Source organism: Trachurus japonicus, chromosome 1, assembly GCF_045865225.1.
Source record: "Trachurus japonicus isolate A0001 chromosome 1, Traja_1.0".
NCBI lineage: Eukaryota > Metazoa > Chordata > Actinopteri > Carangiformes > Carangidae > Trachurus > Trachurus japonicus.
In genome coordinates, this window is record NC_140907.1 from 38,541,378 (window position 1) to 38,664,759 (window position 123,382).

At 41.1% G+C, this 123,382-nt stretch overlaps 5 protein-coding genes across 5 annotated transcripts in view; 1 reads left to right on the top strand and 4 right to left on the bottom strand.

The window, feature by feature from the left end:
• Positions 1–5,254: 5,254 nt before the first annotated feature.
• ifngr1 (interferon gamma receptor 1) lies at positions 5,255–26,678 on the top strand. The gene is made up of 7 exons (XM_085790959.1): positions 5,255–5,354; positions 14,525–14,645; positions 16,878–17,062; positions 17,599–17,750; positions 23,424–23,592; positions 24,575–24,714; positions 26,355–26,678. Exons 1-7 carry the CDS (start codon positions 5,291–5,293, stop codon positions 26,676–26,678), a joined length of 1,155 nt encoding a protein of 384 aa, XP_085647085.1. The 5' UTR covers positions 5,255–5,290.
• A 5,126-nt stretch (positions 26,679–31,804) lies between these two features.
• On the bottom strand, positions 31,805–51,441 carry ltv1 (LTV1 ribosome biogenesis factor). Its single transcript, XM_085787419.1, has 11 exons — positions 51,235–51,441; positions 50,025–50,156; positions 48,328–48,534; positions 45,738–45,825; positions 43,536–43,665; positions 41,959–42,202; positions 38,757–38,884; positions 36,466–36,617; positions 35,178–35,230; positions 33,047–33,247; positions 31,805–32,095 (listed from the first exon to the last, which is right to left on the bottom strand). Exons 1-11 carry the CDS (start codon positions 51,235–51,237, stop codon positions 31,985–31,987), a joined length of 1,449 nt encoding a protein of 482 aa, XP_085643545.1. The 5' UTR covers positions 51,238–51,441; the 3' UTR covers positions 31,805–31,984.
• A 3,060-nt stretch (positions 51,442–54,501) lies between these two features.
• LOC146992556 (excitatory amino acid transporter 3-like) lies at positions 54,502–83,047 on the bottom strand. The gene is made up of 13 exons (XM_085790970.1): positions 82,840–83,047; positions 76,856–76,999; positions 74,279–74,371; positions 73,252–73,363; positions 70,346–70,388; positions 69,119–69,190; positions 68,841–69,016; positions 65,738–65,845; positions 60,619–60,741; positions 58,064–58,258; positions 56,525–56,659; positions 55,206–55,316; positions 54,502–54,715 (listed from the first exon to the last, which is right to left on the bottom strand). The coding sequence occupies exons 1-13, from the start codon at positions 83,045–83,047 to the stop codon at positions 54,502–54,504; spliced, it is 1,734 nt and encodes a 577-aa protein (XP_085647096.1).
• Positions 83,048–83,947: 900 nt separating this feature from the next.
• capn9 (calpain 9) lies at positions 83,948–105,704 on the bottom strand. The gene is made up of 20 exons (XM_085787543.1): positions 105,438–105,704; positions 103,668–103,737; positions 102,010–102,128; positions 101,070–101,203; positions 99,929–100,097; positions 99,743–99,826; positions 97,744–97,829; positions 97,140–97,217; positions 96,011–96,171; positions 93,727–93,884; positions 91,814–92,022; positions 90,793–90,829; positions 89,838–89,918; positions 89,665–89,722; positions 88,224–88,288; positions 87,130–87,198; positions 86,956–87,034; positions 85,846–85,962; positions 85,078–85,136; positions 83,948–84,335 (listed from the first exon to the last, which is right to left on the bottom strand). Exons 1-20 carry the CDS (start codon positions 105,618–105,620, stop codon positions 84,309–84,311), a joined length of 2,043 nt encoding a protein of 680 aa, XP_085643669.1. The 5' UTR covers positions 105,621–105,704; the 3' UTR covers positions 83,948–84,308.
• Positions 105,705–118,280: 12,576 nt separating this feature from the next.
• Positions 118,281–123,382, bottom strand: part of taf5l (TAF5-like RNA polymerase II, p300/CBP-associated factor (PCAF)-associated factor) — an 8,652-nt gene continuing 3,550 nt past the window's right edge. Inside the window, exons 4-7 of the mRNA XM_085787557.1 lie at positions 122,970–123,310; positions 122,028–122,225; positions 119,998–120,225; positions 118,281–119,099 (exon numbers count right to left, since the gene is read on the bottom strand). Of these exons, the coding sequence (XP_085643683.1) occupies positions 118,281–119,099; positions 119,998–120,225; positions 122,028–122,225; positions 122,970–123,310 (1,586 nt within the window). The remainder of the gene's footprint in view (positions 119,100–119,997; positions 120,226–122,027; positions 122,226–122,969; positions 123,311–123,382) is intronic.

The following is a 123,382-nucleotide window of genomic DNA, read 5'->3' on the forward strand; positions in this document are numbered from 1 at the left end:
CAGGTTGTGTCTCGGGCTTCGCTCTCTCCCTCTTTTTTTTGGCCATCGGATTCGGACCAAGTCGGGTCCAGGCTTCAGCACCGTGCCGCTGTTGGTGGACAACTCCCCGTCCTACTGTGCTGTGATCACAGGCTTGAGCAGCCGTCCAATCGACACGCGGATAAGCATCGCGCACACCAATCAGAGAGCCTATCGATGAGAGCCAAAGCTTGCTTTAAAATTTTTTTTATTTATTTTGCCAAATCGCTTGATTTTGGCGTGAGAATTGTTTGAGTGGCGTGAGAGCGTGAGACAGGACCTAAAAGCGTGTGACACACGCCAGATGCGTGAGAGTTGGCAACCCTGGTTTAGACATGGTGACGGGCAGCAGAGGTCAGTAACAACAAGCTAACTGGCTAATAGACGTTGGTTAGCATTTGATGATTAATGTAATCTTTATTTGTAATTAGCCTACAAATTATTTTATTTCTGTTCTCTTGTGATGCTTTCACCAAGTCAAACTCTTGTGTCACAGTCACTTTAAAGGGACAACGACGAGTTTGTATCTGGTTATAAAAAAGTCTCATATTAATGTGGATGAATCTACGTTACCACTTGTTAATGGCTCCATTTTCGATAACTATATCGTTTTGTCTCTATCGTTATTTTGTTATTATTAGTGGTGGTGGAAATGCTGGGCGAGCCGACCAGCGTTTCCTTACTTTCAGTTTTGCTGACGCTGCCCGGCGAGTCATGAGAATAACGCCACCGAATCTCCGTTTATGGTCGGAACTACGACGGTATGTGATCGTCTTCCAACCTCTGACTTTCATTAGTTAAGTTAAGTTAATTTATTTGGTCCCACAGGAAATTTGTGCTGGACATACATCAATAAAAAAACATTCTTGGCAAGACGTCTGCCGTGCACCGGTCCAAGAATTTCACTGTGCGCACAGAGGCTCATGGGTAATGTTGTGTGAAAACACTTCGCTTTCCGAAACCCCTCGTTGTCCCTTTAAAGGGGGAATGCAAGTCTGATTGCTTTCCCTCTGTGTTGCTAACCCTCCTCTCCTCCATGTGCATTTGTTTTCAATGAAGCCGCAAAAGTGTGAGTGCAGGAGGAGGAGGAGGAGGAAAAGGACCGTGGTGTCAGACGGGGCGGTGGGATTAGCCTACCCACGGTTCCATCAGTGGTGTCATGACAACTCCGGCTCTTCCCATGATGCTTTGCTCCTGCACCTCCGTGTGCTCGAACCCGGTCCTCATATTATTTCTGCACACTCAGCTGGCCACGTGAGGAGTAATTACAGCCGCCGTCTGTGCAGCTGCAGGCCGCTGTAATCCTGCAGAGACAAATCCAACCCCCCCACCCCCCACCCCCCAACCCCGCTCCCCCCGCCGAGCGGCGAGCTTCCCGCTGGGCCGCATCCAGACAGATGTTCAACCTGACAGCTGGAATGTGGATGTTTCTCTGATCCAGATTGGTCAGGACAGGAACAACATCTGGACACCGGAGCAGGCGGCGGTGGCGCTTCCCAGGCTTTTTAGTTTAATTAAAGGGATTGTAAGTTCACCCAAAATTAAAATTTCTCACTCATTATCTCCTCCCCCTCATGTGGACTAAGGGCTGGGAGAAGTTTCAGAGTCCTCCGTGGCTTCTCTGAGTTACAGGGGGTCTCGGCGTAGCAGTGCATGTCCATATGACGGTTGCAAATGGATACCAACTGTCTTCGTAACAAAAAGACACACCAAAAAACATCCAAATACCTCCATGCTGCTCGTATGTAATGTCCGTCTTGTATTGAAGCCCCGAAATGCAAAATCATCCCAAAAAAAATTAAATAAGTCTATATTTCAAGCTTGTTTTGTAGCGGAAGCTTCTCGAAGCTCCTCCGAAGAGGAGTTTCGAGAAGCTTGGAGGTATTGGAGGTAAAATATTGATTATTGATCTTGAAATTTATATTATACTATGATCTGTCCTTTCATTTCATATTGTAATATTATTTGGGCAAGTACTTTCAAGAGCTCCCTCAACTGTATTCTCACCTTACAAAAATGATTCATCAAAAATCATAACATTTTCTCACAAATTCACTAGATCCACACCCCTGTTTCAATCCCTGAGTATTCTTCCTATTTTTTTTGCTGTAGGCTAAATACTTTTCAAATATGTATCTTTGTTTATCAATCCATTCACAAGTTACTTCCGATCTGTTTCCAAACTGTATTTCAGTTCAATTCCCAGATTGATAATTTCAATACTAGGTTAGCAAGTAATCTTCATCCCACTTGTTTCAAATCTACTTTCTCTCAGTTCTCAATTAGATTTAGAGGTCCGCACTTTTTTTCTTTTTTAAGACACAAGTAATTCACTTTTTTTTGGCCCAGTTGAGCAATGCATAAACCACCTATTTTCACCACACAACATTGCTTTTCTAATTGTTTTATGTTGTTCTTCACATTACTGTAAATTTAATTTTTTATGTTGAATGTTTATCTTTAGGAGGACGGAAGCCCTTGGGTTTTTTTTTTTTTGTTTCTTTTGCGTATTTGCTTTATCTACTGTATACATTGTATGTTTTTTTTGTTCTACTTTTTTTTTGTTCTATATCTTTCATGTGCAAATAAATAGAATAAAATAAAATAATTAAGAAGATCAATAGAGACATAGGCCTACTAGAAGTTTCCATTTGCATCTTGTCCCTGATGATCCAAGTAACATTATGCCTATCAGTATTTGTGGTCATGGCCTTTTTAGGCTTCCGTACCAAATGAAAAAACATGGTTTTATCTGTAAAGTCAATTTTCAGATCAAAATAAAAACGCCACCGGTCACTGACACACTGGAAATAATTTATCTTTGGATTAAGAATTTACAGACACTAACATCTGGTTTATATAAGCAAAAAGAGTGAAACTAGTGTTTTTACCCGTATTCACCATGAATACACCACAGTTTTACCTAGAAAAAAAAAGTGAAACCATGTCTGCAGCTTGTCTCTAACTGAAGGAAACTGATTCTGACTGAAACAATAAACGAGTTCAGTTTCAATGATTCATAAAAACACAAAACTGTAATTCACGTGAAGTTGTGAATGCATCGCTGTCCCCCTCCTCTGTGGATGCAGCTAATTTAAAATAAAAAAACAACTCTCCCCTCCGGTTGTTGTGATCTGTTGCCGAGGCTGCTGTGTTTTTGTCACCGTGGCAACAGCATCCAACTTGCAGCAGAGTGAGGAGCAAAGCCTCTTATGGGATTAGAGCTGCCGTCTTTTACTGGGTCAGACACTGAAATAATTACTGAAACAGAACTTTATATCACTAACTGGTCGGCTCATGTCCTGGCTCACGTGACCACAAGAGATTTATTTAGTTTATTATTTATAACAGAATCATTTAACGTGCATTTAAAAAATAAAACACATAGATATACACAAAATAAACATATAAACTGGATTCAAGCCACTGCTGTCAAAACTATATAAATGTGGTATCATGGTTTGAACACCAGGGGGCGACAAAGCTCATTTCCCGCCAACGTCATCATAACCACGCCCACTTTCACCAAAACCACGCCCACTGACCATATTTGGAGGTTTAAAAAAAAAAGGATATTGCCTTCATCTCTCTTTATATCTATGGGTCTTAGCCTGAATATTAACGGTGAAGTAATAAATCATTTCAAATGGAAGAAAAATGCTTCATCTTTTGCTGTGGTTTGTAAATATTTTTTATTTTATTTTATTTTATTTTATTTTATTCTATTTTATGTGGGCCTATTCTTATTTTTATTTTTTAATTATGTCCTGTGTTATTTTTGTTTTGCTTTATTTAATATATATATATATACAGCATATTTATTATCATGGGCTTTGTATTGTTTTTATTTATTCTACTCTCAATGCACTACTTTTTACTATTTTATGTCTTGCTGTTGAATGATTGTTTGTTTATTGTGCAGCTGAGAAACTGAATTTCCTTCAGGATAAATAAAGTATCTATCTATCTATCTATCTATCTATCTATCTATCTATCTATCTATCTATCTATCTATCTATCTATCTATCTATCTATCTATCTATCTATCTATCTATCTATCTATCTATCTATATGTGTGTGTGTTTTTGTCTGTTTTCATTTCTAAAACATTGTATTTTATATTGTTTATGAATCCACCTCACTGCAAAAACTCAAAATCTTACCAAGAATTTGTCTTATGTCCAGTCAAAACAAATCTCATTCTACTTAAAATAAGACTCATCACATTACATAAAAGTAGCTTGTTTTTAGACACTTTTTACTTCTTTCAAGCAGATTTTCACTTACAGTAAAATAATCTGATAGTGGGGCAAGTTTTTCTTTCTTATTACAAGCACAAAAAAAACGTGCTCTCACTGGCAGATTTTTCTACTTATTTTGAGTGACAAGTAGTTTGAAACAAGTGAAAATGATCTAAAAACAAGTACGAGTCTTATTTTAAGTGGAAAGAGATTATAGTTTTGACTACAAATGAGACATTTTGACAAGAAATAAGACAAATATTCTTGGAAAGATTTTGAGTTTTTGTCATCACATTACTGTAGTAAGTAGCTTGTTTTTAGACACTTTTTACATCTTTCAAGCAGATTTTCACTTAAAATAATAAGTTTTTCTTTTTTATTACAAGCACAAAAAAAACGTGCTTTCACTGGCAGATTTTTCTACTTATATTTTGAGTGAAAATTTGTTTGAAACAAGTGAAAATTATCTAAAAACAAGTTAATTTTTCTTCAGTCTTATTTGTCTCTTAAGTGGAAAGAGATTATAGTTTTGACTAGAAATGAGACATTTTGACAAGAAATAAGACAAATATTCTTGGAAAGATTTTGAGTTAGATTTTATTCTCATCAAATTCAAGAAACTTTTATTTTGAAAAGACACCGTGTGAATGTGAGCGTCCTGCTGACGTCATCCAGGTGTTTCCCAGAGTCAAACAACAGGTTTCTCAGTCAGTCACACACACACAAACACACACGCACCGCACGCACCGGAGGAGGATGTGTAACGACTGATCTTAGGTCTGTGACTAATCACCGACAGACAGACTCACTGGTTTTCTAGACTATTGTGTTGTTTCTGTTGTGTGAAGGTGAAAGGGAACTCCTCCTTCTCCTTCTGTGTGAGGACGCAGCGAGTTCCGTGATGGAGCTGCTGTTCCGCTTCGTGTTGGGGCAGTTGTTGGGGCAGTTGTTGGGGTAGTTTTCGGCCTCTGGACACTTGAAGTCGGTCAGAAGAGGAGGAGGAAGAGGAGGAAGAGAAGGAATCAGCGGTCATGGTGCCCCGCGGTGCGTTCACGGTCCCTCTGCTGCTGGTCTTCGCTGTTTCTGCCATCACCGGTGAGTAAATGATTATTATTCCTCAATAAAATTAGCCTAGATATTGTTTTTTCTTTTCCTTTTTCTTTTAAAAATTACATACAAGAGTTACCCCTATTATGTAGCCCAGAGCTAAAGTTATTCTAATTATGCTGTAGGCCTATATGTCATTTAGAAGATTAAAACAGATTAATTGTAGAGTTGTAGTTAACCCTATAATGAATGAAAAGTGTAATATTTAAATGTATAACGCAGTATGAATCAGTCAGAGTCCCTCAGCTTCATGGTCCACTGGGTTTTCTCTGGTGTTTGGGTGAAAAACAATAAACAGACGGAGGGAAAAAATATATAATTGAGCTTTTAAAACAAGGTAAAAATGTGACAGGTCAGGGAGCTGGATAGAGATAGAATTGAATTTCAATTGACATTTTTACACCAAAAAGAAGAAAAAAAGAAGTGGAAAATAAGTTTTAATAATATAAAAATGTTAGCAATAAGTTCCTCACAATGAAAACTTGCAATAGGAAAGGGTAAAAAAGGAAAAAGGAGAAACATTCATAGTAAATGAGAATTCACTGTAACAAGTTGCAACACAGTTTTACTGGAAGAGCTGTGATTGTGACGCATGGAGGGACTGGAGCGTAGAAATATGTCTGTGTGTATGTGTGTGTGTGTGTGTGTGTGTGTGTGTGTGTGTGTGTGTGTGTGTGTGTGTGTGTGTGTGTGTGTGTGTGTGTGTGGGTGGTGAGACAGCAGGAAGTGTGATTGCCCAGAGTACAAACTGGCCCATTGCCATAATCCCTATAGTCATTATAGCAGTAGGTTTGTTACCTTTGACTGTCGGTGCAAGCTATTTTTAGAACGGCGGAGCAGAGCCGTGAGCTGCTCAGAGCTACGCTACGGAGGCTCATTATGGGATTTCTTGGTTTCCCTCATCAAACTCATCAAATACACAATCCAACAACTCCACAACGCTCTGGTGGACAAGTTGTGAGCTGCACATTCACCACGCTATGAGATAATAACACAACGTTACCACACAGAGTTGTTTTAGAGGGAAATTCATGCAAAACCGCTGATACGCGTTGCCTTCAGGGACAGTTTTTCATCAAGCAGTCTCTGCATTTCCCTCTAAAACAACTCTGTCTGGTAACGTTGTGTTATTATCTCATAGCGTGGTGAATGTGCAGCTCACAACTTGTCTCTGAGCAGCTCACGGCTCTGCTCCGCCGTTCTAAAAACAGCTTGCACCGGCAATTAAAGGCAACGAACCTACTGCTATGACTATAGGGATTATGACAATGGGCCAATTTGCTACAATGTTGAACTATCCCTTTAAAGAAAAGACACGTTCAAAGACACGAACGAGCTGCAAATTCAGAAAAAACAACTTCATCAGTTTGACACAACAGGAAGTGTTTCTGGAGGACACGATAAAGTGAGGGACCAGTCTTTTAGCCTTTGCCCGGTCCTTCACTTTATTGTCTGGTCCCTCACTTTACTGACTGGTCCCTCACTTTATCACGTCCCCAGACTGGTCCCTCACTTTATCGTGTCTGGCCCCTCACTTTATTGACCGGTCCCTCACTTTATCGTGTCTGGCCCCTCACTTTATTGACCGGTCCCTCACTTTATTGACTGGTCCCTCACTTTATTATGTCCCCTGACCGGTCCCTCACTTTATTGACCGGTCCCTCACTTTATTGTGTCTGGTCCCTCACTTTATTGACCGGTCCCTCACTTTATTGTGTCCCCAGACCGGCCCCTCACTTTATTGACCGGTCCCTCACTTTATTGACTGGTCCCTCACTTTATTATGTCCCCTGACTGGTCCCTCACTTTATTATGTCCCCTGACCGGTCCCTCACTTTATTGACTGGTCCCTCACTTTATTATGTCCCCTGACTGGTCCCTCGCTTTATTGACCGGTCCCTCACTCACTTTATTATGTCCCCAGACCTGTCCCTCACTTTATTGACTGGTCCCTCACTTTATCACGTCCCCAGACTGGTCCCTCACTTTATCGTGTCTGGCCCCTCACTTTATTGACCGGTCCCTCACTTTATTATGTCCCCTGACCGGTCCCTCACTTTATTGACCGGTCCCTCACTTTATTGTGTCTGGTCCCTCACTTTATTGACTGGTCCCTCACTTTATTGTGTCCCCAGACCGGCCCCTCACTTTATTATGTCCCCTGACCGGTCCCTCACTTTATTGACTGGTCCCTCACTTTATTATGTCCCCTGACTGGTCCTCACTTTATTATGTCCCCAGACTGGTCCCTCGCTTTATTGACCGGTCCCTCACTTTATTATGTCCCCTGACTGGTCCCTCGCTTTATTGACCGGTCCCTCACTCACTTTATTATGTCCCCAGACCGGTCCCTTACTTTATTGACCGGTCCCTCACTCACTTTATTATGTCCCCTGACCGGTCCCTCACTTTATTATGTCCCCAGACCTGTCCCTCGCTTTATTGACCGGTCCCTCACTTTATTATGTCCCCTGACCGGTCCCTCACTTTATTGTGTCTGGTCCCTCACTTTATTATGTCCCCTGACTGGTCCCTCACTTTATTATGTCCCCTGACCGGTCCCTCACTTTATTGTGTCTGGTCCCTCACTTTATTATGTCCCCAGACTGGTCCGTCACTTTATTATGTCCCCTGACTGGTCCCTCACTTTACTGACTGGTCCCTCACTTTATTATGTCCCCGGACCGGTCCCTCACTTTACTGACTGGTCCCTCACTTTATTATGTCTCCTGACTGGTCCCTCACTTTACTGACTGGTCCCTCACTTTATTATGTCCCCTGACTGGTCCCTCACTTTACTGACCGGTCCCTCACTTTATTATGTCCCCTGACTGGTCCCTCGCTTTATTGACCGGTCCCTCACTTTATTATGTCCCCAGACCGGTCCCTCACTTTATTGACCGGTCCCTCACTCACTTTATTATGTCCCCAGACCGGTCCCTCACTTTATTGACCGGTCCCTCACTCACTTTATTATGTCCTCAGACCGGTCCCTCACTTTATTGACCGGTCCCTCACTCACTTTATTATGTCCCCAGACCGGTCCCTCACTTTATTGACCGGTCCCTCACTCACTTTATTATGTCCCCTGACTGGTCCCTCACTTTATTGACCGGTCCCTCACTCACTTTATTATGTCCCCTGACCGGTCCCTCACTTTATTGACCGGTCCCTCAGGACCTTTACTTCGAGTGGAGACGATGACATCATCATCATCATCATCATTCTCTTCTTGTTCTTGTTTCTCTCTTTTTTTTTTTTTTTTTTCAGGACGTTTTTCACTGGAACTGTCTGGTTCTGCTCTGTTTCTGACTCACCGTCTGTGTGTGTGTGTGTGTGTGTGTGTGTGTGTGTCTGTGTGTGTGTGTGTGTGTGTCTGTGTGTGTCTGTGTATGTGTGTGTGTGTGTGTGTGTGTGTGTGTGTGTGTGTGTGTGTGTGTGTGTTTTGTCGTTACCCGGTCAGAGGAAGTTGCGTTGCTGCTGTGTAAATGATGATGAAAGTCTCAGGAGATTTGTTCATTTATTCATTCATGTTCAGGGCGTTTTCTCTCTCTCTCTGTCTTTCCCTTTTAATCTGGAACCTGCTGAGTCACTTCATTGTTTCTTTAAAAAGAAGTGGGGGGGGGGGGGTCGCCGGTTCGATTCCTGGACGTGTTGAGTCAAAATGAAAGAGATGGAGAGTTCCTGTGTGTGTGTGTGTGTTGTGGTTTCTGAGCGGTCAGTGAACGTCACCTCAGCTCTGATTTCCCCTGCTGCTCGGCCACTCAGAGGTCAAAGGTCAAAGGTCAAAGCAAAGCAGCGTGTCAATGATCTACGGGTGTTTGTTTTATTATTATTACTACTACCCGATGGCAGCCGACGAGCAGTGACCCTTGTGTCAGTCAGATTGATACCTACGTACCTGTGGAAAAACAATAAAGATAAAAACACTGTAGATCATTAATGTGGACAAAAGTTTGTGGACACTCTCTACACTGCAAAAATTCAAAATCTTACCAAGAATATTTGTCTTATTTCTAGTCAAAATGTCATTTCTAGTCAAAATAAATCTCATTATACTTCAAATAAGACTCATCACATTTAAAAAAAAGTAGCTTGTTTTCAGACACTTTTTACTTTTTTCAAGCAAATTTTCCACTTTAAATAAGTAGAAAAATCTGACAGTGGATCAAGTTTTTCTTTCTTATTACAAGCACAAAAATCTTGCTTTCACTGGCAGATTTTTCTACTTAGTTTGAAACAAGTGAAAACTGTCTGAAAAGGTTAATTTTTAGGTGATGAGTCTTATTTTAAGTGGAAAGAGTTTAGTTTTGACTAAAGTTGAGACATTCTGACAAGAAAGAAGTCAAATATTCTTGGAAAGATTTTGAGTTTTTGCAGTGTAGTGTCTTTGATGACTTGACTTTGATGAACAACTTCAATTTTTATCGACTGTCTCTCCCAGTTTGATGTGGACAATATGTTTTATTTAATATTTATATCTTATATTATACATAAATGTTAAAGTTAAAGGGATACGCCAACATTTTTTTTCGTGTCTTGCCTCACTCCCGAGTCCATGACCAGCAGATAGACACCATCCTTTCGACTGTGCGTACAGTAACAAGGGAGATAGAGCCGTATCGCCCGTAATTAGCTTAGCTCAAACACTGGAAGTGTATAGGTAGTGTTAGCCTGCCTCCTACCCGAGCTGAAATCAGCAGTCAGAAGCTGATTTCATTTTAGCTCTAAACTCTGTAAATATATCACTTTATCCACATTTCAAACATGTTTAGGCAAGAAAGTAGCCGTTTAGATCAGCAGTGTGTCGTTAATTTGTCTAAATACCAGCTGTTTACTATTTTGTTCGGACGGCGCTACTCAAGCTAGCCGTTGTGACCAACGCACTTCCGGTTACTTTCACAAAATAATACACCCGTTGCCCTTTACATACAGAAAACCATGACGATAGAATTTGTGCTTTTACGTTGAAATAGGAAGCTAACCTACCCTCGATGTAGCTAGCTTGAACCAAAATAAAGCGTCTTTGCTTGAACCCTCCGTTTTGACCGATCTCGTCCCGTTAGCGGCATTTGACCGCTCAAGATGCCTTACCGGAGAGTTTTGTCAGCTCTGAGACGAAGATCGGCCCGCCGGTTTCCCTTTAGAGTTGCTGAAGAGTTTCTCTGATGACTTAAGGTGGAGGCAGGCTAACACTACCCATACACTTCCAGTGTTTGAGCTAAGCCAGAGCGATAGATATAACATATCTATTATGTTATATCTATCGCTCTGAGCTAAGCTAATTACGGGCGATACGGCTCTATCTCCATGGTTACTGCACACACAGTCGAATGGATGGTGTCTATCTGCTGGTCATGGACTCGGGAGTGAGGCAAGTTTGTGACTGACTACAACAATTTTCTTTCTTGCTTTTTTTTTTAGTGTTTCTTAAAGCCAGAAGGTTGGCATTTTGAATAAAAATTCAGACCACACCACAAAATATGGGTCTTTTTATTCTGCATGTTCCAACGCTAAAGCATCTTCCTATGGTTCAGTATGAACAAAAAAAAACAGTGTCAGTGGTGTGGGTCCTAACATTGGAGATAAAGATAATAAAAGATAATATTGATTGTGAATGGAAGGCTTCAGATTGTATCCATGTAATTCCAGGAAGACGGTTGAACCTTTTAATCAATAGTAACTATCATCCCCACCCTGTCAGCCATTGTTTGACTAGTTGTACCAGCATGGTGGTTTGAAATAAACATCGATGAAATGACTCACAATTCAAACTTCAACAGTATCACAACTAATCAAAATATAGACTTGGTCCAAAAGATTATAGTTTCTTTCCTAAAAAAAAAAAAAAAAAGTTTTTTGGCTGTGAAACCTACAGTACACGCTCTTCACACAGCCATGCAAATTCACATGCCAGTTCAGGGAGGGAGTGGTTACGCATGAATGATACCGATCACAAAACTCTGATGTTATCTCTTATTGGTGAAACCAGTGGCGCTGGTTTTCTCCCCTAATTAAAACTCTAGTAGTTGTTCAAGAGCTCAAGTGTTCATTCAGGTGCATAAGACCTGAGGATGTGAGAGTGTGTGTGCGTGTGTGTGTGTGTGTGTGTGTGTGTGTGTGTGTGTGTGTGATAAAAGACAGAAACGATGTGATGGATGTTGATATCGGTAGAAACACGACGGGACACAACAGTCTGAACGTGTCGCTCTGATCTGATCTGAGGTCAGAGTCCAGAGACAACTGGACTTTATGTAAATGAGTTCAAGTCTGACAAGGAGGAGGAGTTCTGGTCCAGATGTTTGGTTTTTTATTCTTTTTAATTTATTTCGAACATGTAAAACAAAATAAGGCAAGATTTCAGTTTGTTCTTCCGTCTTTAAATAACATAAACAGGTTGAAGAACATTAAATTGGAAACAAAAACACTAAAGCATAATCATATGTATTCAAAAAGGAATGAGAAGAAGCTTAAGTACTTATTGAATCCCACCCCTTTTTCACAAATCATAAATAAATCGATCACTTGTCCCACTGGTCTTTATTACATCGTTTGTGTTAGGAAAAGAAAAGAAAAAACGTAAAACAATGTAGGCTATTTGTAAACAACTTATTCTGAGCTACTGAGCGACAGCTTTCATTTGTATGCGGTTGTGATTAGACTTCGGTAAATACGTATTTATGAAAGCAATATTTGATTTTTGCTAATAAAAAGCCAAATAAGCTACATACTGTCCCTTTAAGAGTGAATTTCAAATTAAAAGTCAGAAAAACATTATAAACAGTGGGGGAAATCAGTATAATTCTAAAAAATCCTAATTTCACTTGATCAAATGGGGAAAAAAATCAATTTTTAAAACATTTTTCTTCCCTGTACCTTTCCAGAGTAGGGATGTCACAATAATAGATTTTTTTTGGTACGATTATTGTCAGAGAAATAATCACGGTATTACGATTATTATGCATTAATTAATTTCACAATACTATTAATGTGTAAAATCAAATATAGTAAAAACATACATTACTAATTCTAAAATATTTTAAATCTCTATTCAAATATGACCAATTATTAATCCGCCAGGGGAAGTGTTTGAAATATTCAAGTCATTAATTGTCATCGATACCAAATGTTTAAGTTAATTTTAATCTTTTTTTATTTAAATTACAAATGACACTCTAGCATTTAAATTCCTACCAATTCAATTCTACGTTACATTAGGTAAATGGACCAGTATCTGTGCATTCACCTTTACTTTGGCGCCACATCTGGCGACACGGTTCATACATCATCTATTTTTGGAAAGTGACAACGGTATTTAGGAATCTTTACGATCAATTAATTGTGGTGTTTAATACCGCGATTAATTGTGAAAACAAGTAATTGTGACATCCCTATTCCAGAGTCATGTTTTTGTACTTCATTTTGAACTGGTCCATGTTCCATGTGACATGTTCTGTGTGATCAGGGTTGAACTTTAAGACTGATTGGGTGAAGTTCAGCAGGAATGCAGCAGAACCTGTTGAGTTCTGCTTCACATCCTCCTTCCTTTCGTTACTTCCTCGTAGCTGCAGCGCCGTGGCCGCTGTGCCTCCTATCCGTCGTATCAATGCTTCGCCCTTTGTCCCACATGACACCTGACTGAGGGCGTGTTGTGGAAAGTTTCCACCGTTCTCGTCAACACGATTCATTTTCCTGCCTGGGTGAAGGTGGAGCTCGTCTGATTCACCGCGTTATAAACAATCAGATTAATCACTGAAAAAATTTCCCCAGTGAAGTTCATGTTGACTCTGCCAGCTCGACCAGTCCCACCAGTATCACCAGTACCAGCTGAAACTGTTTTGTTTCACACTGTGGTTGGTTGATATACACTGCAAAAACTCAAAATCTTACCAAGAATATTTGTCTTATTTCTATAGTCAAAATGCCATTTCTAGTCAAAAAAAATCTAATTATAACAAATATAATAAGTATATTTATACATATACATAACATAGTTATACATACATAGTTATACATAAAAAAGTAGCTTGTTTTTAGACACTTTTTACTTCTTTCAAGCAGATTTTCACTTGAAATAAGTAGAAAAATCTGATAGTGGAGCAAGTTTTTCTTTCTTATTACAAGCACAAAAAACTTGCTTTCACTGGCAGATTTTTCTACTTATTTCAAGTGAAAATAGGCTTGAAAGAAGTAAAAAGTGTCTAAAAACAAGTTAATTTTTAGGTGATGAGTCTTATTTTAAGTGGAAAGAGTTTAGTTTTGACTAGAAATTAGACATTTTGACAAGAAATAAGACAAATATTCTTGGAAAGGTTTTGAGTTTTTGCAGTGTAAAGAAACAGACCTCAGCAGGTTACAGAAAAAAAACAAAGACTTTCACTCTCAACTAGGGATGTCACAATTACTTGTTTTCACAATTAATCGCGGTATTAAACGCCACAATTAATTGATCGCAAAGATTCCTAAATACCGTCACTTTACAAAAATAGATTATGTATAAACCGTGTCGGCAGATGTGGCGCCAAAGTAAAGGTGAATGCACAGACACTGGTCCATTTACCTCACGTAGCATTGAATTGGTAGGAATTTAAATGCTAGAGTGTCATTTGTAATAAAAAAAAAAGATTAAAATTAACTTAAACATTTGGTATCGATGACAATTAATGACTTGAATAATTCAAACACTTCCCCTGGCAGATTAATAATTGGTCATATGTGAATAGAGATTTAAAATATTTTATAATTAGTAATGTATGTTTTTACTATATTTGATTTTACACATTAATAGTATTGTGAAATGAATTAATGCAAAATAATCGTAATACCGCGTGATTATTTCTCTGACAATAATTGTACCAAAAAAAATCTATTATCGTGACATCCCTACTCTCAACACATCCAGCGTCTTTAATAATCAATAATTGGTTTTGTTTATGAAAAGTCAGAATGTCTCACAGTTTTTAGGAGATGAGCTGAGCTAAATGAAGTTAAGTCGAACTAAGATAAGCAGAGCAGAGTAATGTAAATTAAGTAAAGTAGGCCTAAATTGAACTAAAGTGAAGCAAAGTGAAGTGAAGTGGTGTCATGTACTGTAAAGCAAAAGCTACAAAAACATCCCATAATAATCGCCTGTGTTGTGTTTCTAGGTGTTTTTTCAGTTCCTGCTCCAGAAAATGTGACTTTGAGCTGCAACAACCTGAAAACCAGAGTGAGCTGGGAGTACGGAGACCGAGAGGCAGAAACCGTCTTCAACGTCACCATCGTCTCCTCTGCCATCACGTAAAGATTCAACTCATACTCTATCACATCACATCCATTTAGTCTTTTGTCCTTTTTTAGCTTTTGTGTATCTTGTGTGTTTTCCTTTTTAAACAAAAATATGTTTAAAAAAGGGGGAAAGAAGCATGAAATGAAAAACACTGTAGGCTACTTATAATTTGTTGTATATTTGAATCAGCTATTAAGAAAAAAATAATGACCGTTTCAAATGAGAATATGTGTTCAAACGTTTTGCTTCATGGCAACATCACTAAGTTGTACATAAAAACACATCATATACAGTCATGAGAACATGAAACATTAAAACACAACAGCATCATTTTGATCCTATTAGAAAACACACAGAAGAATAATGTGATAATCTATTGGAAACACATAGAATACAACAATAGAAAAAAAATACATAAATTACAAAAAAAATACAATAATAGAATTGTATATTAGGCAAATGTATCTTATAAAAAAAATACTAGAAACATAACAAATAACCACTATAAGATAAAATACATAGTGATATAATTATTGAAGAAAATGACAAATAACCATGAGTCTTGATTTGATTGATTTTAAAAAATGGAACAGTAAATATTCATGAACATTAAAAATGTATAGCCTGTATATGAGATTATAGCCCATTGGCTAGTTTCCATCTCTTGTTCCATTGGCGGGTACAGTAGCTGTTATTGGATAAAAAAAAAGAAGAATCAACTACTTTTAAGGCTTGCTCATACACATTTTCAGTGGACTTGTTTTACATGCTGTTGCCCAAGTTGTTATGCAACAGGACATGTGTAACAATCATTGCATCAAAATATAACTTGACTGACTCCAGGATTTTAAGTTGTTCCTAATAAATCTAAAAATTGCACAGGCTAAATTTCACCTGTTGTTTGACATGTAACCATGAGTCAAGAATGACTCCTAAATGTTTAAGATTTTGTACTACCTCCCTCTTGAACAACAATGTTGGGATAACTATCAATATTTGTACATGCAATAGTTCATACAGTCTTGTATAAGTTAAGGTGTAAAGTGAGAACACTCAGGCCAGGTATACATGTGACTCATCATGGCCGCTGTCAGATCTTGTGCAGCTTGCGTTTTGCGTTTGCATAATTAGATTAGATTAGATTCAACTTTATTGTCGCAAGTAGGCTACAAGGCAACAAAATGCAGATTGCACCTAGCCAGAGTGCATGAGCAGTAATAAATAGCACAGTGACCCGTTCTATCAAAATGAGTCGGATGTCGCAACGTTCTATTTTTAGATAATCAGCTGATAACGTGGAAAACCCATAGAAAATAAAAAAAAAACATTTACAATTTACCCTAATTACAAAGCAATGACATTCAAAAACAATCTCCCAAAGTTTCACAGTCCAGATAATTAAGAAAAGGCACGTAGCCTAAATGATGATTAAAGTCGACTTGCAACTTAAACCCTCTGAATGAGTGCTGCTTCGGTGCAAAACATGAAATATCTTCTGAACCGTTCATGATAGAGACGAGCTGTAAACTGCATCTGAATCGCGGGATTCTCCGCTTTCCGACGGTCATTGAATGGTGCCTCTATGACGAGAAGGGAAGGGTAAGAAACGGATGCTAAACCGAGTAGCATCGACACTAACAGAGCGTAGCATCGACGCTAACAGAGCGTAGCATCGATGCTAACAGAGCGTAGCAACGATGCTGAACCGAACGTAGCAACGTCACAATGCTTGCACATGTTTTACAAAACGTCAACAAAACATGACAACTTCTGAACCGTTTGTGATAGAGACGAGCTGTAAAAAGCATCTGAATTGTGAGATTCTCTGCTTTCCGAGGGTCATTGAATGCTGCCTCTATGACAACAAGGGACCGTATAGGGAGCGTGTAATCACGTGGTACAGGAACAGATGCCAGAGTCACTGGAAAAAACTTTAACTGCAATTTTCTCAGGTTTTAGAACGAAATAAAGAGAGTGAAAGATCATAATTCAAATGGCCACATCTCAAAAACTATCAAATGTATGACTTTAACTAGGGTATCATTTTAAAGCTTATTTTCTAATCTTTTCACTGATACCAAAACCTCAGCTTTCTCAAAATTTGGGTCACTGTGACTCATTTTGATTTATTAGGTCACATATAACATACAGGACTGCATCATCAGCATACAACAACATCCTGTTCATGTAAAAGTTCATCTTTAAGATGTGTTTGATGACTCTTGAATGTTTCCTGTGTGCAGACAAAATGAGGAGCACAACACCTCGGCGCTCCACTTCGACCTCAGCTCCTTCGTCTGGGAGTCGCAGCTGCACGCCACGGCCTACCACTCCGTCAACGTGATGGCCATACGGGGAGGACAACGGTCCAAACCGGTCACGTCCAACTCGCTCAGCTTCAACAGGCTCACGCCCGCTCATGTCAAATGTGAGTGATGTGTTTACTTTATTTTATAAACTTCACTTTTTTGAGAACGAATCAATAAACAGATCCATTGTTTAAGTTTAAGATAAGAGTCAAACTCAGGAATTATGTTTTGTTTCTTTGAATGTATTCATTCTCCTGTCAGAACCATTTAGTGAACATTAAGAGTGAATTTCAAATTAAAAGTCCGAAAACATTATAAACAGTGGGGAAAATAAGTATTTGATAAAATAATTTGTTGCATATATTCATTCTGGATTTTTTTTGGGGGGGGAATATCCTGTCTCTCTCTGTTAAAATTAATTTACCATAAAAACTATAGACCGCCCATTTCTTTGTGGGGGAGCGAACTTAAAATATCAGCACAAGATCAAATACTTATTTTCCCCACTTTATAATAAAGGAATACTTCACTCTATATCATAATAATTCACCAATTGTCTACTCACCGTCAAGGCCGCGCAGAGTCATCAAAACACTTTCTGGTAACGTATTTTCATACCTATCAATGTCGTGATGTTGTGTGTGTGCGTGTGCAGGTTTGTTGGATTTCCCTCCGGTGAATCTGACGCTGAGCGAGTCGGGTCGAACCGTCAGTTTTGAAAACCCGTTCTCCTTCTACGAGGAGCTGAGAGGAGCCGACCGGCAGCAGGACGCCTCCTTGGAGTTCATCGTCTCCTTCAACGGCAACGTGAGTCAGAACCACACACTGAACAACTCTCCATCCATCCTACAGGCCGACAGAAGTTTCTGGTGATCCGTAAACAATGGAGAAGTGGCCAGCAGCTATCTTCTGTCTGCGTCTGTCACCAGCGTAGATCTGCCCCTGGACTGCAGGCTTCTGAATTGAATTGAAATCTTTATTTCGAATATGCATGAAACAAAACTTAAACAAAATCTCCTTGATCAGAGAGAAAAAAAAAAGAAGAGTTTTACAAAGTATAAAATAAAAAGTATATATTAAAGCAGATATCACTGGCACGGCCGTTTCGGCTAATGCTGCGTTCAAGGCAGGCTTTTGAAACCGTAAGTTACAGCTTCAAGTCACAACTACGACTTGGTAGCGTTCCAGGTAACCCGTAGCTCGTGTTTTTACCGTCCTGTTGTCTGTGAAAGTTCCCTATAACGGCCACTCGTAACTTCCGACCCGTGAACTCGTACCAGATCGAACTGGTATGACTTCACAGGAAGGAAAAACACAAAGTACGAGTTTCCTTGAACGCACCATGAGTTAGCAGCCCCCGCCCTTGTCAGGCATCAATTGGTCCTCGTGCTACGTCACCACATTCACGCGCATCCCTTGGCTGCACACACAGCCCTTCATGCCGTTCTCTCTCCTCATTGGATAACACTTGTATCCCACAAGGAAAATTTTCCCCTCGGGTTACAGCAGAGCAGAGTGACGGAGAGACTCGTGTTTAGGCTGAAATACTTCATGTAAGTGATTGCTGACGGAAAATAGGACTATTTAGGACTTATATTAACAAAAACATTCCACTGATATCTGCTTTAAATGAAACAACATCAAAATGCAAACAAACAAAAGGACAACATGTTCGAAAAGGAGTAGGAAGAAACTAGAAAATTTCCTCTGGGGAAATTTTGAAAGGGCCACGGGGCTACTGCCGGTTTTGCCATCTCTGTCAACATGGGAATCAAACCCACGATCTTAAGGTCAAGACAGAGCTGATCAGACACATGATCATCTTTCTATAAGCACTGATATGGAGGAGCTGTAACCACATTAGGTTACCTGTGTGTGTGTGTGTGTCTGTGTGAGTGAGAGAGAGAGAGGAGAGCTCTACAAGGAAATACTATAAATACAGTGGGTACTAGTTTCATTTGGACGGTTTCACGCGAGATTCACGCGTGAGTCACGGGAGGCTCACGCGGATTTTTTGTGGAGGAGTAATTGTGTTTTCACCAGAAGCTGCAATGTGCCCAAACAACCGCCAGGTGGCATCTGTGAGCAGCAGATCGCCTCTATAAGACAGCAGCACGGAGCAGTGAACACGAATGAGGAATGCAATATAATAATAATACAGTATAGTTTTTCAATGAGAAAAATGTAACGACGGCAGCTATACGTCTCACTCTCTTTTATCGATCCTCTAGTCAGCTCCAAACACACCCATCTGCACCGCGATTAGGCCTACGGACCACAGCGTGGTTTTCCACACAGCAGTTAATTAACTCAGTGGGTGATGCTGCCGGTGTGTTTTTAAAATGAGCCAACTACTGTACAGTAGTGTTCATTCCCCACCTTGTTTGACTGAGAGTGTAGCTGGATGATTTCTCATGAATGAATGGGCAATAGCCTATGTCACTTTCGGGCTGGGCGATAAAACAGGATATCCTGAAATAACTTTCCCTCGATAGAAATAGGCTACAAGATGTGTGGATATAGGTTTCATTCATCCATGTTTTGACAGACAACACAAACAACCAGTGGCAGGGACGGACTGGCCATAGGGCAATATGGGCAAATACCACAGCAGCCGCGACCGAAGATGCAGCCGTGCTGATGTGACCGCAAAAAAAAAAGTCAGTCGGGGTCAGCTGGTTTACAGCCGGCCGACTCTGAAACACTCGAGACACAATAAGATTAGTAACGCAAGAAAGGTATAGAGCAGCTCTCACTATAAGCAAAGATTTTATTTCAGTCTGGGATGCCAACGTGCAGTTTTAGTGAACAATGCATTTTCTCTTATCATCATTATTATGATCACTGATAGGCTACAGCCTATATGTGCGGCTATATATACCGTATGTGTGTGTTTGTGTAATGCAGGGGTGCTTTAAAAAAAACACAGTTGTCTGGACAGCAGCATTTTTCTCACAACCGACCTCAAAAGCGAGGGCAGGTCCGCCGAAGCATCATTCCGGGTGTTATCTTTGTTGTTACTTTGTTGCCGCTCCACAGAGCACATGGCTACTTAATTATGCACGTGCTGACCATATATGGTTGTGCTGTGCTGAGGCATTCTGGGGGTGGAGTATGAGGTGTGTTCATGTCCGCACCATTCTTGGGTCCGGTGTGATTATCAATGGAATATTGCGGAGAGTTGTGCGTACGCACAGCTTGATCAGTGTTTCCCACAGAATAAATAAATAAATAAATGTGTCCACGTCTCACGTGTTTACATGCGGTGCGCCCGCACGCGAGAGAGGCGGCAGGTTGAGAGGCTGACTGGCGGAGACGAGAGCTGGTGAAACGCTAGCATGGTTATTTAAAACACCATCTCTGATCTCTGCCTGCACATAGACAGACACAGGTTCACTACAGACAGGGGCGCACGGCAAATGCAGCTGCAGCGCTATTAACTCATTGAGTGCCGCGCTCCTTTCCAAAGTTTTAGTCAAGTGTACCGGCAAATTAGACCATATTTGACTTTTTATTTTAGAGCCATAGTGTATTCTATATTATTGCCACCAACACATACTGTAGCTCATTTGAAAGGTTTAACTTTATCCTTCAAATGGCCACAAACCGTTTGTTTCTACGTGCCTCCGTTCCTGAGAAAAGTCAAGCTAAACATGGCTGGGTTTCACCAAAATCCCTCCTTTTTTTCTAGAAAAGGAGATAGAGCGTCTTTTATGAAAGGTGCGCTGTTTGTGTCTGTCGCTCTTCAGACACTCGCATTTCTGGATCAAAGGGCTCGTATAAGATAAATATACACAACAATTGTTGTTCTATTCACAAAACCACCATCGGGGGCGGGGGGGGGCGCCACTAAACAGCAATAACACAGACGCACCGTGCCGTGTCACAGCCTCTCGCCGCGGAACGTGAGGGTCTGTCGGCCACAGCGGCTCGCGAACACCGGTCCCGCCGGTGGTCGCGGTCCGTCTGTGGTACGGGTCGGTGGTGCCGGTCTGCTTTGACCCAGAGACCATCAGATTTTACCGCGGGAGGACTTTGGGGAGGACACGGTGTTGCTCCAGATGAAGACCGGGCGGGACAGTGGGCTGAGAGCTTCCTGGTTCAGCTCCCAGCTGCTGCAGCCTCGCGGGTGAGAGCGGAGCAGCAGCGGAGCAGCTGCGCTGCATCTGCATGCAGAACTCCGTTTGCAGAAGCTGAGTTATGATAAAAAACTTCCAGATCATGAGCTGTCATGTGACTTTGATCGTCATCTATTTCAGTTCTCCTCGTCGTAGAGTCCCCAAATTTACATATAATGTGTATTAAAGTGTCTATTTTCATAATTTAAAAAAAAAAGCAAAAAACGAAAAATTTCGTTTTTGGCACTCAACGCATGGGAACGAAAAACGAGAAATTACGTGGTTGGCACTCAATGAGTTAAACTAGAGCAACAGCAACTCTCATATTTAAATTGTGTTTTATATTGATTTCATATATTTCACTGATTGCAATTAGGCTATAGAATGCTAGTGTGTGTTTTATTGAAAGCGAGGCTAGGTGAAAATCGCTACAGTGGGGTTTATATGCAGCGGTCTGTAGGACCAGCTTATAGACACATCAGCGACACATTAGCACCTTCATTTATCTCTGATCAATAGGTGTGCTTGTGGATACTTCACTCAAGTAGGCTACAGCCCTGCCCCCCACAGAACTTCACACAGCTGTTCAGTCAGCTTAGAAAAACCGGTTCTTACAGTAGCTACCTCTCCTCACACTTTTCATAAGCCGGAGGACAAAACTAGGCTTCATTGTTTCGTTTCATTTCGTTAAGTGAAAATCATCTCTGAATTATGGAATTAAAAATAAAATAGGCCTATCTTTAAAAAGCCTTAAGCCTAATTGCATTATTTTTATTCAAATGTGACTGAGACCTTTATCTACCTAAACAGAGGGTAACATGAATAAATATCCTGTTTTGTATTTTTCTGGAAACTGTTACATTATGTAACGTGACCGCGGCACTCTCTCCCCCCTCTCTCCCTCCCGAATTGGGCATATTATGATAAATATAACTGTAGATGAAAACAATAATTGAAGAAAAAAATAAGCTATTGTCGGTCCGAGGTATAAATGCCCAGAAATCGAATGTTTCATTTGTGTAAGTTGTAAGCTTCAGAAACCATCACACATGGAAAAGTCACGGACTGAGAGACCTGTAGTTTTAATGTAAACAAAGTCATTTACGTAAGAAAAACACAAACGTCTGTGTGAGACCATCTGGGTGGTTCTAGTGTTAACATTAGCCTAATGAAGAATGAAGAAAACACGTTACAAATGAACTATGACCGAATTGACAGCAGAAACAGTGTGCATTTATCTCAAGGAAATTTAAATCGAATGCAACTGTAACTTGTAACTGTAACATGAGAGGTGAAACGTCTTCCTAGACAAATAACCAAGTCCAGTTGCATTCGATTTAAATTTCCTTGAGATAACTATGACCGGGAGTCCGGGACAAACGAGAATATTCCCAGGCTTAGTGCATGTGCACACGCTGGCCGGAGTCAACTCGCAACAATGTAGCTTTCCCTCGATTAAAGTAGTTCTGTCATCTCCCACTTTGTACCGGATAAGAGACAGCACCCGACAGATATGCTAAATGTTTGGATGCAACAAAGTCACTGTTAACAAAATCAGCATCTAATCTGTCCCTTCAAGAGCAGCTGCTGACAGATGTGCATTATTGCTCCGCTCGTGAGTCCAGCAGCATCGGGTCCAGGCTGCTGGCACGGACGTAGCGATCGTCTATGAGTGGATTGTTACATTCACCAGAACTTGCAGAACTCAAACTACTCAAACTTGGAGCCACCCAGCCAGGCTACAGGAGGGGGACCCCCAAAAGGCTGAGAACCACTGATCCTGTTGAACGTAGGCTACTGTAACCACTGTGAAACAATAAAAAAACAACATTGATCTGATTGACCGGCGTAGCGGTCCCTCTCTCCATCCACTCTCTAGCTCTCTCGACCACAGCTGCAAATGAAGTACCTATGGCCTATGAACAGCGCCACTCTCCATTGCAGCTACGTTGTGGTCAAACGTGGAATTATCCCAAAATCTTTTGAGCTGCATCTCAGTACGATGCTTCCACCTAGTGGCTACAGTGTGACCTACAATTTCACGCAACGCGTGAATCACGCGTTACGTGAGGGAAACGTCCAAATGAAACTAGTACCCACTGTAGTAGTAGCCTAATATTAGAAATAATATAAATTTTAAACATTATTTTGGGAGAAAAAAAAAGTTATCTGCACAAAACACATACCGAAACCGTACCGAGAACCGTGGCCAAAAACCGAGGTACGGGTACAGGTATTCCTGTTCTTTATGTGTGTTTTGAAAACAATCACGTCATCATGACAACACGTCATCATGATAATGACGTGTAATAACGACATGCAATGTGAACAAACTGAAGTTAATTGTCTGTGTTGTGTTCAGGAACTCTCTGAGTCCGTCAGCTGTGCTCCGTCTCAGCCGATCTGCAGATACGACCTGTCGTCCACTGAGAACACGGACGAGTGCGTCGTGTTGGAAGGACGCTTGAAGCTCGGGAATCATTATGTGGATTTCAAACAGACTGAACGCGTCTGTCCCACATTACCTCCAGGTCAGTGAACGCCTCAGACTCGTCTGTTAACAGGAAGTGGAAAAATAAAGTGTGGAGGAAGAAGAAGTTAAAAACCAAGTTCTCTGTCCTTAAAGGGACAGTTCAGGTTTTTTTTTTTTTGACGAGATGTTTAAGTACAGTAACGATCAAACTGTGTTCCACAGCTGTGAACGCTCATGGAACTGTCCAATAATAATCCAGGGTAGAATAGAGATTAAAGTGTTAACCGACTTTAAGGGGATAGTTCAACATTTTGGCAAATTGGCCCATTGCCATAATCCCTATAGTCATAGCAGTGGGTTCGTTACCTTTAATTGTCGGTGCAAGCTATTTTTAGAATGGCGGAGCAGAGCTGCGAGCTGCTCAGAGCTACGCTACGGAGGCTCATTATGGGATTTCTTGGTTTCCCTCATCAAACTCATCAAATACACAATCCAACAACTCCACAACGCTCTGGTGGACAAGTTGTGACCTGCACATTCACCACGCTATGAGATAATAACACAACGTTACCACACAGAGTTGTTTTAGAGGGAAATTCATGCAAAACCACTGATGCACGTTGCCTTCAGGGACAGTTTTTCATCAACAGTCTCTGTATTTCCCTCTAAAACAACTCTGTGTGGTAACGTTGTGTTATTATCTCATAGCGTGGTGAATGTGCAGCTCACAACTTGTCCACCAGAGCGTTGTGGAGTTGTTGGATTGTGTATTTGATGAGTTTGATGAGGGAAACCAAGAAATCCCATAATGAGCCTCCGTAGCGTAGCTCTGAGCAGCTCACGGCTCTGCTCCGCCGTTCTAAAAACAGCTTGCACCGACAATTAAAGGTAACGAACCTACTGCTATGACTATAGGGATTATGGCAATGGGCCAATTTGTCAAAATGTTGAACTATCCCTTTACCTCCATGCTCACATTTCCTGTCGATCTCTGTACAAGAATAAGTAACTTTGATAAATCTTTTTTTTTTTTTTTTCAGCGGACCACTCGGTGGTGTTGGCGGTGACGCTGTCGGTGCTGCTTTGTGTTTTTATCGTCGCAATGGCAGTGATAGTGAAGTGCGTCCTGAACGAAAAAGCTCACGTGAATGACACGCCAATACCGGGAACTCTGCTGGTGGTGAGGACAAACATGATCAGAAACAAAAACCAAAACATTATCTTTGACGTTGTTGTTCATCAAGAAAGAAAGAAAGAAAGAAAGAAAAAGACGGAGAAATTGGGTAGAAACAAAGAAAGAAGGAATGAAGAAAAAAGACAGAGAAAGGGGATAGAAATTAATAAAGAAAGAAAGAAAGAAAGAAAGAAAGAAAGGAGTAAAAAGACAGAAATAGGGGAAGAAAGAAGAAAAAGAGAGAGGGGGATGATAGATAGAAAGAGGTAGATAGAGAAGGGTAGAAAGAAAGAAAAAGATGGAGAAATTGGGTAGAAACAAAGAAAGAAGGAAGGAAGAAAAAAGACAGAGAAAGGGGATAGAAATTAATAAAGAAAGAAAGAAAGAAAGAAAGAAAGAAAGAAAGAAAGAAAGAAAGAAAGAAAGAAAGAAAGAAAGAAAGGAGTAAAAAGACAGAAATAGGGGAAGAAAGAAGAAAAAGAGAGAGGGGGATGATAGATAGAAAGAGGTAGATAGAGAAGGGTAGAAAGAAAGAAAGAAAGAAAGAAAAAGATGGAGAAATTGGGTAGAAACAAAGAAAGAAGGAAGGAAGAAAAAAGACAGAGAAAGGGGATAGAAATTAATAAAGAAAGAAAGAAAGAAAGAAAGAAAGAAAGAAAGAAAGGAGTAAAAAGACAGAAATAGAGGAAGAAAGAAGAAAAAGAGAGGGGATGATAGATAGAAAGAGGTAGATGGATAAAGATAGAGAGGGAAAGAAAGAAAGAAAGAAAGAAAGAAAGAAGAAAAAGGGAGAAAAAAGAGACAGAGGGTTTGAAAGAAAGAGATAGATAGATAGATAGATAGATAGATAGATAGATAGATAGATAGATACTGTAGATAGATAGATAGATAGATAGATAGATAGATAGATAGATAGATAGATAGATAGATAGATAGATAGATAGATAGATAGATAGATAGATAGATAGATAGATAGATATAGATAGATAGATAGATAGATAGATAGATAGATAGATATAGATAGATAGAGATACTGTAGGTAGATACTAGATAGATAGATAGATAGATAGATACTGTAGACAGACAGACAGACAGACAGACAGACAGACAGACAGACAGACAGACAGATAGATAGATAGATACTGTAGATAGATTGATAGATAGATAGATAGATACTGTAGACAGACAGACAGACAGACAGACAGATAGATAGATAGATAGATAGATAGATAGATAGATAGATAGATAGATAGATAGATAGATAGATAGATAGATAGATAGATAGATAGATAGATAGATAGATAGATAGATAGATAGATAGATATAGATAGATAGAGATACTGTAGGTAGATACTAGATAGATAGATAGATAGATAGATACTGTAGACAGACAGACAGACAGACAGACAGACAGACAGACAGACAGACAGACAGACAGACAGACAGACAGACAGACAGACAGATAGATAGATAGATACTGTAGATAGATTGATAGATAGATAGATAGATACTGTAGACAGACAGACAGACAGACAGACAGATAGATAGATAGATAGATAGATAGATAGATAGATAGATAGATAGATAGATAGATAGATAGATAGATTTGTTGTTCATCTTTTTGTTTTCTCTCATCTCAATTAAAGCACAACAGCGGGCAGAGGACGGGGATGACGGGGACGTACAAGCTCCAGAGTGAAGAGACTTCCCAGCTGATGTGCACGCCCCGGGAGAGGGACGACGCGGACCGCGAGGACTTCTGTCGGAGCGGCGCCTCGGTCAGCAGCAGCGGGGATCTGGACCCACAGGACGAGGACTCCATGAAGACAGAAAGTGTTCACATTGAAGACGACGAGGAAGAGGAGGAGGAAGAGGAAGACGAGTACGAGATTAGGGACGAACCGGGAGGCTACGACCGTCCACATGTGATGGACATGGGCGACGGGGACATGGTCCAAGGATACAAGTAGAGCTGACGGAGACCGACGAGCGTTTATCTCTGGATTGGATCGGATGAACCTCATGAACTTTGACGCTTCCTCAGACATTTTTTATTTTATTTTATTTTTTAACGCTGCGTTCACAGACACGGATGATTGTCTCAGGGAATCGGACCAACGATCTGCCTGTGTGGACCTTTAAGTCTTCAGACTGTCTTTAGAAGGAGCCGCTGCTGCTGCTTTAAAGGGGATAAGTTCAACATTTTGGCAAATTGGCCGGGAACCCTGTTGGTGGTGAGGACAAACATGATCAGAAACAAAAACAAAAACATTATCTTTGACTTTGTTGTTCATCTTTGTTGTTTATCAAGAAAGAAAGAAAGAAAGAAAAAGACGGAGAAATTGGGTAGAAACAAAGAAAGAAGGAAGGAAGAAAAAAGACAGAGAAAGGGGATAGAAATTAATAAAGAAAGAAAGAAAGGAGTAAAAAGGCAGAAATAGGGGTGAAAGAAAGAAAGAAAGAAGAAAAAGAGAGAAAAAAGAGACAGAACTTTGACGTTTCCTCAGACTTTTTTTAATTTAATTTTTTAACGCTGCATTCACAGACAGTGATGATTGTCTTTAGAAGGAGCTGCTGCTGCTGCTTCAAAGGGATAGTTCAACATTTTGTCAAATTATTGGCCCATTGCCATAATCCCTATAGTCATAGCAGTAGGTTCGTTACCTTTAATTGTCGGTGCAAGCTATTTTTAGAACGGCGGAGCAGAGCCGTGAGCTGCTCAGAGCTACGCTACGGAGGCTCATTATGGGATTTCTTGGTTTCTTCTCATCAAACTCATCAAATACACAATCCAACAACTCCACAACGCTCTGGTGGACAAGTTGTGAGCTGCACATTCACCACGCTATGAGATAATAACACAACGTTACCACACAGAGTTGTTTTAGAGGGAAATTCATGCAAAACCAGCTGATGCGCGTTGCCTTCAGGGACAGTTTTTCATCAACAGTCTCTGTATTTCCCTCTAAAACAACTCTGTGTGGTAACGTTGTGTTATTATCTCATAGCGTGGTGAATGTGCAGGTAACAACTTGTCCACCAGAGCGTTGTGGAGTTGTTGGATTGTGTATTTGATGAGTTTGATGAGGGGAAACCAAAAAATCCCATAATGAGCCTCCGTTCGTAGCGTAGCTCTGAGCAGCTCACGGCTCTGCTCCGCCGTTCTAAAAAACAGCTTGCACCGACAATTAAAGGTAACGAACCTACTGCTATGACTATAGGGATTATTATGGCAATGGGCCAGTTTGCCAAAAATGTTGAACTAACCCTTTGAGGGCTTTTATTTTGTAAATGAGAGACATTGGCGGGGGTGTTTTGTTTTTATTTAAATGCACAACAAAAATAGACAAACACTCGACTCATTTTCTCCCTCGTCTCCATGACAACGCATCATGTGGACGTGGATATTATTTGTTTAAATGCAAACAGATCCTGGTTCAGCTCTTGTTGTGTTATCTCTCTGGTGTCGGTCTTTACTTCGTCCTCCTCTTCTTCCCTCAGGGTTTTTATCGTTCCTGTTGTAAACACGACAGCCTGCTTGGACTTTTACCGCCGCCGTCATATCGTCCGCCACGCCTCGTTACCTCCACCCACACACACACAGCTCAGCTCCGCTCGTCGCCAAAACCTCAAACCTGTAGAACCGGCTCCGAGGGCCACAACCGCATGTTTTGTCTCGGACCTTTTGACTTGTTGTTGTTTTAATCCATTGTTGTATGAAATAAAAAATGTTTCACTCATAAGTCACATAAGTTTAAACACGTCTCAGGTTTAGTTTTGTTTTAATTTTTGTTTTATCTGTGCGCACGTGATCGATGAGCTCATCATAGCTCCACAACATGTTAATTTTATAAAAAATCTTTTATAATAAAATCTAAAAATTGAAGCTTCTGCCTCCTGTTCATGTGACTTACAGTTTTTCTCAATCGCTTTGGTGCTTTTCTCAGATCAGAATGAAAGTTCTCATAACTATTAGTTCAACCTCCACAACATGTAGTAATTTGTCCACATCATAGCAGCAGTTTCTCCTTCCTCTGAACAAAGTGCAAATGCTTTTGGACATGTATCAGTTGCTCTCATACAATTCTCTGCTGTTTTACAACATTATCATTTGTTTATGTCATGTCAGTCAAAATGAACTATACTTTTGAACACTGAATAGTCTTTCCCTAAAAAACTAATAGTCCTCATTTCATTGCTTGAGTCATTACATACTAAATTGTTGAACTAGTTTTCAAAATCTGTCAAACTAATTTTAAATGTCGGCACTGTGAATTCAATTATTCAAACATTTAAGGGGTATGTATGGTATTGGACAGTAATTTAGCACTAAACAATCTGCACTGCTGTCATTGTGTCAGGCATTACTGTAAGATACAGTGGGACAAGAACTTTTTACATTTACATATCACAGCTTCACTAGAGAACAGATTTACTGTATTGTATTGTATTACAGCAACCACAGTAAAGATTCCCCATCTTTACAGTACGGTACTACAGCATTCTGCAACATTGTTTACGTACTGTAAAGTTGTACACAGCTCTACCCAAAGAGTGTTTCTTATGTTTGTTGTAGATGACTGTAGTGTATTTTTCCTTTGCACAATGCTGTGAACAAATCAGAATTGCAAAGAGCATTACTGTATGCAGTAGAAATGTGAAACATACGTATTCAGTATCAGTTACTCCATTACAATACAGTACTGTGTAACTTTACTGTAGTTTTCACATGGCTGTACAAGTAGTGTATAGTGCTGTCTTGAGCATTTTCAGGTAGTGTCATGACTTTTTTGCATTGGAAAACACTTAGAGAATAAAGTGTCCTAATGAAAACATGACAAAGCCATTTGACTATCTTGTTCATAAACGATGGTGTCAGGACTTCTCATTTTGACGACACTGACAGTTTCATTGACATGAGTACTTACTTACTTTTGAGGGATGGACAATCCATTTTGAGCAAGTGACGCGCTTTTGCAGGTCATCCACTAGGTTTTGCAGTTTGCAATAATTGTTCTGAGAAATGAACTATAACTGTTGTGCAAATGTTAAGAGTGATGTGAGAAAAGCACCAAAGCAATTGAGAAAAACTGTAAATCAAAGACAAGACGCTTCATTGCCACATCACTTCCTGTATCTGTCCCTGTCATGGCCCCGCCCCCTTTAGGGGGTGTGGCCAAAAAATATGTTTAAAAGGAATAGTTCACCAAAAACAAATGAAATTCAGTCATTAGTGACTCACCCTCATGCCGATAAATACTCCGGAGTAGTTTTTTATTCCTCAAAGTGCATGAGACCCGGGAGGCCGGTTCCTAGTCCAACCAAAACTTTATGAGAGTAATAGGGACCGACACAAAAACGTCCATAAAACTACACAACAACCATTTAATATTCCTCCACACTGCTCGTCCACTGCAATCCAAGTGTCCTGAAGGGAGATAGTCCAGAGTTTACTGGAAACTACGTCAATTAGGACATTTTTACAGCCTAAACAGTCCTGAATTGCGTGAACGTGAGGAAGATTTCAAGGTTTTTGTGTAGTTTTATGGACTTTTTTTTGTGTCTGGCCTATTGACGCTCATATAAAGTTTTCATTGGACTACGAACCGGGAATAAAAAACTACTCCGGAGTATTCATCAGCATGAGGGGGAGTCAACAATGACTGAATTTCATTTTTTGGTGAACTATTCCTTTAATAACCTCAGTGTCAGAGGAACTTCCTTTTTCCTTTGTGTGTGTTTTTATTTATTTTTCTGCTGTGGAAAATCACTCAAGCTGTTTTATTGTTTTTTTTTCCCAGTCACAACAATAAAAGCAGTTTTTATTTATCAGATCTTTAATTTAATTAACATGAGAAATGTTTGTTTTATATATATCTAGTATATTTGTAAAAACTTTCCAGTACCAAAACCAGATGTGTCTGAGATTTAATGTTGAAAATAAACATTTTATTTCGAAATACATGATCCTTCTCCAAATGTTTTTTTTTTTTTTTGGAGGTGGGCGGGAGGGGAATTCCTTTGTTGACATTTGAATCCACCTGTTATGTACACGCTGAGTCAGAAACAGAAACAGCTGCTCCTGATCTGAACAAACTCCTCTGATACACACTCATTAGTTTAATGTGAAGTATAAACGTCCAACCTGAGAGATAGAAACATCTATTTGGTTTTTACGTGTGGATTAAAACAAAGATGTAAATATTTATAAATGTGCAGCTTGTTTGTTGCTCAGCAGCCGTTTCCTCCTTCCTCTTCAGGTTTATCACATTTTCCTTTAAAATGTGTTTTCTTTAAAGTTGTTGAATGTTGAGAAACGAGAACTCACACAGGAGAATCGATTTGATAACAAGTTAATATTTCATTTCATCATTTTAGTTTATATCAAAAAACACAAAAAAAACCCACTCAGGTTTATTGAGACGCAGCAGAACGAGCTTCGTGTTCGTTAATCCTCAAGTTAAAGGGATAGTTCAACATTTTGGCAAATTGGCCCATTGCCATAATCGCTATAGTCATAGCAGTAGGTTCGTTACCTTTAATTGTCGGTGCAAGCTATTTTTAGAACGGTGGAGCAGAGCCGTGAGCAGCTCAGAGCTACGCTACGGAGGCTCATTATGGGATTTCTTGGTTTCCCTCATCAAACTCATCAAATACACAATCCAACAACTCCACAACGCTCTGGTGGACAAGTTGTGAGCTGCACATTCACCACGCTATGAGATAATAACACAACGTTACCACACAGAGTTGTTTTAGAGGGAAATTCATGCAAAACCACTGATGCGCGTTGCCTTCAGGGACAGTTTTTCATCAACAGTCTCTGTATTTCCCTCTACAACAACTCTGTCTGGTAACGTTGTGTTATTATCTCATAGCGTGGTGAATGTGCAGCTCACAACTTGTCCACCAGAGCGTTGTGGAGTTGTTGGATTGTGTATTTGATGAGTTTGATGAGGGAAACCAAGAAATCCCATGAGCCTCCTCCTCTAGTGTAGCTCTGAGCAGCTCACAGCTCTGCTCCGCCGTTCTAAAAATAGCTTGCACCGACAATTAAAGGTAACGAACCAACTGCTAAAACTATAGGGATTATGGCAATGGGGTAAATTAATTCTCTTGATCATGTGACGTCGATGTGATGAGGAAGCTGCAGCTCGTCTCCTCCTCCTCTTCCTCCTGTGTATCGCCCCCCTCACCTGAGCTCAGGTGAGTCGGGGGTCGGGGGGGGGCGTGTCCGACCGTCATCAGTCTGTTTGTGTGGGCGGAGCCTCGGCCACTAAAGCTTCAGGCCTTGAACGTTTGTCCTCAGGCTCAACATCTGCTTCTCCTGTCGAACCTTCTCCTCCTTGAACGCCACCTTGTTGGCCTTCTTCTCTACTCGCCGCTCCTGAATGAACACATGAACACACACACACAGTCAACACTCTGTACTGAACGCATATTATTTCTATATATGTACACTACTCACAAAAAGTTATGGATATTTGACAAGAATCTCCCTATAAACAGTTCATGCTACAGTGATATTCTATCATGAAAGCCTTTTAAGTAGAAGGATGCAATGGTCATTTCTTTATCTCAAACAAAAGCTAACAACAGTGGTGGCTATAGCACAACAAACATCTCAATGTCTCAATTTGATCATAGTGTTGTCTCATGATGTCAAGATTTGAACATCGTGGAGAGGAGAGGGAGAGAGAAGAGGACTGTCTACAAACTGAACCACTAAATCAGACGGTGCTTGTGATGTTTGTGGTTAATCACCTTGGTAGAGAACAGCATGTTATTCAATAACGGACTGAAACATTAACTGGACATGTGCATTCAAAGGTTTAGAGAAGGTTAAATTAAGTTCACCTGTAAAGGTTTATAGTGCATTTTAGGTGCATTCTGAAATTTAATCCAAAAGCCAAACGCACCCGTAGCCTGTAATCTCTTGTTTATGACAGATACAACTACACAGAATACACACATCGTAGCATGTGTATGGTAAATCCATTGATCCACTGATTGATTATCAAAGGCTTCAAATGCACGAACGGGAGGAGGCTCAGCAAAACAGCCGACATGCAGATTCGCTAAATGATGCAAATAAAAATCGATGAAAGTCGTATTTTGATCAGCATTATGTTTCAAATTATTTTAGTTGCAGGCCGTGTTCTAAGCAGGACAATGTATAGTTGGTCGGTTGTTAATGCACCGATAATTAAAGGTGATGAACCTGCTGCTGTGACTATAGGGGTTATTATGGTAAGAGGAGGATCTGACTCTAAATGTTGAATTGTCCCTTTAAGTTAGTGGTTGTAGGACTTCTTCTACAAAGCGTCGTCTCTCTGACCTTGCGCTCCTCCCTGACCGCCTGCTTCCTGGCCCTCCTCTCCTCGCGGCTCTCCTCCTTGTCGCGCGGCGCCGTGGAGACGCGCGGCAGGTCCGAGTCGTTGATCTGGGTCATGCGCTCGGCCTGTCGGGCCGTCGGGCCGCGGCCCGGCAGCACGTCCAGAGGGATGCCCGTCTTACCGGACACTCGGATCGGCTTCATCTGGAGGAGAGAGGAGGCAGGACGAGACCAGAGTTAGAAAGTAAAGAGACAACAAAGGACAGAGAGAGGGGGATGATAGACAGAAAGAGGTAGACAGAGATAGAGAAGGGTAGAAAGACAGTAATACAGACAGAAACAAAGAAAGAAAGAAAGAAAGAAAGAAAGAAAGAAAGAAAGAAAGAAAGAAAAAGACTTGGGTAGAAACAAAGAAAGAAGGAAGGAAGAAAAACAGAGAAAGGGGATAGAAATTAATAAAGAAAGGAGTAAAAAGACAGAAATAGGGGAAGAAAGAAGAAAAAGAGAGAGGGGGATGATAGATAGAAAGAGGTAGATAGAGATAGAGAAGGGTAGAAAGAAAGAAAGAAAGAAAGAAAGAAAGAAAGAAAGAAAGAAAGAAAGACAGAAATTGGGTAGAAACAGAAAGAAGGAAGGAAGAAAAAAGACAGAAAGGGGATAGAAATTAATAAAGAAAGAAAGACAGAAATAGGGGAAGAAAGAAGAAAAAGAGAGAGGGGGATGATAGATAGAAAGAGGTAGATAGAGAAGGGTAGAAAGACAGAAAGAAAGAAATAAAGAAAGAAAAAGACGGAGAAATTGGGTAGAAACAGAAAGAAGGAAGGAAGAAAAAAGACAGAAAGGGGATAGAAATTAATAAAGAAAGAAAGACAGAAATGGGGGAAGAAAGAAGAAAAAGAGAGAGGGGGATGATAGATAGAAAGAGGTAGATAGAGAAGGGTAGAAAGAAAGAAAGAAAGAAAGAAAGAAAGAAAGAAAGAAAGAAAGAAAGAGACGGAGAAATTGGGTAGAAACAAAGAAAGAAGGAAGGAAGAAAAAAGACAGAGAAAGGGGATAGAAATTAATAAAGAAAGAAAGAAAGGAGTAAAAAGACAGAAATAGGGGAAGAAAGAAGAAAAAGAGAGAGGGGGATGATAGATAGAAAGAGGTAGATGGATAAAGATAGAGGGAAAGAAAGAAAGAAAGAAAAAAGAGGCAGAGGGTTTGAAAGAAAGAGATAGATAGATAGATAGATAGATAGATAGATAGATAGATAGATAGATAGATAGATAGATAGATAGATAGATAGATAGATAGATAGATAGATAGATAGATAGATAGATAGATAGATAGATAGATAAAAAAGAAAGAGACAACAAAGGAGAGAGAGGGGGATGATAGATATAAAGAGGTAGATGGATAAAGATAGAGGGAAAGAAAGAAAGAAGTGAAAACACAGATGAAGGGGTGAAAGAAAGGAAGAAAAAGAGAGAAAAAAGAGACAGAGGATTTGAAAGAATCAGATAGATAGATAGATAGATAGATAGATAGATAGATAGATAGATAGATAGATAGATAGATAGATAGATAGATAGATAGATAGATAGATAGATAGATAGATACTGTAGATAGATACCGTAGATAGATAGATAGATAGATAGATAGATAGATAGATAGATAGATAGATAGATAGATAAATAGATAAATAGATAAATAGATAGATAGATAGATAGATAGATAGATAGATAGATACCGTAGATAGATACCGTAGATAGATAGATAGATAGATAGATAGATAGATAGATAGATAGATAGATAGATAGATACCGTAGATAGATACCGTAGATAGATAGATAGATAGATAGATAGATAGATAGATAGATAGATAGATAGATAGATAGATAGATAGATAGATAGATAGATAGATAGATAGATAGATAGATAGATAGATAGATAGATAGATAGATAGATAGATAGATAAATAGATAAATAGATAGATAGATAGATAGATAGATAGATAGATAGATAGATACCGTAGATAGATACCGTAGATAGATAGATAGATAGATAGATAGATAGATAGATAGATAGATAGATAGATAGATAGATAGATAGATACATACATAGATAGATACATAGATAGATAGATAGATACCTTGGTGGGCTCCTGGATGACCTTGGGTCTGTTGTAGATGTTGGAGTACGTACCTGCAGGAGGAGGAGGAAAGTTGCAGTTTCAAAATAAAGCACCACAGTGATCATGGGTACTGTCCTATCACAATAAAAGAACTTTCAGAATAAAAGCATGAGGTGAGTGAGTTCCACTTGGTTAGACTTCAGATGTGTGTGACAAGTATAAATGAATAAATAAATACGGAAATAAATGATTAAATGATCAAATAAATATGTATTTGCTACATTTATCTATTTTCTATTTATTAATTTCTAAGTTTCTGGGCCTGTGCATATTCTCATTTGTCCATGTCATAGTATCTCAAAGGGGGTTAAATCGAAGAGGCTTCATCAGTTCATGAACATGTACATGAACTGATGAAGCCTCTTGGATGAGAGGTGAAACGTCTTCCCAGACAAATAACTAAGTCCAGTTGCATTCGATTTAACCTCCTTTGAGATTCTAAGTTTCTGATTTAAATGTGGAAATATTTTTTATAAAAATAAAAACAGAATAAAAACATTTTTAAAAACTTTTTTATATCATAATTCTGCATTGATTCATTTATCAACATATTTTTTTTGTCGTGCATACTTGTGTGTGGTTCATAGAGATGTAGATCAGGGTTTCACTTTGTTTATTATCATTTAGTTTTTATTCTACAACCTCACAGTCCCAGATCTTTACACATGTTTTATCTGTTTCTATTATTTTCATTTTATAAAAATGTTTTATCTGACTGAACTGCTCTGATCTGGTTCTTTCTGCTTTGAACTCTTCTTATTCTTTAAATCTTTAATTATTCTGTTTTTTTCTTTTCACTTCCTGTCTGTGTTTGGATTCAATGAAACCAGCTGTTTTGAAAAAGCAGCTCCAGACATAAACAATTATTATTAATAGTAACTGCTATTATTATTATGATGTCATACATGTCTGGAGTCTTCAGCCAATCAGGACTGAGCTATGACATCACGGTGTCATATTTAACTCTTTGAGGAAGTTTTTTAAAAAATTTTTTTCTTTTAATTTATGGATTTTGGACTTTGAGTGCTTTTATTGATCTCCTGCTGAAGCTGATTATTGGATGTTTTATTGCTCAGGTTTAAAGAGCAGCAGAGGAACTGATAAGAGTTGGACCTTTGGCTTCATATAAAACATAAAACACTATAAACTGTTTATATGAAGCCAGTCGGACGGATACAACAACACCATCAGCTGCTCCAGATGTTCAGACACACAGACAGATGTGTGACACAGTAACACGACTCACTGACGATGGTCTCACAGTCCCACTTCTCCTGCGGAGCCTCCAGCTCCACCACCACCGTCTCCATCTCCTCCTCCTCCTCCTCCTCCTCCTCCTCGTCTTCCTCCTTCACAGCAGGAAGTTCTTTAGGTCCGAGGTCGTCGGGTCGTTGATACCTGAACCACAGACGAGACACAGACACAGATCAGAGACTCGTTTAGGTCGTTTTGTTCTGTTTCTAGGGGTGTAACGGTGCACACAAGTCACGGTTCGGTACGGTTTCGGTACAACAGACACTAATTGAATGTAAAACTAAAATCTGTCTTGTGTTATAAAAGTAAAAAAAAAATAGAATATACAATAAAACAAGTGCATTAGCAGTGTTATTACAGGGTTTATACAGGAATCTTGAAGTTCATTCTAATACCTTTTTAAGACTTTTTCAAGACCTTCTCATTATTTTTTAATACCTCACCTTCACTTCAAGCTGTAACCATTTACACTAGTGACACTTAGTTTGTGATAAAGACTACAGACCACTATGATACAACAGAACTCAAAATAGGCTGGGGGCGGTCTCAGAGACAATTTACGAACGCACCCACAATAGCCTTGTTTTTTATTTACCTGTTCATCTTTGTTTTTTAATAAAACGAATAAATTCACACACTCTCACAATGTTTTTTACAACTCAAACTCTTGGACAGCTAATTCAGAAAAAATACCTTCAAAATGTAAGACTTTATGAAGTCGTGAGAAGACTTTTTAATACTTTTTAAGGGTCTTAATTTTCCCACAATTGATTTATCACCTTTTAATACTTTTCAAGACCTCGCGGATACCCTGTATTAATTCTTGACGTGTGTGTGTGTGTGTGTGTGTGTGTGTGTGTGTGGGGGTGTGGGTGTGGGGGGGGGGGTGAACATGCGCTAGTTTGATCCGGTGGACCAGTCGCGAGCTGCTTTACAGTCTATGGTCGCGAGCCGCCGCCGCCGTTGTGTTTCATTGAGAAGCCACGGTGACATAGAAGAAGCAGCAGCTCCTCTAACCCCCAGTTCCAATCGGCCCCCTAAAGACTCCTTAAAGCCCTGAACCCCCCCTGACTGAAGTGACGTCAGCTCTAAGTGACAGAGTGTGAGAGTCTGTGAGGGTCCAGATGCTGTAAACATGAATGGAACAGCACTTGCCCACTCTCACCACACGTTACCTTGACAACAACATGTTTTTAACTCCGCCCTTGGACCGATAATTTACTGTACTTTCAATAGACCAGAGCGGCTTTTTTATGCAAATGAGAATGACTGATGCATCCTGGGTAATTTAGGGGCAGCGCCCGGCATCCCTCCATTGAAAAGTTCAGCCTAACTGTCTTCTTGACAAACTAACTAACAAAAAGTTGTCTATTAACAGGCTATTTACAGACAACACTTAGCCAAAACCTCCCGGTGATTCCACCAAAATACGTGTAGATGTCTGGGTCAGACATTTCTGGCCACTGTGTGGAGTCATTGATCACTGTGGGAGGCTAAAGGAGCATACCGCTAGATTCATTCATTGTAGTTTTTAAAGATAGCATGAACGGTCGGTTTCAAGGAGGGTGTCAAAATAATTATGAGACATAGTGAGAAACACAAAATAAAACATTCAAATTGATTGTTAGTTAGTCTACGCTCCATCAAAACACAAAAAGCCACTGAGTGCAATTTAAAAATGCCGGGTGCTGCCCCTAAATTACCCAGAATTCCTCAGTCATTCTCATTTGCATAAAAAAGCCGCTCTGGTCTATACGCACAAGGTGTGTGAGGGGGACGGACTCAAAACAAAATGTTCCTGGATCAGATCTGATCAAATCATCATCAATAATCACAAACTGCACGTTAATACTGACAGTAAACTTCTTCTTTTTTTTCTCCTTTCTTTCTTTTTTTGTTGTTGCTCCTGTCCATTAACAATACAGAGACCTGCGGAGCTCTCTCTGTCTACGTGTGGTAATTTACTTTTTTTTTATACACTCGCGTTCCGACGGCATCTCATGTGTTTGACTTCACAACGCTATGAACTGTGGGTAATTCCCCTACCCAAAGTCAGCATCGGTGCTGACTTACGGTAAGGGGGCAGTAAGGACTCATTCACTGACTCACTGACTTGATGATCTGACAGTGGAACAGCCCTCACACACTCACAGACTTCCCGTGAACGCGCCTCTAAGTCAGTGAGTCCGTGAGGGGTCGGATTGGAACTGGGCCAGAGACTCAGGTGGTTTTGTTCTGTTGTTGTTGTTGTTGTTACTGCTTCCTGTTGTCGTTCCCACTCACTCCTTCTCCTTCTGTCTGAAGTAATCCTTGATGACCTCCTCCAGCCGGGCGCTGTCCGGCTCGATGTAGCCCTCCAGCTCCGCGTTGTCCAGGGCGCCGATCTCGTCGTCGTCAAACTGTTCGTAAAACTGAAACGGCAGACGGAAACGGATTCAAGACTCAGAACAAACACACAATGAGACAAAGAGTCTGACACAGCTGGACCTGGACTACAACTGATGCTCTATGGACTACAACTATGGCCACCTGGACTACAACTAAGGCTTTTCTGTACTACAACTATGACTTAAAGGCTACCTGGACAATAAATATGGCAACCCAGAAAACAACTGATGCTATATGGACTACAACTATGGCCACCTGGACTACAACTACGGCTTCCTGGACTACAACTATGGCCACCTGGACTACAACTACGGCTTCCTGGACTACAACTATGACTTAAAGGCTACCTGGACAATAAATATGGCAACCCAGAAAACAATTGATGCTATATGGACTACAAATATGGCCACCTGGACTACAACTGCTGCTAAAAAGTCTTCCTGGACTACAAATACAGCTATTTGGACTACATCTGATGCCACAAGACTTCCTGGACTACAAATATTGCCATTTGGACTACAACTATGACTGAAAAGGTAACCTGAGAATCCGAGAATAAAACAGCTGGACCTGGACTACAACTACGGCCTCCTGGACTACAACTATGGCCTCCTGGACTACAACTATGGACTACAACTACGGCTTCCTGGACTACAACTATGGACTACAACTATGGCCTCCTGGACTACAACTATGGACTACAACTACGGCTTCCTGGACTACAACTATGGACTACAACTACGGCCTCCTGGACTACAACTATGGACTACAACTACGGCTTCCTGGACTACAACTACGGCTTCCTGGACTACAACTACGGCCTCCTGGACTACAACTATGGACTACAACTACGGCTTCCTGGACTACAACTATGGCCTCCAGGACTACAACTATGGACTACAACTACGGCTTCCTGGACTACAACTGTGGACTACAACTACGGCTTCCTGGACTACAACTATGGACTACAACTACGGCTTCCTGGACTACAACTATGGCCTACTGGACTACAACTATGGACTACTGGACTACAACTATGGCCTCCTGGACTACAACTATGGACTACTGAACTACAACTACGGCCTCCTGGACTACAACTACAGCCTACTGGACTACAACTACGGCTTCCTGGACTACAACTACGGCCTAGTGGACTACAACTATGGCCTCCTGGACTACAACTGTGGACTACAACTATGGCCTCCTGGACTACAACTATGGCCTCCTGGACTACAACTATGGACTACAACTACGGCTTCCTGGACTACAACTATGGCTTCCTGGACTACAACTATGGACTACAACTATGGCCTCCTGGACTACAACTACGGCTTCCTGGACTACAACTATGGACTACAACTACGGCTTCCTGGACTACAACTATGGACTACAACTACGGCATCCTGGACTACAACTACGGCTTCCTGGACTACAACTATGTCCTCCTGGACTACAACTATGGCTTCCTGGACTACAACTATGGACTACAACTACGGCTTCCTGGACTACAACTATGGACTACAACTACGGCTTCCTGGACTACAACTACGGCTTCCTGGACTACAACTATGGACTACAACTACGGCTTCCTGGACTAGAACTATGGACTACAACTATGGCCTCCTGGACTACAACTACGGCCTCCTGGACTACAACTATGGACTACAACTATGGCCTCCTGGACTACAACTATGGCCTCCTGGACTACAACTATGGCCTCCTAGACTACAACTATGGCCTCCTGGACTACAACTACGGCCTCCTGGACTACAACTATGGCTTCCTGGACTACAACTACGGCCTCCTGGACTACAACTACGGCCTCCTGGACTACAACTGTGGACTACAACTATGGACTACAACTACGGCTTCCTGGACTACAACTATGGACTACAACTACGGCATCCTGGACTACAACTACGGCTTCCTGGACTACAACTATGTCCTCCTGGACTACAACTATGGCTTCCTGGACTACAACTATGGACTACAACTACGGCTTCCTGGACTACAACTATGGACTACAACTACGGCTTCCTGGACTACAACTATGGACTACAACTACGGCTTCCTGGACTAGAACTATGGACTACAACTATGGCCTCCTGGACTACAACTACGGCCTCCTGGACTACAACTATGGACTACAACTATGGCCTCCTGGACTACAACTATGGCCTCCTGGACTACAACTATGGCCTCCTAGACTACAACTATGGCCTCCTGGACTACAACTATGGCCTCCTGGACTACAACTACGGCCTCCTGGACTACAACTACGGCTTCCTGGACTACAACTACGGCCTCCTGGACTACAACTATGGCCTCCTGGACTACAACTATGGCCTCCTGGACTACAACTATGGACTACAACTATGGCCTCCTGGACTACAACTATGGCCTCCTGGACTACAACTATGGCCTCCTAGACTACAACTATGGCCTCCTGGACTACAACTACGGCCTCCTGGACTACAACTATGGCTTCCTGGACTACAACTACAGCCTCCTGGACTACAACTACGGCCTCCTGGACTACAACTGTGGACTACAACTATGGACTACAACTACGGCTTCCTGGACTACAACTATGGACTACAACTACGGCATCCTGGACTACAACTACGGCTTCCTGGACTACAACTATGTCCTCCTGGACTACAACTATGGCTTCCTGGACTACAACTATGGACTACAACTACGGCTTCCTGGACTACAACTATGGACTACAACTACGGCTTCCTGGACTACAACTACGGCTTCCTGGACTACAACTATGGACTACAACTACGGCTTCCTGGACTACAACTATGGACTACAACTATGGCCTCCTGGACTACAACTACGGCCTCCTGGACTACAACTATGGCCTCCTGGACTACAACTATGGCCTCCTGGACTACAACTATGGCCTCCTGGACTACAACTATGGCCTCCTGGACTACAACTATGGCCTCCTGGACTACAACTACGGCCTCCTGGACTACAACTATGGCTTCCTGGACTACAACTACGGCCTCCTAGACTACAACTATGGCCTCCAGGACTACAACGGATGCTACATCGGGGTTGACAAACGAGCAGAGTGGGCACCGACCTTCTCGAAGCGGTCGTCGAGGAGACTGAGCTGCTCGTTCCTCCTCATCACCGACGACGTCATCGAGTACTCGGTGAAGCGACTCTTCGTCTCCTCGTCCATGAACAGGAACTCTCGGCCGAAGCCGCCGCCAACACGCTCCTCGTCGCCCGACAGCGCCCCGTCCGAGTCAAAGTCTCCTTCCTCGTCCTCGTCCGTGTCCTCCCACTCATCATCATCATCATCATCGCCACCGTCGCCCCCGCTGTCAAGGATCATTTCATTATTGATCAATTCCCTTCATCTGCCCTACTAAGCCCGACCGCAGTAACTACGCCAACAGTGAACAGTTTTTGACTTGCCTTCCAAATGTGTTGTAGGTAGATTAGTGAAAATACACAGATTTGACAGGTTTTCATCAAGTAACATTCATGAAATTAAATATATGACCACAGATTTTACATTTGACCCCTAAAAAGCCGATACTGCGCTCTGCTGCCAGTTTTGTTAAACAGACAGACAGGTAATGCTGAGGCAAAGTGCAGTAACTACAATGTTGTTGTTTTCTTCCAGCTTTCATTACTTAATTACTCACTTTGGCCACCTCAAAAATAATGAATAATTTGACGGTACAAACTTTGGTGAGCTAACATTTAATGTCCCGTGTTTAGCTTAAGTGTTATATATCTCTAAAACTGAGCAAAATTGACCGCAGGAAATTTTACACAAGATAAAACATTTATTGACAAGTTCAATTTCACAAAAAAACTCAATTTGGAATTTTCACGTAGTTCCTGCGGTCTGGCTTAGCAGGGCAGAGTTGATGTATTGATTACACACCTGCATCATATATAGATTATAGGACGAATCGCCTTGTTGTTTACAACTACTTCCGGGTAGAAAACCAGCATGAGAACAATAGTGACGGACGAGAGTTTCATATCTACTTTTTCATGTCACTATATCACCGTTTAGACTAATCTGATGTTTGTAAAGTTTATAAAACCAATGATTGAACAAACATTACTATTTACGTGTGCACATTTTTGTAATTAGTCATGGTTATCATAGATTAGCCAGGCTAACGGTTAGCTACCTGTTTAACTTTAATAACTCAGTGACTCAATAAACGCTCCATGAAAAAATATTTTCTCCAGCGGATATCTGAGTCCCAACATGACTGAGCTAACTGGAGTAGTTTCATGTCGTGTCCCACAACGGGAGGGTTTTAACAGCTGACGTCCTGGTGTTAGCTTAGCTACCGCCGTTAGCTTAGCTACCGCCGTTAGCTTAGCTACCGTTAGCTGTCCCTGTCAGCTGAGCCACTGATGCTTTCTAGACACTGTGATTCCCCCAAACTGAATAAATACAACACATAGCAACACAAAACACACACACGGAAATAGTAATGTTTCTTCAATCATTTCAGATTTGTCTAAACGGTGATAGGGCGTGAAAAATATGATATATAGCTAAACTCTCGTTCGTTACTATTGATCTCATTCAAATTACAGCTGGTTTTCTACCCGGAAGTAGAATGTAAACAACAAGGAGATTCGGTCTATAGATTATAGTTTATAATATCAACGAGCTCTTACCCCGTCTTCGTCGCTCCGCTCCTGTTGGCCTGGAGGATGAAGTCGTCGTCCAGGGCGTTGTCGGGGTCGTCGTAGTCGAAGTCCTCGTCCAAGGCGGCGACGATGTCCGGGTCCATGTCCAGACGAGGTCCTGGAGGAGGAGACGGAGATGAGTCACATGACCAGAGCAACATGGAGGGAACTACCCAGGGAGCAAAATTCTTTTTTTTTTTTTAAAACAGACAGGGAGCGTTGTAAAAGGTTTGACAGCAGAAATGATCTCTAGGACCTTCAAGGATTAAAACCCGGTCAACCAGCTGCTGGAAAGCACTCTATTTCTTTATTTTTTTCTCATTTCTGTTCTTTTTTGCTCACATAACATTGATTATGTATGCACTTTATCTCTTTTTTTATGTTTATTTGTTAGCCATTGAAATGTGTCTTACTGTAATTTGTTACAGGGGTGGAACCTATGTACAAGCCAACCGGCTTCGTTCCCTCCTTGCACCATTGAAATTTGTGTGCTAAATAAATAAACTCTAAACTCTCTACAGGGGCCAAAACCCCTTTCTGGGGTCATTTGGCTGGCAAAATTATGTAAATGCAAATATTTAGGTACTGCAATGGCATAAATAGTCACACAACTATAAGATTTGGCAGAGATTTTAAGATATCACCCTCAACATCCCAAAAAAAACAAAAAAAAGTACTGTTCGCCTGACAAATTCTAATGAAAATTATTATTTTCCAGCACTTTATGGAGAATATCTATGCCTAACATGTATATAGAAAACTTCCTTAATTCATAAGCTTCCATTTGAGTCCAAGATAGCCTTTCTATCTCCAAAGCCCCACTTGCTGTGGCCACCGGTCTTCTCTGCTCGTCTGTAATGTCCCTCTTGTTCTTCAATACAAGACGGACATTACATATGAGCAGCATGGAGGTATTTGGATGTTTTTCGGTGTGTCTTTTTGTTACGAAGACAGTTGGTATCCATTTGCAACCGTTATATGGACATGAACTGCTACGCCGAGACCCCCTGTAACTCAGAGAAGCCACGGAGGACTCTGAAACTTCTCCCAGCCCTTAGTCCACATGAGAGGGAGGAGATAATGAGTGAAATTTGGGTGAATTTTGGGTGAACTATCCCTTTAAAGTCAAGTGATTGAAAATGTGTGGGAGTGATGAAGATTTCTTGGTTTCTTTTACACGAAAGAGGGAAAAACAACAGAGAAAAAACATCAGCTCCAGTGTCGCCCAAAATTTCACAATCGGTGCATCTTTAGTTTTCTGAGCATTTAAGTGAAACACAGGCTGAGGGGAAGTTATTCTCTCTTCTGTTCCCATTATTTCATCATCATAATAATAATAATAATCTTTGTGTAGCTCATATCCAAACACAAAGACTTTTAGAAGAAGATAAAATTAATCAAAACTATCAAAAACAAAAGTCTAATCTAGTTGAAGCCGAGAGGAATCCGTCTGTTGTTGCAGTTCCTGTCGGTGACCAGCAGAGGTCGACAGACGTCACTGGCTACGCTGCTGTTTTTCATTACATCTGTGTTTTAATGATACTGTTCCCTCATTCTAATAATTAAAGGGATAGTTCACCAAAAATTGAAATTTCATGTAGCAGTGCATGTCCATATAACGGTTGCAAATGGATACCAACTGTCTTCGTATCAAAAAGACACACCAAAAAACATCCAAATACCTCCATGCTGCTCGTATGTAATGTCCGTCTTGTATTGAAGCGAACCATGTTCCGTCCTCTTCCCAGTTCGTCCAAATTTGACGAACCGGGAAGAGGAGCTTCCGCTACAAAACAAGCTTGAAATATAGACTTATTAAATTTTTTCCGGGACAATTTCTCATGTTGGGGCTTCAATACAAGACGGACATTACATACGAGCAGCATGGAGGTATTTGGATGTTTTTTGGTGTGTCTTTTTGATACGAAGACAGTTGGTATCCATTTGCAACCGTTATATGGACATGCACTGCTACGCTGAGACCCCCTGCAATTTCAATTTTGGGTAAACTATCCCTTTAATCATTAGAATGAACAAATAATTCATTATAAACATTATTTTACAACATAGTTTTGCTTTAAACTGATGCATAACGAGCATTCTCTGCGTTGTTTGTGTTTCTGGACGGGGATGAATAAAGTTGTTTTGAACTGAATTGAAGCTGATGATGATGATGATGAAGGTGGTCACCTGAGATGGGAGCAGCTTTGTTCAACAGTCCCACGTCCTCCTCGAACTCCGAGGCAAACACCGACGAGGGCAGGTTGATGTTGGCCGCCTGGGCACACAACAAACAAACAAACAAACAAACAAACAAATGTTAAAGGGATTGTTCAACATTTTTGGCAAATTGGCCCATTGTCATAATAATCCCTATAGTCATAGCAGTAGGTTCATTACCTTTAATTGTCGGTGCAAGCTGTTTTTAGAACGGCGGAGCAGAGCCATGAGCTGCTCAGAGCTACGCTACGGAGGCTCATTATGGGATTTCTTGGTTTCCCTCAAACATCAAACTCATCAAATACACAACCCAACAAAAGAAAAATTCCAAGGCACTCTCTTAACTATAAAATGCCTTTATTGAATTATGGCATGGTCGAAATGACAATTAAAAACCTTCATCAGGGAGTCAAATGGAGTAAGACAGGAGGACTCTCATTTGACTTCCTGTCCTACTCCATTTTATAGTTAAAGCTTCAGTAAGCGATCCGGTGGTTTTGTCTAACTTCTTGTCAGCTGATGGAGTTAGCAGTCCCCGCCCTCGTCCCTACGTCACCACATTCAGGTGCATCCCTTGGCTGCACACACAGAGAGGACTGCCCCTTTATGCCGTTCTCTCTCCTCATTGGATAAAGGTTGTAGGATACGATAAATGTTTTCTCTTCGGCTCAGAGCAGAGCAGAGTGACTGACAGACCCGTGTTTCAGACCAAACACTCTATAGAAGTGATTGCTGTCGGAAGATACAACTATTTAAGACTTATATTAACACAAACATTCCGCTTACTTCTGCTTTAAGAGAGCGCCTTGGAATTTTTCCTTTGTTTTCCTACATCCTCGATCCCTTTCCAAAGAACACCTCTATTTTAAACAACAAGTCCACGAAGCGCTTTGAACATTTTGAACATTTTTTGACACAATCCAACAACTCCACAACGCTCTGGTGGACAAGTTGTGAGCTGCACATTCACCACGCTATGAGATAATAACACAACATTACCAGACTAGCGATGTCACGATTACTTGTTTTCACAATTAATCGCGGTATTAAACTCCACAATTATTTAATCATAAAGATTCCTAAATACCGTCACTTTCACAAAAATGTAATGTTGGAACCGTATCGGCAGATGTGGCGCAAAAATAAAGGTAAATGCACAGATACTGGTCCATTTAACTAACGTAACATTGAATTGGTTGGAATTTAAATGTTAGCGTGTCATTTTTAATTAAAAAAAAAAAGCAAAACAAAACAAAAAACGATTAAAACAAACACAAACATTTGGTATAGACGACAATTTATGACCTGAATATTTCAAACATTTCCCCTGGGGATTAAGAATTGGTTATATGTGACCCGTTCTATCAAAATGAGTCAGAAGTTGCAACGTTCTATTTTTAGATAATCAGCTGATAACGTGGAAAACCCATAGAAAATCAAAAACATTTTTTACCCTAATTACAAAGCAATGACGTTCAAAAACAATCTCCCAAAGTTTCACAGTCCTGATAATTGAGAAAAGGCACGAAAATGATGATTAAAGTTGACCTGCAACTTAAACCCTCTGAAAATGAGTGTTGCTTCGGTGCAAAACATGAAATATCTCCTGAACCGTTCATGATAGAGACGAGCTGTAAACTACATCTGAATCGCGGGATTCTCCGCTTTCCGACGGTCATTGAATGGTGCCTCTATGACGAGAAGGGACGGGTACAGAAACAGATGCTAAACCGAGTAGCATCGAAGCTAACAGAGCGTAGCATCGATGCTAAACCGAGTAGCATCGACGCTAACAGAGCGTAGCATCGACGCTAAACCGAACGTACACGCTTGCACATGTTTTACAAAACGTCAACAAAACATGACAACTTCTGAACCATTTATGACAGAGACGAGCTGTAAAAAGCATCTGAATTGTGAGATTCTCTGCTTTCCGAGGGTCATTGAATGGTGTCTCTATGACAACAAGGGACCGTATAGGGAGCGTGCAATCACGTGGTACAGGAACAGATGCCAGAGTCACTGGCAAAAACTTTAACTGCTATTTTCTCAGGTTTTAGAACGAAATAAAGAGAGTGAAAGATCGTAATTCAAATGGCCACATCTAGAAAACTATCAAATGTATGACTCTGACTAGGGTATCATTTTAAAGCTTATTTTCTAATCTTTCCATTGATACCAAAATCTCAACTTTGAAATTTGGGTCACTGTGACTCATTTTGATGGATCGGGTCACATATATTAATAGATACTTGAAATATTTTGTGTAAACAATGAGTAATGTAGTTATATTTTGACTATATTTGATTTTACACATACATAGTGTTGTGAAATAAATTAATGCATAATAATCGTGATTATCGTAACACCGTGATTATTTCTCTGACAATATTCGCACCAAGAAAATGTATAATCGTGACATCCCTATACCACACAGAGTTGTTTTAGAGGGAAATTCATGCAAAACCGCTGATGCGCGTTGCCTTCAGGGACAGTTTTTCTCTGCATTTCCCTCTAAAACAACTCTGTCTGGTAACGTTTCTGGTCCGGTTCCACTCACCTGAACTCCCTGCACCTCCTCCTCTTCCTCCTCCTCCTCCTCCTCTTCATCACGCAGTCTCACATTCTGCCGGGCGTCGTGCGGCGCAGCGGCCGCCAGCAGCTCCGTCTGCGGCGCCGCCTCCTTCAGGTGCTGCAGGTAGTCGTAGTCGTCGTCGAAGAAGACGCCGAAGCTCCTCTGCTCCTCGCGCCGCTTCTCCACCTCCGCCTGCAGGAGAGCCAATCAGATCGAGAGAAGGAGCTCGACGTCAGAGAGAGAGAAACGACCGAAAGACTCGATAAAAAAGAGAAGATCTGAACTGTTTGATCGATCATTAAAATTAAGATTAAGATGCCTTATTGTCATTGTATATCATACAACAAAATTTCCATTTGAGGCATTCCCAGATACCCATAGCAGCATTTAAAATAATGTTAATAATAATAATAATTCATCCTAAAAGCCTAAGCAATAAATAATAACACAAAATACAAAATGTTTGTATGATCTGTCATGTGATCGGTCAATGGACGTGTAACTGGTATTTTTTCATATAAATCTGACTTTGCACAGCGAAAAATAAATCTGGACTCAAATGTAAATTCACTTTTACTGTGCAACTTTATGTTTTTGGATGAATTTTACATCATTGTCACAGATCATTTAGAAGAAAAATCTTTTTGTTTTTAGCTCAGTGTTGCCAAAATGCATTAAAATTCTAATATAGAAACAACATAACAATGTATTTTAATTTAATGTTTGCAGAATAAAGTATATCTTTTTATAAATTCACTTAAATTCACTGTAGGTGGATCAGATATTAAATATTTATTAGCATTCAGTCTGTTTTTTGTTAAAAAAAAAAAGTTAAAATGTAACTTAAAATGTTTTAAATCAACATGAATACAAAATGTACATTTAAACAAATCTGATGCTTTTAAAACAACTTTTAATGTTTTCAGAATAAAGTAGGCATGCCCCCGACCAAAGACTTTCTTGGTCGACCAGTAGTCGTCATTTATGGCGATTAGTCGACTAAACTAGACTAAAAAAACAAAAAACTGACAGCGAGTTCGTGTCACGACTTCCTGTATCTGGCCCTTCAAATTAAAAGCCCTATAGCCTTTCATATACAGTTCAGTCATATTGATTTTGACTTCATTTTGACAAGACACGGCTCCAAATGTTGTTGTTTCACTTAAATCCACTGCAGGTGGATCAGATATTAAATATTTATTAGCATTCAGTCAGTGCTTTTTGTTTAAAAAAAAGGTTAAAATGTCATTTAAAATGTCATAAAGTGCTGGAGAATATTCCTTCTCTTGCGGATTTTAAAAGTTTGCGATTGTTTTTCAATGTGATTGTTTTTATGCTCTGTTGCTGCTGTAAACTGTACCAAACCAAACCTCAGTGACCAACAAGTTAAAATAAAGGTTTAAATAAATGAAATAAAACCAACATGAACACAAAATGTACATTTAAACAAATCTGATGCTTTGAAAACAACTTTTTTATTTGTCACTGACGTAGTAAAGTATTGATTTATTTTAAAGTTTATTTTCACACATGACGACAAATCATCAGATTTCAGAGGCTGAACGTGTGAGTTTGCATTTATATATCAGTGGATTAATTGATCGGCCATCACAGCAGCTCTGACTGACCCCATTGTGCTCGGTGTGTGTGTGTGTGTGTGTGTGTGCGTGTGTGTGCGCTACCTTGGCGGCGGGCAGGAGGACGTGCTGCGGCGCCGTCTCATCGGCGGCGAGCGGATCTCTCTGACTTCTGTGGACGAGGTGGAAGGTCACGGCCTTCTTCTTCTCGATGAACGACTTCTTCTTTCGATGAGGCTGGAGGAGACAAACACAACAACAGCAGCAAGGCATGATGGGAGATTCTGTCAATATAAACTGTCAGGAAGGTAGACAGACTTCTACATAGTTAATCAACATTATATTTATCTATTCATGGAAATGTGGAGCTCAGGCTTTTAATTTGAAAATCTGATGATGTCATGGGCACCTGCTTCCCCTTTTTTTTGGTAGAAATCAACTCTATTATCAATTCACTTGGCTTAACATGTTTTTATAACATTAAAAAATATATATTTTTGATGAAATCCCTTAAAAAAAAATTACATATTCATGTGTGTATATTTATGTTGTCAGGAATATGAATGTATGTACTTTGATATTTCATCTTTATTTATTTGCTCACTTCATTTTATAACATGTTGTCTAAGTGTTTATATGTTTAGATGTGTGTCTTGTACATGTTGCTCTCTGTTATTTGCTCTATATTTTATTTTTTCATTGTATTTGTTAAATAAATAAATAAAACAATCAGTGTATTTTGATGTGTATATGTATGTATGGCATAAACCACTTCTAGTTACAATAACAAGAGTGGGAAAGTGATGAAATGTACATTTAAACACCACAGTTTGGATCTAATTATATGATAATTAATCAAACAGACGTGTAGTTCATGTTTTTAAGTTTAGTTTAGTTTAGTTAAAGTTTATTTCGGACATGTTAAAAGAAATAAAACATAATACAGAAATGGACAGACATAACATATAAAAACTTTGCAAAGACAACATATGAACAAAAATAAAAGGAAAAGGAGTGGGAAGAAGTAAAACTTATTTACTCCCACCCCTTATTCATAAATTATCAAGTTATCTAGTCATTATAATCTATACAGTAAGTTAATTTATGAGTTATTTAACTGGATTTATTCTAATATATTATTATATTTATATACATATAGATTTATTCTAACATATGATTACTAATCTTTATCTCTCTATATAGTCATATACATATAAAAATATATATATACATATACAAGCATGTTGATTTTTACCTACTAGTGTTTGCTGTTAGCTAACAACATTAGCTCGGTGCGGTATAAACGTGCTCTTACCATCCTGTAACGGACTGTCTGGAGGTTTTCTTCGACAGGTGAAGATTAAATAAGATGAAACTTTAAACTACAAACAGCTGCTACAGACATTTAACAGTAAATTAAAGCCAAAAAACGTGTCGCTGGTGGTTTGTTTTCCCACGTTGGGTCCTCCTTCAGCACCACGATGCTGCTGCTGCTGCCGCTGCCATGACTGGAAGAAACCATTCAGGCCAGCGGCGGAGGGGTGGACACCACGTCAACCAGCTCCGATACGGACACAAAGTTAAATAATAATAACATTTTTTAACCTTGATTATCTTTAAAACGTGTGTGGTTAGTCAACTGACCCCCAATCGATACACTTTTACCTGTTTATTTTAATTATATAGTATGAATCTTTGCTGCTGTATCAACCTACAACATGGTACAGCCCAAAGACACTGGAGGTTTCAGACGGTTTCTAGGTGACGACGTAGCGCCGCCTGCTGGACGGAGAGTGGAGCAGAAAAAATACATATTATTTACATGTGAAATATGAATATGTTACTGTATGTATTATATATATGTATATATAGATATATTTGTTATCTCATTTATTTTACAGTAAACTGTCACTTCCATGAAACATCTATAGGCTTACATGGGAGAGAGAAGCTGTTCTCCTGGCGTAATGTTGCGTGCTTTACAGAAACATGTAATAGCAATAAGAGAAACATTTATCAAAAAGTGAATATTATAAAAACACTGTGATTAAAAATTGCGTTTATTCCACCAATGTTGATTTCTTAAGTCCTGCTAAGTAAAAAAAAAGAAAAGAAAAGAAAAGGGTGTTTTGTTATTTAAAAATGAAAATGAACTTTTTTTCTTTGTATTATTACTATTCTAGGACTGAAAACACTGGAACTTTTTTGTTATTTTCTGCCAATTAACGCTCTATTTTTATTTTTCAAATTTGGGAGAAATGTTGTCAGTTGTTTATAAAATAAAACAAAAGTGCTAATTTAACTCTCACACACACCTATAAATAGGAAAAACCTGAGAAATTCATCATTTTGAAGTGGCCTCTTAATGTATATGTATATGAATGTAGCCTACCAGTGTTTAAAGGGATAGTATAATTTTTTTAAAGTGGGGTTGTATGATCTACAAATAGCCCCTAAGTACTTTAATTGCAGTAGAAGACTCTCTGCACTCCTCCCGTTAGCAACGCCAGCCCATAATAGCCCTGCCCAGAGATTTACAACCAACTGCTGACAGGGCTGGATTAGCACCCCAAGGGCCCCTGGGCACCAGGTCCCAGAGGGCCCTTGTCGCACACATCACCTCCACCCATTACAAACCAGGAAAGTCATTAAACTCCACCTTAATTAGACCTATTCACAATTGTGTATATGAAGTACATATGAAAACCAGACCATAATCACAAACTATTATGTCAAGACTTTCTAGTACAACTAAGGCTGACACAAACAGCAGATCAAATAAACACAACACAACACAACCCACAACATCCACACAATGACCACTAGGGAGTTTACAAGAATGCCATCCTTATAGCGACACAGTAGGCTACAGCTAAATGCAGCCAACATATGAAATTGACAAACCAACTACAAAATAGCAACATACACACACTGAGTCTTAAGAACTTTGCAAACAATTCTGTGAACTGAAAAGAAGCCTGTACAAAAGATAAGATGATCCCTCTGTGCATGCTTCTTTCATTGTTTATAATGGCAGCCCTTGTGAATTCCCACACTGCCCAGGTCATTGAACGCACCATTGGCTCAGCGCAAGCACAGAGCGCAAGTGGCTGAACCTGTGTGTGTGTGTGTGTGTGTGTGTGTGTGTGTGTGTGTGTGTGTGTGTGTGTGTGTGTGTGTGTGTGTGTGTGTGTACACACCAGTTTCAGCAAAACCTATACATACACAAGACATAGCCCCTCTCGCTATAATATATTCCCGACCCGCCGCTATTAAACGTCAGACAGCGGGCTTTTTTACTTTGAAAGGGCAGACAGAGGCGCTGTGTTGCCGGTAGCTTGTCAGTGTGGACTGTGGAGCTCATGATGAGTGGGAGAGTCACGGTGCAGCGTGCAGCAGCCGCGGCGGCCGCCGCCTCTCGTCCTCCCCAGTCCCTGCTCTCAGTGAAACCAACCCCGCTCTGCTGATGCTCCCAGCCGCCGTCTCATCCGGTTCCCTCACACCTCCGCCGGCTTTCCCGTCAACATCAGCGCGGCCCTGATAACACACTCTGGACTTCATCATCAGTTTTTTTAATGACCCGCCCCGACCCGCACCGCAAATAAAGTAAAGATTTCTTGACCCGCACCGCCCCGCCCCGCGGGCTGACCGCGGGACCCGCGAGCTACGGGTCAGCCCGCGCATCACTAGCTCTCACTTAACATGCCCTATAAAGCGGGGTCCTCCGACGGCTCACCTGCTCTCATCACCGCGGCGCTAGTGCGAGGGGGAGCCGGGCCTGGTTCGGCATCCTCCTCCGGTTGCTCCGGGACTTCTGTGATGTTGGCCGAGGCCGGACTAACAGCGAATGTTTTGTAAAATGATGTGATTCGCGGGACATCTTCAATCACCGCCGCTTCTCTGTCTTGCTTTTCCTCTTTGCTCCACCGCTCAAATACTTTTTTTTATCCATAATTGTCTTGCTTACTTTTACTCACGCTCTACTACTGACCTCCCGCTCACACACTCTGACCTCTCGCTCGGCAGGGGGCGGGGCCCTTGGCAGGTTGGCAACCAAGGGCTTGGTTGCCATGGGCCCTTGGTTGCCATGGGCCCCTGGGCACGTGCCCAGTGTGCCCCAATTATAATCCGGCCTTGACTGCTGATCGGCGGGCGCTAACCCTGGGCGGAGGGATACGTGAGTTGGTTAGGTCCAAATAAAAACTGAGTTTTTCCTGCACTTTGAGGGGCTGGAAAAACTTATATTATAGTGAACAATGGAACTGTGTATTTTTTTTCAGGTAAAACCTCTTTTAGGCCGTGAAAATAGGCCGTTTCTTTGGGTCTGTTCACAACACTGTATGTTGTAAATCTCTGGGCAGGGCTATTATGGGCTGGCGTTGCTAACGGGAGGAGTGCAGAGAGTCTTCTACTGCAATTAAAGTACTTAGGGGCTAGATCATACAACCCCACTTTAAAAAAAAAAATGATACTATCCCTTTAAATAAATGATCATTTACTGAGACTGGAATCAAAATGCATTTTCTTTTATTTTCAGTCAGTTCATTGACCCTTCCTCCTCTTCCTCCTCTTGGTTTCAGGGTTATTCTGGGTCCTGGAAATCCAAATCTGTATCCAGATCTGTATCCGAGTCTGCGGTCGCTGTGGTCTCTTGCAGGACGTCCAACCAGATGTCCTCGGCGCCGAGGCCGCCGCCGGCGTTGCCGCTTTCACCGGCGCCGCTGCGGCTGGTGCTGAAGCTGCCGCTGCCGGTGTAGCTGCTGCTGCCGGTGTAGCTGCTGCTGCTGCTGTGTGGACTGGACAACAACAACAACACGGTGGTCAGATGATGATGATGACTTTTGCTCTCTGTCGATTGGACCACTTTGTGACTTTGTGACATGCCAGGTTACAAGATGAGACTGTTGTTCACTCATGACGGACAAATATGGACACATGTGCAGACACACACGTAATCTGTGTGTACTGTCTAGAGCTAAACTTCAGCTCTGTGTACTACCTACTGCTAACATGTTATGTCAAAATGTCATAAGTAAAAGAATGTTATGTCAAAATGTAAAAAGTAAAAGAAAAGAAAAGATTATGAAAAAGATTTTATTCTGTGGGTAATGGGGGCGGGACTAGATCAGCTTTTGCTTCTCCCGCTTTCCCTTTCGGCCATGTGTATTGTATTATTTGAACTAAGATGAAGTGTGATGACGATGATGATTTAAATTGACATGCCCGAAATAAACAAATTGATTGATTGATTGATTGATTGATGATGACGATGCTGCTCAGACTAACCTCGACAGATGCCACACCTCCGCCACATCCAGGTCGTGGTGGCATAACTCGTGGATGATGGCCACGCCGATGCAGTCGCCCATGACGTTGATGACTGTGTTGCAGCGGTCTCTGACACACACACACACACACACACACACACACACACACACATTTTTCTCAAAATCATCATAGAAACGAACGTAGTTGAACCTTATTTTTTACATTTAACGAGTTGTTTTCTGTGTTTATTAAAGATGTGCAGTCTGCGGCTCTTTAACTTATCTATGAATGAATCTCTTACATGCTTTGAAATTAAGACAAATTTGTCATAGAACAAGGCTAAAACATGTTGTTTTTGTTTTTAAAGGGATACGCCAGCATTTTCTTTTTCGTGTCTTGCCTCACTCCCGAGTCCATGACCAGCAGATAGACATCATCCTTTCGACTGTGCATGCAGTAACCATGGAGATAGAGCCGTATTGCCCGAAATTAGCTTAGCTCAAACACTGGAAGTGTATGGGTAGTGTTAGCCTGCCTCCTACCCGAGCCAAAATCAGCAGTCAGAAGCTGATTTCATTTTAGCTCTAAACTCTGTAAATATATCACTTATCAACATTTCAAACATTTTTAGGTGAGAAAGTAGCCGTTTAGATCAGCGAATTCGGCGCTACTCAAGCTAGCCGTTGTGACCAACGCACTTCCAGTTACTTTCACAAAATAAAACACCCGTTGCCCTTTACATACAGAAAACCATGAGGATAGAATTTGTGCTTTTACTTTGAAATAGGAAGCTAACCTACCCTCGATGTAGCTAGCTTGAACCAAAATAAAGCGTCTTTGCTTGAACCCTCCGTTTTGACCGATCTCGTCCCGTTAGCGGCATTTGACCGCTCAAGATGCCTTACCGGAGAGTTTTGTCAGCTCTGAGACGAAGATCGGCCGTTTAGAGTTGCTGAGTGTCTCTGATGACTTTAGGTGGAGGCAGGCTAACACTACCCATACACTTCCAGTGTTTGAGCTAAGCTAATTAGCGACTTTAGATGGAGGCAGGCTAACACTACCTATACACTTCCAGTGTTTGAGCTAAGCTAATTACGGGGGATACGGCTCTATCTCCATAGTTACTGCACGCACAGTCGAAAGGATGGTGTCTATCTGCTGGTCATGGACTCGGGAGTGAGGCAAGACACGAAAAAAAAAAAGGTTGGCGTATCCCTTTAAAGGTAATGAACCTACTGCTATGACTATAGGGAATATGGTGATAGGGGAATTTGTCAAAATGTTGAACTATCCCTTTAAAGATGACTCTTGTGTTGCTCTCTGTACGTGACACTCACAGCAGCCACTCCACCGCCACCAGCAGCGACGCCTCCTTGGCCGGTAAGCCCACGGCCGCCAGGATGAACAGGGTGGTCACCGCTCCCGTGGCCGGGATCCCCGCCGCGCCCACGCTGGACACGGCCGCCGTCACCCTGCACACACACACACACACGGGTTTATATCCACCACTTTATTTCCCCATGATCCACTGCATCACACCACAACGGAAGTCGGTTTTAGTAGCACTCTAGCGAGCGGCTAACTGGTAGTGTTAGCCACCAGTTCTAGCGAGCGGCTAACTGGTAGTGTTAGCCACCAGTTCTAGCGAGCGGCTAACTGGTAGTGTTAGCCACCAGTTCTAGCGAGCGGCTAACTGGTAGTGTTAGCCACCAGTTCTAGCGAGCGGCTAACTGGTAGTGTTAGCCACCAGTTCTAGCGAGCGGCTAACTGGTAGTGTTAGCCACCAGTTCTAGCGAGCGGCTAACTGGTAGCATTAGCCACCGGTGTAGGCACCAAATGTGGGGGCTCCGGGCTGCCAAAACCGTTGTGACTAAATTTGATGTTTGTTAAGTCTATAAAACGAATTATTGAACAAACATTACTATTTCTGTGTGCACGCCTCTGCAACTAGTCATGGTTATCGTAGTTGTTAGCTTTGCTGCTGCTGACAGCTAAGCTAACAGCAGTAGCTAAGCTAGCATCAGGACGTCAGCTGTTAAAACCCTCCCGTTGTGGGACACGACATGAAACTACTCCAGTTAGCTCAGTCATGTTGGAACTAGGATATCTGCTGGAAAAAATATTTTTTTCATGGGCCGGTTATTGAGTTATTGTTTATTGACACTGCTAACGGCTAACAGCTAACGGTTAGCCCAGCTAATCTAAACTGTTCAACAATTCGTTTTATAGACTTCATAAACATCAGAGTGATATAGAGAATGTGAAGCTGACGTCAACGCCGCTTTGCATTGTGGGACGTCGGCGCCATCTTTGGAGGAACGCAAACGTAAACAGAGAGTGGGGAAAACGGAGGAAAACGAGCAAGAGGAAAAAGAGAAAGAAAAAGAGATGAGGAAGACGAACAAAAAGAAAGAAAAGAAATGGAGAAGGGGAAGGGGAAGGGAAACGAAGGAGGAATGTATCGTGATGAACTCAAATTTAACGAGAAACAACGGTACACAGAAAAACTACAACTTATTAACGGTGTCGATCCCTACGTTTTGCCGTTAAGGGACTGGATTCAAGACTTTGGGGGACTTTTTTTTGGGAGACGAGCAAGTGTTTACATCCGCGATCCTCCAAAGATGGCGCCCAACGTCCCACAATGCAAAGCGGCGTGACGTAACTTCCCATTCTCTATAGTGACGTGAAAATGTGACATAAAGCTAAAACCTCGTCCGTATTGTTCTCATTAAACTTACGTGATGATTATAAATAAAGTCATCACGGCCAATGTCTATCAACCAGTCTATGCTATCAACAATACAGTAACAGCGGAATGGATCGTCATGGCGACACGCTGTGATGTTGCCACGGCAGCGGAGCGAGCGACCTACGCCAGCGTGATGAGCTGGCTGAAGTCCAGGGTGATGTGGTTGAGCTGGGCGATGAAGACGGCGGCCACCACCTCGTAGAGCGCCGTGCCGTTCATGTTGATGTTGGTGCCGATCGGCAGCATGAAGCGCGAGATTCGCTTGTTGAAGTGGAGCCGGTCCTCACAGCACCGGAAGGTCACGGCCAGCGTGGCCGAGCTGGAGGGAACACGGACAGGAAAATGAACAATTAACAATTAAAAAACAATCCAGCAAAGTGTGTCGATACTGTATCAATACACCAAAGTATTGATCTTTTATTTTGTAAACTTTATTATAACTTTATTTATCACTTACATTGAGCAGGGTTCCTACACATTTGAAATGTCCAAATTCCATACTTTTTCCAGACCCTAATTTCCAGACTTCTCGGTAAAGAAATTCAAATACCTTGTGATATTTGAGTAAATAGTTGAAAAATAGTTTTAAAAAATCATGCAATTAATCATTTGTTTTCATTATTCTGTATGTTATTATGTAACCAAATCATTTCCAGGAGATTGTAGCTATAGGTACAATAGCGCATACAAAAATAATTAACCCAGATAACTTCAGATAAGACCAAACCCAGAGAAGTATTAAGATAAATATATTTCCATACAATAATTTCCATTTTCCATACTTTTCCAGATCTGGAACTGTATAAAATCAAATTCCATACTTTTCCATACTTTCCATACTTGCGTAGGAACCCTGATTGAGACAAATATTTTTTGTATTACAAGTTTTGTCAAATTTTATGTTTAAATATGTAAATGAGGCAATATCTAATGAAATATGCGCTAATTTGCATACATTTCCAGAACCGAAATCTGAACAATGGATGAAGCCACTTCAAAATTCTTGTTTTGTTTTTTTTTGAATCAGAAGTTTTTACAGAGGAGGATTTTGGATATCTCTTTTTATCACTCTGTAAATGAGAAAATACTGTCACCAGCCCTTTAAAAAATAATCACATCTCTCCATGTTTTTAGTAATAAAACGTTGTATAAATGAGGCTGTCTGTAAAAACCTTCAGCATATAGAAAGGGATCAAACTGGAAGGTTTGGTGTCTGTAAGTGCTGCTGAAGTGGAGTGAGTCTGAAAAACTCATTTTAAGAAAACAGCCTTTAAAGACTTGTATATGTGTATAATCGCTATAAAATAAAACCCGTTTGGTTTTCGTAGCCTCATAATTCTTCTTTTATATCTACATATAACAAGGGTCTTGCTTTAGAGAGTGTCGCCATCTTGCGCCGCCATGTTTGTACGGAATGGAAAATCCAGCCAACCAGAGAGCTCGTTTCAAGAGTTTCACGTTCATAAATAAACGATAGAATTATTTAACAGATAAATAATAGAATCGGATGTCACTGTTTTCCCCTCTATCGTTTTACACACTGGACCTTTAAATCCAATAAAAATCCATGTGTAATGGCGTCATCATGTGCATAAAACACGATCGCAGCTCACATTTATCCGACGGAGAACTGTTTCCATCAGCATTTGTCACATTTATAAACTTTGTATCGATCAAGATAAAACACAATGAGATCGACCGTATTAACTTTTATTTTTTATCGATATTCATGACATTTAATCGAATTTTGCTGTTTCCCATGAGGCATTTTAATTCGCTATTGCTTCATGCGGATAAAAACGTGCACTGCAAAAACTCAAAATCTTACCAAGAATATTTGTCTTATTTCTAGTCAAAACAAATCTCATTATACCTAAAATTAGACTCATCACATTAAAAAGTAGCTTGTTTTTAGACACTTTTTACTTCTTTCAAGCAGATTTTCACTTGAAATTATCTGATAGTGGGGCTTGTTCTTATTACAAGCACAAAAAACGTGCTTTCACTGGCAGATTTTTCTAATTATTTAAAGGGACAACGAGGAGTTTCTAATCGGTTATAAAAAAGTCTCACGTTAATGTGGATGAATCTCCGCTACCCACACTTGTTAATGGGCCCATTTTCGATAAATATATCGTTCTGTCTCTATCGTTATTTTGTTATTATTAGTGGTGGCGGAGATGCTGGGCGAGCCGACCAGCGTTTCTTTACTTTCAGTTTCGCAACGAGTCATGAGAATAACGCCGCCGAATCTCCGTTTATGGTGGGAACTACGACGGTATGTGATCGTCTTCCAACCTCTGACTTTAATTATTGATGAATGAAAACATGAGTCCGTCTTGCGCCGGTCAAAAGAATTTTACGGTGCGCGCGGAGGCTCATAAATGTAGTGTGAAAACGCTTCGCTTTTCCAAAACTCCTCGTTGTCCCTTTAAAGTGAAAAATTGTTTGAAACAAGTGAAAATGATCTAAAAACAAGTAAATTTTTAGGTGATAAGTCTTATTTTAAGTGGAAAGAGATTAGTTTTGACTAGAAATGAGACATTTTGACAAGAAATAAGACAGATAGTCTTGGAAAGATTTTGAGTTTTTGCAGTGTGTGGATGGAGACGTGGTTCGTGACGAGGATGTGAGAGCGATGAAGACAAACGGCGATCGGACGTCGCTGCGTCTCGTTACCTGGAGGAGATGAGGAACGCGGTGAGCAGAGCGGGAGAGATGCCTCCGATGACGGTGAGGGGGTTACGCCTCACACACAGGAAGTAGACCAGCGGCAGCACGATGACCATGTGGATCACCAGCCTGAAACACACCAGCGTCACAAACACAAACACAAACACAAACACAAACACAAACCTCAGCTCGGCTCGGCTCGGCTTCAGGAGTTTATGAAATGCTTCATGTTTGATGTTTTATATTCTCGTTACACATGTTCATTGAATTGTAAAAGTCGGAAAACAGAGGAACATGTATGAAAGTGCACACATAAACAACAGAACACAACAAAACAAAAAGTGGCGGCAGAAAGGTCAATTTTAGCCCTGTAAAGCCTGAACCATGAAATAATTGTCAGAAAATTCCAAAATTTTGAAATTGGACCCTTCTGACGAAAAATGTAAATATATATATATATTAGGGTGCATCAAATTTGAATGGGAAATTTTAATTTCAAAATATCAATTTGGCTGGCAATGCATTTTGTTCTAATTAACATAAAAATGACTTTTGCAAAGTTTTGAGAAAATCTATTGAGATTTAGGGGTGCCACCTAACACACAAAGTTTTGTGAAATTTTCAAAAAATGTGCAATTTTTCGAAAATCTAATTGCCAAAAAATTGCCAAGGAAATGTTGATTACATTGAAGTTTTATACAGTAACATGTTCTATAGGGCTATCAAAGTAAAATTAGTTTGTCTGGCCTGGCAACTTGGGCATTTCTCAGAATTCAACTTTCAAAATTCATTTTCCAATTTTTTTATTTATTTTTTGAATAGGAGATTTGCATTGAAAATGACCTTACATACCTGCTCTATCTAATTAGATACGCACATTTTCAACATGGTTCTACTATAAAATAAGTTAAGTACTATTAAGTAGTTTTCCTTTTTATTTGCATCAATGCAGGAACCATTCCTTTGAAGTTTCAGTAAAAAATCTTTACGTTTTTCTTACGTTATCTTTTTCAAAATTGGTAAAAATATCCATGAGAAAACACATTTGGGTCGCTGACTGATGGCGGCCATATTGGATGTCCCAAGTGAGGTGAAGGCCTGCTGGTGCATAAATAAATAACTGCACCCTGGTGGATTGTCTGATCATTGCATATATCTGATTGTATACATTTGGTTTTTCAGGGGGGAAAAATATCACAGTAAGGATGTCGAGGTCTGAAAAACTCATGTATTTTCATGTATCAAATTTGATACAAATGGCGACATACTGTAGGGTAAACGGTCCAGATCAGTGGGTAACACGAGGCGGCTGCGTCACCAGCATCGTGTTCAAGGAAGTAACAGCTGGCAGACGATGTAACTTAACTTTACTTAAAACTAGTGGTGTTGCATCTTCACCGGCTTTGCAATTCAATTCGATTACGATTCACCGGTCTACGACTCGATTATACGATGCAACACACAGGACACGTCTGTTCTGATGATACAAGTAAAACTCAAGGATGTGGGACATTGAATCATCCCTGGGCGCTACGAGTGACAGGCAAACAGCCAATCATCTACAGTAACAGCTGTGTAGCTTGGTTTCTGTCTGTGTGTGTACAACATCATCAAACTTGAATGAATTATTTGAATTTAAAGGGATACTTCACCCAAAATCGACAATTCACCAATCATCTTACTCACCGTCATGCCAAGCAAGGGTTTGGAGAACTTGTCAAAGAGTCATCAAAACGTTTTAGGAGTTCCGGATTTTCATATAATTTTGATTGATTGATTGATTGATATCTTTATTTCGATCATGTAAACGACAGTGTAAAAAAAAATAAAATAAATAAGATAAAATAATGATATAATAAGTGAACAGAAAAAATGTATACACAACATCTCATAAGCAACGCAGTTTACATGAGCGAAAAGGAGTAGGAAGAAGTATAAACTTATCTAATCCTACCCCTATAATTTTAACTATATGTTCTAATTAAACATTTTACACATTACACATTTTAATCCAAATAGTAAGTAAGCAAACACCTTGTGTGAATTATTCAATGTACCTCTGGAGAATCATTTCTTTATGTCTCTTTTTAAACATGATTACACTCGAAATGTTTTTGATTTCAGTTACTCAGATTATTCCACAGTTTTACTCCACAAATGGTGATACAGAAACTTTTCTTTGTTGTGCGAGCTCTGCCAACCTTTAGATTTGATTTCTCTCTTAAATCATAACCTTGCTCTCTTTCGTGAAACATTCTCTGAATGTTTCTTGGTAGCAGATAGTTCCTTGCTTTATATAATACTTGGACTGTTTTATGCTCCACCAAATCAAACAATTTTAGAGTTTTAGATTTCCAAAATAAGTCATTGGTGTGTGCCCCATAATCAACCCTGTGAATAATTCTCATTGCTCTTTTTTGCAGTATGAAAAGTGGCTGAAGTGCAGTTTTGTATGTGTTTCCCCATGTCTCTGTACAGTACTCTAAATAAGGAAGAATCAGTGAATTGTACAGAATATAGAGTGATTTATGATCTAGGACATGCTTTGCTTTTACCAAAACTGAAATGCTGCGAGATAGTTTAGATTTGATATGTTTAATGTGAGGTTTCCAGCAAATTTTGTCATCTATTATCACTCCCAGGAATTTATTTTCATTTACTCTTTCAATATTTACACCATCTATTTGTACCTGTATTTGATTGTGTATTTTACAGTTTCCAAATAACATGATTTTTGTTTTGTTCAGATTTAGTGATAATTTAATTCTTGTCAAACCATTTTTTTAATTTACTTAACTCTGAAGTGATGACATCCAAAAGTTGCTGCAAATTTTCACCAGAACAAAAAATGTTTGTGTCATCTGCAAATAAAATACATTTAACTAGACTAGACACATTACAGATGTCATTAATATATAGGACAAAGAGTTTGGGTCCCAACACTGACCCCTGGGGGACACCACATGCAATATCCAGACATTCTGACGAACAGTCTCCCATCTTCACATATTGCTGCCTGTTTCTCAAATAACTTCCCACCCAATTCAAGGCAACCCCCCTGATCCCATATTGCTCCAATTTATAAATCAATCTATTGTGGTTAATTGTATCAAATGCTTTTTTTAGATCAATGAATACTCCTGCTGCATATTGCTTTTTATCAATGGAATCTGTTATAGTTTCTATAAGTTCTGTTAAAGCAAGTGATGTTGAATGGTTTGATCTGAAACCATATTGACTGTTACTGAGTAAGTTGTGTTTTTCTAAAAAACTGTCCAATCGATTATTAAAAAGTTTTTCTAGTATTTTTGAGAATTGAGGAAGAAGAGAAACAGGCCTGTAATTTGTGAAGTGGTGACGATCCCAAGTTTTATACAGCGGTGTTACTTTTGCTAGTTTCATTTTATGAGGAAATTGCCCGGTTTGGAATGATAAATTGAAGATATGAGTGAGTGGTTTAGAAATCCCAGCAATAACCCTTTTTACTGTTTTCATGTCTATGTCATGACAGTCAGATGACATCTTGTTTTTACATTTATTAACAGTTTCTATAATTTCTTTTTCTTCTATTGCTCTGAGAAACATAGAAGAAGGATTCCTTTCTATGACCTCCTCATTGGTACTTCCAGTCATTGGTGGATCGGGGATTTTTTCTGCCAATCTCGGTCCAACACTTACAAAGAAATGATTGAACTTATTAACCACCTCCTCAATATTATCAACATTTAAATCATTATCAATAAAATATTCGGGGTAATTAGTCTGTCTAGAGCCATTTCTTATTATACTGTTCAAAATATTCCAAATACCTTTAATATTGTTTTTGTTATTTTCTAATATTTCATTATAATATTCCTTTTTACGTATTCTCATAATGCTAGTTAATTTATTTTTATATTTTTTATATTTGTTTTCAGCTTCTGCTGTTCGATATAATGGCGGCGGATAGAGTTCACTTTTGAATGGTCCAAAACACACTATGAAACATCCAGATACCTCCATACTGCTCGTCTGCACTGACCCAAGTGTCCTGAAGCCGCAGCATGGAAAAGTTGTTGGGAGAAAGTTAATGTGATCTCTGTTTTTACCCTTGTTGTAGCAGCAGCTCCTAGTGGCTGCACCAGATTTGCTGCCAGATGTTCTTCCGTGTTTACATCAAACATCCAATGGTTAATTTGCAGCCTGACCTCAGTTTCAGTGTTATATATTTAGGAAATATACTAACTGAGATAAATAAACAAGACAGATATCTATTACAAATATTATTGGCTAGTAGCAAAAAGGCAATATCCAGGAAGTGGCTGAACAAGGAGTGTCCAACAATTTCAGACTGGACAGGAATAGTTGAAGAAATCTATAACATGGAAAGGTTAACATTTTCCCTGAGATACAATACTGAAAAAGGTGACCAATACTGGAAGAAATGGAGGGACTACATAGATAAGAGGTAATTGCATATTCTGTGTGGGCAAATCTGTATTTTTTTATTATTTTTTATTATCATTATTGTATTTTTCCCCTGGGTCATGAGCCACTGTGGACCGAGAGAGACTGGAGAACTGTGGGTGCCTTAGCCCCTAGACATGATCCGTCAGCCTGATTTCTGCTAGCCCGTTGTTTAGAACAATAACCTGCCATTGTATTTTGCTATGGATGACCCTGTCTAATGTACCTGTTTTGTGTGTATATTTATATGTTTGTTCTGTTTTTATCATTGGAAAAAATCGACGAACGGGCATCTGGCAACAAATCTGGTGCAGCCACTGGGAGCTGCTGCTACAACAAGGATAAAAACAAAGATCACATTATTTTTTTTAAGAACAACTTTTCCATGCTGCGGCTTCAGGACACTTGGGTCAGTACAAACGAGCAGTATGGAGGTATCTGGATGTTTCATAGTGTGTGTTTTGGACCATTCAAAAGTGAACTTTATCCGCCGCCATTATATGAAAATCCGTTTTGATGACTCTGAGAGTTCTCCAAACCCTTCGTTGGCATGACGGTGACTAGAAAATTGGTGAATTATCGATTTTGGGTGAAGTATCCCTTTAAAAATTGATTATGTGACATAATTGCATTGATTCATGTGTATGTGTGTGTGTGTGTGTGTGTGTGTGTGTCGTACCCGATGAGAACCACCAACATGAACTTTCCGAGCTTGTAGGTGGTCTCCCAGTCGTGGACCTCGGCGACGTGGCAGGCGATCATGAAGAGCACGCCGAACGGCACAAACCTGGAGGAGGAGGAGGAGGAGGAGGAGGAGGAGAGAGGAGGAGGAGGAGGAGGAGGAGGAGGAAGGAGGAGGAGGAGGAGGAGGAGGAGGAGAGGAGGAAGAGGAAGAGGAGAGAGGAGGAGGAGGAGGAGGAGGAGGAGGAGGAGGAGGAGGAAGTGAGGTCACAGATCCACACTCGTCTCCAAACACAAACAGAGCTGAAACACTCGTTCACGCAAACGCTACGACTGTGAATTTGGAAACTTTCCATGGGAATCAACGGGAAATTCAGAAGATCGAAGGCTGGTGTTTAACATATACCCAGGGGGCAAAATCCCAGTTTTTTGAAAAACGGACACGGAGCGTGGTAAAAGGTTTGACACCAGAAATGATATCTAGGAACTTGAAGGATTAAAACTAGCTACTGGAAAGCTACAGGCTGTCTCCAAACAATGCAACACCTATTGTGAAAAACTACATGTTAACTGACATGATCAGAAAACATTCTATTTCTGGTCTCCCCAAAGTGAACAGATAGATAGAGAAGACCGTTGGCCACAGCAAGTGGGGCTTTTCAGATAGAAAGGCTATCTTGGACTCAAATGGAAGCTGATGAATTAAGGAAATTTTCTATATACATGTTAGGCATAGATATTCTCCATAAAGTGCTGGAAAATAATAATTTTCATGAGAATTTGTCAGGCGAACAGTACTTTTTTCCTGCCTCCCCCTATGTGTCAAGATACTCTCTGCCAAATTTTATAATTGTATGACTATTTATGCCATTGTAGTACCTAAATATTTGCATTTACATCATTTCGCCAGCCAAATGACCCAAGAAAGGGGTTTTGGCCCCTGTAGCTTTCCAGCAGCTAGTTGACCAGGTTGTCCACCCAGGTTTTAATCCTTGAAGGTCCTAGATATCATTTCTGCTGTCAAACCTTTTACAACGCTCCGTGTCCGTTTTTTTGCTTTGCCCCCTGGGTAATATATATTTTAGCAGAATCTTGGCTAAAAGAACCAGATTTACACATTTGCACATTACATTAGTTACTTTCTGCACTGTACACAGATGATTTATATTGAGGACACATTTTGAGACCAAAGCACAAAAGTATTGAAGCAGGCATTGGCCGAACTCCAATGCCTGCTTCATTGCCATAATCCCTATAGTCACAGCAGTAGGTTCGTTACCTTTAATTGTCGGTGCAAGCTGTTTTTAGAACGGCGGAGCAGAGCCGTGAGCTGCTCAGAGCTACGCTACGGAGGCTCATTATGGGATTTCTTGGTTTCCCTCATCAAATACACAATCCAACAACTCCACAACGCTCTGGTGGACAAGTTGTGAGCTGCACATTCACCACGCTATGAGATAATAACACAACGTTACCACACAGAGTTGTTGTAGAGGGAAATACAGAGACTGATGATGAAAAACTGTCCCTGAAGGCAACACGCATCAGCTGGTTTGCATGAATTTACCTCAAGAAATCCCATAATGAGCCTCCGTAAGCATAGCTCTGAGCAGCTCACGGCTCTGCTCCGCCGTTCTAAAAATAGCTTGCACCAACAATTAAAGGTAACGAACCTACTGCTATGACTATACACTGCAAAAACTCAAATATCTTACCAAGTATATTTGTCTTATTTCTAGTCAAAACAAATCTCATTCTACTTAAAATAAGACTCATCACATTAAAAAGCAGCTTGTTTTTAGACACTTTTTCCTTCTTTCAAGCAGATTTTCATTTGAAATAAGTAGAAAAATCTGATAGTGGAGCAAGTTTTTCTTTCTTATTACAAGCACAAAAAACTTGCTTTCACTGGCAGATTTTTCTACTTATTTCAAGTGAAAATACGTTTGAAACAAGTGAAAATGATCTAAAAACAAGTTCATTTTTAGGCGATGAGTCTTATTTTAAGTGGAAAGAGATTAGTTTTGACTAGAAATGAGACATTTTGACAAGAAATAAGACAAATATTCTTGGAAAGATTTTGAGTTTTTGCAGTGTAGGGATTATGGCAATGGGCCAATTTGCCCAAATGTTGAACAATCCCTTTAAAGGACAATTCCAGGCGAATTCAACTGGGGGCTGTATGTTCATATCATTTTATGTCTAAAAGAAGGAATCTGAAGATTTTCAGTTTAATGTCTCCTGTTTTGCGGTAGTTGCGTCTGTCCGCGCATCGTCACGGCAGCAATGAATGGGAGTGGATGTAAGTTCTGCTGCTTAGGCTGTTTCCATCCCTCAAAGCCACAGACAGCGTCAGATGGAGACTCAAACATGCACCGAGAAGTTTATTTACTTCAACAAGCCGACATGTTTGTAAAACTAGATCTAATTCAAAGTCTCCCGGAGTCTCGTGCGAGACCCAGTTGCCGTGCTCGGTGTGTTCAGGAGCAGTGGGAAAAGCTACCGTTTGTGTCATAAACATAATATCAACTCTTTACTTGCTTCAAGTAAAAAAAACTTCTCGGCGCATGTTTGAGTCGCCACCTGACGCTGTCTGTGGAAAAAAATGTACACGAGAAGCAAGTAAAGAGTTGATATTCCTGTGTTTATGACACAAGCGGTAGCTCCTACTGCGCCTGAACACACCAGCACTGCAACTTCGGGCTCGCGCGAGACTCCGGGAGACTTTGAATTAGATCGACTTTTACAAACATGTCGGCTTGCTTGAAGTAAATAAACTTCTCGGTGCATGTTTGAGTCTCCATCTGACGCTGTCTGTGGAAAAAAATTGCAGCTTTGAGGGATGTAAACAGCCTAAACAGCAGAACTTACATCCACTCCCATTCATTGCTGCCGTGGCGATGCAGGGACAGACGCAACTACCGCAAAACAGGAGCAATTAAACTGAAAATCTTCAGATTCATTCTTTTAGACCTAAAATGATATGAAAATACACCCCTGAGTTGAATTCGCCTGGAATTGTCCTTTAAGATAGTTATTATCTCTTAAACGATGGATATCACTGTACTACACTGTATGATGAGATAACATAAGACGGCCACCTGAGGATGAGTCCGACCACGCGCTTGGTGCCCTCGTTGAGCACGGTGAGGAAGTCGACCAGCACGCGGCCGCGCTCCCCCATGCGGTTGAAGGCCAGGCCGAAGATGAAGGACCAGACGATGAGTCCCACCGTGTTGGTGCCGTCCACGTGGTGGCCCGACAGGCGCACCTTCGTCTCGTTCTGCAGGTGCACAGAAAGAAAAAAATTTAAATAAAACATCGTCAGTGGACACGGAGGGGATGGTCACAGAACAGTCTCCATGGCGACGGCGGTTACCATTCCCACTCCCAGGGTGGAGTTGATGTGGTCGTCGTCCTCGTTCTCCACCGTCACCCTCTCAGTCTTGTACTGCAGCACAGAGACAGAGACGTGGATGTTAACATGTCACACACACACACACACACACACACACACACATCCATGTAAATATATCTTTGTGAGGACATGTCATTGACATAATGTATTCCCTATAGCCCCTAACCCTTAGCCAGGCTGGCGCCGCCTACTGGTTCCGGCGAATTTCATTTGCCTCAACCATGTAGTCAGGAAACTAGCAATGCGTTTCGGTTTGCTCCGTCCGCCAAAACGGTAGGACCAATCAGCGAGCAGATGTGGCGATGACGGGCGATGACGTTGAACTGAAGCGCCCAAACTTAAATACCGGTGTAGTTCCCAAGCTGCGGTAAACAGTTGACGAGATGGATGTCGGCGAAGCTATACGCTCTGTGCTTGAAACTATTCCGGATATTGAAGACTTAAAGCCAGAACAAGAAGCATGTTTGACAAATTTTTTGGTGGGCAAAGACTTCTTCTTGTTGTTTTACGGCGGTTGGGATGTCAATAGCCTACACATGTTTTCAATATGCTCAAAAAGACTACAATGCTAAACCACCCGGCTTCCGGCGCATAGCATACGTCACCGCCAAGCAGCAGCGATTAGTCGAAGCAAACGGAAGCAACCGCCTCCCGGAAGCAAACGAATCCCTACGGCTCGTGTTCAGACGCTATATGAAATGTAATGAAATAAGCGGCTGATGCATCAGGCTACCTAACCCTACCCTTAACCATCCAAAACAAATGCCTAAACTTAACCGTTACTCTTAACCTAACTTAACCTAACCTTCAAAGTGCAGGAAAAACACAGTTTTTATTTGGACCTATAACCAACTCACGTATCCCTCCGCCCAGGGTTAGCGCCCGCCGATCAGCAGTTGGTTAGCTTCCAAATAAAAACTGTGTTTTTTCTGCAAAAATGGGCTGGCGTTGCTAACGGGAGGAGTGCAGAGAGTCTTCTACTGCAATTAAAGTACTTAGGGGCTATTTGTAGATCATACAACCCCACTTTAAAAAAAATGATACTATCCCTTTAACCCTCAAACAGCCCTTGGAAAAAATGTCCTCAGTCTGTTGGTTAAAAACTCGTTCCGGTCCTCACAATGTAGCATGTACAAGAACACACACACACACACACACACACTGAACAACAGTGAGTGAAGAGCTCACCTGGCGGAAACAGGCCTGGATCAGGTTTTGTGGCATCATGTTCCTGTCGACAAATGAACAAAATAAAAACTGAGTTTGTGAGTACGAGTGTCTCTCACCCTCCGTCTGCGCTCCGTTGCGACTTCGCAGTCGACATTCAAGTCGATCAGAGCATTTCGACCATAACCACAGTAGCGGTAGCTGTAGCTATGACGTAAACGGAATAACACCTAGAATTAGACATCAAATGGGATTAACTACGGACCCATATTGCTCATTTTGTCCCCAGGGAACCTTTGGCTCTTTTGCACATGTTGTATGGGAATGTCCAGGGATTTTGAATCTATGGGAGAAGGTAATTGCCACGATAGCAGTATTAACAGGGGTACAGTTACCAATGGAACCTGCTATACACCTTCTGAATGATGACTCCCAGCTCTCCCTTGGCTGACAAACACATCAAATCTGGTTGGCAGGTCTGACAGCGGCAAAGAAGATCGTTGTCCAACACTGGAAACCCCCCCATGACATCTCAAAAACTCACTGGCTTCGAAGATTCTTGGACATTGCATACCTGGCTGGAACTCTCAACAGCAAGGATAAACAATGCTAAAACAAGTACAATTGCAGTATGGATGAATCTTATATCTGACCTAACAATACTATTATTGTAATAGCACACTGCTGGGTGGGTGAAGGAGGGAGTGGGGTGAGGGAGGGGGGAATTCCGGGTTGAAATGTTGAAATGTTCATATAATAAATGGAATGTAATTGAATTAATCTGTTGCATTTGAAATTCAAATAAAAAAGTTAATAATAAAAAAAAAGCTATGACGTAAACGGGCTGCACCTGTAGCTGCAGTGTGGCGGACGATAAACACACACAACTCATCCGTGCACAGTCCTGTACCGGTTCAACACAGATACATGTCACACCCCTAGTACTGACAGTACACTGCAATTAGACAGACTTGTCAACTAACGATGATTTTCATTATCCATTAAAGGGACAACGAGGAGTTTTGGAAAGCGAAATGTTTTCACACTACATTTCCCATGAGCCTCTGCGCACACGGTGAAATTCCTGGACCGACACGGACGGACGGACGGACGAAAGCGAAAACATTTGTCAAGAAAGTTTTCATTGATCAAGAATGAAAGTCGGAGGTTTGAAGACGACCAGATACCGTCGTAGTTCCGACCATAAACGATGCCGACTAGCGATCCGGCGGCACTATTCCCGAAACCGAAACTAGGAAATGCTGGGCGAGTCGACCACTAAAAAAATAATAATATCAAAATAACTATAAAGACAAAACCATATATTTATCTAAAATGGAGCCATTAACAAGTGGTAACGCAGATTCATCCACATTAATATGAGACTCTTTTAGGACAAAATACAAACTCGTCGTTGTCCCTTTAATCAGTTGATTATCCTAACGATTAATCGATTAGTTGTTTGGTCAATAAAATGTAAAAAAAAATGTTTAAAAACATCAATCAGTGTTTCTCAAACCACCAGACGACATCGTCCTCTAATGTCTTGTTTTGTCCACAAACCAAAGAGAGAAATATTCACATTTAAGAAGTAGTCCAGTCATTTTAGGCCAAAAAAGGGGTCAACGTTAAACAAATTGCAACAGAAGCAAACTCATCTGATTTTGTATCCTCAACATGTCCTGAGTGAGGGAAAAAAAGCCCCGAAGAATCCCATTAGGGGAAAGTTTAGAAAAACACCCAAACATATCCCATTTATACGTATATTAAAAAAAAAATTCACGTGTATAGAGTAAAATTTTTAACCTTTAGATATCTCCATGAAAATTACTGAGTTGATTACTTACATTAAGACAAACAAAAAATGTATTACAAGTTTTTTGAAATTCTTTGTTAACATGAGCAAATTTGCTTAAATTTGCATAAATTCCACCGTTTTGACGGCACATGTATATATGAAGTTGCTGTGGTGGTACCAGCATGAAAACTGGAATGAGTTGACTACATCGGTCAACCGACAAGTTGACCACTTTAAATTTCAAGATGACTGCAATTTTTCAAGACAGCCACATCCTTAGTAGAGCAGGTATGACATGAGCCAACAGTGCATAATCCAGTTACGTATGGCTAATTTGCATACATACAACACCTGATCTAAACATTAGGTAGAGCAGGTGAAAACGTCATTTTTTAACTGTAATATGATATTACAGTTAAAAAACTTAAGGAATGGAACCAATTCAGGCCCATGAGCATTAATAGAGACGGAGCATGTCATACCTGCTCTACTAAGGATGTGGCTGTCTTGAAAAATTGCAGTCATCTTGAAATTTAAAGTGGTCAACTTGTCGGTTGACCGATGGAGTCAACTCATTCCAATTTTCATGCTGGTACCACCACAGCAACTTCATATATACATGTGCCGTCAAAACGGTGGAGTTTATGCAAATTTATGCAAATTTTCTCATGTTAACAAAGAATTTCAAAAAACTTGTAATACATTTTTTGTTTGTCTTAATGTAAGTAATCAACTCAGTAATTTTCATGGAGATATCTAAAGGGTAAAAATTTTACCCTATTCACGTGAATTTTTTTTTATATGCGTATAAATGGGATATGTTTGGGTGTTTTTCTAAACTTTCCCCTAGTGGGATTCTTCTGGGCTTTTTTTCGCTCACTCAGGACATGTTGAGGATACAAAATCAGTTGAGTTTGCTTCTGTTGCAATTTGTTCAACCTTTTCTCATAAAATGACTGGACTAAAGCTGGAATCAGAGAATCTGGACTTTTCTTCTTAAAAAAACAACTCAAAGCGATTATTAGATTATCAAAATAGTTGGGGATTACTTTAATAATCGATTAATTGTTGGTTAATAGTTGCTTACACGTTCAGAACAGTTAGTGTGTGAGTGTGGATCAGTTCTCACCTGACCAGGTCCATCAGGGCGTCCACGGTGGAGAACGACTCCTCGTCGTCGGTGTCGTCCATCTTAACGGCGTACGCCACCCCAGGCTTGATGATCATGACCAGGATCATGCCTGCAACACACACACACACACACACACACACACACACACACACACACACACACACACACACACACACACCAAGGATATTATAGATCTAAAATTCTCAGTTTTTATTTAGTTTTTCAGTTTGATTTCTTTCTTTTTTTCAGTTTTGTTTTAGTGAGTTTAACAAGTGATGAATCGGTTTTAGTTTAGTTTAGTTTTATTTTTGAGGAATTGACTAGTTTTTACTTAGTCTTTAGTCTTAATTGTAGTTTTTCAGGTTTTAGGTTAAAGGGATAGTTCACCCAACATTCAAATTTCACTCATTTATCTCCTCCCCCTCATGTGGACTAAGGGCTGGGAGAAGTTTCAGAGTCCTCCGTGGCTTCTCTGAGTTACAGGGGGTCTCGGCGTAGCAGTGCATGTCCATATAACGGTGGAGAACGGAGCTCACTTCTCTTCGTCCAAAAAGACACACCAAAAAACATCCAAATACCTCCATGCAGTGTAAATCTCGCGGGATTTGCACTGACACAGGCAGAGCAGTGAAGGATCCGCCACAAACAAGCTTAAAATATAGACTTATTCCATTTTTTTTGGAACAATTTCTCATGTCGGGGCTTCAATACAAGACAGGACATTACATACGAGCAGCATGGAGGTATCTGGATGTTTTTTGGTGTGTCTTTTTGTTACGAAGACAGTTGGTATCCATTTGCAACCGTTATATGGACATATATGGACATGCACTGCTACGCTGAGACCCCCTGTAACTCAGAGAAGCCACGGAGGACTCTGAAACTTCTCCCAGCACTTATTAGTCCACATGAGGGGGAGTATAGATAACGAGTATGGAAATTTGAATTTTGGGTGAACTATCCCTTTAAAGGCCTGTGCAGCTTCTTCAGACATCTCTAAGAACACTCGGCGCTCTGCTCTTACCGATGATCACGGCCATGAAGGTGGTGGACAGGAAGTAGGCCGCCGTCCTCCCAGCGATCTTCCTGGAGGTTTCGACGCTCAGACCACACACACCTGTGGAGATAAAAACACACACACACACACACACACACACACACACACACAGGCTGGTTTCAGGTTACATCATCATCACTTTGTGACCAGACTAGCCAATTAAAATGGAAGAAATGACCCGAGGCGTTGACGAGGCCCGAGCTGTTCTGTCCCTTCCAAAGGAAAAGTCAGATTATTAAAACTAAACACATTAGTTCTGTCAGAATAAACTTAAAGGGACATTGTGTAGGAATTAACTCCCATCTAGCGTTGCGGTTGTAGATCGCAAGCAACTCAGTCGTATTTTTCATGCTGCATTCACGTGAAATCGGTTAGACGGCATAAACAAGCCTCTATGTAAACAAGTGGTCCATCAGCACGAGGCAAAACAATACACGTGACAACAGTAGGGCTGGGCCGATACGCTTCTGTGCCGATTCGATTCTCTAGCGATTTTTGGGTCCCGATTCGATTTAAATTGCTATTCTGATTAAACAAGTATTGCGATTCGATTTTACCAAGTATTGCGATTTTATACTTCAATTATTGTGATTTTCTTTCCTTAAAGGTTGAATATGTAGAATATTTATTAAAAGCTATATTTTTTCAAAAATAATACATCAATGGGGCCTTTAGAGGGGTACAGAATGAAAGTATTGCTTTTCCACAAAAAAAAATTTTTTGTCTGAATTATTATTTTTAATATTTTTGACGGGCTCGACAACTGACTTTCTGTCAACGTTCTGTTTACATTCGTACCCGTAGCCGACACGTGGCTCAGTTCTCCGCTGTTTTCCTGCCTCCTCCCGGTCGGATGCGTTTGTTTCCAACCAAGCCTTTTTAATAATCAATCGGTGGATCAATGGATTATCATATACTTGTTAGGATGGGTGTATTTGTGTAGTCTTCTTATCTGTCATAAACACGTTTATCGTCGCGGACTTTCGGTGCCACGGAGCTCCTTTTTTTTTTTTTTTTCCAACTTGAGGAGAGCAGTGACAGCGGAGGCTCTGAGCAGCAGCGGTGTGGAAGGCAGAGAGCCTCCACTGTCCCTGTAACAAGCTACAAGTCATTTATTATGCTGTTAATGACGGTAAAAATGAAACATAAGGTAAATATCCTGCTTAGCTCTCCTCCTCTGCTGTCCTCTGATCAGAGCGGAGTCCCTAGCAACGGCCCGTTTTACCTAGCAACGGTCTGGCAATCGACTGCTGGAATTCTTTTTCTGTGGTTGTTCTTGTAATTCTACATAGTCAACCTTTAAACAAGAGCAGGTTGAACCAAACACTTGACAATACATCATAATAAGTCGTATTTACAAAAAACAATACACACGACATCACATCAGTTTGTCTGTTGTGTTCGTTTGTTCACATAGATATCTGTGAACAAACCAACACAACAGGCCGGTTTGACTTTGTCGAGTGTAATGGCAGAGAATACATGATCATACAATAAAGATTGGTCGTCCAAAAAAATAAAATAAAATCGCCGGAAAAAAATCGCGATTAATATAAAAATCGATTTTCGTGAATAGATAACAGGAGAAGTTACACAATGTCCCTTTAAAGGTTGAATATGTAGAATATTTATTAAAAGCTATATTTTTTCAAAAATAATACATCCATGGGGCCTTTAGAGGGGTACAGAATGAAAGTATTGCTTTTCCATAAAAAACATTTTTTTAGTTTGAATTATTATTTTAAATTTTTTTGACGGGCTCGACAATGACTTTCTGTCAATGTTGTGTTTACATTCGTACCCGTAGCCGACATGTGGCTCAGTTCTCCGCTGTTTTCCTGCCTCCTCCCGGTCATATGCGTTTGTTTCCAACCAAGCCTTTTTAATAATCAATCGGTGGATCAATGGATTATCATATAGACCGAATCGCCTTGTTGTTTACATTCTACTTCCGGGTAGAAAACCAGCACGTAGGGTTATCATATTTTTTACGCCCTATCACCGTTTAGACAAATCTGAAATGATTGAAGAAACATTACTATTTCTGTGTGTGTGTTTTGTGTTGCTATGTGTTGTATTTATTCAGTTTGGGGGAATCACGGTGTCTAGAAAGCATCAGTGGCTGCAGCTGACAGGGACAGCTAACGGTAGCTAAGCTAACGGTAGCTAAGCTAACGGTAGCTAAGCTACCAGCAGGACGTCAGCTGTTAAAACCCTCCCGTTGGGTAATAAGGTAAATATCCTGCTTAGCTCTCCTCCTCTGCTGTCCTCTGATCAGAGCGGAGTCCCTAGCAACGGCCCGTTTTACCTAGCAACGGTCTAGCAATCGACTGCTGGAATTCTTTTTCTGTTGTTGTTCTGGTAATCTTACATATTCAACCTTTAAGTTCTACACCTAGCTCTTAGCAGGTGTAAAGTCATCCGTAGTGGTTTCCATGGCGCGTCGTTTGGTGAGCTGGGATGATTTGGAGGAGGGGGATTGACGGCCCTACAATGTCTCTCTTGGTCTGTATGACTGGTCTCGATGCTGTGTGCGCGACTCACTTGTGATGACGCTGGTGACGATGAGAGGAACCATGACGACCTGCAGCATCCGCATCAGCATCTCCCCCGGGAAGCTGATCAGAGTGATGTTGGTGTCCGTCATCTCCACGCCGTACGTCTTCAGAATGAAGCCCAGGCCCACACCTGCAAGATCCAGCAAGGACAAAGGGTTTAAGCAGCTGCGTGCCGTCATATAAAACTGAGCAATTACTATTTCTTTTTCTTTTTAAACTGCTAAAATGCTGCACTGCATTGCTTTAAAACTTACAGACAGTACATACAACATATCAGAATAAAATCACATGTCTGAAGTGTTACATGTTCAAAGTTAGAGGGTCAAGTTCTCCTCTCACCATAATAACCCCTACAGTCATAGCAGCAGATTCATCACCTTTAATTATCGGTGCATGTTGTTTTGAGATCAGCGGGGCAGAGACGTGAGCTGCTCAACGGAGGCGACGTTTACGATGTAAACAGGAAGTCATTGTAGAACCCGTCAAAACTTCTAAAATGAATTAATTCAGACCTTTTATTTTAGGCCTATATTTCTTTTTTTTTATGGCAAAGCAATACTTTTATTCTGCACCACTCTAAACACTATTATTAAGTCAAAAACGTAAGCCGGTTTTGCTCTTTATGTTTACGTTTCCATGGTTTCGGTAGTCGCGGTGAAGGCATGGGTTTTGTTTTTGTTTTTTTCAATGAAAATCTGTAAAACGCATGGATCATCACACCAGCTTTTAACAATGGATATTATCACACAAACTGACATCCGTGTTAAAAGCCAGCGTTAATAGATCCATGCGTTTACCGCAACTATGACAACGACTGAAAACCATGGAAACGTAAAAGACAATAAATTCCACCGGAAATGACCATAGATGACCATAGATATATCTATGATAGATGACCACGTTCAGAAACTTGTGGATAGAAGAAAACCATTCAGATTCACACAAAAGAAACATTTTATGTGACTGTCGGACCTCTCTAAATGTAAGCGCTCTCCATATTCAACCCTTTTAAGCTATTACATGTTCAAAGTAGGCAGTTGGATGATAAAATAAACTAGAAAATTTCCTCTCGGGAAATTTTAAATGGGCCACGGGAGCTACTGCGGGTTGTGCCATCTCTGTCAACATGGGAATCAAACCCACGATCTTAAGGTCAAGACAGAGCTGATCAGACAGACACATGATCATCTTTCTATAAGCACTGATATGGAGGAGCTGTAACCACATTAGGTTACCTGTGTGTGTGTGTGTGTGTGTGTGTGTGTGTGTGTGTGTGTGTGTGTGTGTGTGTGTGTGTGTGACTGTAATCACATGAAGCTGGCTCTAGAGTCTGTGTGTGTGTGTGTGACTGACTTGTCACATAGTTAGTTAGTAGCTGCATCCTGTGTCAGTCTGATTTAGCTGTGTCTGTGTTTATAAACATTTAAACGAGCGCCAGGTGGATTGTTTATGAAGTTAACGAGCCCTGGCCTGAGGATCAAAGAGGTTACCACGGCGATAGGGGCCCCCGCAGGCTGAGACAGACAGAAACGTGGAGAAAAACAGCCATTTTCTGCCTCTAAACCGGCCTCACAATTAGGCTTAGCATGACAAAACGGTAACTCCTATCAGAACAAAACACAGATCAACGTTTGCTCTAAGGACTTACTGAAAATTTCGGTACGATTTGGTGTTTCTACAGTAAATATTTTGGCGACGCTGGCAGTTTTAAAACATCAGGCCGTTCTGCTCCTCTCAGAAAATATTTGTATTGGACTCAATGAGGAGCAGGGACAGACGTGGCCGCACTCAGAGGCTGATTCTGTAAGTTCTGTAAGTCTCTCTGATATTTTGAGCACATGACATGAGAGATAACAAGTTTGTCTTACAAATTCTGAAAAAATTATGTCTGTAGAGTGTAAATTGTGGCCGTGGTGGCAATTTATCCAGAAAAAATACAGAATGTTTCTTCACTCTCTCCCACTCTAACCGATGATGTCACGCACTCTGACACGAACATTCCATGCAATACACACCCATTATAAACTCATAATTTCTCCAAAAATGATCATGGTCATTGATCAGGGATTGATCAAAAACTATAATGACCTATCAAAACGTGGAGTAATACGACAATACACAAGACTTGTGTCTACTGTTTAAAGTTTAAATGGAGTCTCTAGGTGAAAGTATGCCTGAGCAGTAGACTTTTGTTAAACTCCAATGATTGGTCTTTTTCGCTCTTTTTTTTTCGCCCGTCCCATTGACTTACATGCAAAATTTTTTGCGCAGTTTTTCGCGACTACGTCGCGAAAAATTCGTAAACTGTTGAGAAAAGTAATAGCACAGCGATCCCGATCAGGACGCACGTTTTGATATATAATATGTCCTGCAACTCTTCGAGTTGCAGGACTAGTAGCACATCGAAAATCGGCCGGAAGTGGAAAAATAATAATAATAATAAGAAAAAATCCACACAATAACAGTAGTGCCCGGGCTTCGCCCGGGCACTGGTCCCTGCAGCTATTTCATAGCTGTTGGGACCAGTGCCCGGTGCGATTGCCCGTGGCCCTAATAATAAATAAATAGAAATAAAATTAGAAATTGTGGGGGCTCCGGGCTGCCAAAACCGTTTTGACTAAATCTGATGTTTGTCTATAAAACGAATTATTGAACAAACATTTCTGTGTGCACGTTTTTGTAATTAGTCATGGTTGTCGTAGTTGTTAGCTTTGCTGCTGCTGACAGTTAACAGCAGCAGCAAACTAGCATTAGGACGTCAGCTGTTAAAACCCTCCTGTTGTGGGACACGACATGAAACTACTCCAGTTAGCTCAGTCATGTTGGAACTAGGATATCCGCTGGAAAAAATATGTTTTTTCATGGGCCGTTTATTGAGTTTTTGTTTATTGACACTGCTAACGGCTAACAGCTAACGGTTAGCCCAGCTAATCTAAAATGTTTGTTCAACAATTCGTTTTATAGACTTCATAAACATCAGATTAGACACACACAACGGTGATATAGTGACGTGAAAATGTGACATAAAGCTAAAACCTCGTCCGTATTGTTCTCATTAAAATTAGGTGATGATTATTTAAAGCAGAAGTAAGTGATATATTTGTGTTAATATAAGTCTTAAATAGTTCTATCTTCCGACAGCAATCACTTCTATAGAGTGTTTGGTCTGAAACACGGGTCTGTCAGTCACTCTGCTCTGCTCTGAGCCCAGGAGAAAACATTTATCGTATCCTACAGTTTTTATCCAATGAGGAGAGAGAACGGCATGCAGGGCTGTGTGTGCAGCCAAGGGACGCTATGAATGTGGTGACGTAGGGACGAGGACTGTTATGGTGCGTTCAAGGAAACTCGTAACTGGTGTTTTTCCGACCTGTGAAGTCGTACCAGTTCAATCTGGTACGAGTTCGCAGGTCAGAAGTTACGAGTGGCCGTTATAGTGACTTTCACAGGTAAAACAGGTCGGAGAAACACGAGTGGGTTGCCTGGAATGCGAAGTCGTAAGTTGTGACTTGAAGCTGTAATTTACGGTTTCAAAAGCCTGCCTCGAACGCAGCATTAGCCAAAACGACCGGATCGCTTACTTCTGCTTTAAGCAATATATCACGACAGGCCGTGGTATTCACCACTTTCCGTAGAACGCCGCTGGGCGTCGCCATGACACTCAATTCACCGACAAGTCGGTTTCGCACTTCTGTCTCACTTCAAGCAGAATGGAGCTAGCCTAGCAGTCTGTCTTAGAAGTGTTTTTATTATTATTACAAGTTCATAGAATGTCCTCCGGTACGACATGTGCTGTTGTTGGATGCACAAACAACTCAAGGAAAGTTAAAGATTTTATGAATGGAGCCTGTAACGACCATAAAGCCAATCGCAAGAGTTGTGGATTTCTTTCTTTATTTTTTGCTTGTCTGCATCACCTGTTTAATGCGAGGTGGAGATTACGCCGCCGCCGCATCAGCTGACTCCTCTGACTGGCGGAAAACGTTTAATTGCCTACCGGTATGTTGATTTACACAGGTTACACACCGCTACGTAGCCACGACAGTGATCACTGAGGGTGTGCGGTGTGCAGTGTGCATCAGCTGTTTAATGCGAGGTGGAGATTAGGCCGCCGCCGCATCAGCTGACTCCTCTGAGTCAGTCTGACTGGCCGAAAACGTTTCCCTACCGGTATGTTGATTTAGGTACACCTCTACGGAGCCAGGACAGTGATCACTAAGGGTGTGCAGTGTGCATCAGTCCACACACTTAAAACTTTTGGACCGTTTTGAGCGCACCATCCTGGCTTGTGCTTCTTTGAATGTCGCGCTTTGACTCCCGGTCCCGTTCACTCCCGTTTACATTTTTTCCCGTCACGTCCCGATCACGTGATTCAAAATAAATTGACTCCCGAATCCCGCGGGAATCCCGATAAAATGTCAGCCTCTATTGTGGATGTCCGGTTGCTACGTTAGCCGCTAGCTGTTGCTACGTAAACAACCGACTTCCGGGGTGGTGTGACGCAATGGATCATGGGAAAATAAAGTGGTGAATATACCACGGCTAAGGGGCGTTATAATGAGTATACGACGGCCTGGAGTGATATATTGCTTTTATAAAACGGTTACCAATAATGACAATATGAAAGAGGGATACGCAATCAATTTCATGTAGTTTTATTCAACCAGAAATACATATTATCCAATAAAATAGCTTCACTGTGAAAAAAATAGTCCCACCTCTCCAGACGTTAGCTCCAAGTAGCTCTGCATCTCGTCTTTTCCTCCGCTTTTTTTCAGGTTAAAGCAGAAGTAAGTGATATATTTGTGTTAATATAAGTCTTAAATAGTTGTATCTTCCGACAGCAATCACTTACATAGAGTGTTTGGTCTGAAACACGGGTCTGTCAGTCACTCTGCTCTGCTCTGAGCCCAGGAGAAAACATTTATCGTATCCTACAGTTTTTATCCAATGAGGAGAGAGAACGGCATGCAGGGCTGTGTGTGCAGCCAAGGGACGCCGTGAATGTGGTGACGTAGGGACGAGGACTGTTATGGTGCGTTCAAGGAAACTCGTAACTCATGTTTTTCCGTCCTGTGAAGTGGTACCAGTTCGATCTGGTACGAGTTCACGGGTCAGAAGTTACGAGTGGCCGTTATAGTGACTTTCACCGGTAAAACAGGTCGGAGAAACACGAGTGGGTTGACTGGAACGCTACAAAGTCGTAAGTCGTGACTTGAAGCTGTAATTTACGGTTTCAAAAGCCTGCCTGGAACGCAGCATTAGCCAAAACGACCGGATCGCTTACTTCTGCTTTAACGTCACTGCTCAGTCCCCTCTACCGTTGTTAACCCTCTGGAGGTGAAAGTTCACCTTAAACATGTGAAGTCAACTACTTTAGTTCGTTTTTTAACATCGTAAAAACACCGACTGTCTTTTACTACGGACTGCAACAGTCCGTTGTCATGGATACATGACAACAACTTCCATTCATACCAGTCATACGTGCCTGAGGCGGAGTGATAGCCTACACTGTGATAAGGCTTTAGAATAGTAGCCGTGGTATGTGCTCAATATACCACGGTTAACAACCAATCAGATCGCCGGATTTCACCTTTCTGTTCCACAAGTTTCCGAACCTCATCTATGGTCAAAACTGGCTTCCGGTTTGCCGGTTTGGTGGAATTTTACGTTTACGTTTCCATGGTTTTCAGGCGTTGTCATAGTTGCGGTAAACGCATGGATCTATTAACGCTGGCTTTTAACACAGATGTCAATTTGTGTGATAATATCCACTGTTAAAAGCTGCTGTGATGATCCATGCGTTTTACAGATTTTCATTGGGGGGAAAAAAAAAAAATCCATGCATTTACCGCGGCTACTGAAACCATGGAAACGTAAACATAACATTCCAAAACCGGCAAAACAGGCTACGTTTTTGACGTTCGGAAAAAGGTGGATAAAACAAATATAAATAATATAGTGACTCACCCAGAGCTACACCGGCCAGACTCAGCACCTGGAACAGGTTTTCCTTCAGGTGCTTCAGGCATGAGTTCTTCTCTTCTTCCTCTTCCTCCCCATGGTGGTGATGGTGATGATGGTGACCGTGATGATGGTGGTGATGATGATGTCCGTGTTCGTGATGTCCGTGGTGATGATGGTGTCCATGATGTCCGTGGTGTTCGCCGGGCAACATGTTGACTGCTCTTTACCAAATAAAAACTACTTGTATATCAGTAGTTGTTAGTTTTACCAGTTCATCACAACCCGGTTCAAATGTTTAGTAGCTTCAGGCAAAAAAAAAAAAGTCCAGTGAGACTTGAACTGTGAATTGTTTTGGTTTAAAAAATAAACAAAACGAAAGAATAACAACTTGGATGCCTTGGCAACAAGACCCGGGTCGTTACCGTGGTTACACAAATAACAAAAGAGGAAGCAAAAATCACAAATTTTCTTCAACTTGAAGGCATTTCCAGGAATATAGGCATATTTGATGCTTTTTATTTTATTTTATTTTATTTTTTATAATTTAGTTCCTCACTTACCCATTTCAGCACCACGGACAGTGACTCTGTAAACTTCACTTGGTTGTGTAACAGCAAAACAAAACAAACAAAAAACTGTCCATTCATAAAAAAAAAAGTCCATTTATATTTATATTTTATTGCTTCTTCTGTTACACAACAAAAAATATAGAAAATGAGTCACCTATTATTACCTAATTCTGTTTATTTACTTATTTTTGATATTGTCTGTGGTTGAAGTAGCCTTGATCAGTATTGGTGATAATATAGGCTACCGGTAATTTAGCAAAATTACTATATCCTGCATATATTTCACTAATTGTGGAGTTCAAAATGGGAAATTGCAGTAAATTCTGTCTCTTCATTGCTTATAGGCTATTACTTTTTCACATGTTACATTATACACACAGTTGTACGTTTTATTTGTTGAATTGTTATTGTTATACTTTGACAAGTTAGTTTGACAAATTCAATTTGATTTTATTTCTTTTGCAAATCACAATCACAACAGACAGAATCTCAACGAAGGAACAAGATCTTAAAATATAACTTGTTATTTATTATTCTTTATGTCACGTGTTTCATGTGTGGTATTATTAGTACAACACTGGTAAAACAAACACTGTACTGTCCCTTTACATCGAAGGCAAAAAAAACGTTTTTTATTCAAATTTATTTCCATTCAATGCTGAGAAACCAAAAGTTTAAGGCAGCAAAATTCAAAGATAAACCCTGCACCCACTCACCCCCCGGCAGCAAAACCTATAAGCTCAGACAGAAACTCACATTATTTGCCCAAACAGAGGCATTTAAAACGGACAGAAGCTGGAAATATGAAACGTGTGTGTTTGTATCACTACAGCCTGAACATTCAAGACACTGCACCATTGTGTTTTGTTCTTCTGGTGGCTTCGGTTTGCCCTCAGCTTCTCCTCAGACGTTCATCGACAACATCAGGAACTGTCGAAGGTTCAGAGACAAAAATAATAATTAAAGGGATAGTATCATTTTTTTTAAAGTGGGTTTGTATGATGTACAAATAGCCCCTAAGTACTTTAATTGCAGTAGAAGACTCTCTGCACTCCTCCCGTTAGCAACGCCAGCCCATAATAGCCCTGCCCAGAGATTTACAACATACAGTGTTGTGAACAGACCCAAAGAAACGGCCTATTTTCACGGCCTAAAAGAGGTTTTATGTGAACAAAAATACACAGTTCCATTGTTCGCTATAATATAATTTTTTCCAGCCCTTCAAAGTGCAGGAAAAATACAGTTTTTATTTGGACCTAACCAACTCACGTATCTCTCCGCCCAGGGTTAGCGCCCGCCAATCAGCAGTTGGTTAGGTCCAAATAAAAACTGTGTTTTTCCTGCACTTTGAAGGACTGGAAAAAATTATATTATAGTGAACAATGGAACTGTGTATTTTTTTTCAGGTAAAACCTCTTTTAGGCCGTGAAAATAGGCCGTTTCTTTGGGTCTGTTCACAACACTGTATGTTGTAAATCTCTGGGCAGGGCTATTATGGGCTGGCGTTGCTAACGGGAGGAGTGCAGAGAGTCTTCTACTGCAATTAAAGTACTTAGGGGCTATTTGGAGATCATACAACCCAACTTTAAAAAAATGCTACTGTCCCTTTAAAGTTGCATTAATTCATAATAAAGTCCCAGAATCTGTGACATGAGACGGCTGTGGGTTTTACCTGCATCATGTTCATCCTCACGCGCCCTCGCTTGTGTTGGTCCACGGCCTGGAAAGCTCCTGGTGCAGAGGAGGGAAAGTGTTTGTGACCAAGTGTTTCTCATTAAAGGGATAGTTCACACAAAATTAAAAATTTTTTTCACTCATTATCTCCTCCCCCTCATGTGGACTAAGGGCTGGGAGAAGTTTCAGAGTCCTCCGTGGCTTCTCTGAGTTACAGGGGGTCTCGGCGTAGCAGTGCATGTCCATATGACGGTTACAGATGGATACCAACTGTCTTCGTAACAAAAAGACAGACCAAAAAACATCCAAATACCTCCATGCTGCTCGTATGTAATGTCCGTCTTGTATTGAAGCCCTGAAATGCGAAATTGTCCCGAAAAAATTAAATAAGTCTATATTTCAAGCTTGTTTTGTAGCGGAAGCTCCTCTTCCCAGTTCGTCCAAATTTGACGAACCGGGACAATTTCGCATTTCGGGGCTTCAATACAAGACGGACATTACATACGAGCAGCATGGAGGTATTTGGATGTTTTTTGGTGTGTCTTTTTGTTACGAAGACAGTTGGTATCCATTTGCAACCGTCATATGGACATGCTCTGCTACGCCGAGACCCCCTGTAACTCAGAGAAGCCACGGAGGACTCTGAAACTTCTCCCAGCCCTTAGTCCACATGAGGGGGAGGAGATCATGAGTGAGAAATTTCAATTTTGGGTGAACTATCCCTTTAATATCATTAACGTAGGAGGAGTGGATTTACTCAACGTACTGAACATGTTCTCCAGACGGACGATGCAGGTGAGGTAGTCGTCGAAGTCGATGTCGTAGCTGTCGTCAGCAAACCTCAGGCCGATCAGCTGCAGCAGCTTGTTGTTCAGGTGCATCCCTTAAATATTCATAATCATAATATTAGATTCAATTATGATCAAGTTTCTGTATTTAACTGCTTCAAATCATATGAAACACATGTTCAAAACACATCTGAATATCTGAAATGCACAAAAATCTTGGATAAAGTCCTATTTCTGTAAGTGAAACTTTATAAAACGGTTTTCAACTAGTTATTAATTAATGTAAATGTAAATTAATGTAATGCAAATGTCAAATATCCAATAATGTGCATTATGTAAGTGAATTAAATTGACATTAATAAACATGTGTATCATATGAGATTTTCTGTTATGACAGACAATAAAGTTTTCTGAAGTCTGAACTGTCTGCCAACAAATATAAAACAACATGAAAGTAAAAAAAACAAAAAACAGTTTGGACATTAAAGGGATAGTAGCATTTTTTTTAAAAGTGGGGTTGTATGATCTACAAATAGCCCCCAAGTACTTTAATTGCAGTAGAAGACTCTCTGCACTCCTCCCGTTAGCAACGCCAGCCCATAATAGCCCTGCCCAGAGATTTACAACATACAGTGTTGTGAACAGACCCAAAGAAACGGCCTATTTTCACGGCCTAGAAGAGGTTTTACCTGAAAAAAAATACACAGTTCCATTGTTCGCTATAATATAATTTTTTCCAGCCCTTCAAAGTGCAGGAAAAACACAGTTTTTATTTGGACCTAACCAACTCACGTATCCCTCCGCCCAGGGTTAGCGCCCGCCGATCAGCAGTTTGTTGTTTTTTCAGGTAAAACCTCTTTTAGGCCGTGAAAATAGGCCGTTTCTTTGGGTCTGTTCACAACACTGTATGTTGTAAATCTCTGGGCAGGGCTATTATGGGCTGGCGTTGCTAACGGGAGGAGTGCAGAGAGTCTTCTACTGCAATTAAAATACTTAGGGGCTATTTGGAGATCATACAACCCCACTTTAAAAAAAATGCTACTATCCCTTTAAAGTGTGTTCATGTTTCTTCGCAGCTCGACGTTCACCTGCAGCTTTGAGAGCAATGCGGAGTTCGTACGACGACATCTTCCCTGACCGGTCGGTGTCGAAGGACAGGAAGAGCATCTGCAGCAGCGACAGCACAACAGACATTTTTAAACATTTTTAAACACATCAGAGCTGATTTACAGTTTTACCACATGAAGCAACATGACACCTACAATCCACTTCTTCATCTTCTCCCAGAAAACCTTGAACTCTTGGAACTCCAGCATCCCTGTGTTGTCCACCTGGTTCACGGTGTTAAGAAAAACACTTCACAAGCCTCAAAACGGAAGCTTCGAGAAGCAACCACGACTTAAAGGGATAGTTCGACATTTTGGCAAATCGGCCCATTGCCATAACCCCTATAGTCATAGCAGTAGGTTCGTTACCTTTATTTGTCGGTGCAAGCTGTTTTTAGAACGGCGGAGCAGAGCCGTGAGCTGCTCAGAGCTACGCTACGGAGGCTCATTATGGGATTTCTTGGTTTCCCTCGTCAAACTCATCAAATACACAATCCAACAACTCCACAACGCTCTGGTGGACAAGTTGTGACCTGCACATTCACCACGCTATGAGATAATAACACAACGTTACCACACAGAGTTGTTTTAGTGGGAAATTCATGCAAAACCGCTGATGCACGTTGCCTTCAGGGACAGTTTTTCATCATCAGTCTCTGTATTTCCCTCTAAAACAACTCTGTGTGGTAACGTTGTGTTATTATCTCATAGCGTGGTGAATGTGCAGGTCACAACTTGTCCACCAGAGCGTTGTGGAGTTGTTGGATTGTGTATTTGATGAGTTTGATGAGGGAAACCAAGAAATCCCATAATGAGCCTCTGTAGCGTAGCTCTGAGCAGCTCACGGCTCTGCTCCGCCGTTCTAAAAATAGCTTGCAGTGACAATTAAAGGTAACGAACCTACTGCTATGACTATAGGGATTATGGCAATGGGCCAATTAGCCAAAATGTTGAACTATCCCTTTAATTTAACATTTTTCCTTCATAGATATTTTCTTTTAACTACAAAGCAGATAGGTGGAGTCACTGGAGGTTTCAGTCTCTAAATGAAATCCTTGAATTGAGTTGAATTGAACTGAAGTGAATAAAACTTTAACATATCTACGTTAGGTTCGATTCCACTAAGTTCCTGTGAGATATTTTCCAAAGTCAAAGTCTTAACCTCTAGTCGAAGTGAAGAGAAGCTTATTTTACGTCCTGAAATCACAAGGCTGAGATGAGTGAGTATGAGTATGAGTGTGGAAGGATACGTCCATCAGGTTGATGATGCTGTGGCAGGTGCTGAGGCTCAGGCCGTCGAACTTCACCTCTTTTCCTGAGGACAGAGGAGTAAAAACAGTAGATTAAGATCTAGTTCAATAGCTCAAAGACACGTTTGTTAATGTGACCAGTGAAATAACACCTGAAACCTTTAGATTTTGCCTGTGTTTGAGTCATGATTTGTGATTATTGTGTATGTTTCTGTTGTTCTCCCTCCCTGCCAGAGGGGGGTGCTGTTGTTTCTGACATTTATCTCCTGGTGATGACACCTAGATTAAATATGACCTCTGATAAAAAACTAACAATTTAAAGGTTGACTATGTAGAATTACCAGAACAATAACAGAAAAAGAATTCCAGCAGTCGATTTTCAGACCGTTGCTAGGCGGAGGAGGAGAACCATGCAGGATATTTACCTTATGTTTCATTTTCACCGTCATTAACAGCATAATAAATGACTTGCAGCTTGTTACAGGGAGAGTGGAGGCTCTCTGCCTTCACACCGCTGCTGCTCAGAGCCTCCGCCTCAGCTCGGTGGCACGAGAGTCCGCGACAGTGTTTATGACAGATAAGACTACACAAATACACCCATCCTAACAAGTATATGATAATCCATTGATCCACCGATTGATTATTAAAAAGGCTTGGTTGGAAACAAAGGCATATTAGTCTAGATGGAAACAGGGGTCAACGAGCACATAGTGGATTTTTTTTCCCCCACCAGTTTTTTCTTATTCTTTGAAGTGTCTACTTTAAGACTCTGACAGGTACCAGGATGAAAAAATGTCCCATGGGGTTTATTTTTAACCCTTTACTACACCTACCCAAAATCCGAACCTGAAAAAATCTAAAGAGAATTGCCATAGCTCTTGAAGCTAACAACCCAAAGAGACAAATAAACACATTTTTCTACACAATTTTGGGCCAAGGAATTCAATTGAATGGTTATTTGACCGGGAGGAGGCAGGAAAACAGCGGAGAATTGAGCCACGTGTCGGCTACGGGCAGGTACGAATGGAAACAGAACCTTGACAGAAAGTCATTGTCGAGCCCGTCAGAAATTTTTAGAATAATTAATTCAGATTAAATACAATTTTTTATGGAAAAGCAATACTTTAAACGCCTCTAAACGCCCCATGGGTGTATTATTTTTGAAAAAAATATAGCTTTTAATAAAGATTCTACATATTCAACCTTTAAGAGAAGAGGACCGAAACAGGATCCCTGAGGAACTCCACCCATAATAACTTTGCCATCTTTTTATCCATTTTACACATAGACACTGTGAATTTTTTTTTTTGACACAAGGGGTGGTTGGTGGTCAAGTGGTTAGAGAGCACATCCCATGTTGGTACATAGGCTATGCCTGAAGCGCTGATCGCTGGTTCAATTCCCAACCAAAACGACATAAAGCCCCGGTTAATGAACTTACTTCTGCTGAGAACTCCGTTGAGCATCTGCTGCAGCTCCCGGACAGAGATGGCCTTGTCCTGCAGACACACCAGAGTTAAAGAGGAAACTCACACGATGTCAAACACAACGATGGAAACACACAGACAGTGAAGCTGAAGCTGCTTCTTTGTTTGTTTGTTTTTTTTTTCTTACGTCACCGGCCAGCTGTTCAAAGAGCCGCCTCAGGCCTTTCTCCTCGTCTGACTCCTCCTCCGGCTCACTGGGCATGGGCGGCTGCACGGTGAAGGGAACCAGGGTTAGTATTATAAAACTAAAACTACAACTAGCAGTGAAACAATCATTTAGTCAAATGAACAATATTAAACTAACTTAAACTAAAATAAAAGTCAGATAACAGCAGCTTTAGTTGTAGTTTTCTTGTCGCTGTCTAAATATGCAGGAAGAAAAGGCCACAGCTCACTATGGGACGACTTGGAGTACAACCCACAGCTAGATAAGAGTGAATGGAACCTGATGAGGACTGATGGGAACATTATGGGATGTAACTAAAGGGAAAATCCCACAAATGCAGAATTTCATCTTCAGAGGTCTGACAGAGGCTTTAACCTGAAAAACTAAGACTAAGACTAAATAAAAACTAGTCATTTCCTCAACAATAAAAACTAAACTAAAACTGAAAAATAGGGGCGGTGCGTGGCGCAGTGGTTAAGGCGGCCGCCCCATGTAGAGGCTACAGTCCTCAGGCGGCCCCGGTTTGAATCCCGCGTCAGGCAGACCTTTCCTGCATGTCATTCCCCCTCTCTCTGCCTCCCCCTTTCCTGTCTATCTCTACTATGTGCTATCAAATAAAGGCGTCAAAAAAAATAAAAAAATAAAATAAAGCGAGGGACCGGTCTGGGGCCTTTAGTTGTTCTTTTTCTTTACTTTACAAAGTTGAATATAATAAATAAAAACTAACTAACTAAAATTGATTCATCACTTGTTGAACTCACTAAAACTAAACTTAAAAAAAAAAAAAAAAGGAAACTGAAAAACTAAATAAAACTAAAACCTTTAATGAAAATTTTAAAACTATAATAACCTTGAAGGAACACAGCATCTCTACAATCTATGGACTGAATGGACGATTGATTATCAGTTTACTTACGTCCGGCAGATCAGCATCGACGTTGCTTCCCATCTCCCTGTGCGACAGAAACACAAGTCTCAAGGTATGTACAGTAATCACATAGCAGAAAGCATGGGGGGGGGGGGGTCGTTAACACTCAGAGTAATATATTTATTTAGTATATTTTTTTCCCTTAGTTGTAATTTATCTTACTTTGTTATGTATATGTTTATGTCGGCATATATGTGTATGTATGTGTACGTGCACATGCATAGATGTGTGTATGTGTGTGTGCGTATATGTATAGTATGTGTGTTATACTGTTTTCTTCTTTTTCTTTTTTACTTTTTTTTTTTTTTTATCTTTGTTTTTTTTTATCCCCTTTTATCCACCACTTTCCGGAGAATGACGCTGGGTGTCGCCATGACACTCGATTCCACCGGAAAGATTAGCTGGGCTAACCGTTAGCTGTTAGCCGTTAGCAGTGTCTTAAATAACTCAATAAACGGCCCATGAAAATAATATTTTTCCAGCGGATATCCTAGTTCCAACATGACTGAGCTAACTGGAGTAGTTTCATGTCGTGTCCCACAACGGGAGGGTTTTAACAGCTGACGTCCTGGTGTTAGCTTTGCTGCTGCTGTTAGCTGTCAGCAGCAGCAAAGCTAACAACTACGATAACCATGACTAATTACAAAAACGTGCACACAGAAATAATTTGTTTTATAGACTTAACAAACATCAGATTTAGTCAAAACGGTTTTGGCAGCCCGGAGCCCCCACATTTGGTGCCTACACCGGCGGCTAACGCTACCAGTTAGCCCCTCGCTAGAACTGTTGGCTAACGCTACCAGTTAGCCGCTCGCTAGAACTGGTGGCTAACGCTACCAGTTAGCCGCTCGCTAGAATGCTACTAAAACCGACTTCCGTTGTGGTGTGACGCAATGGATCATGGGAAAATAAAGTGGTGGATAACCCTGTAGAGTGTGTAGGGAATGTCTGTCATTGTTTGTTAATTGTTTGTTTATTGGAAAATTAAAAAAATTAAAAAACCACTCACAGCGCTCCGGCCTTCTTCTCGGAGAAGACCCTGATGAGGAAGTCGGCCTCGTGGTGCGGCTGGAAGGTGGTGGGCACCAGCAGGTAGCTGCCCGGGGGCAGCGTGAAGCGCTCCGACACCTCCCGCATGTTGATGTAGGTCCGGCTGCGAGCTTTGGAGCCGTGGTAACGGAAGAAGTCCTTCCCCTGGTAGTCGTCGTCGTTAGGAGCCTGGACGGACAGATACAACTCAGATAGTTTCAGTTCAGATCGACTGGCCTACAGCTGTAGGTCCGGGTCCTGATCCAGTCACATGACTCCAGAGATCAAATGTTCCTGGAGGTCCGGATGATTCTACTCATCTTTACTTTACTTTATTTCTTTATTTGGTCGGGACAATGCATATTAATGGACAGTGAGTGCTAGAGTACTCAAAGTAAATACACCGGATTTAGCACATGTGCTACATTACATCCATAGTCCCCAAAACAATACAACAATTAACATAAAAAGTCCATAAAGACGGAGGACCAGTAGATAACAGAAGAAGTACATTTACATAGTTACAGGGTTAGACATGATTCTATATATAATCTATGTAGCTGGAATTAACATGATTCATTGAAATATAAGAATATATCTATACAGTTGAGCTTGACATTATTTGTTGAATTATAAAATATATATATATATCTATACAGTAAGTTGCAATTAACATGATACATTGAAATATAAAAATATAGGGACGTACTGTGTCGGTATATGTGTGTATGTATGTATGTATGTATGTGTGTATCTATGTATGTGTGTATGTGTGTATGAATATGCGTCATTCCGATCAGACTGCTTATGTTTTTTATAATGAAATGAGAAACGAGGGTGCGGCAGCTATAAGCTTTGCTTCAGCCGCAACCCTTTTCCACCAGCTATATAGTACTTGTTACTACCTTGAATTTGTTTTGTTGAAATTTTGATGCTGTGATCGAAATAAACACTCACTCATTCATTCATTCATTCATTCATTCATTCATTCATTCATTCATTCATTCATTCATTCATTCATTCATAAATCAATAAATCATATAACAGGGCCGTTGTATAGGGGAGAAAGGTGATGATAATTCTAGGGGCCCAGCGCCCAGTGGGGCCCACAAGAAATCCCAGTAGTCTAATCTTTGTATGACTGATTTATTCTGCGTAAGACCCTGACTAATACTCATAGTACACTGTAAAAACTCAACATCTTTCCAAGAATATTTGTCTTATTTCTCGTCCAAATGTCTCATTTCTAGTCAAAACTAATCTCTTTCCACTTAAAATAAGACTCATCACCTAAAAATTAACTTGTTTTTACATCATTTTCACTTAAATTCACAATAAATAGAAAAATCTGCCAGTGAAAGTAAGTTTTTTGTGCTTGTAATAAGGAAGAAAAACCTGCTCCACTATCAGATTTTTCTACTTATTCCAAGTGAAAATCAGCTTGAAAGAAGTAAAAAGTGTCTAAAAACAAGCTACTTTTAATATGATGAGTCTTATTTTAAGTAGAATGAGATTTTTTTTGACTAGAAATGACATTTTGACTAGAAATAAGACAAATATTCTTGGTAAGATACTTGAGTTTTTGCAGTGTAATGCTGCATTAGCATCAAAACAAAGAAGGCTAAATAAAAAATGATAATACATATGCAGCCTGCTCTAAGAAAAAAAACTGGAAAGGTTAGGGGGGAGGGGCCCACTTTAGTATTCTTTAATGGGGCCCAGAATTCCTAGCAACGGCCCTGGCCTATAAACAAATACATACAGGTCGCGTCATCTCTTATTTCTACAATTATAAAACGTCCCATGGTTGAAATAGTTTATTTTTAGTGCAGTTTTGACTCTGTTTTTTAAACCTTGGCTAAAAGAAAATGAAAGCGATGTGTTTATTCTGACCTCGTACACAGCGAAGCCGATGGTCTCCAGGTCCAGACCTTCCTTCCTCAGGCTGCGTCGGTTCTTCTGCATCAGAGCGATCACCACGCTGCACACGTCGTCCTCGTCGTCGGCGTCCTGCAGCTCCAGCTTGTACTGAGGGTTGGTCCAGAATGTGTCTGAGGGTTCAGAGAGGAAGAGTTTTAGTTTTTTTACATTTGAACAGTTCAGTGTCTTAAAGGGATAGTTCAACATTTTGGCAAATTGGCCCCATTGCCATAATAATCCCTATAGTCATAGCAGTAGGTTCGTTTCCTTTAATTGTCGGTGCAAGCTGTTTTTAGAACGGCGGAGCAGAGCCGTGAGCTGCTCAGAGCTACACTACGAACGGAGGCTCATTATGGGACTTCTACGTTTTTTCCTCATCAAACTCATCAAATACACAATCCAACAACTCCACAACGCTCTGGTGGACAAGTTGTGAGCTGCACATTCACCACGCTATGAGATAATAACACAACGTTACCACACAGAGTTGTTTTAGAGGGAAATTCATGCAAAACCACTGATGCGCGTTGCCTTCAGGGACAGTTTTTGATTTTGATTTTGATTTTGATTTGATTTGATTTGATTCATTCGTCCATTCCACAAAACATAAACATACACAAACAAGTCAAAATTTCATGATCAATATGGGCGAAAGGGCGAAGGCAGAAGCAAAGCTTGTTAAAGGGATAGTTCAACGTTTTGGCAAACTGGCCCATTGCCATAATCGCTATAGTCATAGCAGTAGGTTCATTACCTTTAATTGTAGGTGTAAGCTATTTTCAGTACGGCGGAGCGCAGCAGCAGGCTGCTCAGAGCTACGCTATGGAGGCTAACGGAATTTCTTGGTTTCCCTCATTAAACTCATCAAATTCAACATCCCAAAACTCCACAGCGCTTTTGTAGACAAGTTGTGACCTGCACAACCACCACGCTATGAGATAATGACGGAACGATATGAAACGGAGCCGTTTTCGAGGTAAATACAGGGTAAATACGGAGACTGCTTGCTGAAAAACTGTCCCTGAACGCAACGCGCATCAGCGGTTTTGTATGAATTTACCTCGAAAACGGCTCCGTTTCGTATCGTTCCGTCATTATCTCATAGCGTGGTGGTTGTGCAGGTCACAACTTGTCTACAAAAGCGCTGTGGAGTTTTGGGATGTTGAATTTGATGAGTTTAATGAGGGAAACCAAGAAATTCCCTTAGCCTCCATAGCGTAGCTCTGAGCAGCTCACGGCTCTGCTCCGCCGTACTGAAAATAGCTTGCACCTACAATTAAAGGTAATGAACCTACTGCTATGACTATAGCAATTATGGCAATGGGCCAATTTGCCAAAATGTTGAACTATCCCTTTAATGCCTACCCTGTTTACAGGAAGAAAAATTACAATAACAAAACAAAACAAAATTTGTAAGAAGATTACACTGGAAGAGTAGAGTACGTAAAGTGAACAGTATCAAAACAAAACAAGCAGAACCACCATTTAGTAATAATAATTAACTTACTTTATCCTAGTGTTAAATATTTATTCAACACATTGATTTTAAACATCCATTTGAATTGGGTAATAGTAGTACATGATTTTAATTCATTGTCAAGGCTATTCCATAATTTTACTCCAATAACAGAAATGCATTTGCCTTTAGTATTTGTCTTTGCTTTTGGTTTGTTTAAAATGCAGGTCCCCCTGAGGTCATACTGGGACTCTCCAGTTTTTCATCATCAGTCTCTGTATTTCCCTCTACAACAACTCTGTCTGGTAACGTTGTGTTATTATCTCATAGCGTGGTGAATGTGCAGCTCACAACTTGTCCACCAGAGCGTTGTGGAGTTGTTGGATTGTGTATTTGATGAGTTTGATGAGGAAAAAACCAAGAAATCCCATAATGAGCCTCCGTAGCGTAGCTCTGAGCAGCTCACGGCTCTGCTCCGCCGTTCTAAAAATAGCTTGCACCGACAATTAAAGGCAAGGCAAGGCAAGGCAATTTTATTTGTATAGCCCGTTTTTACAAACAGTTTGTCTCAAAGGGCTTTACATCCCATCATAACAACATCCTCTGACCTTAGACCCTCACATCCACTGAGGAAAAACTCCATGGAAAACCCTTTAACAGGGAAAAATCTGAGAAACCTGAGGGTGAGCAAAAAAGGTAACGAACCTACTGCTATGACTATAGGGATTATGGCAATGGGGCCAATTTGCCAAAAATGTTGAACTCTCCCTTTAATGTGTCTTCACCAGCAGCCGTTCTCACCGATGTAGTTCCTGCAGCCTCCAGCGGTGGAGCCGCGGATCCAGTTCCCCTCGAACAGACTGACCTCCCAGTGGCGCTTGGAGTTGTCGGTGAGGTCGTCGGGGGTCATGTTGCAGATCTCCACCTTGTCGTAGTTCCTTTTGAAGTCGTCAAACTCCATCCTGCATCACAAACACTGTCAGTGTCACCACCACACACAGCACAGTCTCACCAAGAGGGTTTATCACGTTTAAAGCAGAAGTAAGCGATCCGGTGGTTTTGTCTAACTTCCTGTCAGCAGATGGAGTTAGCAGTCCCCGCCCTCGTCCCTACGTCACCACATTCACGCGCATCCCTTGGCTGCACACACAGAGAGGACTGCCCCTTTATGCCGTTCTCTCTCCTCATTGGATAAAGGTTGTAGGATCCAAGGAAAGTTTTCTCCTGGGCTCAGAGCAGAGCAGAGTGACTGACAGACCCGTGTTTCAGACCAAACACTCTATAGAAGTGATTGCTGTCAGAAGATACAACTATTTAAGACTTAGATTAACACAAATATTCAGCTTACTTCTGCTTTAAAATTAGACTTGTAGTTCTTAAGACCACTTTTTTGTGGTCTCGGTCTCGACAGTGTTTGGTCTCGGTCTTGTGTCTCTTGTAGCCTACAATATCCAGGCAGGCATGCTTTTTTTATTTGAATATCATTATTTATGCGCCCCCTTCAAGTGGGACCAAAAATGTATTTTGTGACACAGACGTGTTGGCACTCGTCCTCTCACGTTCTACAACTCAGGCGGAATAGCAAAATATGGTGTAACTAGTTGGTTCTTTTTGGTCTCGTTCTCGGTCTTGAGCTCAACTGGTCTTAGTCTTGACTTGGTCTTGGTCTTGGTCTTGATACTCTCTGGTCTTGATACTCTCTGGTCTTGGTAGTGTCTTGGTCTCGGTTCAGGCGGTCTTGACTACAAGTCTTTAAAATACCACAAAAGGACACCAGGTCTGAGTCGGCCCACTCAGACAGTTAAAGGTCGTCTGTATTCATCTTGTGGTTTATTGTTTATTTTACATTTCAACGGCGATGCTAAAACAAAGTCTGAGACAACGGATCAGATCCCTTCACCTTCAGTTTTCACCACATACACACACTCACCAGAATTCACCGTCCTCTGATGAGTTCTGCAGGATGCGTCTTTTTTCCGCTTGGTCGACGTAACCCCACTCTCTGGACCTGAGACACACACAGGAAACATGACTCAGCACTGGGAGTCAGCATCATTTGTTTTTCCTGTAAACTGCATGTGGATCATATGTTATGAATGAGTGATCTGGGACAGACAGACAGACAGACAGACAGACAGACAGACAGACAGATAGATGGTGCATGTCCATATAACGGTTGCAAATGGATACCAACTGTCTTCGTAACAAAAAGACACACCAAAAAACATCCAAATACCTCCATGCTGCTCGTATGTAATGTCCGTCTTGTATCCAATTTGGACGAACCGGGAAGAGGAGCTTCCGTTACAAACAAGCTTGAAATATTGCTTCAATACAAGAGGGACATTACATACGAGCAGCATGGAGGTATTTGGATGTTTTTTGGTGTGTCTTTTTGTTACGAAGACAGTTGGTATCCATTTGCAACCGTCATATGGACATGCACTACTACAGGGGCCAGGGGACACTGCTGAAATTTCAATTTTGGGTGAACTGTCCCTTTAACCCCCTGTGTTGTGTCTCTTCATTCTTACTTGTCACTCCAGGGGCCGTTCCACTCGACTTGACCCCACGGGTTTCTGACCCGGATCAGCTTGACCTTCTGACCCCGGTAGTTCACCTGGAAGTCAGACAGGAAGAGGAGAAATGTTCTGTTTATTGAGATTTAACAATGGAAATCATTTTTCAAGTAAAGAATAACTTAAAACTATAATTTAAGAGGGTTAGCTATTGATTTTCGAAATGTGTAAATGTGTAAAGTGAGAACTAATATAAAATACAAATGTGTTTCAGTCTTGGGAGTTAAAATGTGGAATAAGCTCAGTGATGAGTTGAAGACATGTAGTTCTTTGTTGAGTTTTAAGAAAGCCTTGAAATGAATAATTAAAATACAGCAATGATTACTTTCATCTTATTATTTTGTACTGTTGATTCTAGGTAATCTAATTTCATATTTAGGTAAATATAAGCCTATTCCCTTTTCAGTCACTGTATGATGTTTTCTTTGGTTGCAATTGTGTATAATATGTGCTGGCTAAAATGGTTGATTTGATATTGGTGTTGTGTGGCCGAAATAAACAATTTCATTCATTCAAAAGATTGCAAAACTCTGGATATTTACTTTATAGTTTAAATTATAAAGTCCAACTGGTAAAACGGTGCTCATACAGGCTGTTCAGACTCAGCTCCTGTGGTGATGTCACGACGGGAGTGAGGCCGGCCCCTCAGCGTGATAAAACGCCTACCACGTCTGTTTCTATGGCTGCAGTGCACAGCAAGAAACTCCTGAGTTAAACTGATGAAATACCAACCAATTTTAAGTCAAAAAGTGGTAATAATCTTTGCTGTGTACAGTCACCATGTAACTTAAAGGTGCAGGCACAGAAACAGCTTGTTCTCAGTAGAGCTCATCTGAGCCACTTTTAGACAGCCGACATTCAGGACCACGGATCAGTTTGGGGCGATACATTTACAATACAGTGTAGTTGGACGTTTGACAGCTGAGTGAAGTTGAGAAAAAAGAGTATAATATGGGACCTTTAAAAAGAAAATTCATTCTGTTAGACCTAAAATATTAGGAAACTAGAGCCCCAGGTTGAATTTGCCCAGAATTGTCCTTTAAAGACCCCCTAAACCAAAAATGCACTTTTTTAAATGATTAACATGTCAATTTAGTGTGTGGGCTCTGCTACAAGGCATTTCAGGGGCAAAATTGCTAATCCACGCCATAACTGAGCATTTTAGACTTGAAAATGCAGTTTCAATACGTTTCAATACCAGACTCTGAAAAAACTGGATTCAATTTTTCAAATTGGAGTCAGTTTTCGTGCGTCACAAAACTGTAGCAACCAATCCCGTTGATTTTCCCCCCATCTCATTACATAAAATATGAACAGGGTACAAAGCGGGAGTAACGTACGTTAAACAGCGATGACGGCGACGTTGCTTCGTGTTCGGGTGAGGAGCGGTGATACCAGCCTGTTACCGAGCAACAGCCGTTATTTGCTGTAGTAGTTCACCATGACAGTGACACTCTACATATAGAGCTAGATGCAGTGTATGTATGCAGTTAGTTGCAGTGGCTGAGCGGCAGCGTCGCCGCCTTGTAAGCGGGAGATCCGTGTTCGGGTCTGGACGTGGTCTCTTTTTTTTTCTTTTTCTTTGTTATAAACTTTATTCACATTTCGGTTTACATTCAAATTTACATTTACTCGCCGGAGGAAACACAAGCTTGCACGTGAAACCTGACGTGAGCTTCGTGTTTTGAAATCACCTTTCTGTCTCCCTTGCCCCTGACCATGCCCCTGACCCGCACCACCGTTACCTAGCAACCCTGACCAGGCAGTCATGCATATGAATAGAAGATGAATTTTTCAATGAGGGAGAAATAATGGACGTGTTTTTAGTGTCTTGGAGAGTTATTTTAAACAACTTTGTGTAGGTAAGCAATTTTAATCAAAGAATAGTCATAGCAGAGCATTTTTACAAATTTTAAAATGCCTCTTTAGGGGGACTTTAAGTTCAGACTCGTACCTCCTCCAGGCCGGTGATGGAGTAGGCGTGTCCCTTCACCAGGCCGGTGGACGTCTTGGCCTCAGACTCTGCAGAGCTGGTGATCTGGAGAAAAACCAGAACATCCAGTCAGGTAGAAACAGAAACAGCTGAGGAAACGTTTCATTTCCTCCGCGGTAAAACAAGACACTTATCAGAGGTGTTTACGTCAATAGAGCATCCCATCATGGAGCCTCTGTCCAGGGCCTTCTTCATGATGGAGAACAGGTTGTTAGGAGCGTTCTTGGTTTCGTACACCTCGCCCACGCCGCCGGTGAAGTCCTCCATGGCCTCCATGGTGCTGCCGCCCTTCAGGGACTCGTAGCTGCCGTGAAGCCTGAAACCACAGCAACGAGTTAACAACTGACAAGAAACAAGAAGAAACCGTGTGTTCGTGTTCTCACATTATCTGCAAAATACAAGTGAGGCTGCAGGTTTGAGCAAATAAAAGCACGTTCCTGTGAATACGTCTCTTAAAGCCCGTTTGAGCAGTTTCTAAGATGCTACGGTTCTCAAAGACCCGACCCGGTCCGATCCGCAGGTGTTGAAGCCTGGACCTGATGCAGCTGGACTCACCAGCATTAGTTCTCGGCTGGACCACGGCAAAATAAATAAATAAATAAATAAATAAAGAAGCCCGTGGTCCGACCTGACCCAATTTCTAATCAGAATTTTAATAATAGAAAACATCTTTTGTTTTTTATGCCAAGTCTTGACTTGTAGGCTAATTGTATTATTTACATTTTTTTTTTTAATATAAATTTTATATTGTTAACCTGTTTGGTTTGATATTTTATATTCTTTGGTCTCAGGTAATTTTCAGAAGGAACAAATGTGCAATCCTTATTTGTAATGTTGTATGTTTAAATTTACAGTAAGTTAACTTTTGGCACTTGCAATAAATGGGCTTTTTGGAGCCAATAAAAAAGCCAAATGCTTGATCATTCAAAGCCACATCATTTTGGTTGTTTAAAAACGAAAAAAAAAAAAAAAAATCTGATTAATGGATTAATCGATCAATAAAGTGCTAGATTAATCGAAAAAGAATCGATAGCTGCAGCCCTACAATAAAGTGAGGGACCGATCTGGGGCCTTCTTGACTTTAGAAGTCGTGCAGCTTCCTGTTAGTGGGTTTGACAATAAGCTGAGTTTGTTTGGTGAGTGTAGTGAGTTGAGCCTTCTTGGCCACCGTAGGATCGCTATGCTGTCGTTAACTCCGCCCCCTTTCCTACCATTAGTTAACAGTGAATGCTTAGGGCTGTTAGCTTTATGCTGCAGCATCAGTGCGGGTGTGTGTGTGTGTGTTTACTTGGCGTAGGCCTTCTCCAGCAGGGCGCTCCAGAACTCGTTGTTGGAGGCCGAGTGCAGCATGATGAGCTGGTTCCTCACGGCCGGCAGCCGGTCGTCCACCACCACGTCCAGCCACTTGTTGTGCTGCCAGAACTGAGGGACAAGGTGGAAGAGTTAGAAACATTTTACTTTGGCTCATTTGTCAACAGGAATGTGTGATAGGCTGAGACCAGACACACACGCCCCCTAGAAATAGTCCTCTCACTGCAAAAACTCACAATCTTCCCAAGAATATTTGTCTTATTTCTTGTCAAAATGTCTAATTTCTAGTCAAAACTAATCTCTTTCCACTTAAAATAAGACTCATCGCCTAAAAATTAACTTGTTTTTAGAGACTTTTTACTTCTTTCAAGCAGATTTTCACTTGAAATAAGTAGAAAAATGATCTGCCAGTGAAAGGAAGTTTTTTGTGCTTGTATTAAGAAAAACTTGCTCCACTGTCAGATTTTTCTACTTATTTCAAGTGAAAATCTGCTTGAAAGAAGTAAAAAGTGTCTAAAAAAAGCTACTTTTTTAGGTATAACTATGTATGTATGTATAAATATACTTATTTGAGTTATAGTGAGATTTGTTTTGACAAGAAATGACATTTTGACTAGAAATAAGACAAATATTCTTGGTAAGATTTTGAGTTTTTGCAGTGCTTGAAAATCAACCAAAAGACCTTATTGTTTAATTGATCTACAATTTTTTCTTTAAAAGGTGTTTTTTTCCTAAAAAATAAAAACAAACTGTCCAAATATTTCTCAGTAATCTTTTGTGACGTCATGGAGACAGATGGCTATCACTATCACTGGATGAGCTGGATGCTGGGAAAGACTAAGATAGATTGTATAATGTCCAAATTTAATAAAGTTCAGAGATTCAAAACCTCAGACAGAGTGAATGACTGACTGTACCTGGAAGTGGAAGATGCCGGCGTATCTGCGGCCGAAGTCCTGGTCGTGGGGAACGACTCGGGCCAGAGTTTCTTTCTTGAGGGTCAGCGAGGCGATGGCCGCCAGGAGCCAGCAGTCGCCTGTGGTCACAACCAGGTGCATGATGGGTAACAAGGAAACGCATTATATATTATTATCACTTTGATCACAGAAGAGGATATCAGTTTATATCATATATGATCTGTACGTATGTATGGAAAACATCTGCATAATGTATTTTACAAGCTGCAACATTATATGATTAATTAATATTATGCAAATGTACCAAAACCATATAAATCTATTTACTTCTACATGTTTTTGTTATTAATTTTGAAACATGCACATCCGTCTTTTATATTTACATTTATATAATATAATAACATGTGTGTATGTGCAATAAAAGCATGTGTTGAAACTACGTACATGGGAGATTCTTAATGGTCAAATCTATATGACACATATTTATGTATTATGTATACATATAAACAATTATATACATGTTTTATATATTATTATCATTTCAGGTTATTTTATTATAGGGTCTTTTATTTTATTTTTTTTAAATGTCATTTATCCTGATTAACATATTTCACTCCTTCATCTTTAACATGATGAATGACAAAAGTTAAGTTTCATTTATGATTATTATGTATATGACATATGTTTTTGTTTTATATGTACATGTATTTCACAAATACACAGAAAAGTATTCAGACCCCTTCAATTTTTCACTATTTCTCATGTTGCAGCTTTTTGTTAAAATCAATAAAATTCTTTTTTTTCCTCCACCATCGCAACATTTTTGCAAATGAATTAAGAAGAAAACTGAAATGTATAATTGTTTTAACTATTGTAAAGCACATTGAGTTTGTCTTGTGCATGAAATGCGTTTTATAAATAAAAATTGATTGATTGAAATTGATTGAAATATGACGTAAACATACAGCTGCAGAAAGAAATGAAGAGATCACTTTCACAAATGTTTCTTAAAAAGCATCTCTACATGTACGGCACTCGTTTCATTACAGTTTTTTGTTTTGTTTTTTAATACCAACACAAACCATTTATTCATTTAGGAATGAATATGAACATGTGCATTACTTTGTATTATTATTATTCAAGGTCTGAAAAGACTTTTTAAATTTTTTGTTATTTTGACTAGTTTAGTCATTTTCTGCCAATAAATGACAATATTTTTTATTTCAGTTTTGGGAGAAATGTTGTTGAACAAACTTGTTCATTTTACTCAAATACACTGCAAAAACTCAATATCTTACCAAGAATATTTGTCTTATTATATTTCTAGTCAAAACAAATCTCATTATACCTAAAATAAGACTCATCACATTAAAAAGCAGCTTGTTTTTAGACACTTTTTACTTCTTTCAAGCAGATTTTCACTTGAAATAATCTGATAGTGGAGCTTGTTCTTATTACAAGCACAAAAAACTTGTGGAACTTGTGGAAAACAAGTGGAAAGAGATTAAGTTTTGACGAGAAATGAGACATTTTGACAAGAAATAAGACAGATATTCTTGGAAGATTTTGAATTTTTTGCAGTGTAAGTAGTAAAAGCAGATAAACTGATGGTGTTGAAGTGGTCTCTTCATGTTTTGTAGGTGTTGTACTGTACTGACCCAGCTGTCCCTGACAGATGTCGGTCCTGTTGGCGTCACCGACGATGAACTTTGGGTTTTCACAGATCTCCTGCAGAGAGACGGAGAGAGAGAAAGAACAGGTTTGTTATAGAGAGAGGGAGGAGAGGAGAGGAGAGGAGAGGAGAGGGAGGTGACATTAGGTGTGTTCACATTCCAGTCATATTAATCAAGCCGTGAATCCCAGTCACTGGAACTCCGAGACAACAACAGGTTATTCACCGAGCGCAGCAACACCCAACACAGAAATGTGTAGTAGGCCGACTGCAACGTAACATGACGACAGCTGAGTGAGTGAATGAGTGAGTGAATGGTCGCAGTCTGAGGGGATGAAGATGGAAAAATCAATCAACATGGAGCTCGTTTAGAGATAGAAAACGAGGCGGTGCGTGGCGCAGCGGTTAAAGCCTCTATCTCTACTATGTGCTATCAAATAAAGGCAAAAAAACCCCCAAAAATATAAATACAGGAAACATATAAAACTTCCCTGAGTGGGTGAAACAGACTGGAGCTCTGGGTTCAGTCGTTTATCTTGGTTTCAGAGCAGGTGTGTGTGTGTGTGTGTGTGTGTGTGTGTGTGAGGACAAAGTCTGCAGTCAGGAAACTGTCTCTATTTACTCTGTGTCCTGCAGAACTGGTTTCACAGCTGCAGACCATCAGAAGAAAACCTCAAAACCACTTTTAATAAATGTCTTTTCTTTCATTTAATTTGACTGATACTAATAAAAGGTGATAAATCAGTCTACAGAGAATCAGTCTTATAAAGCCTGCTGAGGTAGACTGAAATCGGTACCCTAACCTAACTCACTGTTTTTGGTCTAATGTACTATCTGTATCTGAAATGGAGAAGATATTTGGTTTCTCTCATACTGGGCCTCCCAAATTGTTGTTTAACATCTCTCTCGAGAATGAATAAAGGTTATAATAACATCCAAACATAATAAGAGGCTGAACTGTATTCTTACTTATGCAGCCAGAAAGAATATTCTGTTACAATGGATCAATGAAAAGGTACCAGGTAAGGAAAAGGGATTTTCTTGAATGCTCATACTGTATATATATTTTTAATGTAACCCTAATTATATATATAGTTTGTCTACTTGTTTTGTTTTTCATTCCTGTGGACCATATTATATTATGTATCCACCCATTTCTTGTAAAAGTTAAAGGGACAATGAGGAGTTTCTATTTGGTTATAAAAAAGTCTCATATTAAAGTGGATGAATCTCCGCTACCCACACTTGTTAATGGCCCATTTTAGATCAATATATCGTTCTGTCTCTATCGTTATTTTGTTATTTTTCAGTTTCGTGGCGAGTCATGAGAATAACGCCGCCGAATAAATCTCCGTTTATGGTGGGAACTACGACGGTATGTGATCGTCTTCCAACCTCTGACTTTAATTCTTGATGAATGAAAACATGAGTCTGTCTTGCGCCGGTCAAAGGCTCATAAATGTAGTAGTGAAAACACTTTTTGCTTTTCCAAAACTCCTCGTTTGTCCCTTTAATTTTATAACTGCTGTACATGGGAGTTATCTTACACAGGTTCTTTGATGTGGATGACAATCTGATGGTACAGATTTAATGTAATTTAATTTTGTTAACTTGTCTTTTTCATGTTGTGATTGCAGATTTATGTTTAAATGTAACAGGTTTTAACTGTGGACTAATGGGGATCAGAACAAATAAAACTAAATAAAACAGACAGACTTCATCCTCCTCCTCCTCCTCCTCTTCATCCTCCTCCTACCTTGGGCCTCTTCCACTCGATGTGGACCGGGACGCTCTGGCTGTAGTAGAGCGAGGAGTCGGTGGCGGGGAAGTCCGGGTCCTCGAACAGGACGCCGTCCCGCAGACACTCGTCCCTCAGCTGCTGGAAAGACTTCCCATCGGCCTGAGTGTCCAGGGCCCGGCTCGGCGGCGGCGTCGGCATCTTCTCCTTCTCTTTCTCCTTCTCTTTCCCCCAGAGGTGTGAGGTGTGATGGAGAGAGTGTGTGAGGTGTGTGTGAGTGAGTGTTTGAGGTGTGAGTGAGTGTTTGAGGTGTGAGTGTGTGTGATGCAGGTGTTTGAGCCGTCTGGTCGGTCGGACTGGAAGGTGACACACCCTCCAGGCTGGAACTGGTTTGTCCTCCTGTGCAGGTGAACCTCGCCCTCCTCTCTCTCCTCCTCTACTCCTCCCTCTTTCCCTCTCTCTGGGTTTGGCTGCAGGAAACACTCACTCACTCACTCACTCACTCACTCACTCACTCATTGATGATTTAGGAAAAAAAACAACAGGACAAACAGCACAGACAGTGAACAGAAACTACACACACACACACACACACATTCCTGCAGCTACTGGAGGTTTCACATCCATTTATGAAGAGCATTCATGTTCAAAGTGCCTTCAGACTGGAATAATCTTCCTTTAAAGGGATAGTTCAACATTTTGGCAAATTGGCCCATTGCCATAATCCCTATAGTCATAGCAGTCAACACAGTCTCACCCCTTTGCGTCAAACGGTTGACGCTTGGTCAAGGCCCCTTACGTCAATATACTGACGTGGAGGGGGTACCCTCGAGGTCGTTTCTCGACGAATAGGGCCACTCATAGACTTGAATGCAAATCCCTCATTGTCGGATTTTGACGAAGGGGGGCGGGACCGTTTCTCCCTCACTCCCAGTGCGTCAACAGCCTGACGAACGGTCACTGTCCCTCCTCGTCACATGCCTGACTCATTAGGTGCCCGTTTTTCGTCAGGTTTTGACGCGCTCGGCTTTCAGTTGATTCCAATGCAGTTCCCTTCGCGGCGATATGTGACGCTCAGAGCAAGTGATCCAGCCGACCCGGCTGCGGCACTGACAGACGCTGTGAGCAGAGAATAACTTTTTTTTTTTTTTTTTTTTAACTTTTCCTTAAATCTTTATTGAACCTGATGCTGCTGTGTCTGACGTAACTTTCGGCAAGGACGTCCTTTCGGTTATTTATTTATTTATTTATTTAGTGATCATGGTGTTTGGTGCAGAATAATCAATCAATCAATAAATAAATAAATTACGTCCTTGTCGGAAGCTGCGTCAGACCAGGAGGGGGGGGGTTGTGGATTCTACAGGTGAAGACCACTTCCGCGTTCAAAAAGCTGCTCTGTTTAATCAATATTCTGAAGAAAGATCTGATTATTAGCCACAACGCTGTAACCATCCAAGGAAGACTGTGTAACAATATTATGTGCTTCTGCTGAGTCCAAAAGCCCTTTGTAATATCAACTTTATTTTAAGAAAACACGCTTTGTTTCCAATGTCATATCACGGAGAAGCACTACATTACCCATAATCCTCATATTTATCAGCGACGTGTCTGATTGGTTGAGCTTGCTGTTACCAGCAAATGAAAAAATAAAACAAATTGAGCTTATATTATTTTCTTAGTAACTAAAAGGTCTTAACATCTTTTTTGTTTTCAACATTGAATAAAAAAAGGGTGCTATATTGTTAAAATTCAACAATAAAGTGCATAAAAGTTGGCTTGACTTCTTTCTTTTTTTTCATAATTTTCACCAGCATCTTTCTGGTCCACATCACATCATATTTATTGTAATTTTTAATTCAATGAGTGACATTTTATTTTTTATCTGAAAAACATTATTATGAATTCAAGGGTCAGAGGTCACTGATTAGTGTTAAATTTAACCTTTTTGACCCTGTTTCCTTGAATAAATCACTAAGACTTTGATGCGGGAAGCTGAGATTTTGATTTGATTTTGTTCAGAGCACTAGGGACAAAGTTTCTGTAGAATTTCAGACCTGTCGGACGTCCAGAAGGGTCACAGCTGACCGTCTAGGCTCGTTTCTCGGCCTTCAAAGCCTAGATTTAGAAGCCTCTGACCTTAAAGGAGAAATGCAATTCTTTAATAGCTTCCAGGTGCTTTGGCCTATCAGGCTGAATTTTTAGCTAAAGGAGCTGGTGTACGATCAGGAAGTAGGGGAGCTGTGCATAAAGCCAATTGGTAAGTGTCAAAGGTCACAGGGGTCAAACATCAAAGTGAATCCAGCCATTCCTGCTTTTTCTCAACAAAACATACACGCTTTAAGTTATCATCATGAAATATTAATATGTTGTATATCAGAGAGTCCTCTATCAGAATATTTTGGTCCCGTTGCTCTAGGGGCCCCGGGGGGCACTTGGCTTTCCCATGCTCCCGCAGAGTTGGGTCTCGGGGTGATGGATAAGGGCCTCACCATGAGTCCACAGGCCAAGTTTCAAGTGATTTGGTCGGTTTCTATGGAAACGGCGGCCTCAAGGATACAGAGGAATGCGACTGTTTGAAGCCCCGCCTCTCGAAAAGTAATGGCTCAATCAGGACCAAACACACATCTACGCGTTCGTCTTGGGCCCCCGAACCATATATTACGAAATCAGAACTGTACGACTTTTGGAAATGTGTTTTGTCTATTTCGGCTTTTCAGACTCAGAGTCTGTCAGACTTAAAGCTTGAGAGACCCTCTTAGTCAGAAAATCCGAAATAGACAAAACACATTTCCAAAAGTCGTATAGTTCTGATTTCGTAATATATGGTTCGGGGGCCCAAGACGAACGCGTAGATGTGTGTTTGGTCCTGATCGAGCCATTACTTTTCGAGAGGCGGGGCTTCAAACAGTCGCATTCCTCTGTATCCTTGAGGCCGCCGTTTCCATAGAAACCGACCAAATCACTTGAAACTTGGCCTGTGGACTCATGGTGAGGCCCTTATCCATCACCCCGAGACCCAACTCTGCGGGAGCATGGGAAAGCCAAGTGGCCCCCCGGGGCCCCTAGAGCTACGGGACCAAAATATTCTGATAGAGGACTCTCTGATATACAACATATTAATATTTCATGATGATAACTTAAAGCGTGTATGTTTTGTTGAGAAAAAGCAGGAATGGCTGGATTCACTTTTATGTTTGACCCCTGTGACCTTTGACACTTACCAATTGGCTTTATGCACAGCTCCCCTACTTCCTGATCGTACACCAGCTCCTTTAGCTAAAAATTCAGCCTGATAGGCCAAAGCACCTGGAAGCTATTAAAGAATTGCATTTCTCCTTTAAGGTCAGAGGCTTCTAAATCTAGGCTTTGAAGGCCGAGAAACGAGCCTGGACGGTCAGCTGTGACCCTTCTGGACGTCCGACAGGTCTGAAATTCTACAGAAACTTTGTCCCTAGTGCTCTGAACAAAATCAAATCAAAATCTCAGCTTCCCGCATCAAAGTCTTAGTGATTTATTCAAGGAAACAGGGTCAAAAAGGTTAAATTTAACACTAATCAGTGACCTCTGACCCTTGAATTCATAATAATGTTTTTCAGATAAAAAATAAAATGTCACTCATTGAATTAAAAATTACAATAAATATGATGTGATGTGGACCAGAAAGATGCTGGTGAAAATTATGAAAAAAAAGAAAGAAGTCAAGCCAACTTTTATGCACTTTATTGTTGAATTTTAACAATATAGCACCCTTTTTTTATTCAATGTTGAAAACAAAAAAGATGTTAAGACCTTTTAGTTACTAAGAAAATAATATAAGCTCAATTTGTTTTATTTTTTCATTTGCTGGTAACAGCAAGCTCAACCAATCAGACACGTCGCTGATAAATATGAGGATTATGGGTAATGTAGTGCTTCTCCGTGATATGACATTGGAAACAAAGCGTGTTTTCTTAAAATAAAGTTGATATTACAAAGGGCTTTTGGACTCAGCAGAAGCACATAATATTGTTACACAGTCTTCCTTGGATGGTTACAGCGTTGTGGCTAATAATCAGATCTTTCTTCAGAATATTGATTAAACAGAGCAGCTTTTTGAACGCGGAAGTGGTCTTCACCTGTAGAATCCACAACCCCCCCCCCCCCCCTCCTGGTCTGACGCAGCTTCCGACAAGGACGTAATTTATTTATTTATTGATTGATTATTCTGCACCAAACACCATGATCACTAAATAAATAAATAAATAAATAACCGAAAGGACGTCCTTGCTGTAAACTACGTCAGACACAGCAGCATCAGGTTCAATAAAGATTTAAGGAAAAGTTAAAAAAAAAAAAAAAAAAAAAAGTTTTCCTCTGCTCACAGCGTCTGTCAGTGCCGCAGCCGGGTCGGCTGGATCACTTGCTCTGAGCGTCACATATCGCCGCGAAGGGAACTGCATTGGAATCAACTGAAAGCCGAGCGCGTCAAAACCTGACGAAAAACGGGCACCTAATGAGTCAGGCATGTGACGAGGAGGGACAGTGACCGTTCGTCAGGCTGTTGACGCACTGGGAGTGAGGGAGAAACGGTCCCGCCCCCCTTCGTCAAAATCCGACAATGAGGGATTTGCATTCAAGTCTATGAGTGGCCCTATTCGTCGAGAAACGACCTCGAGGGTACCCCCTCCACGTCACTATATTGACGTAAGGGGCCTTGACCAAGCGTCAACCGTTTGACGCAAAGGGGTGAGACTGTGTTGTAGCAGTAGGTTCTTTACCTTTAATTGTCTATTTTTAGAACGGTGGAGCAGAGCCGTGAGCTGCTCAGAGCTACGCTACGGAGGCTCATTATGGGATTTCTTGGTTTCCCTCCTCATCAAACTCATCAAATACACAATCCAACAACTCCACAACGCTCTGGTGGACAAGTTGTGACCTGCACATTCACCACGCTATGAGATAATAACACAACGTTACCACACAGAGTTGTTTTAGAGGTAAATACAGAGACTGCTTGATGAAAAACTGTCCCTGAAGGCAACGTGCATCAGTGGTTTTGCATGAATTTCCCTCTAAAACAACTCTGTGTGGTAACGTTGTGTTATTATCTCATAGCGTGGTGAATGTGCAGCTCACAACTTGTCCACCAGAGCGTTGTGGAGTTGTTGGATTGTGTATTTGATGAGTTTGATGAGGGAAACCAACAAAGAAATCCCATAATGAGCCTCCGTAACGTAGCTCTGAGCAGCCCACGGCTCTGCTCCGCCGTTCTAAAAACAGCTTGCACCGACAATTAAAGGTAACGAACCTACTGCTATGACTATAGGGATTATGGCAATGGGCCAATTTGCCAAAAATGTTGAACTATCCCTTTAACAAGAAGACAAAATGAACATAATTAATAAAAATAAAAAGTTAGTTATCGATCAAGCATCTTACTCACACTTTTAACAAAAGTGTAGAACTGAATCTGAAGTGTCGGTCGGTGCCGTAAACTAAATTTTAGATCATCATTTCCAAATTTTGAGGAATAACCGATCGCTGAATGGAGCCCTTCATCTAAGAACGTAGAAACATCTCAGTTATTAAACAGTTAAATGGACAAATGGGAGTCGAAGTTCAACCGTATTTTGACAATAATCTACAAAATATAAACATTGGTAAAGAATTAATCAAAATTAAATGTTTCCTAATGTTTCCAGTTCATGTCACATTGTTGGTGAGTCGACGTCTCTTATTAAATCCAGAGAGACTGAGTCTGGAACTGCAGCTGCTGTTTAATCATCTATAGTGTCATTTCATTTCATCAGCGTTTATTCTTCCTCTCTCTCCACAGGGTCCATGTTGTGTTGTGTTGTGTTACTCATGTCTTGTTGTGTTGTGTTGTGTTGTGTTGTGTTGTGTTGTGTTGAAGGCCCAGAGCGGCTCCATGATGGTTTCTTCTTTCTGTTGTGATTCGGCAGCGGAGAAATAAAAAAAGACTCGTCAGACTCGTGTCAAACCCACAAACACACGACTTCCACGTTCCTGCTGCTGCACATTCCTCACATACCTGCATCCACACACACACACACACACACACACACACTGATCTGAGCTAAACAACTATCTAACCTTTATACTCTATGGAGCTCTGATGATACTTTTATATATATTTTCAGGGTTTCTGCAGGTTTCATTAACTCAAATTGATGACTTTTTAAATAAAATGTTTAGATTTAATAGGGGAAAAAAAGAGCATAGATCAGCTCAAGTAGTGTTGTGTTTGAGACCACCTAACCCGAGACTAAACCAATGCAATGTGAGACCATCACTGTGTCCAGTCCCAGTCCTCATAATAATCATGTGTCTTGATATTTACATTATTCCTCCTCAGATAAAAATAAAAGATGATTTGATCTAAAATCTTAACAAAGTTTGGATTGGACAGAAGAACACAGCCCAGAACCTGCTGAAGTCTCCTCCCACTGTTGTCATGGTGACACCAAGTTGTTACCATGGTTTAACACAAGCAGATACTTCATTACAACTATCTTAATTATCTGTAACTTATTGAATTACATCACAGAAACCAAAATGAGACAGAGAGAAACATCCAGAGTCAGAGACCAAGACCCTGAAACAACATCTCAGTGCTTCAACACTAAACTGTGATGTGACTAAATAGAAAGAGTAATGGAGTATTCTGCAACTTGATCTGTGTTGTATATGTGTATATATATATGTATATATATATATATATATACACCATCAGGGTTTCTGTGGTGTTCTTAAAAAGCCTACTGTAAAAAGGTCTAAAATTTAAATATCAAAATTTTAGGCCTTAAAAAGTCTTAAATTCATTAAAGTATTGTGTCCAAGTCTTAAATAGTTGTGATTTTCTTACCACAAAAGCTCAATAAAACTCTCCCGCGACTTCATTGTGTTTTATTGAATGTATTTACAACTACAAACGAGACTAACGTGCAACTTACATATTGCAGCCATTTTACTTTGCAGGTCATTTTGTTATGTTTTTTTTAATTTAATTGTTTCTTGGCACTTTGACTCTCGTCTGTGAGCTCAACACTAGTTTCTTGTAAACCCGTCTTTCCCTCAGTGTGTTAAAATAAAGCTTCAACTAGGGATGGGCATGATTAATCGATGATCGATTATTGATCGTTAAGAATTTTATCGATCACGGAAAATTTGTATCGATTTATTATAAGGGATCATGTAGAGGGCAGAGGTTGTCATGGAGAAATAAACCCCGGGTTTATTTTTTCATAACAACCAATAAACTCTATAAAAGTATTATTATACAGGCCTATTATTATTATTATTATTATTATTATTACATGGTTTATGAAATAATTTATTAAATATGACGGGGTGCGCCTGTGTCGCGGACTCGTTGCAGCAGAGACGAGAGCTGTGACTGACCTTCTTCCTTCACGGGGACTGCCCTGGATTACTGGCACACGCCATAGCCGCACGCATTTTGTTTTTAATTATGAATATTAATATTAACGATTAATCGATAATTGATCGTTAATTTCCCCGAAGATCGATCAAAAAGATTTCTTCAAATGCCCATCCCTAGCTTCAACACCAACATTGACCTTCAGACCGCACCGAGCTCTTCAGTTTGAATGAACACACGGGTTGTGTATGTTTTTCTGCTTTTGCCCTGTTCATATTGTTTATATATTAAAGGAATAGTTCACAGAAAAATGAAATTCAGTCATTGTTGACTCATCCCCTCATGCTGATGAATACTCCGGAGTAGTTTTTTATTCCTCAAAGGTCATCTGGAGACCCGGGAGGCCGGTTCATAGTCCAACCAAAACTTTATATGAGAGTCAATAGGACTCGAAATGACGTCATTGAGGCAAGTCCGGTCCGGCCAAGCAAATTCAATACAGTACTTAAGATGTAAAAATGTCCTAAATGAGGTAGTTTCCAGTAAACTCTGGACTATCTCCCTTCAGGACACTTGGATTGCAGTGGACGAGCAGTGTGGAGGAATATCCAATGGTTTTTGTGTATGACGCTATTAGCGCTAATATAAGGATTTCGTTGGACTACGAACCGGCCTCCCGGGTCTCCAGATGCACTTTGAGGAATAAAAAACTACTCTTGAGTATTCATCAGCATGAGGGGGAGTCAACAATGACTGAATTTCATTTTCTGGTGAACTATTCCTTTAATATATAAACAATATGAACAGGCAAAAGCAGAAAACATACAACCTGTGTGTTAATCTAAACTGAAGAGCTTTTTTTGGTGTGAACTATTCCTTTAAATTTGACAGTTTGTTCTTGTTCCTGTAAATGTTTTCCTCAGTGTTTTCCAACAGTCGACGCGTCTTAAGCCTTTTTTAAATTCATTTATTTATTTATTGATTATGGACCGTGTGCTCGACAGCAGAGTGAACAGAGTCGTTTCACATCATCGTTTCTCTACAGAGGAAAATCAAAGAGTCAAACTCAAAGATTACAAAATAAAAGACCAAACAAAAACTTTCAACTCTGAACTTTGCTGTCTACGACCAGAAATAAGACGAGAAAAACGTCCGACATGTTCGACTTTCAGTCCCAAAAACAACATTAAAGGGATCAAGTTCAACATTTTGGCAAATCCCTATAGTCATAGCAGTAGGTTTATTACCTTTAATTGTCGGTGCAAGCTATTTTTAGAACGGCAGAGCAGAGCCGTGAGCTGCTCAGCGCTACGCTACGGAGGCTCATTATGGGATTTCTTGGTTTCCCTCATCAAACTCATCAAATACACAATCCAACAACTCCACAACGCTCTGGTGGACAAGTTGTGAGCTGCACATTCACCACGCTATGAGATAATAACACAACGTTACCACACAGAGTTGTTTTCAGTACAAAAACCAAGAATATTTGTAGTCATAGTAGTAGTAGTTATTTTGTAGTCAAAAACAAATCTCATTCTACTAATAATAAGACTCATCACAAAAAGTAGCTTGTTTTTAGACACTTTTTATGTCTTTCAAGCAGATTTTCACTCAGAATAATCTGATAGTTAGTCTTTCTTATTACAAGCACAAAAAAAACTTGCTTTCACTGGCAGATTTTTCTACTTATTTCAAGTGAAAATTAGTTTGAAACAAGTGAAAATTGTCGTTTTTAGGTGATGAGTCTTATTTGAGTGGAAAGAGATTAGTTTTGACTAGAAATGAGACAAATATTCTTGGAAAGATTTTGAGTTTTTGCAGTATTAGAGGTAAATTCATGCCTTCAGGGACAGTTTTTCATCAACAGTCTCTGTATTTCCCTCTAAAACAACTCTGTGTGGTAACGTTGTGTTATTATCTCATGCGTGGTGAATGTGCAGCTCACAACTTGTCCACCAGAGCGTTGTGGAGTTGTTGGATTGTGTATTTGATGAGTTTGATGAGGGAAACCAAGAAATCCCATAATGAGCTTCCGTTCGTAGCGTAGCTCTGAGCAGCTCATGGCTCTGCACTGCAAAAACTCAACATCTTTCCAAGAATATTTGACTCATTTCTTGTCAAAATGTCTCATTTTTAGTCAAAACTAATCTCTTTCCACCAAGATTAACTTGTTTTTAGATCATTTTCATGTATTTCAAACAAATTTTCACTTGAAATAAGTAGAAAAATCTGCCAGTGAAAGCAAATTTTTTGTGTTTGTAATAAGAAAGAAAAACTTGCTCCACTGTCAGATTTTTCTACTTATTTCAAGTGAAAATGGGCTTGAAAAACGTAAAAAGTGTCTAAAAACAAGCTACTTTTCATGTGATGAGTCTTATTTTAAGTAGAATGAGATTTATTTGACTAGAAATGAGACAAATATTCTTGGTAAGATTTTTAGTTTTTGCTGTGTGCTCCGCCGTTCTAAAAATAGCTTGCACCGACAATTAAAGGTAACAAACTTACTGCTATGACTATAGAGATTACTATGGCAATGGGGCCAATAATTTGCCAAAATAAATGTTGAACTATCCCTTTATACCATAAATCCACAGCTGTCCAGATGTCCTAGGGCTCGGTCTTCTCCTGAGCGCTGCCCGTCACCAGCAGCAGGTTGCAGGCCATGAACTGGACGTTGAGGACGTTGCTGGTGTTTCCCGTGTAGAGTCCGACCAGCTCGCCGGATGAGGACGAGCCGTCGCCGCCGGCAACGACACCGGGCTGCGGATGCGGCGAGTTGCGGATGTCCCACACGCGCACCGAGTTGTCCATGGAGGCGGACGCCACCAGGCTGCTGTCGGGGCTGAACGACAGGCTGGTGACGCCGTCCGTGTGCCCGCGCAGGTCCTTGAACAGCGACATGCTCGACTTTCAGTCCCAAAAACAACATTAAAGGGACAGTTCAACATTTTTTTGCAAATTGGCCCATTGCCATAATAATCCCTATAGTCATAGCAGTAGGTTCGTTACCTTTAATTGGAAATACAGAGACTGCTTGCTGAAAAACTGTCCCTGAAGGCAACGTGCATCAGCGGTTTTGCATGAATTTCCCTGTAAAACAACTCTGTGTGGTAACGTTGTGTTATTATCTCATAGCGTGGTGAATGTGCAGCTCACAACTTGTCCACCAGAGCGTTGTGGAGTTGTTGGATTGTGTATTTGATGAGTTTGATGAGGGAAACCAAGAAATCCCATAATGAGCCTCCGTAGCGTAGCTCTGAGCAGCTCATGGCTCTGCACTGCAAAAACTCAACATCTTTCCAAGAATATTTGTCTTATTTCTTGTCAAAATGTCTCATTTCTAGTCAAAACTAATCTCTTTCCACCAAGATTAACTTGTTTTTAGATCATTTTCATGTATTTCAAACAAATTTTCACTTGAAATAAGTAGAAAAATCTGCCAGTGAAAGCAAATTTTTTGTGTTTGTAATAAGAAAGAAAAACTTTTTCTACTTATTTCAAGTGAAAATATGCTTGAAAAACGTAAAAAGTGTCTAAAAACAAGCTGCTTTTCATGTGATGAGTCTTATTTTAAGTAGAATGAGATTTGTTTTGACTAGAAATGAGACAAATATTCTTGGTAAGATTTTGAGTTTTTGCAGTGTGCTACGGCTAGGGCTCGGTCTTCTCCTGAGCGCTGCCCGTCACCAGCAGCAGGTTGCAGGCCATGAACTGGACGTTGAGGACGTTGCTGGTGTTTCCCGTGTAGAGTCCGACCAGCTCGCCGGACGAGGACGAGCCGTCGCCGCCGGCAACACCGGGCTGCGGATGCGGCGAGTTGCGGATGTCCCACACGCGCACCGAGTTGTCCATGGAGGCGGACGCCACCAGGCTGCTGTCGGGGCTGAACGACAGGCTGGTGACGCCGTCCGTGTGCCCGCGCAGGTCCTTGAACAGCGACATGCTCGACTTTCAGTCCCAAAAACAACATTAAAGGGACAGTTCAACATTTTTTTGCAAATTGGCCCATTGCCATAATAATCCCTATAGTCATAGCAGTAGGTTCGTTACCTTTAATTGGAAATACAGAGACTGCTTGATGAAAAACTGTCCCTGAAGGCAACGTGCATCAGCGGTTTTGCATGTATTTCCCTCTAAAACAACTCTGTCTGGTAACGTTGTGTTATTATCTCATAGTGTGGTGAATGTGCAGCTCACAACTTGTCCACCAGAGCGTTGTGGAGTTGTTGGATTGTGTATTTGATGAGTTTGATGAGGGAAACCAAGAAATCCCGTTCTAAAAACTGCTTGCACTGACAATTAAAGGTAACGAACCTACTGCTATGACTATAGGGATTATTATGGCAATGGGGCCAATAATTTGCCAATTATTGGCCAATAATTTGCCAAAATAAATGTTGAACTATCCCTTTATACCATAAATCCACAGCTGTCCAGATGTCCTAGGGCTCGGTCTTCTCCTGAGCGCTGCCCGTCACCAGCAGCAGGTTGCAGGCCATGAACTGGACGTTGAGGACGTTGCTGGTGTTTCCCGTGTAGAGTCCGACCAGCTCGCCGGATGAGGACGAGCCGTCGCCGCCGGCAACACCGGGCTGCGGATGCGGCGAGTTGCGGATGTCCCACACGCGCACCGAGTTGTCCATGGAGGCGGACGCCACCAGGCTGCTGTCGGGGCTGAACGACAGGCTGGTGACGCCGTCCGTGTGCCCGCGCAGGTCCTTGAACAGCGACATGCTCGACTTTCAGTCCCAAAAACAACATTAAAGGGACAGTTCAACATTTTTTTGCAAATTGGCCCATTGCCATAATAATCCCTATAGTCATAGCAGTAGGTTCGTTACCTTTAATTGGAAATACAGAGACTGCTTGATGAAAAACTGTCCCTGAAGGCAACGTGCATCAGCGGTTTTGCATGAATTTCCCTGTAAAACAACTCTGTGTGGTAACGTTGTGTTATTATCTCATAGCGTGGTGAATGTGCAGCTCACAACTTGTCCACCAGAGCGTTGTGGAGTTGTTGGATTGTGTATTTGATGAGTTTGATGAGGGAAACCAAGAAATCCCATAATGAGCCTCCGTAGCGTAGCTCTGAGCAGCTCATGGCTCTGCACTGCAAAAACTCAACATCTTTCCAAGAATATTTGTCTTATTTCTTGTCAAAATGTCTCATTTCTAGTCAAAACTAATCTCTTTCCACCAAGATTAACTTGTTTTTAGATCATTTTCATGTATTTCAAACAAATTTTCACTTGAAATAAGTAGAAAAATCTGCCAGTGAAAGCAAATTTTTTGTGTTTGTAATAAGAAAGAAAAACTTTTTCTACTTATTTCAAGTGAAAATATGCTTGAAAAACGTAAAAAGTGTCTAAAAACAAGCTGCTTTTCATGTGATGAGTCTTATTTTAAGTAGAATGAGGTTTGTTTTGACTAGAAATGAGACAAATATTCTTGGTAAGATTTTGAGTTTTTGCAGTGTGCTACGGCTCGGTCTTCTCCTGAGCGCTGCCCGTCACCAGCAGCAGGTTGCAGGCCATGAACTGGACGTTGAGGACGTTGCTGGTGTTTCCCGTGTAGAGTCCGACCAGCTCGCCGGACGAGGACGAGCCGTCGCCGCCGGCAACGGGCTGCGGATGCGGCGAGTTGCGGATGTCCCACACGCGCACCGAGTTGTCCATGGAGGCGGACGCCACCAGGCTGCTGTCGGGGCTGAACGACAGGCTGGTGACGCCGTCCGTGTGCCCGCGCAGGTCCTTGAACAGCGCGCCCGACGCCAGGTCCCACAGCTTCACGCGCTGGTCCTCGCCGGCCGACGCCAGGTACTTCCCGTTGGGCGAGAAGGCGAGCGACAGCACGGCGCCGCGGTGGCCGGTGAACAGCCGCACCGCGCCGCCCTGCTGCGTGCTCCACAGCCGCACCGTCTTGTCCGCGGAGCCGGTGGCCAGGTAGTTGGAGTTGGGGTGGAACTTGAGGCAGTCGACGTCGGCGAGGTGGCCGGCGTAGAGCCGCAGGGCGTAGGCGCGCGAGAAGGTCCAGAGCCGCGCGGTGCGGTCCTGCGAGCCGCTGGCGAAGTAGAGGCCGCAGGGCGACACGTCCACGTCCCACACCGGGTAGGCGTGGCCGCGGTACAGCGCCGTGTTGCTGCAGCCGCCCAGGTCCCAGTAGCGCACCGTCGTGTCCTCGGAGCAGGACAGCAGGCCCGAGCCGTCCGTCAGGAACGCCGTGCGGAACACCGGGCCGCTGTGGCCGCGCAGCGTCTTCGTCTCGCTGCCCGAGCCCGAGCCGTCCTCCTCGTCCACCTGACGACAAGACAAGACCAGACAAGACAAGACGTCACCTCACAGTCGTCTCTCCTGAATAAATACGCTTCAATGATGGGAAGAAAATCTTTTCTTTTTTTCTTAAATAACAAGATTTCTTATAGGGATAGTTCACCCAAAATTGAAATTTCACTCATTATCTCCTCCCCCTCATGTGGACTAAGGGCTGGGAGAAGTTTCAGAGTCCTCCGTGGCTTCTCTGAGTTACAGGGGGTCTCGGCGTAGCAGTGCATGTCCATATAACGGTTGCAAATGGATACCAACTGTCTTGGTAACAAAAAGACACACCAAAAAACATCCAAATACCTCCATGCTGCTCGTCTGTAATGTCCGTCTTGTATTGAAGCGAACCAGGTTCCGTCGTCTTTGGACGAACTGGGAAGAGGAGCTTCCGCTACAAAACAAGCTTGAAATATAGACTTTTTTTTTTTTTTTGGGGACAATTTCTCATTTCGGGGCTTCAATACAAGACGGACATTACATACCAGCAGCATGGAGGTATTTGGATGTTTTTTGGTGTGTCTTTTTGTTACGAAGACAGTTGGTATCCATTTGCAACCGTCATATGGACATGCACTGCTACGCCGAGACAGGTAAAACCTCTTTTCGGCCGTTTCTTTGGGTCCATTCACAACACTGTATGTTGTAAATCTCTGGGCAGGGCTATTATGGGCTGGTGTTGCTAACGGGAGGAGTGCAGAGAGTCTTCTACTGCAATTAAAGTACTTAGGGGCTACTTGTAGATCATACAACCCCACTTTAAAAAAAAATGATACTATCCCTTTAACACAAACATCTACCTTTATACTGAAGGAGCTTTAATAAATCAGTGTGAATTATCGGAGTGAATAATCCATGTGTCTTCTTCTCTCCTCACCTCCTCCTCCAGGACGTCACAGGCGAGGCGGATGCGCGACACGTCGGCCGGATGCGGTCTGGCCTTCAGCTTTCTCGCCCGGAGGCTCCACAGCTTCACGGTGGAGCAGTCGAAGCCGGCGGCCAGCAGCCGGCTGTCGGCCGACACCTCGGCCGTGTTCAGCAGCTGCTCCGTGTGGTGGAAGGCGTAGAAGCACACGGTGGTGAGCGACGGCGGCCCCTCTCGCACCTTTAGGGGTGGGCGATATGGCAAAAATATTATATCACAATTTTTTTTTAAAATGAAGTCACGATTTCGATTTAATCACGATCTTAAATCGAAAAAAAGAAAAACAGACAATTTAGGCCAAAGATCCTTTCTGAACAGATTTTTTATCTAAATAGTTGCAGTTTTGCCAACATGTGCAAACAATCAGGGAATATTATAAATAATAGACCGTCAATGTTTATCTATTTTTGTGATATATCGACATGTTATTTCTGTATTTTCGATATTGGATATGTGACTTTTGATAATATTTCTCTGAATGGGAGAAACCCTATTTCAAGATGGCTCTCAGCCTCTATCTAATGTTTGCCTGACGAAGGTCTGTTGGACCGAAACGTTGCAATAAACTATCGATTAAGCAAGTTGTTCAGTGTGCGGGACTCCTCTCTCTTTCCATTATCAGTACGGACCTATGGACAGTCCTACGCACCTGAGAAAATAGATGTGCTAATAAACATGAAAGTAAAATATCAATGAAGACATTACTGTTTGTTTTATTCAACACAGTCATTTTAACAGGATTTTAAGTATCAAAACACTAAATAGCTGATTGAAAAGGGCCAAATAAAGATACAAACTAAAGTAACTGTTGTTATCTCTTTTAGCAAACTTTGCTAAATGTCCTTTGTTTGCGCTTTGCAGCATAGAACTGCAGTTTGAGCCCCAGACGATCCTACGATCTCTGCACTTTGGCAGATCGTCTACACCAGGGGTCATCAACTATATTTGTTGAAGGGCCAGAATCTTTCTCAACAGACACCTCGGGGGCCGGACATTCAAATAGGCCGGGATGAAATTAAATTCAGCTTTTTGCCTAATAATTTATTTCTATCTTACCTGTAAGCTCATAATTTTCATTTATACATATCTTTGGTGTTTGGTATGATATAAAATGAAAAATCTTGACAGCTGGACTTTCAGATGCTCCCACATGCTGGAGCTTTACACTGCTGACTTGCCCTGTGATTTTCAGCCTAAATATGAAAGGAGGCTGACAATCGGTTCTGATGATACAAGTCAGTAGTCCTGAGTCGTCAGTAGTGTTTCTCTTCTATAAAACACATTCTACATCTCGGAGGCGACGTTTTTACACACACGGGCAGAGCTCAGTGGGAAACAGTAGGAGAGACGGAGGCCGAGGGGGAACCGGGACAATTGCCCCTCGGGGATAAATAAAGTTTTTTGAATTGAATTGAACACCAGAGGGAGAAGCAAGTCCGTGCAGCTGTGCGCCACGGACCTGCACCATAAAACAACCGAGTGGCATCAAACACGCGGCGCTACCGCATCGTTTTTGGGTTGTGAGCGCGCATGACACGCATCTACACTGAATGGGTTTGAGTGCGCAAAAGACGCTACTGAACGGGCCGCCCGTGCACACCCAGTTTAACCACGGCGGCGGACAAACTCACCCAGCAGCTGGCCTCTGCAGACAGGCAGGGAAACCCTGCAGTCCAGCAGCTCCCTAAACTTTCATGCACGGTGCTTTAGGTACCGCGGAGTTTCCTAATCCCAGTGCAGGGACTCACAGGCACACACAAACACTGAGTGTGTCTCCGTGCCCCAGCGCATTGACTGACAGGCGCACACAACGAGAGACCGAGAATTATAATACTTGTAAACTATTAGAACTCAGTCGCGGGCCGGATTGGAAAGTTCGGCGGGCTGGATTCGGCCCGCGGGCCGCCAGTTGATGATCACTGGTCTACACGCTCTAATCCTTCACCATCTAATATCGCCGTATCGCCCGGCCCCCTACGCACCTTCTTGATGCAGTCCTGCAGCGCCTCGAGCGCCGCCTCGCTCTGCGGGAGCCCCGCCGGCACCGCCACGCCCTCGCCGCCCTCGCAGCCGTCCACGCCCGCCCAGGAGGAGGAGGAGGTGGAGTTCGGGGCGGCGGTCGCTCCGCCGGCCGACCCGTACAGCTGGTAGTCCGTACGCCTGCAGGCCGAGACCTCCACCTGCAGCAGACATGAAAACGGGTCATGGGTCAAAAAGGTGAAAGGACACGGCCCCTCTAGGGGGGTCCGGGGGCATGGTCCCTGCACATTAAGAGATAATTGTAGCACTGATGTTGTTACCACTGAGCGAATCCGGAGTCTGTTTAAACACTGTTTATACTGTACGTGCATGTTTGGTACTTACACCTGTCTACTAGGGGTGTCACGATTTCGATGTTTTATCGAAATCAATCGAAATTACGTCACAATCTCGAGCATCGAAGTCAAAGAGAGGATGTTGAAAAACATTTTATTAAACAAATAAAATGTTTGTTTTTTCGGGAACTCTTGAAAAAACAAGAGTTCTCTCTCTCTTTTTTTCTCTCGCTCTCCTTTTTTTTTCTCTCTCTCTCTTCTTCTCTCTGTTATAATTATTGCTGTTTAGTTATTCATTTCTTATTCTCCTCATTAATTATCCCTTGTTATTCTTTACCCTCACCTCTCCTACATTAGTCCAAACCCCTTTTCGCCCACTCCGTGTCCCCATTTTCCCTCTTCTTTTTCTTTTCTCTTCTCCTCACTCCTAACTGCCTGTCTAGCAGGATCCCTAGTAGTAGGGACTTAACTGACAGTTTCTTCCACTCTTTTCTCTTCTACGTTTTCTATTTTTCTTTATGGTCAGAAAAAAACCTACTGAAACCGATTACTAGATAATCTAAATAGTTGAGGATTAATTTAATAATGGATTACTGATCCCATCCCTACCTGCAGGTGCGTGGCGAGGGCCCTGCAGATGGCGCCGTTGTCGTCGCTCTGCAGGTAGCGCAGCAGGTAGCTGTAGGCCGGCTCCGTCAGGTGGACCACGTACTTGTGCTCCAGGAAGGCGCTCAGCTTGGCGTTGGCGGCCACGTCCTGCGCCGTGAGCACGTGGCGCAGCTGCTCCACCGTGGCCCGCTGCTCGCCGTCCTGGAGGAAGGCGCCGTGGAAACGGCCGTAGAAACCGTCGACGGCCGCCTTCAGGCCGCAGCGCACCATGTCCAGGTGCAGGTAGACGAAGAGCGGGTAGAGGACGCTGCTCACCTCCTTCGCCCACGAGATCTCCGTCTCTGATGGAGGAGGAGAGCTTTAAATAAATGACTGTTCCCAGATAAAAGACATTGTTAAAGGGATAGTTCAAC

Coding starts and splice junctions, on each gene's coding strand:
- ltv1 (XM_085787419.1), bottom strand. Junction 42,203..43,535: donor AGCGGAGCGACGAAGACGGG/GTAAGAGCTCGT, acceptor GATCCTTGACAG/CGGGGGCGACGGTGGCGATG. Junction 32,096..33,046: donor CGGTCAGGGAGGAGCGCAAG/GTCAGAGAGACG, acceptor GTGTTCATTCAG/GAGCGGCGAGTAGAGAAGAA.
- ifngr1 (XM_085790959.1), top strand. CDS start 5,291: ATGGTGCCCCGCGGTGCGTTCACGGTCCCTCTGCTGCTGGTCTTCGCT. Junction 17,751..23,423: donor TCGTCTCCTTCAACGGCAAC/GTGAGTCAGAAC, acceptor TGTTGTGTTCAG/GAACTCTCTGAGTCCGTCAG. Junction 23,593..24,574: donor CTGTCCCACATTACCTCCAG/GTCAGTGAACGC, acceptor TTTTTTTTTCAG/CGGACCACTCGGTGGTGTTG.
- capn9 (XM_085787543.1), bottom strand. CDS start 105,620: ATGCCGACGCCGCCGCCGAGCCGGGCCCTGGACACTCAGGCCGATGGG. Junction 99,827..99,928: donor TGATGGGATGCTCTATTGAC/GTAAACACCTCT, acceptor GTTTTTCTCCAG/ATCACCAGCTCTGCAGAGTC. Junction 88,289..89,664: donor CAACGGAGTTCTCAGCAGAA/GTAAGTTCATTA, acceptor CTCTGTCCTCAG/GAAAAGAGGTGAAGTTCGAC.
- LOC146992556 (XM_085790970.1), bottom strand. CDS start 83,047: ATGTTGCCCGGCGAACACCACGGACATCATGGACACCATCATCACCAC. Junction 65,846..68,840: donor GTGGTCGGACTCATCCTCAG/GTGGCCGTCTTA, acceptor CTCCTCCTCCAG/GTTTGTGCCGTTCGGCGTGC. Junction 56,660..58,063: donor AGCCAGCTCATCACGCTGGC/GTAGGTCGCTCG, acceptor GTGTGTGTGCAG/GGTGACGGCGGCCGTGTCCA.